Source organism: Conger conger, chromosome 1, assembly GCF_963514075.1.
Source record: "Conger conger chromosome 1, fConCon1.1, whole genome shotgun sequence".
Lineage (NCBI taxonomy): Eukaryota > Metazoa > Chordata > Actinopteri > Anguilliformes > Congridae > Conger > Conger conger.
In genome coordinates this window covers 32627938-32772116 of record NC_083760.1, presented here as the reverse complement: position 1 = coordinate 32772116, position 144179 = coordinate 32627938, and the positions used below count along the sequence as shown (strand labels likewise).

The 144179-nt window shown below is 41.3% G+C and overlaps 3 protein-coding genes across 8 annotated transcripts; 1 reads left to right on the top strand and 2 right to left on the bottom strand.

Moving 5' to 3' along the window:
• Positions 1-35850: 35850 nt before the first annotated feature.
• LOC133107840 (snake venom 5'-nucleotidase-like) lies at positions 35851-81306 on the top strand. Of its 2 annotated transcripts, none has more exons than XM_061217083.1 (9): positions 35851-36210; positions 43976-44198; positions 44681-44869; positions 46608-46805; positions 48413-48561; positions 51369-51477; positions 51827-51976; positions 52199-52399; positions 80720-81306. In XM_061217083.1, the coding sequence occupies exons 1-9, from the start codon at positions 35878-35880 to the stop codon at positions 80887-80889; spliced, it is 1722 nt and encodes a 573-aa protein (XP_061073067.1). In that variant the 5' UTR covers positions 35851-35877; the 3' UTR covers positions 80890-81306. The 2 variants fall into 2 exon arrangements, with proteins under 2 accessions (XP_061073067.1, XP_061073057.1); XM_061217073.1 differs by having other exon boundaries at positions 48407-48561.
• A 714-nt stretch (positions 81307-82020) lies between these two features.
• LOC133131292 (sorting nexin-14-like) lies at positions 82021-113199 on the bottom strand. Of its 2 annotated transcripts, XM_061246588.1 has the most exons (31): positions 112875-113199; positions 112313-112463; positions 110892-111012; positions 110526-110599; positions 108938-109016; positions 108787-108830; positions 106651-106738; positions 104937-105021; positions 101193-101349; positions 100933-101008; positions 98424-98468; positions 98186-98266; positions 97977-98091; positions 96924-97079; positions 96442-96566; positions 96019-96077; positions 95881-95907; positions 94737-94937; positions 92878-93010; positions 91654-91840; positions 90905-90988; positions 90058-90158; positions 89222-89333; positions 89092-89132; positions 88181-88300; positions 86425-86548; positions 85923-86087; positions 84995-85090; positions 83704-83795; positions 82873-82929; positions 82021-82580 (listed from the first exon to the last, which is right to left on the bottom strand). In XM_061246588.1, exons 2-31 carry the CDS (start codon positions 112456-112458, stop codon positions 82542-82544), a joined length of 3030 nt encoding a protein of 1009 aa, XP_061102572.1. In that variant the 5' UTR covers positions 112459-112463; positions 112875-113199; the 3' UTR covers positions 82021-82541. The 2 variants fall into 2 exon arrangements, with proteins under 2 accessions (XP_061102572.1, XP_061102580.1); XM_061246596.1 differs by lacking the exon at positions 94737-94937 and having other exon boundaries at positions 112875-113197.
• Positions 113200-116377: 3178 nt separating this feature from the next.
• On the bottom strand, positions 116378-128449 carry LOC133130116 (heterogeneous nuclear ribonucleoprotein Q-like). 4 transcript variants are annotated; one of them, XM_061244400.1, is made up of 12 exons: positions 128312-128430; positions 126471-126630; positions 125147-125265; positions 124733-124840; positions 124196-124309; positions 123780-123956; positions 123298-123433; positions 122399-122607; positions 121389-121538; positions 120586-120707; positions 119591-119960; positions 116378-117813 (listed from the first exon to the last, which is right to left on the bottom strand). In XM_061244400.1, exons 2-12 carry the CDS (start codon positions 126616-126618, stop codon positions 117772-117774), a joined length of 1695 nt encoding a protein of 564 aa, XP_061100384.1. In that variant the 5' UTR covers positions 126619-126630; positions 128312-128430; the 3' UTR covers positions 116378-117771. The 4 variants fall into 4 exon arrangements, with proteins under 4 accessions (XP_061100384.1, XP_061100389.1, XP_061100374.1 ...); XM_061244405.1 differs by having other exon boundaries at positions 116378-117810; XM_061244390.1 differs by lacking the exon at positions 116378-117813 and having other exon boundaries at positions 117929-119960.
• Between the last annotated feature and the right edge of the window lie 15730 nt (positions 128450-144179).

Genomic DNA, 144179 nt, shown 5'->3' with positions numbered 1-144179 from the left:
TTTACAATTGATTCCTCTCATTCACCCATTCACACTCACACACCAATGGCGATAGGCTGCCATGCAAGCTCATCGGGAGCCATTGGTGATTAGGTGTCTTGCTCAGGAATACTCGGATACACCCAGGGCAGGTGATCAAAACTGCCAGACGACTGCTCTTCCCTCCTGAGGCCCCACATATTCGAAGATGAACCACTCAATTCAGAACACATTAGTATGCAGAGACCAGATACTTCAATTGGCTAAAATAACTCTCACATTCCATCAGCAAAGGGCAGTAGTGTTGACACATCAAATGAAAAAGCTCTGCATGTCTGCTCTTGGTATTTTACTTTGAATGATCCTTTACAGCTCTTATAAATGTTGCAACATCTGTGTAAACATTGCCTGTTAGATATGGTTTGTGTCACACAGCTATTTGTTCGTGGCCCGAAGAAATATGCAGATCAGTCAACCACCACTGATTTTAAAGAGCGCATTTATAGTTTACACTCCCTGTTAATGGTATACTCAATAATAATAATAATAATAATAATAATAATAATAATAATAATATAAATAATAAGCCTATCCCAGCATACATTGCCTTTCGCCCAATGTATGCTGCTCCAGCCCCCCTGCAACCCTGTTCAGGATAAGCGGGTAAAGATAATGGATGGATGGATGGATGGATAATATTGGGGTCCAAGCAAATGGCACTCAACTAACAGTACTGTGCAAAAGTCTTAGGCACCTGTATAACATTCTGTACAGATAAGATTATTTCCAAAATAATTCAATGAAAGGCGAATTACGTACTATACATTTTACACTACACTAAGAAAATTTGGCAGAATAGTTCAAAACTGAATCCAATCAATATTTTTGTGACCACCCTCTCTTTTTTTGTGACCAAACTGCATCACTTCTCTGAGATAGCCAACGCTGTCCTGCAGTTCAATAAGACAATCAGCAGGGAGATTGTTCCAAGCATGTTGGAGAACTTGCCACAGTTCTTCTGCAGACTTTGGTTGGCTCCTTGCTTCTGATCTCAGACAGCCTTGATCAAGTTTTTATGTAGTCAATTTCTTACAGTAATATGTTACTTTTTAAAATTAAATACACACATATCTCTGTAAAATGTAATCTTTTGGAGAATCTTTTAATCTTTTATACAAACACACACACACACACACACACACACAAAAATAAACATATATATAAAAAGTCTAGGGTGACTAAGACTTCTGCACAGTACTGTATGTATCAGTTGTCAGGATGTAATGAATTCCACAAAACAGCTGGGCAAGTAGCTGAGCAGATTAGAGTCAGAAATATTAAAAGTACATGATTCATCTGATGATGGCACTGTAGAGCACATCTGTACTCAATATGCTCTGTGGGGTTTAGACACACATGAGAATGTACGATTCATCCAGGTCAATGGCAGCAGACATGAGAAAAAAAGCAACCAAAACTTAAAAAAATTGTTTATTAGTTATTAGTCACAGATAAATAATTAGTACAAGTACACAACGAGCCAGGAAAACGAAAACATTACCGTTTTTTGCTTGCTCACTGAGCTGCTGATAGCTGTCATGCATGTGTTGTGCATTGCTAAGAAACCAACTCAAATGCCAGTATCTGAATTCTCCTCTTTTCACCACTAAATGCCTATCCAGTGTTCTGTGTAGATTTCCCTATGTAGTGTATAGGGAGGGAGTGAATGAATGATAGGGAGTGAATGAATGAGTCATTCTAAACACAGCCTATGTGCATTTGTCCAATTACCTTTGTTCCCCTAAACTGTGGGGACTACGTATTAAAAGAACTGTAATTCCTACATTGGATCACCCAATAGATGTCTATAGCCTCAAATTAAAGCTGTGTATAGTATGCCATAATGAAAAGCCTATATCAAATATTTATTTTATTAATACATTTTTGTCTGAAAAAGACATGTCGAGGACATGGCAAGGCAAAAAAGGAGGCAATGACTTAAGCTGAGAAGCAATACTGTGATGTACTGTTCAGAGGACCCAGACGAAGACCAGGGAGTATGCAAAAACATTGTCTTTATTCAGTCCAATTTCGAGCCAGGTAATCAGAGTTCAGACAATGCCGGAATCGAGAAGCAAAAGAATAGTCAAAAAACAAAGCAGGGGTCAATAAACTGTAAAATCACAGGCTGAAGTACAAAAAGGGCTAGGCAAAAACAAAGTCAACGAAGGCAGAAGGAAAAAGTCAAAATAACCAAATAATCAGAAAGGCAAACAAAACAGAAGGGTAAGGCAAACTCGAAATCAATGGCAAAGGGTGTTGTTCAAGAATCTCAAATAATCAGGCTTAGTGGTAACCAGCTACTGAAAATTGATCTACGTTCTGACACTGAACAAGGCAGAGACTGAAGTTTAAATACATGAGGGAAAGTGACAAACTAGGCGGAGCATGGGAGTGAGGTGGGCTAAACAAATGGACAACAGGTGGAAAACATAATAGGGTAATGATACAATAACAAGGGGAAACGAAAACGCGGACTAGATGCACATAAAGCAACACTTAATACAGACGGCTCCGGATTAGGTAGTGGACATTTGCATAGAGTTAGGAGACGTAGTGATAGTGAGACACAGGTGTGAACACAAGTAATCAGTGATAGCATAGGAAGGCAGAGCTACAGAACAGAATAGAAGCTGGAGATAATGTTAGTAAGTTAGTTACGTGCTTAAATCTAAAATACCCAAAATAAGTGACTTTTAGTTAATTGGTTAGACAGTGTGTGTTACTATAATTAGTACTGTACAATATCTATATTAGTAGTTATTCGTAAGTATAGTGCTATACAACATTAACTAGCGAGAAAGCAGAAAGTAAGGAATGCAAGACTGGGAAGGATTTGTTGAAACCTGGAAATCTCAGAAACCACCCAAATAGTGCAGCACAGGGGAGTGACTAGGGATCAGAAAACATCCTGACACAGACATAACAGAGATGAAGGAATGCAATGAACAGTAATGGGTAATAAATAGAAAACCAGATATGATGATGAAAAATAATAAATAACAAGAAATAAACTAATAAACTAAGAACATAACACAATACATACATTTTTTGATCAGATTGTGACCAATGTGAAGAGACAAATGGCGAATTCTCCTCTGTTCCGAGACTGCCCAGAGATGAGAGAGGGAAAAAAAACTATCGATGACCACAACCCATACCAGTCTGGCTGTGTTTATCACAATCTCTCAGTGTCACTGTCCAAGGATCATCCTTAACCATTCAAATTTTTTGTTCCCGTAAAAAGCAAATATCTGTAAGTCTAAAAAGTCTGAAAATGCTATTCTGTCTTACAACAAGTTGCAGAGAGTGGTAATTCTGATCAATGAACACTAGCACCCCTTGAGAGTGTCCATGATAAGAGAGAAAGAAATATGGCTGGTCCAATTATTTATCCAAGCCTTTGAATTCACAACCAGTCTCAAATGAAAACTGAGTAGGGTAAAACTTTAGTGTCTAAAAACTGATTATGCACAGTTTAAAATGTAAAAGTATGATTTAATAAACAGTAAAAAATACTATTCTGTAATAGTCTTGCCAATATTTTATTTCTCCAATAAACACCCATATGTGGCTTTGCTAGTAGATTGAACAGTCCTTTAGCCCAAAGGACTCTTCCCCCAATTTACCAGCCAAAATGAAAAATTCACAATTCTTAAAACTTTGTACATAGCTGGAATATTTTTTGATGAAAGTTTGAATCACATAACAAGACTCTCTCCACAATTGATTGCTTTCAGAGATGCAACTTTTTTTTATCAAACTGTTATACTGTAATAACAACAATGCATATTTGTATATTTGTGAGACAGAGCTAAAACTTTCTCTCTTCCTTGCTGGTAGTATACAGTGAAGGAAATTATTATTTGATCCCTTGCCGATTTTGTAAGTTTTCCCACTGACAAATACATTTTAATGGTAAATGTATTTTAACAACGAGAGAAAGAATATCAAAAAATAAATAAAAATCCAGAAAATCACATTATATAAAACTTAAAAATTGATTTGCATTTGATTGAGTGAAATAAGTATTTGATCCTCTACCAAACAGCAAGAATTCTGGCTCCCACAGACTGGATTCCTCTTGCTTTAAGAAATCTCAACTTGTTACCTGTATAAAAGATACCTGTCTCAACTCCTTGCCTGTATAAAAGACACCTGTCCACAGAATCAATCAATCAGATTCCAACCTCTCCACCATGGGCAAGACCAAAGAGCTGCCAAAGACGTCAGGGACAAGATTACAGACCTGCACAATGCTGGAATGGGCTACAAGACCATCGGCAAGCAGCTTGGTGAGAAGGAGACAACTGTTGGTGCAATTATTCGAAAAATGGAAGAAACACAAAATGACCAGCAATCGTCCTCAGTCTGGGGCTCCATACAAGATCTCGACTCGTGGTGTATCGATGATCATGAGAAAGGTGAGGGATCAGCCCAGAACTACACGGGAGGAACTTGTGAATGATCTCAAGGCAGCTGGGACCACAGTCACCAAGAAAACCATTGGTAACACACTACGCCGTAATGGATTAAAATCCTGCAGTGCCCGCAAGGTCCCCCTGCTCAAGGCACATGTACAGGCCCGTCTGAAGTGGCCTAGCCAGTCTCCAGACCATAATCCCATAGAAAATTTGTTAAGGAAGCCAAAGTTTCAAGTTGCCAAGCGACAGCCTTGAAACCGCAAGGATTTGGAGAGGATCTGCAAATAGGAATGGACCAGAATCCCTCCTGAGATGTGCGCAAGTACAAGAAACGTCTGACCTCTGCTTGCCACCAAGGGTTTCTCCACCAAGTACCAAGTCATGTTTTGCTAGGGGATCAAATGCTTATTTCACACAATCAAATGCAAATCAATTTATATATTTTATATAATGTGATTTTCTGGATTTTTTTAATATTCTCTCACTGTTAAAATAAACCTACCATTCAAATTATAGACTGTTCATTCCTTTGTCAGTGAACAAACTTACAAATTCGGCAAGGGATCAAATAATTATTTCCTTCACTGTAATTCCCTTGTATTAATTTGATCATCCCAGAGTGATTATGGACAGCAGTGGACAATGGAGAAACGTAATGGCTTCCATGGGAGGGAATCTGTACATGATTAATACAATAAATTGACAGTGCACTGTTTTTGTACAATGTCATGCAAAGCTGTCTACTGTTCCCGTTTATAAAAAGCATCAGTACTTGATATCAGCCTATTCTGTTCTACTATGGAATTGGCCCAAGGAAAAATGGTGGGCAATTCCAGCATTATGATTGTGACATTTGGACACAAAATGACAAACACAATCCTTCAAAAAAAGTAGTTATTACATGATAAAAATGTTAATGCATATTCTCATAGCACCCACATGGCTGAGGGGAAAGGCAAAAAATAAATCATACAAATATTGTTACGCCAGAAAAAATGTGACAAAAGTGCATTATGGATGTGATGCAAAAAGACAGGTATTTTGGGGAGACTATACACCTTCTAAAAACTCTGTGAATTTGAAAGTCTAATGGTGAAAGTTTGATATCCATTTAATGTTGGAGGTTTTGCTGAACATAAAAATAACAATTTCCATGAGGAGATACGCGTTATGGATGTGACGGCATTGTGTTATGGATGTAATGAGTCTGTAATGCCCATTGTTTGACGATCTACTTCCAAATCAAATTTTATCATAACACAATGGTTGACATCTGAAATGGTAATGAGTCAGTTTTGTCAGTTTTGACATTGAGAAAACAAAATTAAATGGTTTTGAATGTTTTCAAAATGGCCGTTATATTATAACATATTTATAACATATATTTTGTTAATGGTCATTCAAGTGGGCGGGGCTTAGGAACGGTAAATTAGCATATACGTCATTTTTGTCACCACTTAATTTGCAAAGCTACAGCTGATGCACCAGCAAAGAACAATGTGGAGGACCAACAGGGAATGCGACCGGACTCGGGTAGATTTTATATTTATTTTCATTTTTTTCATATTTTCTTATTGTGACGTGTAATGGAGGCCGAATTATAGACGAGTATTTGAAGATTCCAAATCTGCACTTATCAAATTTTTTAACAAAATCAATGCAGTTTTTTAAGTATTCCGTAAAACAGAACTGTGCCATGTTACCTCCTTTACTACATGGATGTGAAGTCATTACTAAAACAAGTGGATTATCAACGATCAAAATGTTCTCTCCTCGCAGTTAAAGTACCGCTATTTGGCATCATAGCTAGTTGGCTAGATCACCACTGAAATATCATATCCATAAATAAAACCTCTAGTTGATTACCGAGCTGCAAAATGGCATGGTGTTTCATGCCATTTTGCAATTTGCAATGGCAAATATTGATTTGATTCAGTTTTTAACTATTCTGGCAAATTACTAAAATGTAATGTAAAATGCACAGCACTGTATAATTTGGCAAAATATATATATACGGTTGGATGATTTAGTTTGTATGTTTTTAATTATATTAATAAGTTCCCACCAGTCAAGATAAATGCAATATTTTAAAGTATTCCTGCAGTGTATTATTCATAAAGAACACTACTTTCTCTCATAACACAGTCAAGCAGTTGCTGCATGGAGTGAATAATTTATCTTAGAGCGAGTCGATGGGTCTAGAAACATTGCACGTTGAAGTGATAGTTTGGGGAACACGACTAGAAAAGTAAACAACTTTAGTAAGGTATACCTTTCGAGTCTTCGTAAAATGCTGAGACACCGTTATCAGGAAATGCGGACCATCCATCCATCCATCCACCCATTATCTGAACTCGCTTATCCTGAACAGGGTCGCAGGGGGCTGGAGCCTATCCCAGCATACATTGGGCGAAAGGCAGGAATACACCCGGGACAGGTCGCCAGTCCATCGCAGGGCACACACACCATTCACTCACACACTCATACCTACGGGCAATTTAGACTCTCCAATCAGCCTAACCTGCATGTCCTTGGACTGTGGGAGGAAACCAGAGTACCCAGAGGAAACCCACACAGACACGGGGAGAACATGCAAACTCTGCACAGAGAGGCCCCGGCCGACGGGGATTCGAACCCAGGACCTCCTTGCTAAGAGGCAGCAGTGCTACCCACTGCACCATCCGTGCAGCCTCAAAATGCAGACCAGAACTTTGAAATTTAAGTTGTAACCCAGTTCTACTAATATCACACAGAGGGTTGATGACTGAATGAATAGAAATGTTGACATCTTTATATTAATTAGAAAATCAGATAACTTTTGTGGTGATAACTTAGTTATACTTACCTAACGTTAATAACAAAATTAAAAAGAAATGGTGATACAGTATGGAACACATTTTTTGGCTAAATGGCTTTACGTCATCAAGGGTCCGAGGTATAAAATGAGCCTCAAACCACCGTGCTGCTGCCAGATATGCAGTAGATAAAAAAAATGTTCTTTCTCCTGACAAATGTTCCTGTTGAACTCAATGGAAACAATTCAGGAGGAACAATAATTTTCTCTATGGCTAATATATTTCAGGCAGAAACAATGAGGAGACTGCATAGCTGCATTCCATCAAGGGAATTGAATGTTTTAGAGCTATGTTGTCTAAACTTCTGTACTGAGAAGCCAGACCTGGTGACAGAAGCAATAGCAAGAGGAGTGTGGATGCAGGGCGACAGTAAACCAGTACAAAGAAGTCGTTTTGCTTTCTATATTTTTTTCTTTATGAATGAAAAAGAAATTGCTCTTGCTATTTGTGTAAGTGAATGGATCCATTAATGTCACAATATTTAAAATGGTCCAACTCAAATGATACAAATATTGTTTTATTGAGGATTATTGTCATGGCTGGAATGCAAATATGAATAAAGGACTGGATCTACCCATTTTATAAATGTTATTTTGTTTTTTAATTGTTACAAGTATTTTGATTGCACAGGGTCTAAAGTTCAAAGTCGTGGCAACCTTCAAAGTCTGTAAACAGGCCCGGTGAAGGCAATAAACATCACACATCCGTCAATCTCAGCTGTGCATGGTTGTAGTTTCTGCCTCATCTGCTGATATCTGTTCAAACACAGCTATTTATACCTGTATGTTTAACCCCAGTTGCTTGTACCTCTATTTTCTCAGTTGTATATACTTGTAGTTTCAGCCTCAATAATGCATATTTGTAGGCTGCCACTGGACATGACCCTGATGACATCCCAGGCTCTGGGAGACAGCAGTACGCTCTGACAGTATTTGAAGAAGAGCAACACCCCGTACTGCTCCTCCCTATCTGTCCCCTCCAGATATCACAGTGGACAAGGAGGCGTAGCTTAGACAATGCAATATCAGACAATGTGTAAGTGACTGCAGAGAACCTTTAATGAGATAAGTTGAAATAGAGATTTCAACTACGTATTTCTCAAGAGAATACCTGAAAAACAACACAGTTTCATTATGGCTCTGGGCAATCTGATAGTATCTTACTTTAGTCAGAGATAAATACAAAACAAAACAGAGATCTCAAAAGCATCTTTGCTATCCCCTGTGTAGGCATGCAACAGCTAATCAGAGGATTTCAACAGATAATCAGCAGATTCAACTCCCAGCTGGACCTCTGCCATTATAACCTTGAGCAAGGTTGCTGAATTGCTTCAATACATATATCCAGCTCTGGAAGTTAATATCCTGCAAAAATGTTTGTCAGCAGGAAACAGATCAAATGTGTGTGAAACAGATCAAATGTGTGTGAAACAGATCAAATGTGTGTGTCTGTGTATGTGTGTGCATGAGCCTATGAGTTTTCGTTTTTAATTGTTTATTTGATTCTGCTTATGTTCTGCCTAAGATTTATTCACTGTGAAATTGGACAACTGGTGTCCAGGGCCTAGGTGGTACAGTACTGTATGTATAAGCAAACTCTTTAATGTGCAAGTGTGCCAAATTGTGAAAGTCCAGTAGCTTGTGTTTAAGCAGTGAAATTAATTAATATTGCCTTGAGGTAGAGAGAAAGTTTATTGACATCAACTCAATTATTCCCTGTTTGTAAAAAAAAGTAAACAAGTAATTTATTAGACATAAAAACAACTGTTATGTATAGCATAATTATAGAACAGTGAGTGGATGCATAAATGAAAAGTGGGGTGTGAACCGGTAAAAAGGTGAACAATCAACAGGACGTCCAGCCGCCCAGCCAGGTGCGAGGGGAAAACAAAAAAGAAGGAGAGCGCCCTAATATAGCTTTCCAGCCAGGTGCTTACAATTTCAAAAGGCGGTACCACACTCCTGCAAAAGCAAAGGTAAACAAAATCAACAGAAAAGGGATCAAGGTCGACACCCCCCCAAACTAGAAGGGCGACCTAAAAAAAGATGCAACATTAGCAGCACGGATGGTGCAGTGGGTAGCACTGCCCCCTCACAGCAAGGAGGTCCTGGGTTTGAATCCCCGTCGGCCGGGGCCTCTCTGTGCGGAGTTTGCATGTTCTCCCTGTGTCTGCGTGGGTTTCCTCTGGGTACTCCGGTTTCCTCCCACAGTCCAAAGACATGCAGGTTAGGCTGATTGGAGAGTTTAAATTGCCCATAGGTGTGAGTGAATGGTGTGTGTGCCCTGCGATGGACTGGTGACCTGTCCTGGGTGTATTCCTGCCTTTTGCCCAATGTATGCTGGGATAGGCTCCAGCCCCCCTGCGACCCTGTTCAGGATAAGCGGGTTAAGATAATGGATGGATGGATGGATGGACTTACACCGGCAAACAGGCAAACCAATAGAGGCGCGATTATGTAGGTGCTCGAGAGAGGGTGTTCACAAGAACATTATCTCGCCCCCTCATGCGCTGGATCTGCAGGGAGTAGCCTTGCAAAAAAAGACACCAGCGCATTAGCCTTTGATTAGTGTTTTGCATTGTGTGCAGAAACAACCACAAATGGTTGTGGTCAGTGTAGACTGTAACGGGACTAGAGGAAGAAGAAAGATACTCCTCAAAATGATGGAGCGCCCATATAATGGCAAGAGTTTCTTGCTCAATCACCAAATCATTTAATTGGTGTTCATTTAATTTTCACGAGAAGAAGCTCACAGGATGAAGAATACCATGCTTGTCGGGCTGCATAAGGACAGCTACCGCGCCCACCTGACAAGCATCAACGTACAGCACGAACAGCTTGTCATACGGTGGAGCAGACAGAATGGTGCATTACACAGAAGTGCTGTTTCAAACACCTCTTGACGATTGTGTGTCCAGACAAAGGTGACACCACTGTGGAGAAATTTCAAGGCATTGAGTAACGTACTGGTCTTGTTGTTTGTTTAGCCCTATTGGATGAGATACCAGTGTTTGGAAAGCTGGTCTGCATTTAAAAAAAAGAGGTGGAATTTATTTCTTGGTGTCAGACATGGAGAGTGTGTTTGCAGAGCATCTTCATAACTTTCAAGTTGTTGAGTAGGAGCACAGTTTTTCATGTACTAAACCATTACCGTAAGGCATTTGCAATCACAACTTTTTTTAATGTTGTCCAGGACAGTTATATTGCGTCATTTTCTTGAAAGTTCTCCAGTGACTTTTGAAGTGTTCCACCCATTCATACACACACTCACACACCAATGGCGATTGGCTGGCATGCAAGGCACCAACCAGCATATCAGGAGCATTTGGTGTCTTGCTCGGGGACACTTCGACGCACCCAGGGTAGAATCGAACCGGCAAACATCCGGCTGCCAGACAACTGCTCTTAACACCTGAGCCAATGTCACCCCCCGAAGGGTTTTGAAACAATTCTTTCCACTAACAGTGATGTTTATATGCTATATCAGTACGGTAAACCTGTGTGTTACCATGGACAGCTATGCTGTGATATTCTGCCACACATCAGATTTCTTTTTTCAGGCCACAACAACAGTGTTCTGTCTTGAAATAAATTATTAAAATACAGCAAATTGGGTAATTTGTTGTTGATTGGAGATCTTTTTGGACACTGGGAATGCTTTCTATAAACATACTCTCTTATATGTAATTAAAACACACATGAAGGTAAATTTTCTTTACATTTTGTATCGCAAAATCTGTTTTAATAGAAAAATAAGGTTTTCTGATTATTCTTGTGTCTGGACAAAAAGATATGCAGATGTTTTGTATTTTGAACGATTTGGGGACACCACAACTGGGTTGGTCCTTGACTTAGAAATTGAGAATAAGTCTAATAGAGAAAATAAATTAGGCTAATAAATACCTAATAAAGTGCTCACTGAGTGTAGGTCTAAATGACCTATACTGGAGCCAACCAGGGTGGCGCTAGTGAGTACCGTCTCTCAGCATGACCAGGATTGAGCTTCAAAAAAGAAACCCACTTACATTGAACAAATAAAAAATGAATCAGCTTATTCTTCTGGTCTGTAGGCTGCCATATATTTGCAGCAGTACATAGCTTGTTATAAATGAATGTGTGGTTATTGCATTGGAGAGAAGAAAAAAACTTTACTGAACCATAGCAAGTGGTTTAATAACAATGAGCTAATTATTACTTGTGTTTATGGATTGTGTCATGGCTTGTTCTGATGAGATCCGCGCTATTGCCTCCTATTGAGATGAGTTGTTAAATCAACAAGATACAGGCCTATTACAGCACACCACAACTTCTTCTGTTTGCAGTAGAAACACTATTTCTTTATAAAAGCACCCTTTGTAAAATCAATCAGCTTTTTTTTGTACATCAAAGTCTTCAGAAAATGGCAGTTGATAAGTATTCCTCTTTAAGATAACAAACAAAAAATTGCAACTCTTTGAAAACTTTGACATTTGTAGAATAGAAAGGACAGCAAATTAAAGTTGGCAACAAACTCTCATATTATTTTAACATTATCTAGCCATTTTAAAGGCACCACAATTGGCATGAGTTTCAGGGATGATAAGAAAAGACAAAAGTAAATAATTAAATCGGACAGAACGCAGGGCAATACCATTAGGGTCCTCTAATGTGTTGCAAAATGTTTTATCAAAGCTGTGAATCTGGTGAACGAGAGAACAAAAAGGCTTTTTTTGTCCTTCGATGCGTATGAGATTGTCGGAGCAGAGCTCATTTTTGGCTGTTGGAAAGAGAGTGGATTTTGTGACCCTGGAAGCAGTTGAGGCACTTTATTGGCTTTGACATTTAGAGAGAAGATTAAAGCAGCTTTGTTTTACCATGGGAAGGGAATGGGGTATCCATGAACTCCCTCTGCGAACAGGGGGATGCCACTGGAGTCATCAGTCAGCATAGAGATGCACTCCAGATGCCAAGGAGTGGTCACAGGTGACACAGATTCATTGAAATTCCATTGATTTGCTGCCTGCATGCAAGCTATTAAAATCCAGGCAGACAGTAAACATGTCCAGAGACAGACTGTTCGAAGCAATGTGAGAACCACCACAGAAAAGTCAGCACTTGAAATGAATAAGAACAACATGAAAGTAAGGTGGCCTCAGCTCCTTCTCAATAATGTGTATATGAAGGTTCAATGGGCCTAATTTATCAAACATGAGCTGTACGAATTTGATTGTAAATCATTACATTACACTCATATTTCTGAGATGGTAAAAGGGTAACTTTGTCACATTTATGATGTGAGCCTCCAGATTTAATTGAGTCAATTATGATACCAAGCCTCTTGACTAAAGTTAAAGACAGTTACTCTGTCTGGGTCTTTGTCTCCCAATGTCCAAAATCAGAATTTGTCTTGGTTGAACTGCAGGACGTTTTCAGACATCCTCGCTTCTATAACAGAAATGAACACTTAATTAAGGTGTTGATGGGGCTAAAATCATCTGGGAATACAGAATTGTAGAGCTGGATGTCATCAGCATAGGTGTGAAAATGAGGGTGTGCGAGTAGTGCATTACTCGTATCCATTTCTTTAACGAGTAAACCAATTAAATTATCCGTTACTCATACCCAGAAGTGGACGTAACGTAACCTACTCAAACTACTCAAGTACTACTGTTTTGCACTGTAATACAGGTAAATCTCTTGGTAATAAATTAAAAACCAAGACCATCTAAATAAAACAATGTGTACAACGAACACTTTTGGCTATCCGCATTGCCATCAGACTCGCCCTTTAAACACACACCCACATTGTCCTAAAGCACAATACTCTTATACAACATATCCGTCACAGTTTGTTGCATAAATAAAATGATGCAGATAAAAAAAACCGCCAGGCTACCAACCAGCACCTAAGATTAATGTTACTATAAACTGGCTTATTTCAATTCAGCTACTTCACCATTTTAAGAGCTAAAAATGTATTCATTAACACGATCATTAAAACACTGTTCTTAAGTACGATTGATTTATTTAACAACCCCGACCAGAGAATGCAGTAAGCCTGACCCAGGTAGAAAGCTCACTCCATACAAAGTGTCACCATTCATGCTTTGAAATGTTTGGGGCGTTATGGGTTTATTCAGCGCAGTAATCCTGCTTTGTCAAATACCACCAGTCCAGATTGCTAGCTAGCTAGCTACAGCAGATAGTGTAGTTAAGACGCTATACATGCATGTAGCAAGTAGCAACAATAGCAGTAAGCCAACAGGGTCCACCAAGATAAGCGTTTAACACAACACAAGCGTTTAGTACACAAACTGTTAGGTTAAGTAACACCAGAAATGGAGGCACTGAGTAGTTAAACGTAGGTGAAGAATGGCTAGACATCAAGGATTTTCAGCTGTCCTCACACACACCTCCAGACCACGTCAGATGACAGGTAATTTGACCAGAAAAATCAGTGGGACATAACAAGCTCACTAGGTAGCTAGATACATTAACATTACAGCAATCTAAAAAATCCACCACAACATCACCACAAACAACTTCAACAAACCAATCAAGCTGATGGCAACCGCCCACACATGTCACAAAACAATCCCAGTACCTAGCTAGCTCACTAGTAAACACATTTAAAAGTGAATAACTAAATTACAAGAATCAACACCAAAAAAAACAAATGACAAAATGTACTACCTTACCTTACCTAAATTAATGTCTATGTCCACAAATTGGTGACTGCATCCTCCATCCTTACAATTCATGTCTAAAGTCAGCTCTGTACCATAGCTTCTTTGAAGCACATGGCTGTGTGTTTTCAACAGGTCACGTCTTCCCTGTCAGCAGTCAGTCAATTGATATGCCTAAGAACAGAACAGCAGGCAGTCATTTTATTGAGGGGGAGGAGCCAGGGAGGAACTGGCCTATCACGAAACACTGATCACTGATGTACAGCTACTGCAGCCAATGTAAGAAACAAATAAGTTAAGCAGGCCAATTCTCCAATTACGGATAATGAATCTAAATTACTCATTCAATATTCGTATTCTGAAAAAAGTCAATACGTGGCTCACCCCTACTGAAAAATAATGTTTTGTTTTCTGATGACACTTCCCAGTGGTAGTGTAACGAGTTTGAAGTCTGAGGTGGGATTTGAACCCCAACCTCTCACTCCTCCAAATATTTGTTGGACGAATGTGTGACCAGTCAGCTAAAGATGAAATTACATCTAGCCAAGGGCAACGACGTGCTTTTGAATTTGAGGGTTACGTCATCGGGGATCTTTTTCTCTGTAACCTGCTCTGAGCCTTCACCGCACTTCACCGTGCCCCCAGGCGAACAACTTGAGCTAACCCTGCTACAGTAGCATATACAGTTGTGTTCAAATAAATAGCAGTGCTTTAAAAAGTGAATAAAGTGCAAATATTTTTTAATAGCTTTTAATTCAATATTTCAAATGTAGTGGAAACATTACACATTCAATTCCAAATCGAAGCATTTGCAAATTTGATCAAGTCTGCATTATTCTTTTACAGGAGACAAAGAAAAGGAGAATTAATATGTTTAAAAAAATGAATTTAACCTTCACTTTAAATTACTGAACTAATATTTAGTTGCATTACCATTGTTGGCAGTGTGTTTTGGGTCATTGCCTTGCTGCATGATGAAGTTCCTCTCAATTAGTTTGGATGCATTTCTCCAACAGAATGGTTTTGTAGACTTCTTAATTCATCCTGCTGGTACCATCATGAGTTATGCAATGGTGCTGTTCAATTTTCTCACTTTCAAAATGACTTGTTTTTCTCCCAGCTCTCTGGTCTTTATGTTGGTTTATTTAGTCTAACACAAATATAGACTTCACAGGAAAACTAAAACCAAGAGTAGACATTCAGAACTATCCATCCATCCATTATCTTAACCCGCTTATCCTGAACTGGGTCACTGGCGCCTATCCCAGCATACATTGGGCAGGAATACAGGTTGCCAGTCCATTGCAGGGCACACACACCATTCACTCACACACTCATACCCATGGGCAATTTAGAATCTCCAATCAGCCTAACCTGCATGTCTTTGGACTGTGGGAGGAAACCGGAGTACCTGGTGGAAACCCATGTGAACACGGGGAGAACATCAACTCCACAAACTCCACACAGAGAGAACAGCAAACTCCACACAGATGGCCCCGGGCCGACCGGGATTCGAACCCAGGACTTCCTTGCTGTGAGGCGGCAGTGCTACCCACTGCACCATCCGTGCCACCCACATTCAAAACTTTTTATTGTTTAAAAAATGGGTGGTCCCATAAAAAAGGTGATATGTTCCAAGTTGTTTAAGAAATCTAAAACCATTAAATAAAAGCTGAAATTCAGATCTGTCATCTCATGTCTTCAGTGTATAGCAAAAACAAAGGAATTGACCTTGCTGATCCAATACTTTTTGAAGGGACTGTACATGGTAGAGTTACCAGACAAAGCAACCTCAACACCAAATTAAGCATCTGAAGTATGGAAAAGAAAACATTGAGAAGCCTGAAGCCTTTTGGAACAATGTGCTTTGGATACACAGACAAATTCAAAGAACGTTTGGGTATTCTAGCAAGACAATGATCAAAAGCATACCTCAGAATCAGCCATGAAGTACCTTGAGGAAAGACGAATGAAGGTTTTGGAATGGCCACCACAGTCCCCAGACTTTACTATTATTGAAAATGATTATTTATATACACTGCTCAAAAAAATTAAGGGAATATTTAAGGGACACATCAGATCTTGATGAACGGTTTATTGAAGTTGAAAAATCTTTACTGATGTACATTGTATAATTTATTGAGAACAAAATGACTTAACAGTCAAAGGAAACCAAAATCATCAACCCATTGAGGGCTGGATTCAAAATCATAACGAAAATGAAAGTAAAAAATTGAATTCACAGGCTGATCCAACTTGTGTGAATTTTATCACGGTAACTCATAATGTGACTCAGTAGTGTGTACGCACTCCCAACAACATCTGGGCATGCTCCTGATGATGGTGTCCTGGGGGATCTCCTCCCAGACCTGGATCAGGGCATCAGTGAGCTCCTGGACAGTCTGTGGTGGTACTTGGTGCTGTCGGATGCACCGATACATAACGTCCTGTCGAGGACCCGGCCCTAGGCCCCCCTGATGAGAGATTGACGGGGGATGGGTTAGAAAGGAATGCATTGTTAACCCCTCGCACACGCCATCGAGGTGGTAGTAAGAACGCCCGTAAGAAGAAAAATATGTGGTTCAGAGAATGAGCAGCCATGCTTGTCAGTAGAGGAGTCTGAAGTCGGGGGACTTAGATTTAGGGTTTTAAGGAGCAAGGTTAAAGTTCTGACTGAGAATACCCCAACCCTACAGGGGAGGGGCACAATGCCTGGCTAAAGAAAAACAAAAATAAGGAAAACGGAAGGGATGTCAATACCGAAAGAAAATTAATAATTAATGGCGGATGATTTACACTCAGCTATTGGCTGGATGTCCTTTGTAAATCCCTTAAGGCGCCGCGGAGAGGGGCACCTGAAGAGGGTGTTGGGATGGTGGCAGGCTTTAACGTCTGGCTTACATGAAATCAAAGTTTGGAGGAAGTCAAGGAGAGATTATGAAACTGACACAGACACCAGTGATGAATAGGTTCATTAAAAACAACATAAGGGCTAGTGTTTTTCCACTCATATATTAAGATGGGGGAAATTCCCAAACCAGAGGGGCCCATGAAATAAAATATTGGGGACGGTTCTTTGGAGGTATGAGAAAATGACAATTGGAAAAACAGAAATAATTAATATGGTCATTGAAAAACAAGTTATATAAAAGATAAATGTCTTCCCGCTTGACATAATGGGGACACTTTTGTATACAAAAAAGATATATAAGGGATAAGTTTTTAGACCTTAGAGCAGGATCCCAGAATTTGGCTTCAGAAGATATCTACGAGCTGGTGAAGAAAGATCCACGCAGAACAATTATAACCAAGTTGGAGTGGTAATTATAATCTATATTACTTGTAGAAGTAGGAAAAGTAACATATTATAAGTTTACTTTTATATATCTTTTATTTCTTATTAGGATACTATATAAAGTAGAAAAATGTAGAGAAATTATAATATTTAGATAAATATAATATTATAGGAATAGTTTCTTTTTAAACGTCAAGAAGGGGGAGCTATAGGATAAGGCTAAGGCCAAAGAGGATGGATATAGGAAGGGTGTACCTTGATTTTTAAACATCGTGGTGGAAAGGTAATTTAGAAAGAGCTAAGAGGGGTATATGTAACTTGCATGTGATTAGCAAACTGCAAAAGATGATATGTACACTGTAATCTGTACAACTCTATTCTTTTGATTGATTATAATAAAGTATATCTTACTATAATCATATGTGACAAAGAGTCTTTAGAGTAAATACATTGAATACAGGACATCGATTACCAGATTTGCATCACACCCTTCACTTCGAGACTGGGCTGGAAGTTCAGTAGAACTTACCAGGGCTCCAGGACGTTCGGAGTACTTGATTTCGTCCCCGAGACACCTCATGGTGAGGTACTGCTCGTGGGAACGTGAGGTCTGAGCTCGGCAAGGGGTCCGTGGCTCACGACAATTTTGGCGCCCAACGTGGGGCCCGAGCAGCAGAGAATTGCTCACGGCCTATTGAGGCATTGTCCGAGTGGATTCCTACTCGAGGGTCTCGAGTTGATTACTGGCACTGAAGAGAAAGGTGCTGGACACCTAAGTAGTGAAACCGTAAATACTCGAACTCAAAAGGAATCGAAGTAATTTAGAATAAGTTACAATATTAGAAAACTGTATAGGACAGTAAATTCTAATAAAGTAATAGTATACATATCAATCTATAAATAGGTGGGAAAATGGCTGTCAGTGAGATGCCAGACCCACATATAGAAGTATATTTCCTAATAAAGAATAGCCCATAGTAGGGACTACTAGGGACTACAAGTCGCGCCTCCGACAGAGGGAGAGGTATTGGTTCGGAAAATACATAAAGAGAATGGATATTTCTCTTTTAATGTAATTAAGAACTTGAATAGGTTACATATACCCAAGCTGAAAGAGGTAGTGAAGGGAGTAGTTAAGAACTGCTCACAATGCCAGATGATTAATACACCACACGGCCTGTGGAGTGCTGGATTAACTATAAGGTCGGGAGTACCCTGGGGAAGTATTTGCATGGACGTGGCCGGTCCTGTAGTATGATCCACAGGGGGGCACCGATACTTGCTGATAATAGTTGATTCGTGCACTGGGTACACCCTGGTCCATCCTCTGCGGCAAGGTACGGGGAGACAGGTTCTAGCCAAGCTAGAAAGCACAGTAATGGCAATAGGAAAACCTAAAGAAATTAGATCAGACAATGGAGCACATTTCAAGGATACCATTATCAATAAATGGTGTATCAAAAACAATATAGAAAGAATATTTTCCCCACCCTATCATCCTCAAGGAAATGAGATAGTAGAGAAAGTGTTAGATAAAAATATGGTAGAATTGAAAAAGGGAGGAATAACCTCAGTGGCACAATGCTGGAAGAAATTAAAGGACCAGGCTGTTGCATCATGTGTTCATGTAATGAATTAAGGCCAGGATATCAGGGACCTGGTGGGGCAAGAGTACCCCCAAAAATAGAGGGGTTACCAGGGGACGCCCTATGGGGAATGACAACCCAGACAGGGCATTCTCCAGTAGTGATGATGCACAGATTAGTGGTCTGTGGACAGTGCAGGATTAGCATTGCGACAAATACCACTTTTCTCATGGCCAGAGAAATAGAGGGGCCTGAGAAGGGGGGGCAGCCTAGGAAAAAATGTTACTGCCTTGAAACAGCAGAAGGGGAACTTGTGACATGTAATGAGTGCAGGGAACTCACTTTCGAGGGATCAGCTGTAGCAGCGGGCCTCACTCATGCATTAATCCCCTATGATAAAAACGAGACCTCCAAAGGTCAGGAAAAGTCAACATATGCCCAGCCCATTATGGGTAAACAAAGAGACGACTAAGAAATGTTATTGAACAGACATACAACTATGGGCCCACCTGGCTGCTGATGGTTAACCGAAGGGGAGAGACAGATACCAGACCTATGAGGTTTAGGCGAAAAGCCATAAATAGAGAAGGAAGAGTAGTATGGAGATTAACAGATTATAAAGAGGAAGTTAAAAATTGTCTGTACCCACCAGAAGATGCTGAAATACTAGACATACCTTTTGGGGATCATAAAACCAGAGCATGGTACAGCAGTGATACAGATTTATTAATGAGAAAGTTCAAAGCTAGAGCACAAAAAGTAGGGCAAGTGGCATACTTCAGGTTACACGCTTTCCCTGTAGAAGGGATATTAAAAGGGGTGAGAAGACAATTAATTGTGTGCGCAGAAGGCCTAATTGATGATAAAGGGCAAGTGAGAGAAACAATTGTGGTTGAGGAATCTCGGAGGGGAGCCACAGGGCGGATAAACCCTCGCCGCAACCATTCTGATGATAAAGACGAGGCCACAGGGCCTCTTTACACACTAACCATAACAGTCACCACCAGAGTTGGGGTTGGCGAAGGTGTATACTCTGTTTCAGCTAGGCACTCAGTGGAACCCCTGTCTACAGACGCTGACGGAAAAGCAGCTGAACCTGTAGTTCCAGACCCCGAGCCAGAGTACAAGGACGTCCACGATTTTGCTACTACAATACCACTGAGAAATAACCCGAACAATGGAGGACCTAGAGATGCTTCTCAGCAACGATGCACAAGGAGGCCGAGAATGTCGTGCTTCAGCGGGTGTTTCCGATCAGGAAATGCTGACAGAGTACATGAAAATCCGAAATCAAAAGAAAAATCAACAAATCCTGCGCAGTGAGTCTTTGAAGAAGGGACAAAATCGGGAAAAGAAAGGGTTAGCAATACTAGGGTTAATAATTTTTGTAGTAGGAATAGGATTAGGAAATTATGTAATGAAATATAGAGTCCCTTACCAATACACATGCGTTACTAAGGAAATAAATGTGATCTGGTGTGAATACAACATGACATCACCAGGAAGTGAAAATAGTACTGAAAATTGCGGTCAGGAAATGAAAAACGAAACATGCTGTCACTATTTGACTCAAGGAGGTCAGAAATCCAGTATGATAGAATGCGATGTCAGCTGTATCAACACAGACGGGAAACAGAAATGTTCAAGAGGCAGGCAAACTCGATATTATCCAAGATCATTGGGGCATAAAGTAAAGCGGGAGGTCCCGGCAAAAAATACTCAAAAGGCAAGGAGATGTGAGCTTAGATACCCCTTGCTTATAAGCAAAGGGTTACCGAGTTACACTGGACTTCGATGGTCACAATTAGAACAACGAGGAATAATATGGGGACCCACAACACCACTACTCACTAGTCTATATATAGGGGACCCGCAACAATATCCCAAAATAGATAAATCAATAAAGATACAAAAGGAACTAGGGTGGACAAATACATATGTATATCAGAATAGAACTTTACTGTGTACATTAGCCTATTGGAGTCAAGATAAATTTCGAAAGGGCATTTGGGCAGCTGATACAATCCAAGCAATGCCATCGTTATTGATTAAGACAGTAATACCTTCTCGAGAAATAGTAGAGAAGATACTTCAGAAAGAAAGGGAGATGATAGAAGAAATGAGACAGTATGCAATATCAGTATATATAGAAGACGAAAAAGATATAAGGGAAAAATCAATCTCTAAAAACGACATTAAAAAGGGTGTAATGACAATGGCATGCACCTGGGAAGATGATGAATACGTAACCTTCAGATATAGGCCCGTAGAAGAACAACTTAGGAATTGGATAAGTTGGTACTGGAACAAAGTTATGAAAGGAAAAGATCCTAAAACAGATTACAAGGAAGAATGGATTCATTATACGTTAATGAGTGGTTGGTGGGAGGCCTATGCTGGAGATATAGGGAATAATGCACAAAACCAGGACTATTTTAAAAATTATGTCCCTGACCACTTCGTGCCACCGCTCAGAACTAATTACACAGGGAAGGAAGAACATGGAGCTAAGCCTCAACTAATATATTTTAATGACAAATTTGGGAAAAGGTTGTATATAGTAAATCAGACTTCTGGGGCCCTACTTAAAAATATGGGGGTCATAACCCCAGATAACACCTGTAAGAGAGGAAAAGAGTTAATATGGCAACAGCCAGCTTGTGACCTTCGAGACGACTTGCGTCTGGTATGGAAAGCTTGGAAGGAGATGATTAATGCAGGACATGTATACGAAGGATATAAGTGGATGAGAAACTTAACTCTTTATAGCAATACAAGTAAACGTATTTTTATAGGGAGAGGAGGGGTCTCTAATGTGATCAGAGCAATCTGGACAGGAGTTAAACAAGGAGTGAATAATGGAGTAAATACGTTTAAAGAAACCACCACTAATATCATGTCCTGGGGATGGGACACTATTAAATCCCTGTTTGGGCCCTGGGTATGGGTTATAGGAGTTGGAATATTAATCATAGGAATAATATATGTCATTTTTGTATGCTTAAGGTGCAGGCGTCATAGACAACAGTATGCATATCACAAGCTCGAGTCTCAAAAACAAGAGCATGAGCATCAGCGTACTTTTGCTGAAATCTTGACCCGACGACCCCGGCAAGAAATCACTAACTGTTAAGGGAGGCCTAAGATAGACATAAGGAAAAGATAGAGGGGTGAAGGATACTGACCTCAAAAACCAAAATGGCTACCCAAAACACAAACAGATAAGGTATAAAGCCTGGAACAGTCAGAGACACAGGTCACAGCAGAAAAACAACTGAGGCAAGCATATTGGAATAATGGCAACTTGGAACAGTTCCTATGAAACCATGAGCCTAATCGGGAATGTATCAGGGGAAGGAAATCTGGGAGTGCGGGATAACGGTGAAGCAATACCGTTAGCTCTATCCATGGTGAGTTCCCTCCTCCGAGCTCTTGATTTGAATCTTGGTAACATAGTAACAGTAATTAAACTCATTAGGAGTACAAATTGTTAATTGAATTCTAAAATCAAAATATGGTTTTATTTGGAATGCGGATTTCAGGACAAGATTTCAGACAAAGATAACAAATGTAATTTGAATGCTGAATGAGATTTGATTTTTTGTCAATAACAGGCACCTTATGAATACAAATATGGAATTACAAATGTACTAAGTGGCTAGTATTAATACAACATGCATTGGCTATGGGATATCTAAATTCTAATTTTTTTAATAGGCAGGTATTAAGAAATAATATAAATGCTATACCTGATCATGCTTGTGTTCGATGGGTCACAAATAATAACAGTCCTCAGTTGCATGTCCATGGAAATGCAAATACTTGTGAATCCAAAATGTAGGGGTAGGAACCCAAAGAATGATTTATATATCTTGTGTACTTAAAAATCAAAATTGACACCTGAGGCATAGGGCCTCCAAACAAAGAAGGGGATTCACAGGAATCCTCACACTAAAGTTACAAATTCAAAATTGAACTCCAAAGAGAGATGTCCCGTGTAAGAATAGTTGCATGGCCTCCTGCACCAAACCAGCAAACCGTATACATAAATCTACGCATCCAACAGAGATGTAACTTGATCCGTTGGACGTTTAAGATTGATTGGGGAAAATCCTGCTGGTTAATAAATAACCATTCTCACAAGGAAAAGAGAAATCTTGTAGTGTATATCCATAAAAAAAGTAATAATAATAATAAACCCCTAAATTATTCACCGGGCCTAATCGAAACCGTGTAAATATATAAAAGAATTAAGTTCCTAGGGAATATAGATAATCAAAAGCGCATGGAAAAACGTATATATTTTAGTAGAGGTAGGATGGAAAAATAATATAAAATAAAGAAAAATTGTATTTGATCTCTTACAGAATAAAACCGGGAAATGGATTGTGGAAAAAGAACAAGTGGAAGCCAGTGAATCACAATTCCCAGTGACAGCCCTAAAAGAGGGGTTCGCAAATGAAACAGATACACCCAGAAATCCCATAGAATTAGGAGGGTATCGTAATCATATAGTGAATACTTTGTTTGCTTTTGGAGATAAGAAAAGGTTATTTAACACCTGCAACCTCAAATACCCCCCACTAGATTCCTGTCTGAACTGTGAGAAAACCGTGAGGTTTAGGAGGGGGGCCAGGGGCCTATACGGTAGTCTCTGCACCCCATGCTTTATCTTGAACAAGAATGAATGCATCAATATTATCAACCTAGACAATCACAGAGAAAAATTTGAAATTTTAGAGAATACAATGACTGTATATACAGACATTGCAAATTACCCATTGTCAGAGGGATTATTCGCACCCATAACATGTATCAGCATTATTAAATTCTATCCTTATAATGAAGAAAAACAAGATATTGTGACAATACGCAGGAATATATTTCCGTATATCTACGAAGACCTTGAAGGGAAACAACAAACTAAATATATAATCAAGAGAAAAAAAGTACCCTCTCGACAGCTGTAAAAACACTCGAACGGGGAGAACTATGTGGGGAAGGGGTTTGTATTATCTGTATATTATTTTATTTTTAAAGACAGTTTGGGGTATACCCCTGAAGGAGAAGTACCGAACAAGGACAGGAGGTGATGTGTACAGAAAGGCTTTCCTGGAACAACAAGCCTTCCTCGATGGAAGGAACAGTTTCCAGATTACACGCTGTATCCCTGAACCTGAAGGAGGAAAGATCCCAAGGAGTCGGTGCATCATCTGCTTTGAGGATGTGAGAGACATTGCCCATTTCACGCTGCGAGGAGGCATGCGGGGATGCCTGGAATGCGTCTGCTTCAACATGAAGACAACGCTCAGGAATGGACAGGACTTTGGATACGAGGCTCCTGTAAAGGAGTGGCTTTTGGGACTATTGGTTGCATCATTGTTTTATTCTTTTATTTTTTGTTTTTATATTAGCACACTGCGGATGTGCAACTGTCTAAAATGAGGTGGCTAACGATGGAGTGAGGCACGAAACAGGCACATTAATGTTGGATAAGCTTGCTATGTGTGTGGCTTAGAAGCCGCAAAAGAGGAAAATTATATAGAATATTTTCCATAGTTATTCCTAGTTATCTTATGAATCAGTATAATTATCTTATGTTATTCTATGTATCAAGATGAGAAAAGTAGACAAATTATTTTATCTTTGAACATGTTATCATTTATATGATAGAAGGATTATGGAAGAAAAGTATAATATAACCTAGGATTTATATATACAGATATGTATTCTCATGCATATAGTCAGAGGACTTCTTAAAAGAATAAATTGTTCTTGTGACAGATAACCAGAAAAAATGTAAGGGAGGGGTGAGTGCTCTCCTCAGCTTACGTCATATAGGCATATGTGCAGGAGAACACTCTCCCATTGGTAGGTGTGCTCATGGGCTTGATTGATGATAAAAAACAATGAGGAGGATGACAGATGGGAGCCCAGTTAGTACTTGGTACTCCCTACCGTTTGATACCTGGATATTAAAGCTGTGTGAGTTAATTGAGAGGCACTTACAGGCTAAGATTGGCTTAGTGCGAGGGGTTGAAGGGGGTGTCGAGGACCCGGCCCTAGGCCCCCCTGATGAGAGATTGACGGGGGATGGGTTAGAAAGGAATGCATTGTTAACCCCTCGCACACGCCATCGAGGTGGTAGTAAGAACGCCCGTAAGAAGAAAAATATGTGGTTCAGAGAATGAGCAGCCATGCTTGTCAGTAGAGGAGTCTGAAGTCGGGGGACTTAGATTTAGGGTTTTAAGGAGCAAGGTTAAAGTTCTGACTGAGAATACCCCAACCCTACAGGGGAGGGGCACAATGCCTGGCTAAAGAAAAACAAAAATAAGGAAAACGGAAGGGATGTCAATACCGAAAGAAAATTAATAATTAATGGCGGATGATTTACACTCAGCTATTGGCTGGATGTCCTTTGTAAATCCCTTAAGGCGCCGCGGAGAGGGGCACCTGAAGAGGGTGTTGGGATGGTGGCAGGCTTTAACGTCTGGCTTACATGAAATCAAAGTTTGGAGGAAGTCAAGGAGAGATTATGAAACTGACACAGACACCAGTGATGAATAGGTTCATTAAAAACAACATAAGGGCTAGTGTTTTTCCACTCATATATTAAGATGGGGGAAATTCCCAAACCAGAGGGGCCCATGAAATAAAATATTGGGGACGGTTCTTTGGAGGTATGAGAAAATGACAATTGGAAAAACAGAAATAATTAATATGGTCATTGAAAAACAAGTTATATAAAAGATAAATGTCTTCCCGCTTGACATAATGGGGACACTTTTGTATACAAAAAAGATATATAAGGGATAAGTTTTTAGACCTTAGAGCAGGATCCCAGAATTTGGCTTCAGAAGATATCTACGAGCTGGTGAAGAAAGATCCACGCAGAACAATTATAACCAAGTTGGAGTGGTAATTATAATCTATATTACTTGTAGAAGTAGGAAAAGTAACATATTATAAGTTTACTTTTATATATCTTTTATTTCTTATTAGGATACTATATAAAGTAGAAAAATGTAGAGAAATTATAATATTTAGATAAATATAATATTATAGGAATAGTTTCTTTTTAAACGTCAAGAAGGGGGAGCTATAGGATAAGGCTAAGGCCAAAGAGGATGGATATAGGAAGGGTGTACCTTGATTTTTAAACATCGTGGTGGAAAGGTAATTTAGAAAGAGCTAAGAGGGGTATATGTAACTTGCATGTGATTAGCAAACTGCAAAAGATGATATGTACACTGTAATCTGTACAACTCTATTCTTTTGATTGATTATAATAAAGTATATCTTACTATAATCATATGTGACAAAGAGTCTTTAGAGTAAATACATTGAATACAGGACATCGATTACCAGATTTGCATCACACCCTTCACTTCGAGACTGGGCTGGAAGTTCAGTAGAACTTACCAGGGCTCCAGGACGTTCGGAGTACTTGATTTCGTCCCCGAGACACCTCATGGTGAGGTACTGCTCGTGGGAACGTGAGGTCTGAGCTCGGCAAGGGGTCCGTGGCTCACGACAGTCCCATAGGTGCTCAATTGGATTTAGGTCAGGGGAATGTGAGGGCCAGTCAATGGCATCAATGCCTTCCTCATCCAGGAACTGCCTACACACTCTGGCCACATGAGGCCGGGCATTGTCCTGCACCAGGAGGAACCCAGGGCCCACTGCACCATCGTAAGGTCTTCATCCCGGTACCTAACAGCAGTCAGGGTACCATTGTCTATGACATGGAGGTCTGTGCGACCCTCCAAGGATATGCCTCCCCAGACCATCACTGACCCACTGCCAAACTGGTCATGCTGGATGATGTTACTAGCAGCATAACGTTCACCATGGCGTCTCCAGACTCTTTCACGCCTGTCACATTTGCTCAGTGTGAACCTGCTCTCATCTGTGAAGAGAACAGGGCGGACCTGCCAATTCTGGTGGTCTCTCAGGAATGCCAATCAAGCTGCATGGTGCTGGGCTGTGAGCACAGGTCCCACTAGAGGATGTCGGGCCCTCATGCCACCCTCATGGAGTCTGTTTTTGACAGTTTGGTCAGAAACATGCACACCAGAAGCCTGCTGGAGGTCATTTTGTAGGGCTGGCAGTGCTCCTCCGGTTCCTTATTACACAAAGGAGCAGATACCGGTCCTGCTGCTGGGTTGATGCCCTTCTACGGCCCGGTCCAGCTTTCCTTGTGTCACGGACTATTTGTGCAACCTGATTGGGTACCACCTCGTGCTACCAGTAGTGTCAAGGACACTAGCAGAATACAAAACTAGAGAAGAATCAGTCAGGAAGGATAAGGAGAGAGCAATTGTCTGTGGCCACCACATGCAAAACCATTACCTTTTTGGGCGTTGTCTTGCTTTCGCATCTCCATTGCACCTGTTGTCACTTTCATTTGCACCAAAGCAGGTGAAATTGATTCACTATCGCTTGTGCTACCTCAGTGGACAGATACCTAAATGAATTGATATCCCTGACTTGGTGTTACACTGTGATGATTAAGTGTTCCCTTATTTATTTTGAGCAGTGTATTATTGAAAATCTGCAGAGAGATCTGAAACAGTCCATACATGCAAAGAGGTCGGAGAATATTTATGAGCTAGAGGTGTTCTGTCAGGAAGAATGGGGACAAATTCCAAAATCCGAGAATTGAAAGACTCTACAGAGCTACAAAGTAGACAGGGTTCCTAAACTTTTTCCATTTTTATTATTTTTAAACTATAAAAAAATGTAAAAAGTAAACCTGCTTTAAAATGAAGAATAATTGTCTATCCACACTCAAAACATATTTTGTGAGGAATGCCTTGCATATCATATGGTAGGCAAACATCAATTTTCCAACATTTAACAGCACAAGTGTTAAACCTCAGTTCAGAGTGATGAAAGCAGTCTCACTAAAAAAGGGGGGAGGGAAATTGACAGGGGAAAAAACACAACGATTGTCACAATGTGAGCTGCAGAGAGACTGGCATTTATGGGAGTTTTATATTATTTCCCAATGGGAGGTTTTGTCGAGGACCCGGCCCTAGGCCCCCCTGATGAGAGATTGACGGAGGATGGGTTAGAAAGGAATGCATTGTTAACCCCTCGCACACGCCATCGAGGTGGTAGTAAGAACGCCCGTAAGAAGAAAAATATGTGGTTCAGAGAATGAGCAGCCATACTTGTCAGTAGAGGAGTCTGAAGTCGGGGGACTTAGATTTAGGGTTTTAAGGAGCAAGGTTAAAGTTCTGACTGAGAATACCCCAACCCTACAGGGGAGGGGCACAATGCCTGGCTAAAGAAAAACAAAAATAAGGAAAACGGAAGGGATGTCAATACCGAAAGAAAATTAATGATTAATGGCGGATGAATTACACTCAGCTATTAGCTGGATGTCCTTTGTAGATCCCTTAAGGCGCCGCGGAGAGGGGCACCTGAAGAGTGTGTTGGGATGGTGGCAGGCTTTAACGTCTGGCTTACATGAAATCAAAGTTTGGAGGAAGTCAAGGAGAGATTATGAAACTGACACAGACACCAGTGATGAATAGGTTCATTAAAAACAACATAAGGGCTAGTGTTTTTCCACTCATATATTAAGATGGGGGAAATTCCCAAACCAGAGGGGCCCATGAAATAAAATATTGGGGACGGTTCTTTGGAGGTATGAGAAAATGACAATTGGAAAAACAGAAATAATTAATATGGTCATTGAAAAACAGGTTATATAAAAGATAAATGTCTTCCCGCTTGACATAATGGGGGCATTTCTTATCAAAAAAGGTACACTTTTGTATGCAAAAAAGATATATAAGGGATAAGTTTTTAGACCTTAGAGCAGGATCCCAGAATTTGGCTTCAGAAGATATCTACGAGCTGGTGAAGAAAGATCCACGCAGAACAATTATAACCAAGCTGGAGTGGTAATTATAATCTATATTACTTGTAGAAGTAGGAAAAGTAACATATTATAAGTTTACTTTTATATATCTTTTATTTTTTATTAGGATACTATATAAAGTAGAAAAATGTAGAGAAATTATCATATTTAGATAAATATAATATTATAGGAATAGTTTCTTTTTAAACGTCAAGAAGGGGGAGCTATAGGATAAGGCTAAGGCCAAAGAGGATGGATATAGGAAGGGTGTACCTTGATTTTTAAACATCGTGGTGGAAAGGTAATTTAGAAAGAGCTAAGAGGGGTATATGTAACTTGCATGTGATTAGCAAACTGCAAAAGATGATATGTACACTGTAATCTGTATAACTCTATTCTTTTGATTGATTATAATAAAATATATCTTACTATAATCATATGTGACAAAGAGTCTTTAGAGGAAATACATTGAATACAGGACATCGATTACCAGATTTGCATCACACCCTTCACTTCGAGACTGGGCTGGAAGTTCAGTAGAACTTACCAGGGCTCCAGGACGTTCGGAGTACTTGAGTTCGTCCCCGAGACACCTCATTGTGAGGTACTGCTCGTGGGAACGTGAGGTCTGAGCTCGGCAAGGGGTCCGTGGCTCACGACAGTTTGTGTGTATGATCCGACAGGTGACGCAGGCTATGACCACCTTTAGTGCTCCAGTTGAAAAGGATTTTCCTCACAGCCATTCTGCTAGTATACTGTATACTAAAATGAGATTTTTTTCATATTTAGTTTTCTTCATAAAGCAGAGGGGGTAACAGATAGAGAAGGGATCACAGCTGAGAAAGTGCCATCACAGGGATAAAACTGCCCTATGGAATGCGCCACGCGTCTCACCAGGAAGTTAATATTTGCTCTCTTCCTTTCTTCTGTAGCTTGTATTGATCCTTCGAAACCATCTGGTTAGTGCTTTTATCACTGGAAAAAACTTGCTCCTTCAACAGAGGTCATCTTTGGGTGGGAATTTGGATTATTTGCGTGGGCAACAATAAAAATGTTGTTCCTAAATAAGGTATGTAAACAAGGGTGTAGTTTAATTTTAAGAATGGGGGGGACAAAAGGAATACAATTACACCATCCAATTTTTGTAGGGGGGGCCGGGGCCATTACCCTGCCATCAACTATGCTTTTAACATAGTTCCTATTCTTTTCTTTTCTATCTTGACCCAGTACCAGTTGCTGACCCAGTAGCTGCACTATACTTTCACCTGTCTCTGAGCAACACTGGTATTCCTGCCATGCAGACATTGTTCTACCATGAGGAGGCATGTTTAAGGAAACCACTGTCTCATTCAAGCGCTCTATTTCCAATTAGTGTATCCACGTTTTGTGTTCTCTCGTTCGGAATTGGAAACACCAAATTTGACAGGCAAAGCAAAAGCAGGCATCATTCGAGACAGAATATTCTAGCCATGGTCGAGACTGGTACCAGCCTGCACTAAAACAGGAGCAGTTTACTTAGCCATGTATTTACTGTATGTGTGAAGAAGTGTCGTGGTTTGGCGATAATGTAAAGGAGGAGCACTGATTAAGCACACCCACACCTTCAAAATGGCCAATAGGAAATGGTGATTTTATTGAGTGAGTTTTCATTGGATGGGCAGATGATTCCTCTACGCATGATCAAACCTCAGAATTGCTATGGATCACATTGCTAAAAATGCTTTCTGTATGTTTTTTATTAATTAAATCAAATTACTCAATAACTAAGCAGCATTTAGCATGAGATCATTAATGTAAGGGGAAAATCCTTTTGACTGAGTCACATTACATTTTATTTGTGACATAGAGGGGCTGTGTGGCACAGTCTAATGCACATTCCATACTGTAATGAACCACAGCCCCTGTGGCACACACACACACACACACACACACACACACACACACACACACACACACACACACACACACACACACACTTACTTACAGCCAAAGGGGAAATCATGTTAGAGTGGTACATGGTGAATAATGTACGCATGCTGAGCAGATGCATCTATCAGACTGCTGTCACAGGACACTGTTGACAAAGTACCCCGGACTGGAGTAGGGCTTTTGAAATCCGCTTTCCTTTTCCTCCTTGACTGCTAGCCAATTCGCGCGGAACTCGCACATGAATAAACACGCTGTAAAACACCATCCTAGGTAGCACAGTCTTGGGGAATCGACAAGAGTTCATGTGAGGACGACATCTATTTGTGACCTGTGAAGTCCTCACAATTCGATTGGGAAACACAGCTATATGATTTGTGAATATCAGCTCAATGATACAGACACGCAGCTAAAGCACCTGTTTTTGTAGAGGGAATGTGCTTTTGTGATATGAGATATGGGAGTTTTGTTGTGTGAGGCATAATTGACTACAGCTTCTCCCCAGTATGGAGGCTTTCCGTCACGAGATTATTCCAGTTCTCTCTACCTGATGCCATTTCATGCTGGTGTTTGGGTGTGCCATACTAGCATTCCATACTGGTGTTTGGGCGTGTCATACTCCCATTGCATACTGGTGTTTGCGTGTGCCATACTACCATTCCATACTGGGGGTACAAAGTGCACAGTCAAAAAAACATCAGGTCAAAATGTAAATCATAAGGAATACTATACTGTAGTATGAATTAGTTACTTTCAACCATCTGAAGGGCTTTTCAGTCTCCTTCAAAGAAATGGAAGGTGGAATGGATATTTGTAGTTATTATAGTGTACCAATGTCAGTCTCATTTTTGCCTGGGATATAGCAGGTACACCTCTTGTGACTGGATGAAGGCCCATGTGAGAGGAACTGATAAAACTACCCAGACAGTATAATCCTTAAATTCCTTACCTCATTAGCAAATTAGATCATTAACAGTCCTGCTGGATTATAAAGATTAATCCCCTGTCCGTGGATCAGAGAAACTAGATGAGGGATTAGAAATGGTTTATCGACAGTCATCCCTGCCAAAAAGATATAAAGGGTATCCAGCTGGTATGCTTTCTATTGGTTGAAAATTGTGATTGGATACGTGTATGTGTGTGTGTGTGAGTGTGTACATGAGAGGTATTATACATGTAATGACACTGCAATGTTGTGTTTTCACAAAGTCTAAGAATCTCAGAGTGGAAAAAATTGTATTTCGACCAGTAACATTACACATTGTAACACATTCTTTTTGGAAAATGATTGTGTAAATCCACAAACAAAAGAAGTGGCACTTCAACCTTAACAAATGCTAATTTAAGTGTTTCTTTCAACTAGATCCTGTCCTAAAACCACATAAAAGAGAAATAGGTCACTCAACACATCTTGTAAAGGCCTGCAAGTCAAATGACTCACATAGAGTCTTACTATCCAAAATGAGGTGAATTTATATTTCCCTTATAAATTGAATTTATGTCATAGAATTTGTTTAGTTTCTTATGACTTCCGCACACAGGTAAGGGAGGGTCGATTCCATCACAAAAGATGAATAGTGCATACCTGTCCAGTATTGTTCTTAGTCAGAATTAACAAAATGCTCAGAACTGGAAGGAAAATGATCACATTGTGCTCATAGGGCAATGATTTGGAAACGCAGCACTAGAGATCTGTTAAATTGCAATTTCTCAAGGGGACCGTGGAGGGGTGGCGTGGTTAGGATGCCATCTGCAGTCAGAGAGGGAGAGGGTTAGCCGACATGCAACTGCAGTTGCAGGCAATTTGATCATTATTGCTAGCTCTTTATCTGTTCTGCCTGCAGTGAGATCGGGGCCTGACACCACAGGAGCACAGCACAGTGAGGTGAATGTGTATCATGGATTGCAACCCTCCCTGTTCCCTCTATGTCTGGTGTTTGCTTTTATTTTGGTAATAAAACAATCTTTGTGCCTCATACAATACAGACTGACTGGTTTGTAGGAGAAAATGTTTAATGTTACCGGGATAATTTATGTGACCCTCTACTGGTGTTTTAAAGGCAAGGGTGGTGATTAGACAAAGTGTAGCTGATCCTTTTAAGCAGGGAAGAGGAAAGATTAAACATATGCTGTATAATAGTTGCATTTGACTTCTATTGAACCATACTTTTGTTTTGTTGAGAGGCCAGCCAATAAAGCAAATGGCCCATTGCCACCATTGTCCTGAATATATTTTTGATAGTTTTGTTGTTGACCATACTGTTTTAACCCCTTAAGTATAACCCCTTTTCTTGACACAAGAACCACAATTAGAACACTGGACAAATCCCCTTCTTTCAAATTTGATGATAATGTCTCCAAAAATGAGTAAAATACTGTATTTTGTTAACTAAAGTATACAACACTTTTTATCACTAAACCCCATCTGTCCCCCTCCCCCTCCCTCTCCTAGTGCTTTCCTCAGACAGTAACAGGTCAAGAAGATTGTAAAAAATAAGTATAATGATCACAATAATAACATCTTGTATACTAATATATTTATTGAGGTCCATTGATTGAAGTTTTTGTCAAATACGCATCCCCCATCAACAAGTCAAACACATTCCACAATATCACATGCTATTTATTATTCAAAAGCAGGCTTGTTCCTTATTTATAAGCATACTCAATAATACAAAAATATTTTGAGAATATATTTAGAAGCTCACAGATATAAAATGGGGTCACATCAATGAAAATGCCCTATATATTTATTGGAGCCAAAGGAGTTTTCACGGTCTTCGTCAGAAATATTCACTCAAGAACACCTGAGAGGCTAGAGAGATCAGAGAATCCTTGGAAGTCGTACAAAGGCAGTCCTCTATTTAGACATAGGCATTGCAAAAACATTTTTTGTTATAAAACGTCAACCTTTTTGGGCCATAAAATCTCAATAACTTTTTTTGTTTTAATGTATGAGAGCCTAACAAACTATACATCGTCAGAAACGTAATGTCATTAGCTAAAATGTTGCTCAGTCATTACCTCAGTATCATACCTCTATGTTCTAGGTTGAGCTGAAGTTCATACAATATTTTTGGCTCACGGATGGGGATCATGCCTTTACTGTGCAACTGGATTACCAATACTGGTCACATACATTTGTACGTGGGCTCATCCTGTTCCAGAGAGCCCATACAAAATGTAGATAATCACATTCCTATGTACAAGTATTTTTGTAGAAGTATGCAACAATGGACTACAATGATAATTCCTCCAGAGACAGTCAAAGTAAGCAATGGACATTCTATCAATGTTTCTCCAAGTTAGCACGCTTTTAGAATTGCATTATTTTGCAGTTGGTCGCTCCTGGTCCTCCACCCCAACTCCCTTACACAATGTTTATACTGTAGACTGGAATATTTAGGAAAGGTATATCAAAAGAAGATTCCACATATTTGGTGATGCGAATGGGTTGTAGACTTGTATGCAGTTGAAATTGTACTTCCCTCTAGGGTCTTTCAGCGAACTTATCCCTGGTTATGCGTATGCACCTTGTTGGACGTCGCTCTGGATAAGAGCGTCTGCCAAATGCCAATAATGTAATGTAATGTAATGCAGTTATTGAATCTAAGGGATTTGCAACCAAATATTTGGTTTATTGCTTCCATTTAAATTAATCCATGAACTTACTTTTGCTCAGCTGAAAATGGGTGGACTCAACACAAAGCTCCTTTTGTAAAATGGTCAGATATGCTTGTAAATACCATCATATGAAAGCTGATTGTCTGCACTTTTGTCTCCTATTCATCTTTTGATCTGAAATAAAAATGCTTTAACCTAATAGTTTTAACATTCTGTATACTCCCCTTGTCCTTCATTAAACCCCTAAAATAAAGCATCTTACTTTAATTGTAAACCCCTAATCTACTTTGCATGAAGAAACAACCTGTCACTCATCACAAACTTTGTTATCAAATTTCAAGTTAAAAAAATATAATTTATGGGGTTTTCTCTGCTGCTAAACATAGTGGCGGGTCATTTTTTACCCTTAAGACAACACAATGGTTAAATAACAAAAATAATGCCTTTCACATTAACATTCCCATATCTTTGGAGGGCACGGCACACACACACACACACACACACACACACACACACACACGTCCACAGAAGGCCTGATTGTGAGGGACTGAGCTTCAAGAACCATACATCCGGAATATTGCTCACACAGACTCAATCTTGTGCATTTGAAATAGATAGGTTCCCTTCAAAATCTAAATGTATCTTCAAATACTAAATCTACGATTAATCACCCAGTCCACAATATAAATACAATAATCTCATTCATATAATTTATCTATTCCTTAGGACACTTTTCTCTCCGCAGAAAACTAGATTTCTGTGTCGTCTAAACAGGACTTGAAACTCTTTCAGCAGACATCCTCTGCCATCTGGCGACATTGTAGTGATCCTGCAGTTTAAAGTCGATGCACACTGCTTTAATTATTTAGTTTTCGCTCTTACAAAACATTTCAAATTGTTTAAATGAAGGGCAAAAACAAAATCACTTGGGTACATGATTTGATAAATTCTAAGCAGAGTAGGGACATTTTTATTCGGTACAGTTCAGTTGGGTCTCAGGCGATACAACTTTGTTGTAAGCGGTTTATTTCGTATAAATCATTAAATAATTCATAAAGGCATAGCTAGTGTTCTTTCTGGATAAATTATCGCGTCAAGTTACAGACCACAAACTAGCCTACGCTTGATTATAGTTTCGAAAGAGAAATCAAAGCCTGGGAGACCTTACATTAAGTGAAACACACGCATTTTAAAACGTTTTTTATTACGCACTCAAATAACTGGCACCTGTGAACTTTAACAGCATATCATCACCGTAAAAGTAGTATAACGATTTTATAGTAACGTCACAGATAGCATTCCTGACAAGAGTATCCTGAACGATCATCTGCAATTAAAATTAATTATTAATCTGAATTATCTTTTAACGATTTAATGCATTCAATGGACACTGGACAATATACTACTCAGAACCATAAACTGGAAGGATTTATTCAGAAGGAAGCAGTCGGTAGAATTCCGGAAAATACAAGAACTGCCGTGTTATGTAGCCACTATACAGTATGTTACGAAATGTCTGCAGCCGCTTGTTCATCGTGCTTTTGAAGTTTACGACCTTCTGAACTGCCTGCCGAGTAGGTCAAGTAAAGCAATATGGAGAAGTGTATCAAACTGGTACAGTTTTGGCTTTTGCTTTTCCTTCTTAGTAATGATTTGTGTGTGTCGGGATTAGACCTTACATTACTCCACACCAACGATGCTCACGCACGGATAGAGGAGACTAGCATAGATTCTGGGAAATGTACTACAGAAGTGTGCTTCGCTGGAGTTGCGAGGAGGTATAGGAAAATAAGAGAAATTCGGAGCATCGAGAAGAACGTGTTGCTGCTCGATGCAGGAGACCAATTTCAGGGAACCGTCTGGTTCAACCACTACGAGGGTGCCGAAGCTGCCTATTTTATGAACAAACTCCGGTATGATGCGATGGTAAGTGTTTGGAAGAAATCTTACAAATACATTCCAATGTATCGCTTGTATTGAAAAAATGTATAAGGGGGCGTATCACTTCCTTTCTGAATCATGATTATTTGCAAAAACTTATTGGACATGATTTACTTGGCTGTCACCAAAATGAACTTTAAAGGATTGTGAAAAGTTTATAGGAGTTTATAGTCCTCCTAAGTCTTTTTTTAATAATACAAATTTCAAGACTGCAGTGTGGATGATGTAGTTTAAATACATTGTTAATTGTTCATTTGAAACGGAAAATAAATTAATAAAAAAATATATCCACATATCAGAGCAAATATTTTTCATCCAGAAAAAAGATACATATCGTTTCTATGACTATAGATCATCGGTACAGTTCTAGGACATTCCTGGCAATTACAGTTCTGTAAAAAGTAGCAGGAGTGAAACTGTTCCAACTTGCCCCAGCCATGGGGTAAGTTTAAATAGTGGCCGAAATGTCGGAAAATGGACTTGAAAATGCTTAGTTTTAATACAAGTCAAGGGTTGGTGAATAGAGCATGTCTTACCGTTTACATTTCCAGAAGATCCCTTCTTTCTCCACACTTTGACCTTTCCATCACTGTGGTATAGGTTAATCTTGGTCTCCTCAGTCTATAAAACTTTGTTCCACAACTTTTGTGGCTCATCTCATCTCGCCTAGTTGTTATACAAGCTATCCCCAATGCTTGTGCAATGGCTCTGATCGATTTCCCCTCTTTTCTAAGTTTCAAAATGGCTTGCTTTTCTCCCACAGCTCTCTGAACTTCATCTTAGCTAATCTTTTGTAACACAAATGCAGTTTTCACAGGCAAAACCCAAGGCTAAAACGATGAGTAGACATTCACAGCTATTTATTGTTTAACCAATTGATCTAACAGGACATATCGGGTGCGTGGTGTTGGACGCAAAATGCATGACTCAACAGAGGTGTAATAAAGACCGTCAGGGCTTTATTCAGGGAATGTCCAGTGAGTATAGTCGAAAAACAAGCAAAGTTCATACACGTGAAATCCAGCCAAAACCAAAGTACAGTACCAAGGGAGAAGGCAGTCTCGTAATCGGTACACCATGCAAAAAGTCCAGTAACCAGGAAAGTTGTCAGCGGGGCAGAAGTACAGACGGACAGTAGGAAGGCTCGGGGTTGATGACGGCGCAAGAGTCAAGACCAAAGTCCGCTCCGCGGGACAAAAGCACAAAGACAGCAGGCAAAGTCGTGGTACAGGCAGCAATGGTCAACAAAACAGAAATCAATAATCATTGGTCAATAAACAGGCTTGGATCGTAATGACTTGACAATGACTTGACAATGCCGCTCAAAAGTGCACTGACAAACAGGGGGCAACAATTTCACAAAGACATGACATGGAACTGAACTTATATGCTGGTGTAGGCGGGTGCAGACAATTAGCTTGAGAGCAGCATGTCAATGGAAATCAGGTGTGGAGGATTGACAAGTTAACAAGATAATTAGTAATCGTTAGTAATAAACCTATCCTGCCGTAGCGTTAGTGGATTAGTAAGAAGACAAGGGAAATTGAAACAATAGGGAAGCGTGAGTGACAGAAAGGAGAGAGAGAAAGCATGAATGCAAGGTTTGCAGAAAGACACGAAAAAGTGTATGCTAATCAACATAATATGACATAAAACGTAAAAACGTGGCGAGACTAGACTAACATAATACATGACGTGACAATAACATAACTAAGACAATGACTGAACATGAAACATGACGTGACAAACATGAAACGTGACAATATCTGGCCAACAAGAAACATCTGTCAGTCACATGTTCCAATACTTTTGCTTACCTAAAAATTGGGTGGTCTGATACAAAAGATGTTTCTATGTGAAACAAATCTTCATAAAAATACCAGGAAATAAAAGCTGAAATTCGGATCTGTCATTGCATGTTCACATTTTGACCTCAAACTCAATTGTCTTCAGTGTATAGCAACAGCATATCAATTGACCTTGCTGTTCCAATACTTTTGGAGGATGTGGTGGCTTTCATTGTTACTCAGCAGTTGTATTGATCAATTACACAGTTAACTCACCTCATGCAGTTCTTTGGCATGAATTGGTTACTGATTTTATGGTGAAAACAAAAGCCAGCATGGTTGGCCACCCTGGGTGACCTGGCTCAGGCAGTAAGAGCAGTTGTCTGGCAGTCGGAGGGTTGCCGGTTCGATCCCCCGCCCGGGCTGTGTCGAAGTGTCCCTGAGCAAGACACCTAACCCCTAAATGCTCCTGATGAGCTGGTTGGTGCCTTGCATCGCAGGCAATCGCCATTGGTGTGTGAATGGGTGAATGAGAAGTATCAATTGTACAGCACTTTGGATAAAGGCGCTATATAAATGCCAACCATTTACCCTTGCTATAAGTAATACGAACATAGAAGGTGGAAACAGTGACACATTTTAATGTGCAAAATACAAAATTATAGTATGCAATATAATGTTAAATACTGTATATTAAGCACACACACAGCAATACATGAGTGCAACCAGACAAATACAATAAAAATGCATTGAGAACAAAACTGATCAGCACATAATTGAAAGAAACTTTTTTAGGTTAAAACATTTTTTTTTACCAATGAATGTAGTCAAACGTGCTCCTGCAGACTTTAATTCCGGCAACTGAGTAAGAAGTCCACTTTATTAGGTAGACCTGTACATCACCTTGTTAACGCAAATATTTAATCAGCCAACCATGTGGCAGCAACTAAATGCATACAAGCATGCAGACATGGTCAAGAGGTTCAGCCTTTGCTCAGATCAAATGTCAGAATGGGGGAGACATGTGATCTCAGTCACTTTGACCGTGGAATCATTCTTGGTGCCAGACAGGGTTGTTTGACTATCTCAGAAACTGCTGATCTCCTGGAATTTGACTGGAACAGTCTCCAGTCAGTTTGCAGAGAATGGTGTGAAAAACAAAAAACATCAAGTGAACAGCAGTTCTGCGGGCAAAAACACGTTGTTAATGAGAGTGGTCAGAGGAGAAGAGCAAGACTGGTCAAAGCTAACAGGAAGGTGACAGAAATGCAAATAACCATGCATTACAAAAGTGGTATGCAGAAGAGCCTCTCTGAACACACAATGTGTCAAACCTCGAAGTGGATAGGCTACAGCAGCAGGAGACCAATACATCTAAAAACCAAGTCTAATAAATACCTAATAAAGTGCTCACTGAGTGTACATCAAAAAACAAACAATATACATCCCTTTGTTGCTGGACTGTGCACCTTCTTAATAGCATATCTCCAGATTGCTTTACAGTGTCTACAGAGTTATGAGGATCTCTAGGAACTCTTGGATTGGCTTTACGCCGTTGTGAATAAAACACATGCAAAGGTTAATTTTCTTTATTTATTTATTTCCTATTTGTTTATTAGGTTTTTCTACCATTTGTTTCCTCATTTATTTAAGCACCATGTACCGGCTATAAATTGCTCAAAGGTACAGCCGCAATAGCCTGAAGCATAGGAGCCTATTGTTATTGTCAGTTTGTTTTGTCTTGTCAATTTACTCTTTTGAATAAATTTGACACACTCGTCTGAGTTGGTCTGACGACGACTGATTTTATGACAGATTGACCTAATGTGAAAGAAAAAACATGCATTTACATATAGTACGATGCAAAAGTTTGAGGCAGGTGTGGAAAAATGCTGTAAAATAAGAATGCTTTCAAAAATAGAAATGTTAATAGTTTATTTTCATCAATTAACAAAATACATGAACAGAAGAAGTGAATGAACAGAAGAAAAATCTAAAGCAAATCAGTATTTGGTGTGACCACCCTTTGCCTTCAAAACAGCATCAATTCTTCTAGGTATACTTGCACAAAGTTTTTTGAAAGATGATGTTGAGATCACCGCTCTGTGGGGGCCATACCATCACTTCCAGGCCTCCTTGTTCTTCTTTATGCTGAAGATACTTCCTAATTACATTGGCTGTATGTTTCAGGCCTTTGTCCTGCTGCAGAATAAATTTGGGGCCAATCAGATGCCTCCCCGATGGTATTGCATGATGGATAAGTATCTGCCTGTACTTCTCAGCATTGAGACCATTAATTCTGACCAAACCTTTCTGTTTCAGTTAATGATTGTGTTTCAACCTACATATTAAATCGATGATCACAAGCTCCTGTTTGGTATAATTGGTTAATCACACACCTGAGTATATGTCTACAAAATCGCTGACTTTGGGCAAGTGTACCTAGAAGAATTGATGCTGGTTTGAAGGCAAAGTGTGGTCACACAAAATATTGATTTGATTTAGATTTTTCGTCTGTTCACTCACTTTGCATTTCGTTCATTGATAAAAAATAAACTATTAACATTTCTATTTTTGAAAACTTTCTTACTTTACAGCCTTTTTTCACACCTGCCCATTTCTTTGTCCCAGTAATATTGCCTAGTTTGTAAGGTAGCTATGTCCACACATGGTCCCACACACGTCATGTTATGTGAATTGATGTAAAGTGTACTTTAAACCTAGTCTTGTGGAATTTCCTTAGTTGTTTTTGTGTATCCATAAATTTTTTTCAGTTATCAGTTATTGGTCAAAAATGAGCAAAACAATTCAGTAATAAGTTATTTACAATGGCAAAAACCTGATATAGCCTGGGATATATCACAGTGCTGTTGGGGGAAGAGGTTCACCTTATCCACACCTCCAGTATTTTGCTTCTATTCATTGTGAAAATGCATATTTTTTAGATTTCAAATAATTAACAAATTAACCATTTAAGTATCACCCCTTTGCTTGAAACAAACTTGAAAATTACATGCCCAAAATAAAATGCTATTGTTACTATTGTTATAAAATGTTACTATTCTTGAACCCTTTTGACTACAGGTATAATCCTGGGGTACGTTTCCCAATAACAGAGTCTCTTAGCGCTTTACGAAGACTCTCTAAGGCATACCTTACTAAAGTTGTTTACTTATCTACGTGTGTTCCCTGAACTATCACTTAGGCTGTTGCTTAAGGGATAGCTTCTATGTGCAATGTTACTAGACCCATGAGAGAAAGTGTTATTTATGAATAAAACACTGCAGGAATACTTTAAAATATTGCATTTATCACGACTGGTGGGGACGTATTAATAGAATTAAAAACTTACAAACTAAATTATCCAACTGTATATATAATTTTCACCAAATTATATATACAGTTAGTGATACAGTTTGTGACTACGCCATCTAGCAATACGCCTTCTTTGGCATGTCATGTTTTATTTACATTATTTTAATATCTTCGTCAGAGTGCCTTAAATGAATCAGGACTGATTTGGCAGAAGCACCATCACATTACTGGTGTAATTCACTATTTTCTCTGATTAGCTGACATTTTCAATAAAAGCACACCAACAAGCAAAATGCACCAACATTAATTTATTTAAATTTTTTACATAAACCACGGAAAAAAAGAAGACTTAAGCGGTCCCACAGCTTCACAGCAAATGAAATGGAGATATTGTTAGACGTGACGCTGAATAAAGAAATATTATTTTCCAGTTTTAGGACGACGGTGTCCAACAAAACCAAGAAAGAACTATGGTTAAACATCGCTCCAGCACACAGAGAGAGTAGGAAATCATCAGTTTATTAATATCATTTAACAGGCAATTAGGCAACATGTTCAATAAAGTGCAACATACATCCTTCGTAATTTAAAATTGTATTATTTGCATGATACAGTGCCATTAATGTGGTATTTTAGTAATATTATTAGCCAACTACAACTGTAGAATTATTAGTGTACATATTGCTTAACAGATTGAGATGTAACTAAGAGCAACAGCTGATTTCAGAGGCTTGCGGTTGTAACAGTGGTGGCCACTAGCGGAGTGAGCTGACAACATGACTATAGCTAAGAGTGGTCCAGACCAACCTTATGAAAGTATGACGTACAGAAGGTATACTTAGCTAAGAACCTTTCGGGAAACACGCTGAAACGTTAAGGTAGAGCTTAAGGTACAACTTACGAACAACGTAAAGGCTTCGGGAAACACACCCCTGGTCTCCTCTGAAAGGCAACCCTTTGGGGTTTGTTTTCCAACAGTCAGAATTACTCCAATTTACTAAAAAAAAGTTACAGAAGCTCAAATACAGATTACCACAATTACCAATACAGCTCCCTGATGATATAACCCTAAAATTTGAAATAACATAATTGACAACGAGCGAAATTGCCTTTAGCTGATCTGGGACTGGTTCGTCTGCTAAAATCCCACCTCGAACTCAGGCAAATCTGTAACTCGTTACACTTCCAGCTATCTTCAGTCAGCAACAGGTGGATAATAAATACATTACAATAATCATGATAATACCATAATTTTTGCCAAGTACCCAACCCCCATCAACAAGTCAAACACATTCCATAATTTCACATGCTATTTTTTATTAAGAGCAGGCTGGCTCCTTACTTACACTCACCAAGCACTTCATTAGGAACATTTTTACTTTATTACACCTACTTATTCATGTGATTATCTAATCAGCCAATTGTGGCAGCAGTGCAATGTATACAATCATGTAGCTATGGGTCAGGAGCTTCAGTTAATATACACCGTGATAAATGTAATGTCATTATTTCAATAACATGCCTGTAGTCGGTTCATTGATGCATTGAACTTATACTGCATTGTCTTACACACAGATGGGAGTAATGCATTTTTTATGCAACTACATTACCAATACTGGTCAGAGGTGCACGTACTTGGGCTCATCCTGTTCCAGAGACCCTATACTAAATGTAGATAATAGCATTTCTATGTACAAGTACGTTTGTAGAAGTATACAATGGTGAAACAGACGGCAATGATAATTCCTACAGTGAAATTCAAATTAAATAATGGATATTTTATCGACATTTCTTTGAGTTAGCTCATTTTTAGAAAGAGAAACTGTATTTGGTCCGCTGGACCCTTGTTGTGAGAAGGATACTTACATTGCCATATTTCTTGTCCCATGTGGATTTCAAAAATGTGGAGATCTGTTGTTGCTAAAGCAATGGCATCTAAAAATATGTTATACAGATAGAACCGTGAGTTTTAACTGGTATATCCTATTACCATAACGATTGAATGCAGGGGCTAAGCAAATAAACTTTTACTTGAACTCTCACTTTCAGCCTGCTCTCTACCTGCAGTGAGTACTGATATATTGCCCCAAACTACTTTACATGCTCCGGATACCTGCTTTACTCAAGACTACAGTGGCCGCATGGGCTTCTACATGCTTCAAAGAGCTGTTTTGTATGGTGTGTTGTCCAACCACGTCAGACAGTGTGGTTATTTTCCAAAGTAGCTAAAGTAGCTAGAAGCTGTCTATCCTCAAAGCTGTCTGTAAATTGAAATGACCTGGCCCGTTGCAGTACTTCAAAAATGAGGAAGGGTAGAGAAGTATGTCTTAATGAAGTATGCATGATACATACTGAGACAGAGAAAACATAAATCACTTGTGCCTTTTCCTGTTAAATGAGCTAAATGGTGTTTTGCAGTGAAATTTGTGGTTTGATGATAATTTGTGGTTTGATGAGATGGTGAAAGATGAGACATCACAGAATTGAGTGTGGTTGTTAGCATTTCATAAAGCCCAGTGAAGACCTATTTAAGTTCATTTTGCCAAATGTTCGCTTGTTGACTCTATGGTCCCACTGTGCCATAATTTGGCAGCATTTGCTGTTTTTTCTTCTTTTTTTTTATTTAAAAATTGTATTCTTGATTTTAGGCATTAGGAAACCATGAATTTGACAATGGTGTGGAGGGATTGCTGGAGCCTTTTCTGAAGCAGGTCAACTTCACAGTTCTCAGCGCTAACATCAAGCCAAATCAAGCTGTGGTGCCGGAACTGAGTCATTACTTCTTTCCCTACAAGATATTTAATGTTGGCTCTGACAGAGTGGCTGTGGTGGGCTACACATCAAAAGAAACACCAGATTTATCACTGCCAGGTAAAAACCCTTTTTGTGGTTGGTAGATTGCTTTGTTGACTGTTGCCCTACTAATTTACTATTCAGCTTTAGGTATGCACAGGGGACACCCCACCTCCTCCTAAGAATCAGCATCACATTTTCATTTTTTTATAGATTCCTTACTTAACCATGTCATCTCATTGGGATAAATAATCTCCTTTTTTCAAGAGAGACTTGGCGAAGATGGCAGCAAAAAAATATGATTTAGAAACTTTTAAACAATTCATTTCTTCTTGCTTTGTACAATAGTTTTAAAACACTTCAGTTCCTGAAGAGGCACAGGGGCTGCATGTTTTCGTTGCTACATGTATGGAACACTTAATTGATCAGTTTGTTTGTACAGTTAACTGCACTCATTGTTAACTGGTTTCTTTGGTTTGAAATGGCAGCAAAAAACAAGCAGACACAAGGATCTCTCTCTTTCTTTCTCTTTCTTGCTCTGTCTTTCTGTCTCTGTATAGGTCCACACTTGGTATTTGAGGATGAGATCAGTGCTCTGCAGGTCCAAGTGAATAAGCTGACCAGACTTGGTATCAATAAAATCATTGGACTCGGCCACTCCGGCTTTGAGGTCGATAAAGAAATTGCCAGGAAGGTCCAAGGGATTGATGTGGTCATCGGTGGACACACAAACACATTCTTGTATACAGGTAAATTACTTCATACTACAATGCATGTGGCCCTTTTATGACTAGTTGTGGCTTTTACCTAACGTCTTGCTTATAAAAAACTTTGAAATGGTATTTGCAAAGATTCTGTTGGCGACATTGTTTTGTGTTTCATTGGGGTTTTTGTCTGTGCGGCAAGAATGTTCCCGGGAAAAGATACTTGCGAGGTTCCGACAGTAGGGGGCATCCATGTTGCATTTCGGCCTGTAACAGGTGGAGCACCACCACTAGGTGGCAAATGTGAGCACTCTCCACAGCTGTCATGAGCCCACCCTTGACGGCATGATGCCCTGGGTCTCTTTCTAACTGGCTTTCTAAGCCCTGGGTCTCTTTCTAATGCCAAATTATTATGCAACGAATTATCAGTATTGAGAATGTGAAATATAATGTTAAAAACTTCTCAGGAATGTGAGACTGTTGGTGTCAAATGTAACTACGTTGCCCCGCCCCCCATAGGTGGAGGGTGAACCAAGGCTATGAAATCAATGAGGGTAGAGGTGTGTCCCCCTCCACATGATAGAAAGTTTTCTTTTTAAAACATGTTTAAAATTTCATACAAAAGGTATTCACGTTACAAAGTTCACACCCCATACAAAACAACACTCAAGACAATTTGTTTAGATACGACCACAGGATCCAGGTAAAAACAATAGACTAAAATAAGAAAGGCAAAAGAAATCAAACCCAAACTGTTGCTTCACTCTGTTGCTTTTCAGTTCTGTAGCTTTTCAGCTCTGTTCCTCTGGCCAAATGCCATTACTGTACTGGAATGGAATGCTCTTACTGTATCTGGAAAGCAAGCTGTGTTGATATCAGTTCTTAACTGAAACACATATATAGCTGAAATGCAGGATTATTTTAATGATGATGACTTGACTTATCTTGAATAAGGGATCATGTAAATCATGGAAATGAATATACTATCATTTGCTTGTGCTCATTTCCAGTGATACTGCTTTTTTGTACTTATCATTTATTGTATAGTGGTTGATATAAATTGACATATGTGAAAAGCACTAGCAGGTCATCGCATCATGCAGAAATTATGTCATTTTGTGCTTTCTTGTGCTACAACCAGGTGTTTCAAACCTGGGAGAAAAGAGGTTGCAAGTCCAAGCGTCAGAAAGTAAATGTCCTGCCATTTGTTTCTTGTACCCAGGAGCCAGCTGATTTCACTAATTTCTTCTACTTCCTGGCTGATAAGATTTCCATCAGCCAGGAAGTAGAAGAAATTCACATCAAGCAGAAATTATGTCATTTTGTGCTTTCTTGTGCTACAACCAGGCGTTTCAAACCTGGGAGAAAAGGGAAAAACACTAACTTGTACCTTGCACTAATTTCCAGTGCTTGTACCTAGCCATGAAAACAAAATGTAAAATGTAAAAGACAAGGTTATTGTTGAACATTCATTCATGAGTAATTGACAACTGTGCAGGATTGACTGTTTCTGAAGGTGTCAAAGAATAATTCAGTTCACAATAATTCAGGCCTACACAGATATCAATCTGGGTCCAACTTTATTTCATGATCATGGAGAGAAGTACAGTACAAGCATTTGTAGTTCTCTGAAACTGTTATGTCCTCACCCATCTTTAGGCAGACACAGAGCTTAGTGGGTGGCACTCTTCCAAGCAGAAAGGGATCCATGAGAGCAATAAACCATTATTGTTTAGGAGATAGGAGCCTCCCAGTTCACATCAATTTACAAATTCCGGTACAGGGGACAGGCCATCTACAGAGGTCCCAGCAGGCCCATACCCATTTGTGGTTTCTTCCGAGGACGGGCGGAAAGTCCCTGTTGTCCAGGCCTATGCCTTTGGGAAATACCTGGGCCAATTAAAGGTGACCTTTGATGATGCTGGCAATGTGGTGAAGTCACTGGGGAACCCCATCCTGCTGGACAGCAGCGTACCACAAGGTAATCCTTTTGTGTGAAATGCACCCTTTGCCATGCAATTCCATGCAGTTCAGCACAATCTCACATTCGCTGCCTTAAACTTTTTAAGCCGAAGAGCAATGACAATGCCAATTTGCATAAAAAATAACTCCCTTCAATCTCGATATTCAACTATAATAATATTTTGGAATGTATGATTATTATTATAGTTTGTTATGCAGGGGAGACTTGCGACTCTAAAATATTTCAAATTGACTGGCAGTAAAAGCGGGGTTGTGTTTGAAATTCATGGCTACTTTTCGTTAAATTCTGGCTGTTAGGCTAAGAATGATTTCCATGCAACTGAGGACAATGTGCACTTGAGAAGGAACTGAAAATGAGACTAACAAGAATAGCGCTAATATAATAGGTTACGTGTTGTTTTTAATGTTTGTGCAATAAAATACAAATGTTAATATCTATGTATTCTATTACTGTATTTACCGTTATAACAATTGGAATGTAACAATTTTTTTCAAGGCAAAACAGCCTCACCTGCTTCAGTAGCTAGTTCAGTTTGTGAGTTATTATATTCATACATTTATAAATCCCTATTTATTCTTGTTTGAAGCACAGCTACTACAGTATTTCAGTCTGTTATGCAGGTAAATCTGTATTATCTTTATCTGGTTAATCTTAACATTAATTAAAAACCGAAACCTTCTGTATAAAACGATGTGTGTACTCACGCAATAATTTTACGATGAACACCTTTGGCTGAGCCGCCTGCCCGTTCGTATCAGAACCACTATCCATGTTGCCATCACATTCGCCCTTTAAACACACACCCACATTGTCCTAAAGCACGATACTCTTAAGCAACACATCCGTTACAGTTTGTAATGTTGGAACACAACTGCCCCATATCTTGCTATCGGGTGATCCATCTATCCATCACCCACACTACAGTACAGTCAGCCTAAAGTAGCCAGCTAGGCTAGCAACCACTAAGATTACAATAAACAGGCTTATTTCAATTCAGCTTCTTCACCCTAAAAATGTATTTATTGACATGATCATTAAAACACTGTACTTACAAGTACAATTCATTTTTTTAACAACCCATTACATTACATTACATTATTGGCATTTGGCAGACGCTCTTATCCAGAGCGACGTACAACAAAGTGTATACCCATAACCAGGGGTAAGTGCGCTGAAAGACCCTAGAGGGAAGTACAATTTCAATTGCTACCCGTACAACTAAGATAAGGACCAGGGCCTATTTATTTATTTATTTTTTTTTTTTTTTTAATCAACAAATAAACAAACAAACAACAAACCCCAACTGGAGAATGCAGCATGTTATGGGTTTATTAAAAGCAGTAGTCCTGATTTGTGAAATACCACCAGTTCAGATTGCTTGCTACAGGAAGATACTGTAGTTAAAATGCTATACATGCAATGCTATACATTCTGGAGTGACACAAATATGAATAAAAAGCAAGAAAACAGCAATGATGCAATGACTGATAGGAAAATGGGATAAAAAGAGAGAGGAAAAACATAACTTTGTCCCTGCAGTAATGATGTATGACTACACTATGGCCTGTTCAGTTGGTTGTTGTCATTTCCTTTGTCAGATGCAGGTGTGCTTCAGGATGTGGAGGAATGGAAGAAGAGCCTGGCAAATTACTCCTCTCAGTATGTAGGGAAGACCATGGTCTACCTCAATGGAACGTTTGAAGAGTGCCGATTCCGGGAGTGCAACCTGGGGAACTTGATCTGTGATGCAATGGTAAGCTTGTATAATAGGATTAGGTTGGTCCAATAGAAACCTGACGTGTGATTCTGTTCTATTATTCTAATAGTGTATCAATTAATGTGTCAAACAGTTATCCCAATAGCACCAGCTCAATCATTTATGTTGATTTCTTACTAATTAAGCACAGATTGTGATTTACCCAGATGTTTACAATACAGGTTGGCGACATCATCCTACATGATGGACATTTGAAAAATATACAGGACTCTGTGAACATTTTGTATGTCTTTGAATTGACAGTTCTGATGTTTTTAAATAGCCACAGACATCAAGTATTGCCACAGATGTGTCAATGTATGGACACATTACCCACCTCTGGTCTGATTATTTAGGGGCTGTACAGGTTCTGTGTTTTCTATTTCCTGATTTCCGTAGTGTTTTTGCCTCGTTTCCCTCTGTGACCACCATAGTCTGTTTCCAGTTTAATTCCCTCATTCATTTGTTCCACCTGTGTGTCCACATCCTCACTCCTTATATGTACTTCCTTCCTGTCTCTTGTCATTCAGCTTACCTGTCTCATTGTCTGTCTATCAGTTAGTCTTTTTAAACCTGTCCTTTTCAGTTTCTTGTTGCTAGTTCATCTTTCTGTGTTTCTGTTCCCGACCCCAGTTCTAGCTTCCCCTTACCTGTGCCCTGTCTCTGTTTTACTCCACTCCGCTCCGCTCCGCTCCGCTCCATTCCGTTCTGTTCTGTTCTGCTTTGGATTTTTTGTTCATGGCCCCTGCCTGCTCTTTGGACCGTTGATTTCTGTACCTCTGTTTCTTTCCTTCCATTCTCCCTGTAAAAGGTCAACTTATTGTTCTTCCAGACATCACAAAAAAGCAATAAGTTGTATAATTATTAACTTGACCATGCATCTAGGGATAAGCTTTGCCCTGCGATGGACTGCCGACCTGTCCAGCGTGTATTCCTGCCTTTCGCCCAATGTACAGTGCATCCGGAAAGTATTCACAGCGCTTCACTTTTCCCACATTTTGTTATGTTACAGCCTTACTCCAAAATGGAATAAATTCTTTTTTTTCCTCAAAATTCTACACACAACACCCCATAATGACAACATGAAAGAAGTTTTTTGGAAATCTTTGCAAATTTATTAAAAATAAAAAACTAAGAAATCACATGTACATAAGTATTCACAGCCTTTGCCCAATACTTTGTTAATGCACCTTTGGCAGCAATTACACCCTCAAGTCTTTTTGAATATGATGCCACAAGCTTGACACACCTATCTTTGGGCAGTTTCGCCCATTCCTCTTTGCAGCACCTCTCAAGCTCCATCAGGTTGGATGGGGAGCGTTGGTGCACAGCCATTTTCGGATCTCTCCAGAGATGTTCAATCGATTTCAAGTCTGGGCTCTGGCTGGGCCACTCAAGGACATTCACAAAGTTGTCCTGAAGCCACTCCTTTGATATCTTGGCTGTGTGCTTAGGGTCGTTGTCCTGCCGAAAGATGAACCGTCGCCCCAGTTTGAGGTCAAGAGCAGTCTGGAGCAGGTTTTCATCCAGGATGTCTCTGTACATTGCTGCATTCATCTTTCCCTCAATCCTGACTAGTCTCCCAGTTCCTGCCGCTGAAAAACATCCACACAGCATGATGCTGCCACCACCATGCTTCACTGTAGGGATGGTATTGGCCAGGTGATGAGCGGTGCCTGGTTTCCTCCAAACATGACGCCTGGCATTCACGCCAAAGAGTTCAAGAATTTTGTTTCTCATGATCTGAGAGTCCTTCAGGTGCCTTTTGGCAAACTCCAGGCGGGCTGCCATGTGCCTTTTACTAAGGAGTGGCTTCCGTCTGGCCACTCTACCATACAGGCCTGATTGGTGGATTGCTGCAGAGATGGTTGTCCTTCTGGAAGGTTCTCCTCTCTCCACAGAGGAACGCTGGAGCTCTGACAGAGTGACCATCGGGTTCTTGGTCACGTCCCTGACTAAGGCCCTTCTCCCCCGATTGCTCAGTTTAGACGGGCGGCCAGCTCTGGGAAGAGTCTTGGTGGTTCCGAACTTCTTCCATTTACGGATAATGGAGGCCACTGTGCTCATTGGGACCTTCAAAGCAGCAGAAGCTTTTCTGTACCCTTCCCCAGATTTGTGCCTCGGGACAATCCTGTCTCGGAGGTCTACAGACAATTCCTTTGACCAGTGACCAAAAGGTTGATCAGTGGAAACAGGATGCACCTGAGCTCAATTTTGAGCTTCATGGCAAAGGCTGTGAATACTTATGTACATGTGATTTCTTAGTTTTTTATTTTTAATAAATTTGCAAAAATCTCAAAACTTTTTTCACGTTGTCATTATGGGGTATTGTGTGTAGAATTTGGAGGACAAAAATGAATTTAATCAATTTTGGAATAAGGCTGTAACATAACAAAATGTGGAAAAAGTGAAGCGCTGTGAATACTTTCCGGATGCACTGTATGCTGGGATAGGCTCCGGCCCCCCTGCAACCCTGTTCAGGATAAGCGGGTTAGGATAATTAATTAATTAATTAATGCATCTAGGGACACCTGGAGGATAACAATCAAAAACCAAGTTTCCCTTGTATCACTAGACCGAGACAAACTGTTGGCTCCACCCATCGTACATGAGCTTGCCAGTGTGTTTCTGTGTTCTCTATAGCGGCATTCCCTGTACAGTTATAGCCAATGTATTATTCCTGGGTTGACTTATGTGACCGATGTTCACACACTCCCTTAATTTCAGAATTCCACAACTTACACTACATAGGCTTTACTGTGTGCCAGTGAAAAGCCTCTCTGGGAACATTTCCTTTCTCACAGGTCCACCATAACCTTAAATACTCAGACGAAGTGCAATGGAACCATGTCAGCTCCTGCATTGTCAACAGCGGGTCCATACGCTCGTCTATAGACGAGCGAAGCAAGAACGGTGGGTGCCAAGATTAATCCCCTGAGGTTTGCTGGAATCACCTGTCCTTTGTGCCACTGAAATATTGCCTTTGGTCTGACTTTCACTGCTAGAGTCTGTTTCAGTAACAGTTATGCCCCTGTCAACATCAATATTCTCTATGAAAATTAGTTCATGAATATTTTCATTGGTAGTAATTGCCCAAGTGAGTGCGGTGCCACACGTCTGTCTGTGGTAAGTCCTGCACAATATTATTTTTACAACAGAAACCCAGGAAAGACTATATTTATGCAAGGGCAGTAACATTTTGTGATATGAGAAATATGAAGGAGGTTACAAGCTAATCAGATGTGAAATAATGTCACTTTAGGCTCAATCACCATGGAGGAACTCCTGACTGTATTGCCTTTTGGTGGGACCTATGACTTGGTGCAGCTGAAGGGATCAACGCTCAGAGATGCATTTGAGCATTCCGTCCGAAGATACGGACAGAACACAGGAGAATTCCTGCAGGTGGCAGGTATTTGTACAAGATTCTTCAGGAAAGGGAACTTCCTGAAAGCGTTATTGAATCTACCATCATAATAGCATAATTTACAGTTGTTCTTATCCAGGTGAATTCATCCAGATATCCAGCAATAAATGTAGCCTATTAATAGCTGTTCAGAAAAAAAAAAAAGTTATTTTCAGTTCCTTCAAAAATAGCATGCAAATAACCCCCTTGCCCATTTATCTGTTCCAGGGATTCAGGTGGAGCTTGACTTGTCAAAGCCCTCTGGTGAGCGTGTGACGTCCCTGCACCTTCTCTGCACAAAGTGTCGGGTGCCAAAATACGAGCCGTTGGTCCTGGACCAGGTCTACAAGCTGGTTCTCCCATCTTATCTGATCAATGGAGGAGATGGTTTCTCCATGATCAAAGAGGAGATGCTGAAGCACGACAGCGGTAGGTTCCTGCCAGCACTAGGGTGACTTGAATGGATTGGTAAACAGAAGGTCCATGGCTTGAGTCCTGGATTAGCATCACTGTTATACCCTTAAGAATTGCACCTCACCAGACTATATCTTTTGAAATTCTTGCATCATGCATGTGAATCCCATTGACAAGCATTGTATATTAGCGTTTTAGGTGAAAGCAGAAAGCTTTGCTAAATACAATCAAGAAATCCTTTATTGGGTTAGCAACATATGTTCCTGTTCAATCTGCATACCTTCTTCGAGTAACATCACATTTGGGGCTCTTATCATGCATTTCAAAGCGCAGGAACTTGAGTAGATTTCGATTGTGGATTGGATTATCACCTGAAATCAGAACATCACTGTTCAGGGTGATTTGGGTTTACTCTAATTGATAAAAGACAAGGTAAGTAGCGAGCATTCTAGCTATCCATCCATCCGTTATCTTAACCCGCTTATCCTGAACAGGGTCGCAGGGGGGCTGGAGCCTATCCCAGCATACATTGGGCGAAAGGCAGGAATACACCCTGGACAGGTCGCCAGTCCATCACAGGGCACACACACCATTCACTCACACACTCATACACTCATACCTATGGGCAATTTAGACTCTCCAATCAGCCTAACCTGCATGTCTTTGGACTGTGGGAGGAAACCGGAGTACCCGGAGGAAACCCACACAGACACTGGGAGAACATGCAAACTGCGTACAGAGAGGCCCCGGCCGACGGGGGTCTAACACTGAAATGGTAGGCTACCAACTACCAGTGTGATGAGTACACCGGTTCATGTTCTTTTTAAGGTATTGCTCTGACCCTGGTTGCATGTATTGGCTTCAGTCTGTAACTGGTTACAATTTTGGTCATCTATTCCAGTAGTTCCAAACCTGGGGGTGAGAGAGAGAAGCAAAATAAGAAAAATAAGAGGGTCAACACCAGAAATTGTTCAGAATTGAGAAGCTGCATTTGACAGCAGGTTGTGTTGCCCATGACTTTGCCATTTACCATAGATTTGCGTAGGTTGCAGTATCTTTTCCTTTTGTGTAGAGTGTCCCCAATTTATGGCATATTTTGTGAAGAGAAACTCAGTGGACATGGGTCTGAAAAATGTGAACTATTCCTTTGACATTAGGTACAGACTGACTGAAAGTATGTGGATGAGCTATGATGCTTTGTTGCCTTTTTTATGGATCCCAGTAGTCACCAAGTAAAACTTTCCAAATGCAGATGGCTCACAGAGACGAATGCTGTCCAGATAGTCATTATTAATATGTAACATTGATTAGTAGGTTAGTTGATTTTATAAAAATGGTGCTGGAGCTCAACACGATTTAACTTACTGACTTAACAATTAAGCCCAGGATGTGATATAGACTTGCCGCTTCAAGGATGTGAAGTTGCCGTACCCAGTATTAGTATAGTGTTCTTCATAAAAGTGCTCAGTGAGGGTATATATATACAGTGTAGTATACACTCACCGAGCACTTTATTAGGTATTTATTAGACTTATTTTTTAGACTTCTACTGCTATAGCCTATCCACTTAGAGTTCTAATGCATCATGTTGTCGAGGACCCGGCCCTAGGCCCCCCTGATGAGAGATTGACGGGGGATGGGTTAGGAAGGAATGCATTGTTAACCCCTCGCACACGCCATCGAGGTGGGAGTAAGAACGCCCGTAAGAAGAAAAATATGTGGTTCAGAGATAATGAGCAGCCATACTTGTCAGTAGAGGAGTCTGAAGTCGGGGGACTTAGATTTAGGGTTTTAAGGAGCAAGGTTAAAGTTCTGACTGAGAATACCCCAACCCTACAGGGGAGGGGCACAATGCCTGGCTAAAGAAAAAAAATAAGGAAAACGGAAGGGATGTCAATACCGAAAGAAGATTAAGAGGCTTCAAGGGCCTTCCTGATTATAGCACAAATAATTTATCGGATAGATTCAAAGGACTGACTATAGAAGAAGTTGGGGGATGATTTACACTCAGCTATTGGCTGGATGTCCTTTGTAGATCCCTTAAGGCGCCGCGGAGAGGGGCACCTGAAGAGTGTGTTGAGATGGTGGAGGGCACTAACTTCTGGCTTGTATGAAGTCAAAGTTTGGAGAGTCCAAGGAGAGATTATGACAGGGAGACAAATACCAGTGATGAATAGGTTCATTCAAAAATGACATAAGAGCTAGTGTTTTTCCACTCGTATATTAAGATGGTGGAAATTCCCAAACCGGAGGGGCACATGAGATAAAATATTGGGGAAATTTCTTTTGAGGTATGAGAAAATGACAGTGGGAAAAACAGAAATAATGAATATGTTCATTAAAAAACAAGTTACATAAGAGATAAATGTCTTCCCGCTTGAAATATTGGGGACATTTCTTATCAAAAAGGTACACTTTTGTATGCAAAAAAGATATATAAGGAATAAGCTTTTAGACCTTAGGATGGCATCTTAGAATTTTGCTTCAGAAGATATCTATGGGCTGTTGAAGAGAGAGCAACGCAAGACAGCTGTAGTCAAGCTGGAGTGGCGCGCTCCCTCTGCGCGCCACTCCAGGATATGGATATGGAGAGAGGAGTGACGTATGCGGTGCGGACTCAGCCCAAGAGTTGTGGCGAAGAGGTGTTCATGCGCATCCCTCATCATACAGAAAAGCTGGTGAAAGAGTTAAAGGGCTTTTATGACATGCTTGGAGCCGTGAACTGCACCTGGAGGCCAACAGACGGGACGCGGGGTTCCTCCACGCTACAGAACACCTTCCTGCTGGACCCACGGAAGAACCTGAAGCCTCCCCCCCTAACCTCAGTGTCAGTGAGGAGAGGCATATGCTGCGGCTGCACTGCAAAACCCCCGACGTGTTCAAAGACATAGCAGTGCACATCCCATACAACTGGCAGGAGAAGTACGAAGTGCAAAGTCACGTCTTTCGAAAGTCTGGGTCCTGATCCTGCCCCAGATTCCCAAACCAATGCAGCTGTTCAAAGAGCTCATCAACAGCAAGGAGGAAGGATCAAATCCCGCAGAAAACGAGATGACTATATTTAGGGTGTGGGTGGTAATTATAATCTATATTACTTGTAAAAATAGGAAAAGTAGTACATAGAAGTAATACATTTTAAGTTTCCTTTCATTTTTATGTCTTTTATTTTTTAGTAAGATACTATATACGATATAAATAAGTAGTAGACTTTAGGGGTGTTCGTACCCATTGTATTAATGGAAGTTCAGTAGCTTTTATCTCCGTGAAGGGGGAGCCATAAGATAAGGTAAAGGCCAAAGAAGAGGATGGGTATTTGAGGGGTGTACCTTGACTTTTAAACATCATGGTGGAAAGGTAAATTAGAAAGAGCTAAAGGGGTATATGTAACTTGCATGTGATCAGCAAACTGAAAGATGATATTTACACTGTAATCTGTATAACTCTATTCTTTTGATTGATTATAATAAAGTATATCTTACTATAATCATATGTGATAAGGGAGGAATAGAGGAATACATTGAATACAGGACATCGAATACCAGATTTGCATCACACCCTTCACTTTGAGACTGGGCTGGAAGTTCAGTAGAACTTACCAGGGCTCCAGAACGTTCGGAGTACTTGAGTTCGTCCCCGAGACACCTCCTCGTGGGGTACTGCTCGTGGGAACGTGAGGTCTGAGCTCGGCAAGGGGTCCGTGGCTCACGACAATGTGTTCGGAGATGCTCTTCTGCATCCCACTGTTGTAATGTGTGGTTATTTGCTTTACTGTCACCTTCCTGTCAGCTTTAATCAGTCTGGCCATTCTCCTTTGATGTCTCTCATTAACAAGGCATTTCTGTCTGCAGAACTACTGCTCACAGGATTTTTTTTTGTTTTTTTGCACCATTCTTTGCAACTCTGAGACTAGTGTGCGTGAAAACCCCAGGAGGTCAGCAGTTTCTGAGATACTCAAACCACCCTGTCTGCCACCAACAATCATTCCATGGTCAAAGTCAGTTAGATTTTTTTCCACATTCTGATGGTTGATGTGAACATTAACTGAAGCTCCTGATCTGTATCTACCTGATTGTATGCATTGCACCGCTGCCACATAATTGGCTGATTAGATAATGAGATTCTCATAGAAGTCAATGTAATGCATTTTTTTTCATGCCAATATGTGATTGGCCAGATCACTGAAAATGGGTGGGCAACGGGGGCCTGGCCTCACCATGCATTGTGTCCAGGGCAAAGATTGACATTTTGTTCGTCCAATCACATGCTACTGGTTCATTTGGAATCAACTATCCTTTCCTTTCTATTCAACACAGAAGCCATTTTGAGAATTCGCTAGTCACTTCAGTCAAACAAACACTCGCCATAGTGGCTACGAGTGTCCTATCAACTCCTATAAATTTCAGGAAATTTAGAGAACACCCCTGGCTATCATCCCTGGAGTTTATAGCTCATTTGGCCAAACACTTTTGCTTAAAACTACCTCGGAAGTCGGCGAGATTCTAGCGCAATTTGAGATCTTGGGCTGGAGATATGCAGATTCCAGATACTAGGGAGTGAGAATGACATTCAATAGGTCATGTTAGACACCATTTGGGATTTATTGAACAGTTTTATTTTTAATGTAGTCCATTTCGTTTTATTACAAGTCAATTTAATAATCTTCCATATCAAATTACCGAATTGTTGCTCTGTGAGGAAATTCACTCTAAATACGAATAGAGTGCTGCCCTCTAGTGGATAACGTTAACGTTAGATAAAGCCAACTGGAACCATATTTTTACATATTTTATATTAAATATATTGAATAAAACTACATATGATAAAGAAAGTGTTATCTTATCTTTTTTATATGCTAAACTTGATTAAATTGGTGATTACATGTTGAAGCTGTAGAAGAATGAAAAATGTAAGCTAAACAAAATTGTTTTTAACTACATAATTAAAATTCCTGCCTTTTACACATGTTCACTTGGCATTTATATTACATCCAAATGTCATTTCTCAGCTTAATTATCAGGCAGGCTCATAGACTTACAGCAATGTCATTTCTTCAGGAAGGCACAAGGCTAAGCTCTGCACAATAAATTTCATCAGCCAGAACTTTCTGACTGTAGCTTACACTCCAAATAGTATGCCTTTGGCCAGCACAAAGACAGATAAGAGAACAGGGAACATTCCATCGCGAGTGAAGTGAGCAAGCGGAAAAAAATGGCCTCCTCAATTCTGGAAGTCACCAGCCTCCACTGATATATACATATACATACATACATATATCCGTTTTGTCTAGTAGCACCTTTCTAGTTGTCAGTACAAGGTGCATCCCAAAATACATGAAGCGTTGAAATAAACCAAAATGATTACTGTATAGCCAGCATAATCCTATCAGACAATATAAACAGGCAATTGGTGCATTTGGGTGATAGAGCACACAAATATGATCTGCCGCCAACCCTTGCCATGCATTTAGACATAAATAACATGCTACAAATACAAAATAAAGTAGGTGAAAATGTAATGTTTTTAGTGAGTTATTCTCCTTTGCTTTGCAATGACTTACTGAGAATCGCAAATGTAAAAACAGGGCCGGCCTGTAGCATAGCCTTAACCCTGCATTACTCCTGGGGAGGATTGTCTCCTGCTTAGTCTAATCAACTGTACATCGCTCTAGATAAGAGTGTCTGCCAAATGCCATTAATGTAAAAAAATAGGTAAACCTATACATCTTTTGAATCATAAACCTTTCCATAAACCTGAATCATTTGCGTTTGTGTTGCATAGTAAACCTAATTCTAAACCTTTTTACATTTTTACAACTGTTCCAATAAACTTATGCTAGCTATACCATACGTTCAGTTAGCCAGCTACAGCCCAGTCATATACAGTAGTTGTACAAAGCCATACAAAGACAAAACTGAAAATGGAATCAGATCAGCCCTCTCTAGCCTCAGCTGTGGTCAGTGTTCATGACTCCACAAAAAGAAGCAGGCAAAAATGGGATTCATGGTAGAGTACCACTACTAACCAAAATAAATATCAATGCTCATCTCACATTTGGACAAAAGCAAGAGAATGGTTCCCAACCCTTTTGGGATAATGTTCTATGGATAGATGAGTCAAAAGTAGAGCTTATAGATAGACATGGATCCCATTATATCCAGTGTAAAGCAAATACAGCATTTCCCATGAAGAACATCATCACAACAGTCAAACATGGTGGTGGTCATGTGATGGTATGGGAATGCTTTTGTGCCTTAGGCTTGGTGCGACTTGCCATTTTTGAAGGAACTATTAATTCTGCTCTCTGTACCAGAAAATTGTTAAGGAGAAATTCCTTCTGGATACCGGCAGATGCATGCACTCCATGACCAATTGATGATCCTTATAAGCAAAACCTTGCAGAGAAACAAAATCATAAGTTGTAGATAAAAAGAAGATCCAATAAACATTGTAATCATGGAGGAATCAATTAGGTGATTATGCAACTAACAATGTATTGATTATGGGTCTGACTGTGAAGAACCCGGCCAGGGGGAACCATTCGCAGAAGTGAACAGACAACGAAAAACAGGTGAGAGGCAAACTTGAAAGACAGGAAGGAAATCCCAAAGAGTGGGAGGTGGAGACACTAAATGAAGAACAGGTGGGATGAATGAGTGGGAATGCATGGGAAGACAGACAGACTATGGTGGTCACAGTGGGAAAGAGGAAAAAATGCATCTGGTCTCTGTCGTATACATAAGTGTCTGTATGAGAGTGTTTTACGGAAGGTCAGGGAGTTGTTTGAGGAGAAATGCATTCTCATACTCAGGGTAAGGAATGCGGAGATGTATATACTGGCTGACCACCAAGCCACAACAAAACGGCATCAAGATTAAAGCGAGAGGCAAAAAGATTCTGAGCAACAATTTCTTCCAACTGAACAGAAGATTTTTAAAAAATATCTTGTGTCAACTTCCCTTTTTGTCAGTTCATCATGTATCCTGGTCATATTCCTAAGCACCTGTTGTATCACTTGTCCATCCCCATCAAAATATGGTATATATGTATAACATATTTATCCAATCATTACACAAACCCCCCTTGCTCTGCATTAAGCTGATCCAACACCATACAATTTGTCCATAATGCAGTCAATTCGCTTCGATGTACACCCAGGCGAGAAGAGGGTGCGAAACCAGAACAAAGTGCAGTCTTTTTTTTTTATCCCACAGTAACGAGATTGCATATGACATATGACTCTACACGCATCAACAACCTTGGTAATGTTGCGGCTACAAGTGCTACACAGACATTCTTCCAGTTGGGGGGCAACTACAAATAACTGTTTCACAGTGATCAATGTACAGCTGTCCTATCTTATTTGTGCCATTACCTATAACAGAGACTCCAAACTTCAGATTATGTTTAAACACTATTGGAATGCCCTCTCCAGTAAAGAACAATTGCTATTGAGTATTGAGGAGTTTGACAAATTCAAATGGAACAGAGAAATCAGTCAATCAGTTTGACAAAATCAATGGAACAGGAGGCATTTGAGAGCAAATATAACAGGAATGGTTAGAGTGTTGTTTTGCAGTCCACTTAGCATAGCGCCTCCAGGACTTAATAGCATGGTGATGTGACACAGTTCCTGGTGTCTGCCAAGCTTCACCCCCTGCAGTCGCATACCTTTTGGGCCGTTTCATCAGTTCAGCTATACGGCCTACCAGGTGTTGTTGCAGAATTTCTTGTGGACCAAGATGATTGGCAGAACAATGATGAGGGAGATGAGATCTAATATGGCTCGGCCTACTGCGGCACTGCAGCCTGCTCTTCTGAAGGGATTGAATCCCTTGACTTTCCTGTCTGGGCATGGCTGTTGGGAGCTGAGATTACTATCATGTGCTCCTTGATGTGTTGGTTCTCTCGAGTTTTTAAACTCTGTGAGAACTAGCTGGTCCTGCACATTGGTTGAGGTGGGTCTTTTACCCTTATCCCTCCTTTGGCACTGGTGGAGCCCTTTTGCAGTGGCTGGTGTGGACCCAGCCTTCCACTCGCACAGCTGTCGGCGTGGTGAGTAGAACCTGGTAAGGGCCTCTCCACCAAGGCTGGTGCCACCATCTTCCTCCTGAAGACTTTTATCACCACCCAGTCTCCTGGCTGCAGATCATGTAGCGGGCCATTGGCTGGCACTGGGAGAGCTGCTCAAACCTGTTGATGCACAGATCTCAGAACATTAGTTAGCTGAACACAGTAACTTACCATTCGAGTGACTGCCAGGTCCTTGTCCAGCATCAACCCAGGGGGGTAACATCCAGTTCTCATGGGCCACCAACCCTGTCGTGGATTGGACCCTCCCCCAGATACCTGTGAGGGCTATTGGCAGGGTCTGCATTTGGGACCTTCTGGCCCCGCCCTGCATTATTTACAGCACAAATAACACAGTTATTTGATACCATTCCCCCTTTTGACACATGATTCTGTCCATTTGTCAATTTAGCATAGTAGGGAAACAAATAGCATGGTAAATATGGTTTAACCATGGGGCCTAGCCAGACCCCATCGGTGCAGGTGCCGTCCCATTTACAAACATTCTACATGCTGTGCACTGTGCCAATGATTATGCCCCACGTCACTGACAATCAAATCGGGACAATCCTTTCCCTTCTGGCTGTGAAGCTGTTCTAAGTGTCTACTCCGTTGTCGTGAGCCACGGACCCCTTGCCGAGCTCAGACCTCACGTTCCCACGAGCAGTACCCCACGAGGAGGTGTCTCGGGGACGAACTCAAGTACTCCGAACGTCCTGGAGCCCTGGTAAGTTCTACTGAACTTCCAGCCCAGTCTCGAAGTGAAGGGTGTGATGCAAATCTGGTAATCGATGTCCTGTATTCAATGTATTTCCTCTAAAGACTCTTTATCACATATGATTATAGTAAGATATACTTTATTATAATCAATCAAAAGAATAGAGTTATACAGATTACAGTGTACATATCATCTTTTGCAGTTTGCTAATCACATGCAAGTTACATATACCCCTCTTAGCTCTTTCTAAATTACCTTTCCACCACGATGCTTAAAAATCAAGGTACACCCTTCCTATATCCATCCTCTTTGGCCTTAGCCTTATCCTATAGCTCCCCCTTCTTGACGTTTAAAAAGAAACTATTCCTATAATATTATATTTATCTAAATATGATAACTTCTCTACATTTTTCTACTTTATATAGTACCCTAATAAGAAATAAAAGATATATAAAAGTAAACTTATAATATGTTACTTTTCCTACTTCTACAAATAATATAGATTATAATTACCACTCCAGCTTGGTTATAATTGTTCTGCGTGGCTCTTTCTTCACCAGCTCGTAGATATCTTCTGAAGCCAAATTCTGGGATCCTGCTCTAAGGTCTAAAAGCTTATTCCTTATATATCTTTTTTGCATACAAAAGTGTACCTTTTTTGATAAGAAATGCCCCCATTATGTCAAGCGGGAAGACATTTATCTCTTATATAACCTGTTTTTTAATGACCATATTAATTATTTCTGTTTTTCCAATTGTCATTTTCTCATACCTCAAAAGAACTGTCCAATATTTTATTTCATGGGCCCCTCTGGTTTGGGAATTTCCACCATCTTAATATACGAGTGGAAAAACACTAGCCCTTATGTTGTTTTTAATGAACCTATTCATCACTGGTGTCTGTGTCAGTTTCATACTCTCTCCTTGACTTCCTCCAAACTTTGATCTCATACAAGCCAGACGTTAAAGCCTGCCACCATCTCAACACCCTCTTCAGGTGCCCCTTTTTGTGGCGCCTTAAGGGATCTACAAAGGACATCCAGCCAATAGCTGAGTGTAAATCATCCGCCATTAATCATTAATTTTCTTTCGGTATTGACATCCCTTCCGTTTTCCTTATTTTTGTTTTTCTTTAGCCAGGCATTGTGCCCCTCCCCTGTAGGGTTGGGGTATTCTCAGTCAGAACTTTAACCTTGCTCCTTAAAACCCTAAATCTAAGTCTCCTGACTTCAGACTCCTCTACTGACAAGTATGGCTGCTCATTCTCTGAACCACATATTTTTAACCCATCCCCCGTCAATCTCTCATCAGGGGGGCCTAGGGCCGGGTCCTCGACACCGTTATTCCTGCGCTGATTACCTCGAGGCGAAACACTCACTTCTCAGCACGTTCTGTTTTTAAATCAAGCCTAATATCTATTCCCCAGGGACAGCCTGAAAAGCAGGCGTCACAAAATCCTGACACTAAAATTATAAAAGCTGCACTGCTCAATGTGAGATCACTGTCAAATAAATCTCTCCTAATCAGTGACCTGATTACTAGCCATAAATTGGATATCATGTTCCTCACTGAAACCTGGCTTGATCTGAATAACAGAGTGACTGTTCTGACTGAGTCAGCTCCGCCAAATTTTAGCTTCATTGATGCCCCCACAGTTGATAAGAAAGGGGGGGGGGGGGGGGGGGAGTAGCTGTTATCTTTTCAGATGTGGTTCAATGTAAGCATGTATCATTTGGAGACTTCTCCTCGTTCGAATATCTTGCTGCTGTTCTGAAATGTTTTCCTAGTGTTTTACTCCTGATTATATACAGACCACCAAAGTATTCTAATAGCTTCTTTGATGAATTTGCTGAACTACTGTCCATAATCTCCATGGAACATGACTGTATATCTATTGCAGGAGATATCAACATTCACATAGACAACCCCAATGATAACAATGCCAAGGAACTGAATAACTTACTTGACACTTTTGGTCTGTCACAGTACGTCTCAGGGCCCACCCACAACCGGGGCCATACACTGGATTTATTTATCACAAGGGGTTTTAGGTCATCGTTTGTATCGGCTATTGATGTCGCTCTGTCTGACCATCTCTGCATCTTTCTTGAAATGAAGATCACCCCTGACACTCTTATTAGATCGTAAACCGTTAAAAAGCGACACATTAATGAGAGTACCAGTGCGCTGTTTATGGAGACTATTTCCCTGGCACCGTGGAGGAATGCTGCTTCCGTAAAGACCAAGAAAAAAGAGTGTAGAAAAGCTGAGTGTAAATGGCGAAAAACTAAACTTCACATTTTCTATGACATCTACAAAGAAAGTCTTCACTCTTATAATCTAGAATTGAAAAGTTCCAGACTGTTATGTATGCGTCACACCAGTGTGACTGTTCCTTTAAGAGGCACGGGGAAGTTGAGTGACGTACCAGGAAGACATGTGCTGTTGCTGTCTGTAGAGTCGGTGCGTACGCAATAAAAACAGTGTCAGAGCAACGTCGTAGTCTGAAGGTTATTTATATACAACACAGACCACATTGACCATTGCCATTGACCACAAAACTCTTGAGGAAACTGTACAAGGCCTTAAGTCATCATTGTGTTGCCTTGACACCCTGCCAACAAGCTTTCTTAAAAGTGTTTACAGCTGCCTGGCGACCGACTTACTGCAAATAGTTAATAGCTCCCTCCTAACCGGCATTTTTCCAAAGTCCTTGAAAACTGCAGTTATTAAACCCCGACTAAAAAAGCGTAGCCTTGACACTTCTGTAATTAGCAACTACAGACCAATATCAAATCTTCCCTTTATAAGCAAAGTAATTGAAAAAGCTGTCTACCAACAACTTAACAACTTCTTAACCTCAAACGATCTCCTAGATAAACTCCAGTCAGGTTTTCGACCCCATCACAGCACCGAAACGGCGCTCACTAAGGTTATAAACGATATTAGTATGAACACTGACTCAATTCAGTTCAATTCTAGTGTTACTGGATCTTAGCACTGCCTTTGATACTGTTGACCACTCAATACTACTGGGCAGACTGGAAAACTGGGTTGGGCTATCAGGCACGGTCTTAGAGTGGTTCAGGTCCTATCTGGAAGACAGGACCTACTTTGTTTCCATTGGCAACTACACATCTGACCAAACTAGTATGACATGTGGGGTACCCCAAGGATCTATTTTAGGACCTGTTTTATTCAACCTTTATATGCTCCCACTAGGCCTAATTATGCAAAAAAACAAAATAGCTTACCATAATTATGCAGATGACACCCAACTATACATAACTCTCTCATCAGGTGACTATAGACTCACTGTGTCAGTGCATTGACCAAATAAATGACTGGATGTGCCAGAATTTCCTCCAACTAAACAAAGATAAAACAGAGATAATTGTCTTCGGTGCCAAAGAAAAAAGGCTTAAAGTTACTGTACACCTTGAGTCTTTCTCTTAAGCCAAAAAATCAAGTCAAAAATCTTGGCGTTATTATTGACTCTGATCTCAATTTTAACTCCCACATCAAGTCTATAAGAAAATCTGCATTTTATCATCTTAAAAATATTGCAAGAATTAGAGGCTATATGTCCAAACAAGACCTAGAGAAACTAATTCATGCCTTCATTTCTAGTAGGTTAGACTACTATAATTATCTTTTCTCAGGCCTTCCCAAAAAAGCACTGAGACAACTACAGCTCATTCAGAACGCTGCTGCTAGAGTTCTAACAAGGACTAAGAAAGCTGAACACATTACACCAGTTCTCAGGTCCCTGCATTGGCTACCAGTGTGTCATAGAATAGACTTTAAAATACTGTTACTGGTCTATAAATCATTTAACGGTTTAGGCCCAAAATACATCTCTGAATTGTTTCTACACTATGAACCCTCTAGAGCCCTTAGGTCATCAGGGACCGGTCTACTAGCTGTTCCTAGGATCAAAACAAAACATGGGAAAGCTGCATTCTGCCACTATGCCACACATAACTGGAATAAACTCTCGGGAAGATCTTAGATCTGCCCCAACTCTACTTATTTTTAAAAATAGACTAAAGACCTTTATGTTTACCTCTGCCTTTAACTGCTGCTAAACTACTGCACTCTGATGCTAAAATGCACTACTTTTACACTTTTTTATATTTTTTATTGTCTTTTTTTATGCTCATCTTATGTCTATTTTATATGTCTATTTTATAATTCTGTTCTCTATGCTCTTTTTCTCCCCCTATGCTGTTTTCCTCTGTCATAATTTGTGTTTATGTAAAGCACTTTGAATTGCCTTGTGTATGAAATGTGCTATACACATAAACTTGACTTGACTTGACTTGACTTGACTTACAATTGGCCTGTGTGTGCTCACTGAGAGTTGTGTTGGGAGGGGCTGAGGCAGTAGCCTTCGCAGCAGAATTTCCTTGAGAGATAGTATCTGGCTGGCATGTGTGAGCGGGACATTTACATATTGCAACAGATGTAGGCAAAAGAATGGCCTCTTGGAGGCTCTGCACCAAATGTCCACATTGAATAGCTTTTCCTGAGGAAGTAAGAAAACCTCTGTGTTCCCAAAGTGTTCCAAAATCGCACTACCCCCAAAAGCATATCTGCTGTCAGTGAAAATATTTACAGTTTTACCTTGGGACAAATAACAGGTGTATTTGAGAGCAAAGAAATTCAGCAGCCTGGGTAAACAAGTCAGGCTGATGAAAAATTAGCAGTTTTCTGCTTTAGCAGAATTTCAGCAGCTGCATGAGGAACCAAAGCAGTGAGTGGGCGATAAGCAACGATCGATGCAGAAGCCATAACAGCTGAAGCAGCTGCTGAAATTGATCGCAGACAAGGGGGGAGACCACTAGCGACAGCATCAAGTCTCTGAGAATAATATGCAACAGGCCTGTTTTTATCATGTTTTTGCAGTCATATAACCAGCCTTCTCGTTGACAGTCAAAATAAATTGTTTGTTAATGTCAGGAAAGCCCAAAGTCGGGGCTGATGTCAGTTTTCGTTTTAATTTCTGAAAATACATATCAGCAGTCTCTGTCCATGTAACCTTATTGCTAGCAGAGAGATTTAGGCCATGGGCCAAGTAGTCAGGGATCGACTGTCTACAATAACCTGTCATGCCTAGAAAAGATAATTTTGTTTTTTTACTTTGGAGTTTCCCCTGGATTCTGTCAGAATACCCTTGTGGTAGTCTAGACCAGATGTATTGTTTTGTCTTAAATGTAAAAGCAAACCAGTACAGGGAATCAATATTAACCTGAAATACTGGTATACTGAAAAAAAAAAAAAAAAACATTAGTAAGATCGATCACAGTGAAATGTTTTGCATTTCCCGGGACTTGGGCCAAACTAGTCGTTTAGGTTGGATACAACTGGAGCCCGGTGTTTGCAGTTCCTAAATCTTGCACAAAATGCCAAGATCCATCATGCTTTTTTTTTTTACAGGCAGAATTGTATTGCACGAACAGTTAAGGCAGGGAACCACAACACCAACTTTGAACAAAGCGTTAAAAACAGGGCCAATTCCTTCCTCAGCCTCTAGGTGGAGGGTATATTGGTATTTACATGGCCTGTGTGACTTAGAGGGAACTTGAAGTGGAGTAGTCCCAGTCATGAGCCCCACATCATATTTGGGCGTGGCCCACAATTGAGAGGGAATTGACACATGCACGAGTGTCACAAGGCAATGCATGAATGCTGTCAGAGAATCTGGAAACTGGTGTGCAGTAACACGCAGAGAGGGAGAATATTTTGTTAGTTGTCCTGTCTCTTTCCAGTTCTCTTTCCAGTCTGTAGTCCAAACATAATTTAACCCAGGGTCCTGTGTCTTCCCATTTTTTGTTTGAGGCTTTACACAGAGACATGGGGTGCGCTTCCCAAAATGGTACAAAATGGCTGTTGTGCTGAGCTCAATTGTACAGGCAATGTGCATAAATCTTGTCCAAACAAAGACAATGTAGGACACAATTTAGTTTCACTGTACCATTTCTCCTCATATTCACAATCTCTACTCCGACTACATGCAGTTTTCATCTGTGGCATATTTACCTGGCCGTAAACTGTGCCTGGGCATCTGTCCTATCAGGGTGGGGTTGGAGCGGAGGACCAAGTGCGACTAAATAATACCCCTCCTAGATCCCAGGGGCAGTGTACAGGGATAAGTGGGACAAAAAATGAGAATAACTCCCGTAACAGGGGGGAGAACAAAAACAAACCCGAAGGCGATTCTTAATAGGGAAAACAGAAAAGGAGCCCAAAATGGCTGAAGAAAATAAAACGACCCTTTGAGAACAGGGCGAGTGTACCGACCAGTAACTGTGCCGAATAACGAGCACAGAGAGTGCCCAATCAGGGGCAATGAAATAAAAATACAACCTAGCCAAAAACAGCGTAGGCTAAACAAAAACCATGAGGCGCAGCTCAGGAATAAACAAACCAAAATACATTTACCGGGGACAACGTCCCTCTACCGCCGGCTCACACGAGCCCAAAATAAAAGAAGAAAATAAACCCTTAGGGAAGGCGTCGGTAGAACCACACCAAACGCCTTCCTACCTTTTAGAATAATTTGTTAGGAAGTTTAAATCAGTGAACACACACCTGCACAGTACCTGACTCAAACCTCGAGTCTACCGTGTGCATTTACCGGCTTGGTGTTAGAGCGAACAGTAACACAAAAGCACTGAGGCTCATACAAACTGGCCTTAAATACACAGCTGGGAGGCCATTCCCCTAATGCAAACGAGGAACAGGTGATAACAATGATCCCAGGCCCTCTAGCGGTCACCACGGGAATAACCTCCCACCATGACAGGACCCCCCCACTAAGGAGCGGCCCCAGACGCTCCCTCAGCCCCCTGCCTGTGGAACTCCCGAATCAGTTCCGGGTCCAAAATGTCCCTAGAGGAGACCCAACAGCGCTCCTCCGGCCCGAAACCCTCCCAGTCAATGAGGTACTGCCCGCCTCTGCCTCTGCGGCGCTCTGCCAAAATGCGGCGCACGGTGTAGACTGGGCCCCCATCGATCAGCCGTGGAGGTGGTGGAGGAACCTCCGCCGGGGCCAGCACACTAGTACACACCGGTTTGAGGCGAGAGACATGGAAGGTGGGGTGGATCTTCATGGACCTGGGTAACTGGAGGCGCACCGTGACCGGGTTGATTTTCCGAATGATCTTAAAAGGCCCCACGTAGCGAGGAGCGAGCTTACGTGATTCGACCCGCAATGGCAAATCACGTGTGGACAACCATACCCGCTGCCCTACCCTGTAGGATGGTGCCGCCCGACGACGCCTATCAGCCAGCCTTTTCTGGGTGGCGGTGGCCCGTAAGAGCGCGGCTCGCACCTTACTCCAGGTGGCCCGACACCGTCGTACAAAAGCCTCCGCAGAAGGCACTTCAGCCCCCCGCTCCAGTTCCGGGAACAGCGGTGGAGCGTACCCAAATTGTGCCTCAAAAGGCGAGAGACCCGTGGAGGCATTGCATAGAGTGTTATACGCGTATTCGGCCCACGTGAGCTGTCGACTCCAGGATGTGGGGTTGGTCGTGGCCAGGCACCGGAGCGTGTTCTCCAGAGTCTGGTTGGTACGTTCTGTCTGCCCGTTGGTCTCCGGGTGAAAACCTGACGAGAGACTCGCAGAGGCGCCTACCAGGGAGCAGAACGCACGCCAGAAACGGGAAGCAAACTGCGGTCCGCGGTCAGACACCACATCCTGGGGAAGGCCGTGTATCCTAAACACGTGGTCGACTACAAGCCGCGCAGTTTCCGCTGCCGACGGTAACTTGGGCAGCGCCACAAAATGCGCTGCCTTAGAGAAGCGATCAACCACCACCAGAATGACCGTCTTGCCTTCGGAGGGTGGTAATCCGAGTGATGAAATCCAAAGCGATATGGCTCCATGGTCTTCCCGGGATGGGCAGCGGCCGTAATAGCCCTGAGGGAGCCTGGTGGGAGTTCTTATTGCGAGCGCAAACCGGACAGGCAGCCACAAACTCCCGGACGTCCTTCTCCATACCGGGCCACCAGAACCGTCGGGACAAAAAGTATTTTGTGCGGTGCGCCCCTGGGTGACCCGCCAGCTGTGAGGCATGTCCCCACTGTAGCACCTGAGACCGAACCCTAGCGGGCACAAAGAGACAGTGAGACGGCCCCCCCCCTGGGTCTAGCTCATGGCGCAGCTCTTTCTGCACCGCCGACTCAATATCCCAACTGACAGGCGCCACGATCTGTGCTTTGGCAATAATGGGCTCCGGAGTGTGCTCCCTGTCCGATTTATCAAAGGCTCGTGAAAGGGCGTCAGGTTTTACATTCTTGGAACCTGGCCGGTAAGTCACAATGAACGAAAAACGGGCAAAGAACAACGCCCAGCGCGCCTGGCGCGAATTGCGTGTCTTTGCAGTCTGGATGTATTCCAGGTTTTTGTGATCTGTCCACACAGTAAAAGGATGTTCCGCCCCTTCCAGCCAATAACGCCACTCCTCTAAGGCTAATTTTACAGCCAATAATTCCTTGTCCCCAACGTCATAATTCCTCTCGGCCTGGGACAGCGACCGGGAGAAATACGCGCAGGGATGAACCTTTTGGTCGCTTGGTGACCGCTGTGAGAGAATGGCCCCCACCCCCAGCTCAGAAGCGTCTACTTCAACAATGAAGGGCAGTGACGGGTTAGGTGTTATAAGTATAGGTTCCGAGCAGAACCTCCTTTTCAATTCCACAAACGCTGCCTCTGCCCGCGGAGTCCAAACAAATCGCGCCGTCGCACTCTTCTTAGTGAGCCCGGTAATGGGGGCGACCACAGTACTAAAATTACGAATGAAACGCCGGTAAAAATTCGCGAACCCCAGGAACCTCTGCACCTGCTTAACAGACTCTGGCGTTGGCCAGTTTACGGCGTCGATTTTCTGCGGGTCCATCTCCGTTTTACCGGCCGACACAATGAACCCCAGGAAAGAAACGGAATTTGCGTGAAAAACTCACTTCTCCGCCTTCACAAACAGTCGAGCCTCTAACAAGCGTGTCAAGACCAGTTTTACATGACGAATGTGCTCAGAGAGAGTGGCAGAGAAGATCAGAATATCGTCTAGATAGACGAACACAAACTTCTCTAGCATCTCCCTGAGCACATCGTTGACAAATGCCTGGAATACCGCGGGGGCGTTGGTGAGGCCAAACGGCATCACTAAGTATTCGTAGTGTCCCGAATGAGTATTAAACGCAGTTTTCCACTCATCACCCTCCTTTATACGCACTAAGTTGTACGCATTCCTGAGGTCCAGCTTAGTGAATATCGACGCCGTTTGTAAGCGCTCAAATGCTGAGTTCATAAGTGGCAGGGGATATCTATTTTTTATTGTGATAGCATTAAGCCCTCGATAGTCAATGCAGGGCCTTAAGCTCCCGTCTTTCTTTTTAACAAAAAAAAACCCTGCTCCCGCTGGTGACGAGGATGGTCTTATAAACCCGCTGGCTAAAGCCTCATGAATGTACTCCTTCATGGCTCTGCTTTCTGGCACCGACAGAGAATAAAGTGAACCACGAGGTGGTACTGTCCCCGGATACAGGTCGATCGCACAGTCGTACGACCGGTGTGGAGGTAGTGTGGTCGCCCTCTGTTTGCTGAATACCTCAGATAACCTGTTATATTCCCTTGGGACGTTATTGGGCAATGGGAACTCAATAGCCCCTACCATTCGACTCTCACCCTCACTGCCTGTAGTCTGGAAAAGGCTCTGTGTGTCCCAGTCCATTCCCTCACTGCCCTCCCATTCATCAATAGGACGCTCCCAATCATAGACTGAGTCCCATTCTAGACTAGCCTCCTGCTCCTCCGGGCCACTGGAATTAGGGCCCAGGGGCTCCCCAGCCTCCTCCTCGTCCAAATCGGACCCTACGTCAGTCTCTCTGGGAGGAGTCGAGGACGAATGCCTCTGATCAGAATGAGTAGTGCAGTGCGGACCCCACCGAGAGACCGGATTGCTCCGATTACCCTAGTTGATGGATGGCTGATGTTTAACGAGCCATACGTGCCCTAAGACTACCGGATAAGCTGGAGATTCAACCAGATAAAAATAAATCCGCTCCTGGTGGCCCCGAAACGGGATCCGCATAGTAACCCTCTCGGTCTTGTGGCGGACTACCCCGCTCCCCAAGGGGCGACCGTCGAGAGCCGTGATAGACTGGGGCTGTGGCATAGACCGAACCGGCAATTTTTTATGTTCAGCCCACTGACGGTCCTAGTGCTAGTCCCTGTGTAGAGCGGAACTCGCTTGCTAAATGCCGAAAACTATCAGCGAGCTCCAGCAGCACGTCCTACTGCCTGCCTAACCTGGCCAGGATCTCATCCTGACGTTGGAACACCCGTGTTTGCTGCTCGGTGGTAGCAGCCTGCTGTGCATGCAGCACCTGCAGCGCCTGTTCCTGCCTACCTAAAGCAGCCTGCTGAGCGGCGACCACCGCTTCCAGCGGGGAATCTCCCACATTCATTCCTGTATAAGTCGCTGGTCTCTCCAGGGTGGCTTTTGTGTTCTATCAGGGTGGGGTTGGAGCGGAGGACCAAGTGCGACTAAATAATACCCCTCCTAGATCCCAGGGGCAGTGTACAGGGATAAGTGGGACAAAAAATGAGAATAACTCCCGTAACAGGGGGGAGAACAAAAACAAACCCGAAGGCGATTCTTAATAGGGAAAACAGAAAAGGAGCCCAAAATGGCTGAAGAAAATAAAACGACCCTTTGAGAACAGGGCGAGTGTACCGACCAGTAACTGTGCCGAATAACGAGCACAGAGAGTGCCCAATCAGGGGCAATGAAATAAATACAACCTAGCCAAAAACAGCGTAGGCTAAACAAAAACCATGAGGCGCAGCTCAGGAATAAACACAAACCAAAATACATTTACCGGGGACAACGTCCCTCTACCGCCGGCTCACACGAGCCCAAAATAAAAGAAGAAAATAAACCCTTAGGGAAGGCGTCGGTAGAACCACACCAAACGCCTTCCTACCTTTTAGAATAATTTGTTAGGAAGTTTAAATCAGTGAACACACACCTGCACAGTACCTGACTCAAACCTCGAGTCTACCGTGTGCATTTACCGGCTTGGTGTTAGAGCGAACAGTAACACAAAAGCACTGAGGCTCATACAAACTGGCCTTAAATACACAGCTGGGAGGCCATTCCCCAAATGCAAACGAGGAACAGGTGATAACAATGATCCCAGGCCCTCTAGCGGTCACCACGGGAATAACCTCCCACCATGACATGTCCAGATCTCATGGGCAGAACTACATTTCAAACTTTTCTGTACGTTAATTCTGTCAATTGTTAAACCGTCATTTGTACATTCTACAATCAATCCTAATGTGCACATTAATGCTCTACCAAGCAGGTTTACCAGACATACAGGAGAGAATATAAATGCATGTTTTTAAAATGATAGTAGAACCCGCATTGTTATCCTGAACCAGTAAAGGAATTGTACACTTTTCTGTCGTATTACCTCCTCTGGCATCTTGACTGACCATAGTTTTTCCACAAGGTGGAGGCTTTGATCCTCACAATTTTGCTGTTATTACAGAATGACCAGCCCCCATATTCACAATAAAGTCTAATGCTCGCCTGTTTACTTTTAAAGACCAGATTGGTAATGAATTTGCGGGTGTTCGATATAGAAAACCCGCGACTCACCACCCCGTGCATGTGTCTTGTCCTCTCCTGCATACCTTCATTGTTCTTGTAATCCAGTTTGGCTGCCAGGATTCGGGAAAACACAAGCGCTCTGTGGCATCCAGCCATTCCATCCGGGGCAGACACCAGGGTTTTGGAACGTGAGATTACCCTGGGGAGCCGTTTACCAATGTCCAGTATGCTTTTGCTGAAGCCAGCTCTTTCTGCAAACCGTCCATGAAGCAGTTAATCAACTGGGTGAGACCGGCATATTATCTCCAGGTTTCTCCATAGCGCTATGTGCGTTGTATTCTCTCAAGAACATCATTAACAGTTTCACCAAACTTTCCTGTACCCAAACACACCTGAATCAGATCTGACAGGTCCTCACACACGGCCTGCAACTCTGACAGCTTCTAGAGACGATACACCAGGAGCGTTCCGACCCTGGTCTTCCTGACCCACTCTGGGGTTCAGATATTCTGTACAGTTTGTCCATGGTGGAAATGACCTTGCCCGTGGAATCTGGCTTGCTGAGGCTTTTGTCTGACTCAGCTATCGGCAGCCCCACTGCTGGAAAGTGGGGGTCTCGCAGAGCTGGAATCTGCTCCTCGGTGGGTGGGTGCAGGGGCAGCTGTGCCAGGTGTTGCTGATAGTGGTCTGGCTGACACGCAGGGTAATCTAGGTCCATGTCAATTTTATATATGCCGGCGAGTTATGCAAAATTTGGATCAAAAGAGCAGCTGAAATGCACAACAGGAGGTAACACTGAATAAAACATGAAAAAAAATTGTAATACATTTTTTTTTTAAAGATTTTTTTTTTTTTTTACTGCAGATTTATCTCCTTCTTCCCTCTTAGCCTGCTTTTCCTGTCTTAACATTGTTTCTTTTTTCCACAATTCGACTTCAAACATATTTCCATTTATGTTTATAAAATGTATAAAATGATAATACACTGGTGTCTGGTTGCTGACCCATACTGTCATGCATTATTTTCATAGGACCCATAAATTCTGGGTCTTGCCTCTTTGAACTCTTCGAGTTCATGATTATTACATCACCCTACTACTAGTCTGTACCTTATTATTAATCATTTGAAAGGGAATTACTTATGTGCAAATTTTTTTTTTAAGGTGCACCTAACCTAATCAGAGTCGGATTCAAAATCCATGGACAATTTGTCTCCACTGTCGACACTTTCGCACGCACGCACACACACACACGGACCCGCTACACAACGCCTCTATCTCCCTGGCCTGTGTTCAGCTTGCACTCTCACATACAACAAAACATACCATATTACACAACAAGGTAATTTACTTTAGAGCTCAGTTCTTTTTTATACGTATTTACTCAAGGCCAATCAATTATAATAGTTAACTCTTAACTATTACTTCTATCAGTGCTTGGGACCCAGTCCCAGAGTTTTAGTATTACTATTAATCACTCTCTAACACTCTCAGTACTTGGGACTTAGAGCATATCGGCTCTCGTGTTTGAATGACTCCCTGAGTCAGCCCCAAGTCAAACAAGGTACCTTTTAGCGATTTACTACGGCTTCACCTGAGTGTTCTTTTTTTTTTTTAGGATCGCGTATTGGTTACCCCACACATGAACGTCTCAGAACTGGACCGGATACCATCATCTTTCCCCATAGGCAATTGCTTACAATCCCTTCGTGGGGTGGGTTTTTCGATTCAAGGGACTCTAACCCCTGGCAGTGTACACTGTCTGTCCGCGTCAGAGACTCTTGAGACTGTTCTGTATTGGGAAGAACCATGTTAGCGATCCCATCCTCATTGCCAAACTGTTAGGGAAAAATGCCCTTTTTAACATTTGACAGGTGAGCATCGTCCGATGAAACAGATCCCAGTGAAAACAACGATAGCTATACTTGAGTTTAACTTTCGTATTTATTTGCAAAGAAATAACAGAAAGTGAGAAAGCTTGAATCAGGCATAGTAAGACTCTTATAAACACTTTTCCAGAAGGGGGGAAGACATGAAAGCTGGCCACAAACATTTATCAGTATTTTGTCTTCTGAATACCCCTTGTTGACCTAGACCAGAATGTGCTAGCTGAGAAACAGACATTTAGGTCAAAGGCTGTCTGCTGTTTGAACTTTGCTCAAGATGTGCGGCAGCAACATTCTTCTTCCCTTTCAAATGGTAGATCATTGAATGGTTATAAAATGATAAATATATCCCTACTTGTACTATTCTTCCATCAGTGTTTGCTACTGAGCTAAATGAGGTGTGTTCAGGCACTGATGTGTATTATTAACTGGAAATCACCTCCCCATTCTTTACAGTGAGTACTGGTTGAGCACAGGTAGTCTTTATATTTGCAAATCCTGGCAGAAATGTAGATAGTCTGCCTTGAATGGCTGAGGACAGCAAAAATGTTGCCCTGGTGAGATGTGTGGGGCAGTCCTCAGGGTGGCTAATATACAGTAGGCCCCATTGAAAACAAATATGAAACATAGTTTTGAATGAACAAATTATTTAATGTAAATCACATTAAAATTTTTTACATGTTGATACAATACAGGTGGCATGGATGGTGCAGTGGGTAGCACTGCCGCCTCACAGCAAGGAGGTCCTGGGTTTAAATCCTGGTTGGCCGGGGCCTCTCTGTGTGGAGTTTGCATGTTCTCCCCGTGTCCGCGTGGGTTTCCTTCGGGTACTCTGGTTTCCTCCCACAGTACAAAGATATGCAGGTTAGGCTGATTGGAGAGTCTAAATTGCCCGTAGGTATGAGTGTGTGAGTGAATGGTGTGTGTGCCCTGCGATGGACTGCCGACCTGTCCAGGGTGTATTCCTGCCTTTCCCCCAATGTATGCTGGGATAGGCTCCAGCCCCCCTGCGACCCTGTTCAGGCTAAGTGGGTTAAGATAATGAATGAATGAATGAATGAATTCCTTTAGAGGGGAAAAATGCAGAGGCGGTTATTTGGTTATTTGCATGAACCACATATTTGAACTAAATTTTTAGGCTACGTAATGGGGGCATTATGGAGGCAACGTTAGATGCTATGGGGGTGACATTAGTTCAGACGGTAAGAGCAGGCGTCTGGTAGTCAGAGGGTTGCCAGTTTGATCCCACCCTGGGTGTGTTGAAGTGTCCTTGGGCAAGATACCTAACCCCCAAATGCTCCTGACGAGCTGGTTTGTGCATTGCATGGCAGCCAATCACTGTTGGTGTGTGAATGGGTGAATGAGAAGCATCAATTTGGATAAAGACGCTGTATAAATGCCAACCATTTACCATTTATTGCTTTAATTTACTTTTAAGTTCATCTGTTAAGTTTGTACAGCTGAAAATTGGGGGATTCAACAAAGAAACACCTGTTTTTGTAAAATGGTACATACATACACATACAAAGACCATAAAATAGAAGCAGATTGTCTACTTTTGTCCCATCTTAATCTTTTGAATTTAAATGCAAAGGTCTTTGGTATATATAGGAATTTCACTTACCCATTCTGTTCCAACTCCAACTTAGTAGAGTCTTGCACTTTATCATGATAGGGCTTTAGGGTTTATTGAGGGCATTAACATGGTTTAATCCCCCCAATAAACCCTCAAACACATCATCATGCATTCTGTTCTTATAATAGGTAGCATTAACAAATTGTATTATGGTCATGGTTAAGTTAATAAATAAGTTATAATCATTTAATAGCTCTGGAGACATGGTGCTATGTCCTGCACGACCATGAAGGGGAGCTTTTGGGAACAGTGAGAGAGTGCGGTCCAAGGACCGGGTGCGACCATAAACGGGATCTTAAAGTTATCCAGGGCCGGGAGGTAACCACTAGTTTATAAAGTGCAACTAAATAACTAAATCACTGTGAGCCACAAAGCGTAGTGCTGTGTGGCTGACAGTCTTACACACAGCCCTGTGTTAAGTATAATTTAGTAATTTCTTTATTTTAATCTTTCGCACAAATGTACAATTCAGGATAGTTATAAAGAACAAATAATTAACCAATGCGCAGGAAAGGTTTGGAAACCCCAGGGGGCTCATGCTAGAACCTCACCTAAATATATATATATATATTATTTTAATATTAAAAGGAATTACATGGAAATAAATGCACTATGGTTTAAGATTCCTTAGTATTTATTAGATTGACTTATGTTAGTTCTAATTCTTGTATACAGTCCCCTCCAAAAGTATTGGGACAGCAAGGCCAGTGTTGTGATACAAAGATGAACAAGTGACAAGAGTTCAGAATTTCAGCTTTTATTTCCTGGTATTACACCTAGATGTGTTAAACTACTTGGAACATAGCACCGTTAGGATTCGATCACCCAATTTTTAGGTGAGAAAAAGTATTGGAACAGCAAGTATTTAAGTAAATAAAAGTAAATAACACTTGGTTGACCTGCTCGATGTCTGTTGTTCAGTACACCAGCTTTCTTTTTCAGGACATTCCAAGTTGTTGTACAAGCTATCCCCAATGATTTCCCCTCTTTTCTAAGCTTCAAAATGGCTTGGTCTTCATGTTGGTTTCTCTTTTCTAACACAAATGAGTCCAAAAGAGTTTCAGTAGCCTTATAGAGTAGATTAGGCTCTAACAAGTCTCAATTAACCCCATCCACACCACCCCCCTTGTGGTTGAGTCATTGAGGTCCCAAATTATTATTGCGTTCATATTTCAAAGATAATAAAAACTGCAACGGAATAAAACCGCAAGATGGCGATGCCCGATTGTTAAAAAGACTCTCTGCTAGCGATAACAGCACTTTAGCTGCTCACCCTCTTATTTGGATTGCAACCCTGTCCTCATCACAGACTCAGACAATAAAAGGCATGTTCTTACAATCCTTGAAACCATTACTCTACGTCAAAAAATGATGTTCCAATATAAGAGGGTTTCCTACTCTTTCGGACAATGTATGTGTCATATTCAGGTTTACGAATATAGCTACGTTTGCATAGCAGAATGAATATTCAGACATGCGTAAAACATCCAGTGAGCATTTGCGGTGGACTTGATATTGATAAACCTGCAATTGTACTGGCTCAGGGGGGTAACAGGCCACTGGTTAAGCTAATTTCTAAATACATTTCCATTTTAAATGTGAGGCAATTAGGCAATTAGGACACCTTGTACATGCTTTATAAAAACATACTCATATACTGTATGTGAATAAAACACATGTGAAGGTTTTCTTTACATTTTGTATCAACAAATCTGTTTTAATAGAAAAATGTTTTTCTGATCATACATGTGTCTGGACAAAACGATATGCAGATGTTTTATATTGGGAGAGATCTGGGTACACATGAGGACATCTGGGTGCAGTTTTGGGTGGAATTTGAATGCCTGCAGATATCTTGACCAAATTGTGCACACACTGAGATGAAGTTGGTGCACAAATATAAAGTAAACTACAGTTCTAAACTATAAAAACATAAGGTATTTTGTATTTCTATGTAACTTTTGTGTACACTGTATGTACATGCTCTGACATAAATCTGTTCTCAAATTCCTGAATGATGTGCAGTAAATAGTTTTTAAGATATTGACACTGTTATAGGACTAGTACAAAAAAGGCAGAATTGCCTTCTCGGGGACCAAATTGGGAAGGGTTAAAACCAACAAGACACGACTAACCAAACAATACAACTACAAAGGTTGTGCTATACAGTTCAGACTAATAACCAGTATCAGAGGTTTTAAATTCAAACAAATGCACTCCATTGAAATGTTTGAAATACAAGAAAGTTGCAAATATATGATTACCCTAGTACCCGCTGATGTCATAATACACAAAACAACTTTTAAAACAGTATATTTTAATTTTGCATGGCTGTGCAGACTTTGGGGTCAGTGAAAGGCATGTTCAGGATAACTCCATATATCTGAGCTCCCAGTCCATAAATATAAAGATCTGTAAATCTCTGTAAACTGGACATTTGCATCCCATCATTTATACGGATAAAATATAAATTTGTTTTGCTACATGTGACAGGTTGTATTACAGTTTCATTCCCTCCCAAACATACTGACCACAGACACTGTTCAGGTGCTTTATGATTTTGGAGGTACAGTGGGTTCTGTGCTTGCTTTTGTGATTGGGTCTGAGGAGTATTGCATATGAGCTTATTGTAATTTTGGAAAGAAGACTTAATTATTCCACAGAGAACCATCTTTACTGTAGATGCTGAATAATACTGTAGTTTTATTTGTGCTTGTGTGCTCAAGTACTTGACACTTGGTGGTTGTATGAATCCAGTTAAGCTTTTAATAGGTAAATAGTTGACTAACTTGAAGTAGTTAATCAACTTTAAGTCACTTTGGATAACAGTGTCAGCTAAATAACAATTTATTATTTAATAACTCCTTACAATGTAGCCTGAATCAATTTACGGTTTTACCTATACAGTCACTTCAGTTCACTTCACAGTTAACGTTACCTCACTACATTACCTTCATTTAGCAGACAGGCCTATCCAGAGTGACAATGTAAGTACAATATACAATTTAAGACACTCTTTTACACCATTTTTATGTGACCAAAATACTTAACATGAATCTGGTTAAAGCTGAAAAACTGCCTGAATGACTAATGTTTTTTTAAAATATAAAACCAATTTTTTTTTTCATCAACATTACTTGGAAACATGCAAGTGTTTACAAGTCCCACTTCCAGAAATGGAAGTCAATGGAAGGCATGCCCAGATGAAACACAATGTGTTTCACGTGGGAAACAAGATATCTCCACTAAGATCACTTGTGCTGAGTGAGGCAAATGGGAGGCATCACCACATAAAGCCCTAATCTCAGATTAATGGGGTTTCTGGGAATGGTTAACCTCCTTTTTCTATTCTGGTGCCAGAAAATAAAAACATAATGTTTCCCTTGTTCTCAACATGTTCTTATCTTTACAGCTGGCACACCTTTCACTTTTCTTTTTCCTCAGTAATTAAAAAATGGACTCTTGTGAAGTTCTGTATGCTGTACAGCAGAGCAGCCTGTAGCCTAGTGGATACGGTGCATAAATGGGACCCATTGGTGGCTCAAACCTCGATGTGGCCAGCATAAGATCCACATAGCTGTTGGGCCCTTAACCCCACATTGCTGCAGGGGGATTGTCCCCTGCTTAGTCTAATCAATTGTAAATCGCATTGGATAAAGAGTATCAGCTAAATAACATATATTATTTGTTGAACACTTTGTATTTGCATTTATCCTCATATTTTCTTTTTCCAATTTCAGCACCTCCCTTGTATTTCTACACATTTCTCTTTAATCAAGCTGAAATGCCTATTCATGATATCATTTTTCCATGGAGAGTATCATGCCTAAAATAATTGCCTGGGACTGCTGCTCTTCTGGCGGCACGGATGGTGCAGTGGGTAGCACTGCCGCCTCACAGGAAGGAGGTCCTGGGTCGGACAGGGCCTCTCTTCTTGAAAATGGGATTTTGTATCAGGGCCATCAGTTAAAAATTAAGAAAATTAATATGGAGAAAGTATGAAAAATATCTACTTAAATTAGTGACTCAGGGCAAATAAATAAAATAACTCATTCTCAGGTCTGGGAAAAAATATGTTATGCTTATTTAAGCAATAACTCATGACAGGCAGTGGTATGTTGTGACTTTATCACAGGGGTTCAATTGCTGTATTCACACCTGCCCAAAAGAACCGCATCGGGGGGAAATGTACCAATTCAATTCAAACGGACTAACCTAGGCAGGTGTGAAAGTGCCCTTAGTTATAGAATAGCATGTTTAAACTATTGAGCTATAGGTTTAATGGGGAATCAAACGTTGTTTTATTGAAATTGTATTTATGAGATTCCTTAGAGCTCAATTTTTTAAAAACGTCAGTGTTTCCTTCACTTCCCTGTCTGAAAATGTATTTCCCAACCCCCAGGTGACATGGACATCTCGGTCATACAGAGCTACATCCAGGAGAGGAAGAAAGTTCACCCAGCTGTGGAGGGGCGGATCAGGATCGTCAAATCGGGGTCGGCAGCGGCAGTCGCCTGCCCTCTCACTGTGCTGCTACTCGGGCTGTTCTGGGCTCTGGCTGTGGGCCTCTGAGGCTCTGGTCAACCAACCATCCAGTGGAGCTCAGAGCTGAACGCTGCATCAGCAATGCCACGCTGTGACGTACAGATGACATACTCCTGCTTTAACTGTCGGGCTTGGACATTTGAACACTTACTTCGTAACTGATTATTGATTGAATTTTTTATTTTTATATTTCTAAAGTAAAGCAACCCATGACCCATGATTTCTTCAAATATGAAGTCATACTTTCTTGCTTAGCTTTCTGTCGTGTTGACAATTTCTGCATCGTAATATATACCGATCAGCCAAAACATTAATACCATCTGCTTATTTTTCATGAATAGAAATGCTTTAAACTGTTTAAACTTGTCTATAAAAAACGTAATATTTCATTATATGATATGTGTACTTATATAAGCAGATAAAGTGACTTGCATCCAAAAGTTACATTTTTAAATGAAATGTATTTATTAATATTGTAGCAACTGTCCAAATACATGCTGCATATTGATGTGCAGAACCCACCCTCTGCATCCAGGGGCTATAAAAATATAATGAGAAAAGAATGAAAGAAAAAATAAAAAGTAGACAGGAATGAAGAAAAAGGGAAAATGTGAGCAAGGAAAGCTACTTGGAGTTCATGGCTTCAGAAAATGCAGCGATTCTCTTTTCGCAAAATATGTAATGTCAAGCCCTTTCTGCTTTTAACTCCAAGGTCCAGCAGTTATGCACGCCAGGGTCAGGGTCAATGCTGATTTAGAGGCAGATTTTGCACACCAGCAGTCGCTGGTGTGCAAAGATGTCCCACTGATTGAGATCCAGACCTAGGTCAAATACATAATTGTTTTGGATTCAAATACATTTCTGCTCTCAATTAATCTTGCCTAGTGCAATTGAGCCAACCAAGGAGACAAGAAGGCAGGGTTTACACTTCTTGAGAGTATTTGACAGGTTCCAATACACCAGACAAGCTCAGTAAAGCATATAAAAAGTACTTGAATCCAAACAATGGTGTACTTGATCAAGAGCTGTTGAGTTCTCCCCCCCTCCCTTCCCTGGGTGCGGCCGCGTCTCACTCTAGAGGTCAGCCAGTCAAAATGACAGGTTACAGGGCTCCCAACATAGTACAGTGCCTTAACAGTAAATGCAGGATTCCAGCCATTTTCAGCAATAAATATTTTAATAGCAGTAACACACATTCCACACGAAACATGATTGAAAATTCACACCAGCTAGAATTTTCAGGCTATAATGGAGTGTCGATGATGGTGTTTCATCACAGGACAAGCCTGAGTGCACTGGACCACAGTACTGGTATGTTCATGGAAATTAGCACACCCTTCCTGAATTTCAGTCGAGCCGTGTTTTTTGGTTTCCTGTTTTTCCCTCAAATCCATGCCAAGTCATTGCTCAAGCACTTTCTTCTCCTTTTTTAACTCGTAATTTACACATCATATCTGAAGAACGTGCATGTGCCCCGAACACACAAAACGTAAAGTACAGCAGATCAGTTTGGAAAATGTAATCAGGACAAATGTGTCAGGATAATTATCTCTGAAGTAAGGAAGACTCAGGAACTGACTTTGGCAAAAAAGCAGCACATACACCAGCCCTCAGGGCACTTCGGGAATCCAAAAGGCCTGATTTCCGACAAGGAGAAGCCAGCAAAGTCTGTCTGCCTTCTACATCCAAGGAGCCATGAGTGGAACCTCCTTTTGCACCTGCGGAAGACGGGGCTTTGCTTAGTACAAACAATGGTACGGGGCAGCCTGTAGCGTAGTGGTTAAGGTAAATGACTGAGATATGCAAGGTAGGTGGTTCTAATCCCGGTGTAGCCACAATAAGATCCGCACATTGATCCCACGGCCCATTAACATGCAAATATATTTTCTGTGACTCAGATCTTAAATGGAAATTAAGGGCAAATATTTGCAGGGGCCCTCAATGTTGCACGGTGGCTCTGAAAACCTTTCTTTGAGGAAAAAAGATATATTTTAAACAATCCATATTTACCTTGTTTAGTTCAGGGAAAAGCTCCTGAATAGCAATATCCAGCAGGACATAGGTCAACTGTGGAGTAAAATAGAACTCATATTACTGTCTATTTTTCCAAGTCCCTAAAATGCAACTTCATGTTCACATATGATTTACTTTTATGTCAAAGGCAATTTACACAAGTCACATTCAGGTCCTTGCACAATCCCATACTAGCTAAACGTTTATTTAAATATAACTGTTTGGTTATTACTGAATTTGAGTTTGAGGTGCATACAAGCAAAGGTAACATGCTATCAATTATTACATTCAGGGATAAGATCTATAATCCCTACAAATCTGTTTGACAACGTAGTCCATATATTAAACTGGTATTCTATTAACCAGCAATCAGCTCATCTCCAATTTTGACCTGCACCCCTCTCCTTTGCATTGTCCTATATATTTAATGCATCACCCATTTTTAATAATATTTTTTAATAATAGCCTCTTTGATGCCATGCATTTTCAAATGTGGGTACCTGCACAGTACAAAAAAGCAATCCACTATTTCAGACTCATAATACTGACATAATACTGGTTTGTATGGAACAGTAAGCTCCACTGTTGAACAGCAAGGCCGATCATTCAAAACATTTGCTCCCAGCTCAGACCTTGGCCTTGAGCACTGGCAGAAGCATATCACCCCACATAAGATTTACTCTAACTCATAAGAACAGAAGCACAACGCTAACATTGTGATGGGATACCATAACATCAGTGAATTCCAAACAGTGAGCAGAAAAGATAAGGCATTAAAAGAAAGAAAAATGAAAACAAATGGATTTGCTGCTAGTTACTGCTGTATACCTGCTTGTTGAGGACTGGCTGCTGTAGCCCATCAAAGAGCAGCCGCACCCCCTCATACTTGGCCTCTTCCCCAATGCATTTCCCCAGGAAATCTGCCAGGGGAAGACAAAAGCAGCTGAACATATGGGTGTGCAAATGGCACCCACTGCAGGGAAGCAATGGGACTTCACTCTTCAGGGATAAAAACTGATGCAGAAGCAGGGGACCAGGGATTCCATAACGTAGAATAACCATTTTGAGCAGTATTATCAAAATCTGAATTCAAATTTTGGGTGCCACCCCTATTTAAGAGCCAATATCTCTAGAACTAAATTCAATGAGAAGCAAAAATCTCTGGTTGATTTTTCACAGAATGTCCTATATACAGTGCAGTCCATATGTATTTGGACAGATGGCACAATTTCTGTTCTTTCGGCTCTGTAGTGCAGCACATTGCAGAATTGTAGAGCAGCTTTCCAGGGCTCTTTCTTCTTAATGATGTTCAACAGTTTAATTTGGGAAGCCTATTGTTTGGCCTATGTCTTTTACTGTTTCTTATTTCTCCACCTCATAATTGCTTCCAAGACTGTCACTGGCACAAAACTGGGCCTCATGTTCACAATTGCCAATAACAGACTCAAAAGGCAAACAAAAAGCCAAGAATCAAGACTAGATAATGAAAGCTTTCTTATACCTGCACTAAGGAGGCGATTAAATAAACCAGAATTTTCAGAAGCAGGTGAGAAGCAAACCATCCAATTACTTTTGGCCCCCTAAAATAGGATTGTGATAAAAAGGATGTGATTCCTACACGCATCACCCAAAACACGCACCATACTCAAATTAAAGGGGACAGTAAGCACTTAAAACTCACGTACATGGTTTCATTTCAAATCCAATGTGCTGGATTACAGAGCCAAAAGAACAGATATTGTAGCAACTGTCCAAATACATGCTGCATATTGATGTGCAGAACCCACCCTCTGCATCCAGGGGCTATGCATGTGCTTATGGGTTTTAGGAATCCTCAGCTTTCATCTAAAACACTATTATGTGGTGAGGTTACCGGCGCATAAAATTGTGATTTCAAGGAAATAAAATGTCAACTTAGCCCTTGAAAAAGAAGGTCATGTCTGGACTGGAAATGAGGACCTGGAATGAGGACCCAGATTATTCCTCCAACAGGTGGGCTTTTCTGCCTATTTTTCAACAATATTATACTGAATCAAGCCCCAAATCTACATGAGGTGGCTTTGTTTGAGGCTGAATCTAATCCTTATGTGCATCTCTCTGTGATAACTTGAGTACCAACCTGGAATGTAGCGCATCATTTCTTCAAATGTTGCTTTGGCTCTCTTTTGCTTGTCCTCGAATGAGCGAGGTTCACTGTTTTCACAGAAAACTGCATCTGAAATGTTACATCTGCTATCAGAAAGACACTGCCTTAGGTCTCTAAATGTCCCCTATCCTGATTTCCCACTTAAAGGGCTAAATAATGTATCAAGTCATGCAAATCTATACTGGACAGAGATTCATGTTTTCCATGTCTAAGCAACGAATAGTCAGAAACTGAAGAAACTTTCATCGCCTATTACTTTTCATTTATGAATACACACTTGTAGTGACTTGAATTCTTCTGCATGAATTTGTTGCAAAATTAATGGCTTTCAGTGTATTGCCACGCCCCTTACAATCACACCTTTAATGCATGTGATTCAGGCCTACACAATAAATGTAGTTATCCAGGTCAAATAGTAAAAAGTGAGACCATGCGATGCCCTTGGAGAAAGAGTACTGGGATGAGAGAGACCATGTGGTGCATATGGTGCTCTAGCAGAAACCATACTACTGAGCAATGTGAGGAGAGGCCAAGTGGTGCTTGGGAAACTGTGGATCTGAGCAGTGCAAGAGGACACCACTCAGTCCGCATAGAGAAACTATACCTCTGAGCAGTGTGAGGAAAGACCACACAGTTCTCATGGAGAAACTATACCTCTGAGCAGTGTGAGGAAAGACCACACAGTTCTCATGGAGAAACTATACCTCTGAGGAGTGTGAGGAAAGACCACACAGTTCTCATGGAGAAACCGTACCTCTGAGGAGTGTGAGGGGACACCACGTGGTGCTTGTGGAAAAACTACATTTGAGCAGTGTGATGAGAATGATCAAGTGGTATTTGTGGAGAAACTGTACAGAGCAGTGTGAGGGGAGACCTTGTGGTGCTTGTAGAGAAACCGTACCTCTGAGCAGTGTGATGAGAGAGACCACACGGTGCTCCTGGAGGAGCTGGTCCAGCTTGAACTGCAGGCAGTGATCGGTGTACGCCTCCAGGGTGTTCTTCAGCAGTATCCGCCCAGCCATCAACAGGTGGTGTAGCCAATCAGGAATGTGAAACACCACACGTCCTGTGAAAGACCAGCAGTCAGGGCAGTTCCTCACTGAGCCTACTAGCAAGACAAGACCTCCAGCCCAGTTCCACAACTAGGGGCCAAGAACCCATCCTTTATGGTTTTTTCTTTTGCAGAAAAGTCAGTCTTAAGTTACCCCATTGGCAGTTTGTCTTTGTCTAAATGTCCCTGTTATGTTTTGTTTCCAAATATTTTTTGTGCCAGCTATTTATTTAAAGCAATATTATTAAAAGCAATGTAGGCTCTGGTAAAGGTAAAACCCTGACTCAAACCAACAACGGTCTCTGACATTTGAATCCAGTGTCGGATCCACAGTGCTGCCCTGCCCGCGTACCTACATACATTAGGTAGTCGTAGACCCCCTCCACCGTGATCATCTCCATGAAATAGTTCTGGTTGTACTTCTTCTCGGCTGCCTCAGACCGATTGGCGTTGTTCTTAAACAGCTCATTGTAAAGCTGGTCAGAGGAAGAGGATAGGTCAGCAGAGACAGAGCCGGCTCGGGCACATTGATGAAAAGAACACAGCAGGATATACAGCGCCCTCCATATTGTTTGGGACAAAGACCCATTGTGTCTTGATTTGTCTCTGATTTGCCACAATTTTAGATTTGGAATCACACAATTAACAGGTGGTTAAAGTGCACATTCTCAGATTTCATAAAAGGGTATTTTTATACATTTTGGTATCACCATGTAGAAATTGCAGTGATGTTTATACAGTCCATTTCAGGGCACCATAATATTTGGGACAAGGCTTCACATGTGTTTGTAATTGCTCAGGTGTGTTTAATTGCCTCCTTAATGCAGGTATAAGAGAGCTCTCAGCACCTAGTCTTTCCTCTAGTCTTTCGATCACCTTTGGAAACTACTATTGCTGTTTATCAATATGAGGACCAAAGTTGAGTCAATGAAAGTCAAATAAGATATTCTGAGACTGAGAAGCAAGAATAAAACGGTTAGAGACATTGGCCAAACCTTAGTTTGAACATAATTAAGAAGAAAGAGAGCACTGGTCCGCAAAAGCAAAAGGCAAAAGGACTGGCATGCCAAGGAAGACCTCCACAGCTGATGACAGAAGAATTCTCTCCATAATAAAGAAAAATGTATAAAAATGTAATTTATTAAATGACAAATCTCAAATTGTGGAGAAAAGAGGCAAATAAATAAATGATGGGTCTTCATCCAAACATTATGGAGGAGGGCATTGTATCTTATAAGTACCCTCAGAATTCCAGATAACAGTGCCACCGGCAAAAAGTACTGTACATTATGTTTACTTACAGTGCAGTCCATATGTATTTGGACAGTCGGTACAATTATTGTTCTTTCGGCTCTGTAGTCCAGCGCATTAGAATTGAAATGAAACAATAAATGTGAGGTTAAAGAGCAGACTGCCCACTATAATTTGGGGATACTTTGGGTGATATTGGGTGATGCATGTAGGAATCACATCCCTTTTACACATATCCCCCCCCGTTCTAGGGGACCAAAAGTAATTGGACGGTTGGCTTCTTAGCTGCTTCTGAATACTCAAGTGTATTCAATCACTTCCTCAGTAAAGGTGTAAGAACATTTTCAGTATCTAGTCTCCAGGCTTTTGAGTCTTTGTAGTCTGTTATTGGTGTTTGACAACATGAGGCCCAATGCCAATAACAGTCAAGGAAGCCACGGGATGTGATACTTACACGCTTCACCCGATATGGATATAAATAACCCCAAATTAAAGGGGAAAAGTCTGCACTTTAACCTCACATTTATTGTAGCATTTATTTCAAATCCAATGTGCTGGACTAGAGAGCCAAAATAATTGAAATTGTAACAAATGTCCAAATACATATATACTGCACTGTATTTAATTAGAAGATGGCCAGACCCAGGGCCACACCCATAGCTAACTAACAACTGAACAGACTAACTGCTGAAGACAGTGAGCTGATAATAAAATATCTCCATGCATTCTGGGGTTTGGGGACTGCAATTCTCACATGGCTAATTATTGGTTCCAGGCTCCAAGCCTGAGGAATATTGATGCAGTAATATCAGTGATAAGGATCTGATCGTCAGTGGAGGACAGATAGCGCACCCCACCTTCTTGTCATTCTCAGAGGTGGGGCTGAGAATGGTGAGTTCCGGGCGGCTGGGTTTGGGCTTGGGCGACTCGCAGGAGTTGAAAAAGGACTGGATAAACGGCTCCAGGTGCTGCCCTTTCTGGAGGAACCGCAAAATAAACACACAGGACATTCTGAGAGACTTGAGAGATTTAGATTTATATTGCATCTCAAAATTAGTCCCACACGCATAGTTTTAGTGTTTTTGAGCTTTTCATATCATGCAGCTTTCTATTTGTGTTCCATACAGATCCAAGTAAAACAATTGCAATTTTGGTAGAAGTACGCATATATTCTAACTGCTCATTTTCTGAGCTGTTTGTAAAACGATTTCCCACGTGACATAACATTATGTTTTTGCATAATTGTTGCATGCTTTTCATATCATGCAGCTTTCTATTTGTGTTCCATACAGATCCAAGTAAAACAATTGCAATTTTTTGCTTTTCATCCAATCTGACGGAGCTTTAGAGAATCTGCCAGGAAGAACGGGATAAACTGCCCAAATCCAAGAAGACTCAAAACTGTAGGCAAATTGCTGTAAAAGCTGTAAGGGGCTTCTACAAAATACTGAATTAAGGGTTAACTTTTGTCAGTATGTAATAGAGTGTAGATTGACAGGCAAAAATTGCAATTTTATCCATCTAAAATGAAATCTACAATACAATAAAGTATGCAAAAAGTGAAGGGGGCTAAATACTTTCTGAAGCCACATAATAATGTCAGTAGAACCTATTGTTATGAAAAGGCTGTACAGGTTACACACAACCTGCAAGTGACGTTCATGTGTTTAGCACCTGGGACAGGTTTAGCTCTGTACATAGGATTAGTTTGCTCCAGTGCATCCCTCTATGAAGTTTCTCCACCTGACGGAAAACCGGCATAACCCACCTCCTTGATCAATTTCCCAGGAACAGATTTGATGATTTTCCCTGGTAAACAAAAAAAAAACATAATTAAATTGCACTTGGCAAAAGACAGTGACTCGGTGCCAATATTATCAGTGCGGACAGGTTCTGACCTAGACTGACATCAGGCAGCATTTTGTCCAGGAACTGGGACTCCATGCTGTGGGGGGATAGAAAATCTGCCAGCAGCTGGCTGTTGCTGAGTTCTGGGTGCTGCAACAGTTTCTGTGGACACACACACACACAAAATAATCATTAATTAGTTATGTTGTTCAAATCACCTGGATTTGCTAATTAGCACAATTTGTCAGCTCGGAGGTAGAACAAATTAGTCAAATCAGCTGGCTGGGTTCATGGGTGGAATGTGGAAGAAACACATGGTAGGAGTTTCACTTTCTGACCCTTGGCATTAAGATACTGTTACAGAGTGTAACTGGGCCCCATGGACTGGTATCAAATCCAGATGGTCAGTGGGAGCACCACCAAAGGCCCAAAGGTTTGGTAAGGCCAGCTCAATTCTTCAGGATTGATGCCACCACTTGCACAAAATAACCAGCTTCTTCCTTCAGCAGTTTAGGGCCCCAGGTGCAAAACAAATTGATATAGGAAAGCTTTTGTACCAGAAGCTATTGCACTGCTAAACAAAGAGGTATGGGAAACTACGGATAAGAATGCACTTTCAAGGCAATCTTAAGATGTTTCAAACATCTTAAGACCTTCCTTGGAACTGCCTTTTAATACATTTTAGAAGTCACATAATTTACATACTGTTTGCATCTAAAGACAATGAGTTATGAAACACTTTGTAAAATGACTGACATGCCATTTTAACACTAACACTCCAAATTCAGACAAGGGTAGAATAATAGTTTGTATCATTCTAGGAATGATGCTGCACAGTTAAAAACTAAAATGTATTTAAAAAATTGATTTGCTGCTAAATTAATACCTGCAAGTATTCTTGGAACTCCTCGCGCTTGGACATTAGAAACTCATAGTTCTTTGGTCCAATTATTCTTTTGGAAGGAAGTTGTGCATCTGGGAAGGAACCTTTGAATGCAGAAACACAATATGCTGTGAGAAATATAGTGTTAATTTTGTCAACAAATGTGGAATTAGTTCAATTCAGATTGGAATTATCAGATTTTTATTAGTTTTAGTCTAGTTTTAGTCAACAAAAATAAAAGTAGATTTAGTCTACCAACTGAATATCTTTATATAATTCTACCTTTATTTCACTGTGTCCACACTTAATATTAAATTCCTCTATAGACAGGGGCGACATTGGCTCAGGCGGTAAGATCAGTTGGCTGGCACTCGGAGGGTCGCCGGTTCGATCCCCCCGTCAAAGTGTCCCTACACTTCTTTAAAGTCATCTGGTTGTCAATGAACTGGTTACGCTAGCCATGGTTCACCTTACAATGACGGGTAGCCAAACAGAGTATCTTGTTTGGTTCAGTACTCCTCTGGGCTGGGTCAGGGGACTGTGTCTAAATGCAAACATTTTCATTGCCTACCATTCAATGCTCCAATTCAGAATTACACTGGCTCTTGAGAGCGGGTGTGGCGATGATGTCAAACGTGTGCCTCTATTTTTCCAGGTTGCAAAATGGACAATAGACCAATTTTTTAGGGTGAAGTCATTCTATGCCTGAAGAAAATAGTGGCTCTCCATAATCCACAGTACACACATAATTATTTAGTCATCAACCACCTTAACGTCAATGTGAGAAGAACAGTGTATGAAACAGAGAGGATAAAAGGACAACGCACACAAAATAACCAAATGTACCAACCGTGGAACTCGGTGAGCTTGGACTCTAAGACGTAGAACTCAAGGTATCTCCTGTAAACAGACCAGTGTTCGGTCGCATGGCCCACTAAGAATAAAGAAAACCCAAATCAACTCCACAAATCACCATGGATATATGGTACCCTTTTAAAAAAACAAAATCCATGTTATAAACACAAAAACTTTGCAAGTCACCCTGGTCAGAGATCTCAAGGTAGGCTCACAAATGGCTCACATTACATTATACTACATTCATTTAGCAGATGCTCCAATCCAGAGCAACTTACCAGAGAATTTAAAAGCATTCTTTTGAGCAACATTTATGAGAAACATTTCCTGACCAACTGCATGTGCAACATTATTAAAAGCCCACACACATCAGGGTTCTCTTCCTGGTTTTAGTATCTAAACGTCTAGTAAGGTAGGTCACTAACCCCTGTGGTTAGTTCTCTGTGTTCAGCTCTCTGTGTTAACATTTAGCAACATCCCATATGCAACATATGCATACTTCTACCAAAATTGCAATTTTTTATTTTAATTAGTATGGAACACAAATTGAAAGCTCCAGGATGACATGGAAATAACAAAAAAACTAAAATGTGGGCCTTCATAATACTAAATGTCAGTTAACTTAAGCATAATACAAATAGTGCATAACAACTACATAATACAGTAAAATAACACACACGCTTGGCAGAGAGTGCGTATGCTGCGAGGGTGAGGCAGTCACCGCACCACCCCTCTGCATCTCACCTGCCTTCCTGTCGTTGCGCTCAACATCGATGCAGAACACCGGGATCCGCTCCTTCTTCACCTCGTCGTCGAAAAAGTCCACGTAGGGGATGGAGATGCTCCACGCCGACAGGTTACGGGGGGTGCTGGGGGTACTGACCACCTCCATGGGGGAGTCATCCTCCAGAACCATGATCGCCTCCTCCACCTGAGTGCTCCCACGGAGGGCAGAGGGAGGTTAGCCGAGGGGTGCCGATCTTTGTTTTTGATTCACTCGCAAGCGTCACAATCACAATAGAGCACAACACAGCATGGTACAAACACAATCCAACAAAATCCAGCATAATCCAACACAATACATCTAATACAATCCAAAACCCAGTGTCAATGTACATTTTTTCCAAATGCCAAATACTAACGGTGCAGGCACCATATTACCATATCCTGGTCCTGGGAAGCTCCTGGTTCTTTGGAAACTCAAACAGAACTCAAACAAAACTTTTGACTTGCTTTGCGGGGGATTAAAATGATCTGTATTCTGTCAAATGTATTGTGCTTTGTAAAATGTGCTGCATGAAAAAGAATATTGATTGATTCTACTGATCGAGACCTTAACCTAAGCAATTCAATCACAATTTCACCTGGTTAATTTAGAACACTTGTCTCCCGTCTGATAATAAAATAGTAGCAATTTACAGAATCATGGAAAAAACTGTTCAAGCTGTCCCTGAAAATCTGTCCTGGGACAGTCACAGATATCAGATTTTTTTCCCAGAGCAGTTGGTTTATTGCTAGCTGTCAGAATGTGAAGAGAATTTCACCAAATATTACCAAAGAGAAATCTACCCCAGTTTTAAGCTCGTCAAAGACTCAACATGCTCCAAACACCAAGTTAGCTCACAATGTTCCGAACAGTGCAACTTCCATGACGAATAAATAAGACATTATTTATGGTGAAGCTGTTGCTAACAAGAGACTAAGAGCTGTACCCTGTACCATCTTGAGTTAACACGGCCTTCCGAACACAGGGAAGTTGTGTAGCTATTTATCATTTTCGCTATAGCCTAATTATTGTTCCAATTCACATAAATCAAAGTGTCTTAGTATCTGAGACAGTCAACAAACAACCATAATCATAAACCACATTTCTCAGGAGAAAAACCATTGAATCGATGTTAATTTCTGGTGCGAGAGGTTGATTAACAGTTCCCGCACACGCCCCTGTGTATTGGTGCTGAGACTCACCATATCATCCTCTCCTTCAGCCATGGCGTGCGATGGCAGCATGGCTCCCTCCATGGTGGTGCTCTTGAAGACGCCCTTAATCTTGCTGCCGATCCGGCCGATGCCGAAGGACTCCCCGCGTTTGGAGGAGCTCCTGTGCGTCACACACAGCAGAGGGCGCCGTTAGGGGAAAAGAGGGAAGGCGGCCACGGGTCTGAAGTGAAACAGCCTGCTCACCATCTGCATTGCTTACACAGCACCCAGGGGTTAAGACGTGTCAGTCCTGGGCCGTCCCCAGCCCAGCATCTCATCTCAGACACTCTCAAACCAGCAGAGGCTTGTTGAGGAGTCAAAGAGAGCAGAGCTCCTGTATCTCCGCTGGGAGACCCGAGGCAGACCACTTTAACTGAAACTTCACTCAGAAAAGGAAAACACTTTCTGGTCTGACGTGAAAACCAACATACTTGAGGTGTAAGGGCTCACAAGGGCTGTAATTCTTATACAGAAAAAGTATATAAGTATTTGTACGGTGGAGTACAGAGCCAAAACAACAAAAGGTGTGTCGCTGTCCAAATACTTATGGACTGCACTGTACATACCCTCAAATCCTGCACTCTATTAGGGTATTTACACCCATATGGAATAAATCCTGTAGGAATTACAGTCCTTTAAACTGTCACTGTCGTAATACTTACGGACGTCACTGTAGACAGGTCACCGTTTCACAAAAACTGAACGCATACGACATACATATACATACGGGAAAAAAAACACAAACAGGACACAAAAAATCGAACAAATCTCACCTCAAACCGCAGGCAAAAATCCACAAATAAATCATCTGTTCAGTGCCATTGAACAAGCATGCCATCAGCATAGTCACTGGAGGGCAAGGCGCTCATGTTGCCATGGCTTGGAAGCACAAAAGCATGTGCAACGCAGTCTTGCCTTCAACACAAACAAGCACACACACATGCACACAAAAAAAACAGTCAAACATTAGCACTTCCATTATTATGTGTGTGAGAGGGGTCATGCTAGGGTGCGAACAGTCACAGACAGACACACACATACCAGACGTGGGTCAAAAACGTAATTGGTTTGGATTCAAAAACTCTTCTGTGCTCAATTGATCTTGCCTGGTGCAACTGAGCCAACCAAGAGGAGCAGAAGGCAAGGTTTGCACTTTCTGAGAGTATTTCATATGTTCCAGTGACAGCTGGGCTCAGTTTGCGGGAAGGAAGTAGGGCTATCTGAGGACCACGCCTACTGGTAAGTAGGCACACACCTGGACTGCATGACGCTTCTTTCCACAGTAGATGGCTGATGGGAAATCACAGCCGTAGATCTTAGCGACCGATGAGAGTGAGCTGAAAAGCGGTTTGTTTTCTTGATTTGTCTTTTATTTAGTTCGTTATTCTCCACTCTTATCCCATGAGGGTGACGGAAGAAGCCTTTTTGTGCGATTATTTATTTGCTCCCTCCCTGTAAAAGCCTGCAGGAACACCAACACTGAGTTACATTGAGTTGTATGGGAAGACTGTCCTCCACGGGTCAAGGTCACATGGTTTGTGACGTGTATTAAGAACGATCCATAACCTCATATTGCTGCTCGCTAAGCCTTCTTCGAACGGTTGATTGAGATAGCTTGCAGCTCTGCCCTGTGGAGATAATATAGAGAAAATAGCTAACTATGCATGGCATGAAGAATAAAAATCCTATGTATTTGACCCAGGTGTGATTCACGCACACACACGCACGCACGCACACACACACACACACACACACACACACACATAGGAGAGACGATTCGATGTGGGGTCTGAAGGACCCACACGAGGTGACAGTGAGATGCATGGTGGTAATGGATTCAGACTTACTTCAGTGCAGTGGGGAGGGAGGTGAGGATGCCAGATGGGAGGGTGGTTAGAATGGACTGGACATGGGGGAAAACTGAGGTGGGCGGAGACCCGGGGGAGATGGGCGGGGCCCTGGGGACACGCACACGGTCCCTCTCCTGCCCCGAGAAGCTTGCGCCCATTTTTACGCGAGAGGCGGAGGGTGGTTGCGGGACTGACGGACTGGCGTCGTCAGGGGAGGGCGGGGCAGGGGTGTGGAGAGCGGAGGCAGTAAGGGGATGGGGTGAGGGGTGAGAGAGAGACAGACATGGGAGGGGTTAGCAGAGAGGGACCAGTGTTCGCATCTGCGTGTGGCGTGTGCCAAAGGGCCATTCTCTTCCTCCTCTTCTTCTTGCTCATCTTAACCAGCTGTAGAATCCATGCAGCCATTCCTGCTGCCTTTATAACAAACATCCCCTACGGATCATCAAATCACGGTCCTCAAGGTCCAAGAACTGCTGGTTTTCCACCCTTCATTTACCTGGGAGTCAGGTGTGAAGACAGTCTGGCCAATCAGTAGCACTAATTGTTCAGCTAATTACCTGGGGGAAAATAAACCAGGGCCAGATTTGGATTCGAGGTCCAGATTTGATGATGGCTGCCCTACATCAAGACAAGCTACCTTCTGTACTATATAGTGTGTTTTCCCAGCTTGTCTACCTAAAATGTCATATAAAACATCATGTAGTTTTAAAAAGTAACTATTTTGTCAAAAATTGTGTGTTAAAAAGTTTCCACTTGAGATGCATCCTTTGAAGCAATTTCACAGCCTGGATTCCAGCAACATTGGTTATCCTTGAAGTTAAACCATATGCAAGTGCTCTTTTTGTGTACACAGTTTGACATATTCAGTTTGGTTACTGTTTAAACTCTGAAGAAAAAAAACTGAGCACTTAGTTGTGAGGCAAAGTTAAGTATAAATGTTGATAGAATCCAGGTCAGTTAAGGAGAACTGTTGACTGAATTTTGAAAATCCCATTTGTTACAAAGGCAGCTCCAATTTCCTCAGACTGAGTGTAAAGCAGGTACAGTTCCATATATTGCGTGCAGATTTTAGTAGGCAATACAGTGACAGTGGCTCACAGCATGCTTTGGAGGCTATGGGTGAGGGGAGCCTAATACTTACCGGATATCATCCAAACTCAGGCTATTCCTGAAATAACAGGTACAAGGTGTTACAACATCGGAGCAGAGACAAAATGTTGCACCACAGGTATGGACATCATAACAAAAAGCACAAGGTATGGGTAGGGCTAGCACCCACCTGCTCAGTTTTGAGTTCCTGGTGGGCGATTCGGCCCCCCTCAGCAGCTGTCTGAAATACTGTAGAGAAAGGGTGGGCAGGAGGGGGTAAGGAATCAACAGGCAGGCCCAGTGCCCTTCTGGCTAATCATACTGTAGTTCACCACCCATGCCATTACATATAACTACTGTAACTTTGTTACAGCATAATTGAAAAAAAAAACATACGTTTTTCATACTTTTCCCATCCACCCATCCATTGCCTAGCCAGGTTATTCCTGATCAGGGTGACTGGTGGCTGGAGACTATCACAGCTCTCACTCCTGTGCCACACTCCTGCTATCATGCATTAACAGCAACAAGAGGTCTGTATTGTTCAGAAGCAGCTTCCATTGGAGTATCAGTTTGGCACTGAGTGACAGGGGTGGGAGTGGGCAAGGTTTACCTCATCACTGTGGCAGAACATGGGCGTGAAGACGTTCTCTAACAGAGACAAGACGTGCTCGTAGGCCTCAAAAAGGCAGCGCATGGTCTGGAGCCTCACCACGCCTGTGTACGGCCCCTCAGCGACTGGAGTGGACGAAAGAGACCAGAGAGAAGGGGGACGTCATGTGACCTGAGCCAAGCTTCTACCTTAACACAAAACTGATCGAGAATTGCTCTTATGAGCAAACATCCACTGCAGGAAGTGAGCAGATTTATTTTCAACCTAAGGAGGAAAACTGTTAAATGTTCTGTTTGAAAATTTGGTCAAAATATTTGATTAAAAACACCTCACAAATTTAGAGAGGTTATTTCAGCAATGAGATTGTGTGCTCAATTAAAAGCAAATAGATAATACGAATAATGTAAAGCAGATAAGGGAGTGTAAATAAAAAACAACACAGAGAGGCCAACTGAGCAGCCAGTTAAAAATGCAGCACGCACTGTTTTGTATCTCCTCAACGATGAAAGGGTCGAAGCGGATCTTGTCGACACTCTCATCCAGGCAGTAGGTCTCGTATATTTTCTTCACCTCCTCGTGAAGCATCAACATCTCAGAGTCGCTCAGCTCTGGGCACAGAATCTTATCGTTGAACTCCTCTGGAGGCAAAGAAAAGAACATAAAAAGGTCACCCAGGATTCCCTGTAGGGAGTCACTGCCCGCATTTCCCAATCACAATTGCTGTGAATGTTTCCTGAACATCAAAATATCTTCATTGTCAGCAGTGCAATCTGTACGCGCAAGGATCCTGCAACCTTCTGGACAAAGATAAGACATAAACTTTCTATAGTAATAAACAATTACTATACCACTGACACTTCTCACTATTATCCTGGGTATACTCAGTGACAACTTTATTGGGTAGACCTTTACACCAGCTTGCTAATGCAAATATTTAAATCAGCCAATCATGTGGCAGTAACTAAATGCATAAAAGCATGCAGACGTGATCAAGAGGTTCAGCTGTTTTTCAGATGACATGTCGAAATGGGGAAGAAAAGTGACTCAAAAGTATCTCAGAAATTACTGATCTCCTGTGATTTTCTCACACAACGGTCTCTAGATTTGCAGAGAATGGTGTGAAAAACACCCAGTGAGCAACAGTTCTGTGGACAAAAACACATTGTCAATGAAAGAAAGGTCAGAGGAAAAGGATCAGACTGGGAAAAACTGACAGGCAGGTGACAGTAACGCAAATAACCACACATTACAACAGTGGCATGCAGAAGAGCATCTCTGCGTCAAACCTTTAAGCAGATAGGCTACAGCAGCAGAACACCAATTAGTCTAGAATAGAAATAAATACCTAATTTCTCACTGAGTGTATACTCCAATTCTGTACACAATTCACAATGGGAGAATTGCTGGGTCTAAGGAAATAGTTTTTGCAACCTTGAGGGTCTTAGTTTTTGCAACCCTGCTGCTTCAAACAGGTCCTGACTAGAGATTGGAACCTCTGCCCTTGTCGTGAGCAGAGGGCCTTGCCCCCTCCTTACCCACTGTGAGGCAGAACTGCAGAACGTGGACCGCGCCCTCCTGCTTTAGGAAGTTCATGAAGCGGAACAGCAGGTCCTGCTGCTCACGGATCGCCTTCAGCTCCAGCTTCAGCATCTGGGGGAGGAGCAGCCCGAAAGGAGGGGTCAGAGGTAGGGTTGGGGGAGGGACACCAAAAGTGGCGCAGCTGGAGAGTGTGCTGGGCCCTTACCGATGACTTTGTGTTACGAATGTCGGAATACTTCTGCAGGAATGGAACCAGGGCAGAGGAAGGCTCGGTCGCAGGCTCAGGCTGATCAACACACACACACGCACACACACACACAAATTGGCATGTACAATCACATTATTTGCAAAGCAATGAAAAGGCATATTTCTGTTTTTCATTGTTGTTGCAATGCAAACAATAAAACCATTTCCCTCTGTAAATCAACATCTTATGCACTTACTGGTGTGTTATCAATAAATATAAGCAGCAAGTGGTTCACAGTATCCTGTAACAAACAAAAAAACATATGAGTGTTTTGTATTTCTGTAGACCATAAACATCATACCAAATTAAACTAAATAAGGCTTACGGCAGAAGAATATACATTATTTATAGTATTTACAGGCTCCAAGAATCTCAACTGCCCCTACGGCAGTGCATGCGAACGTGGGTACAGCCAAGAGCCTTAGAAATGGCTCAAGCAAGGTTTTGAAACAGCTGGTTCACATTTGACCTGCTCAAGCTATGTCTTAAAAAAAGGTGGTAGCTGGTCATAGCTGGATTTTACAGCAGGGTTTGGAGTGACCTAGCCAAAGTTGTGTAGACAAGCCGAACAATTAAAGCAGTGATGTGAAAGACTGATATCAAATCACAGGGAGCGTTTGCTTGCAATTATTACAACTAAAGGTGGTTCGATTCAAGATTTGATTCAACTGCGTCCTCTGCATTTAACCCATCCTAGGAGCAGCCAGTTCTGAGTCCAGGGACCAACACAAGTGCCTTGGTCAAGGGCAAGGGCAGAAGTACACCAAGGGGCAAGTTAATCTCTCAAATTAACCAAACCTGCATGTCTTTGGATTGTGGGAGGAAACCGGTGTATCCGGAGGAAACCCACGCAGACTCGGGGAGAACATGCAAACTCCACGCAGAACGGCCCAGCTGGGGCTCAACCCAGGACCTTGCTGTGAGACAACGGTGCTATCCACTGCACCACCCTAGGTATTACGTTTAAGGGGGCAACTACTTCTTCACATGGGTGATATGGTCAATCCATAGCCAAGTTCCTTCTGAGATTTCTCCCCACTTGGGAGTTTGGGGGATCAGACTTGGGGCCAGATTTACAAAGGAAACAGTTGCAACGCAAAAACATTTTCTACTACTGGGGCAAATATGGCAGTAGCTTGCAAAAGTTAGGTTGTTAACAACTAATGTTTGCTGATGAGCTTATAGGCTTAGAGTGTCGTTCTAGGCAATCAAATAAACTATAGTTGTTAAGAGGCAGACATGAAATGAGTAGATTAAATTAGGCTTTACCTAAATAGCTAGTTATTTTTGGACAGACTTGGAAATGGTGTTAAAGTTCAGTTGGTGATGAGGTCCCACATATCATGCTAGCTGAATCCACTCCTGATATTTCAAAACATTGGAGAAGGAAAAAACACAATGACTTTCACAAGATCAAGGCATCTTATGTCACTATTGCAAGTCCCCCAGGCACGTCGTTTTATCATTTCTGAACACTTTTCTGAATAATTACAAGTCATGTGATGGGCGCCAAACCAAGGTTGACTGAGGTTATGGAGGTTCACAAAGATTGCTAAGTTGTGATTGGACCTTCAAGGGCGGGGCTTATGATTGGTCAATTACGAGGTTGAATAAATGATAAACAGTAGGCTAGACGATTTAAATTAAAGCCAGCAAGATGCTAGGCAACGTACAAAAAATAAACTTTACGAGGGGAAAATACGCAGGTGGTGGTCCAACAAAGGAAACAATTTTAATACCAATACAACAGGTGGAAAACTCCCTACACAATGAGAAAGTTGTGGGGGTGCAGAAGGAATAGACCCGTATGAACTTGTAATGGGAGAAGGTAACACTGTATTAACAATTCATTAATACCCAAATGAACACATATAAGAAGTGCGTTTGAGACCAACTGCTAGCTGATTTCAATAGAAGTCTTGCGTCCTTCCAAAGATAATTTCATATTATATCTGAAAATACCTTAGAAGAGAGCAACAGGTGTGAAACAAAATGTAATCCTTTGTCCTTTTGTTTTACGGATGCATTCGTTCATCCACACTCCATGCTGCCATGGATGAGCACCCTTCACCCAGCATTATCCATGTGGCACATAAAACAGACCACCTATTTTCAGGAGTTATAAAGGCAAAGAAGGGAGTCGCAATTAATGTGTGCTTTATTCAATCAGACGGGATACTGAATTTGCCTTTCTTTAAATAATATCCACCCTGTTTTAGCGCCTTCACTTCAGGCTTACATATGTATGAACGTATTTACCTATGCATCAACAGGAAAGCCACAGAGTGGCCAAATCCCCACAAATTACATCCTAATAGTGACTTTCACCCATTGTGACCGTTTAGTAAATCCCATGTAGATATTGTAACCTTATTGCGACTGTTGCAGTCCTTTAGTAAATCTGCCCCTTGGTGTCTGTCTTTTTTTGTCCCTTCTGTTTCTCAGTAAAGCTTCTTTGTGACAGTCTTCTGCAAAAAGCATGATACAAATAAAATGTCATTGTTGAATTGAAATCTAAAATGTATAATAGAGAGTACAGAGCCAATCGAGAAAAATGTCTGTCCCATGACTTATGGAGCTCACTACACATCTTATTGCAGTAACTACATCATCCACTAGAGGGCACACAAAATACCTGTTGAGATTGCTCAAACCAGATTGTGAAGGAATACCAATATAGCAGCACACAGCATAGCAAAACTCACAGGGTCAGCCAAAAAATCCATGGAGGGGAGGAAGACAGACCCTGCTAACACTTCCCGAATCAGGAGAGTGAGGGATCTGGGAACCCGAGAGACATGCACATAGTTTAACAACCAAACCTCTTAGAAATGGCAGTAAATACAAATACAAAAACCACCCTGCTGTATTGGGCAGCTGCCATTTTATGTTAAAACACAGACCACATATCACCTCAGGTGGTGAGTGAGGGATTGCTAGACCAATCAAACCAAAGTACACTCACCTGCAGTCAGCGGCCTTGGGAGGCAGGATGTAAGGAAAGAGCATCTCCGTCAGCTTGCGGAGGTAAAGGAGCTCGTCCCTCCGGCTCCGCAGGGCCACGTGGAGGTCAGGTCCATACTCTTCCAGTGCTGCCTGCTGCAGGTACTCAGAGTTCTTCACTGTGGGACAGCAGGACAGACCCTCAGACACACGCATACCCAGTATTATAGTATTCCTAATTAAGTGCTCAGTGAGAGTAATTTAACAATGTTAAAAATGGAAATGATGTCAGTAATACACACTGCTCAAAAAAATTAAGGGAACACTTAAGGGACACATCAGATCTTGATGAACGATTTATTCAAGTACATTGTATAATTTGTTGAGAACAAAATGACGTAACAATGTCAAAGGAAACCAAAATCATCAACCCATTGAGGGCTGGATTCAAAATCACACTGAAAATCAAAGTAAAAAATTGAAATCACAGGCTGATCCAACTAGTGTGAATTTTATCACGGTAACTCATAATGTGACTCAGTAGTGTATGGCCCCCGCGTGCCTGCAAGCACTCCCGACAACATCTGGGCATGCTCCTGATGAGTCGGCGGATGATGTCCTGGGGGATCTCCTCCCAGACCTGGATCAGGGCATCAGTAAGCTCCTGGACAGTCTGTGGCGGTACTTGGTGCTGTCGGATGCACCGATACATAACGTCCCATAGGTGCTCAATTGGATTTAGGTCAGGGGAATGTGAGGGCCAGTCAATGGCATCAATGCCTTCCTCATCCAGGAACTGCCTACACACTCCGGCCACATTAGGCTGGGCATTGTCCTGCACCAGGAGGAACCCAGGGCCCACTGCACCAGCGTAAAGTCTTACAATCGGTTTGAGGATTTCATCCCAGTACCCTGCTGGCTATGACATGGAGGTCTGTGCGACCCTCCAAGGATATGCCTCCCCAGACCATCACTGACCCACTGCCAAACCGGTCATGCTGGATGATGTTACAGGCAGCATAATGTTCACCACAGCGTCTCCAGACTCTTTCACACCTGTCATCAGTGCTCAGTCATCTGTGAAGAGAACAGGGAGCCAATGGCGGACCTGCCAATTCTGGTGGTCTCTCACGAATGCCAATCGAGCTGCAGGGTGCTGGGCTGTGAGCACAGCACGTTGGGCCCTCATGCCACCCTCATGGTCAGAAGTTTGGTCAGAAACATGTACACTAGTAGCCTGCTGGAGGTCATTTTGTAGGGCTTTGGCAGTGCTCCTGTTCCTTCTCGCATAAAGGAGCAGATACTGGTCCTGTTGCTGGGTTGATGCCCTTCTACAGCCCTGTCCAGCTCTCCTTGTGTAATGGCCGGTCTCCTAGTATCTCCTCCATGCTCTTGAGACTGTGCTGAGAGACACAGCAAACCCCCTTTGTGACCGTAAATATGTGCCGTCCTGGAGGAGCTGGACAACCTGTACAACCTGATTGGGCTGCAGGTAGGGCCTCACGCTACCAGTAGTGAAAAGGACACTAGCAGAACACAAAACTAGTGAAGAATCAGTCAGGAAGGATAAGGAGAGAGCAATTGTCTGTGGCCACCACATGCAAAACCATTACCTTTATGGGGGTTGTCTTGCTTTTGCATCTCCATTGCACCAGTTGTCACTTCTATTTGCACCAAAGCAGGTGAAATTGATTCACAATCACTTGTACTTCCTGAATTGATGGATTGATATCCCTATATTAACTGACTGGGTGTTACACTGTGATGATTAAGTGTTCCCATAATTTTTTGAGCAGTGTATTTAACATCAAATCTATTTTGTTACGCACACATACAGTACAGTCCATAAGTACTTGGACAGACATTGTTTTTGCCCTGTACTCCAGCAAACAAACAGTTGAAATAAAACAATCACTATGTAGTTAAACTACAGACTTTAGCTTTCATTTCATTTTTACATCCATATTGGGCAAACAGTGTAGGAATTGCAGCCCTTCCTATACATAGTCCCTTCAATATAAGAGGACCAGAAGTAAGTGGACAATTGGCTGCTCAAATGTTTCTTGTTAAGTTTTATCCTGCATAAAAGACCTAGCAAAGGGTTTAGCGTGCCATCTGCATTTGGAGTCTGTTGCTGTTGCCTCTCAACATGAGGACCAAAGAAGTATCAATGCCAGTAAAGCAGGCCATCATTGAACAACCAGCTGAAAAAACAGAATAAATCAATCAGAGATAATTAAAAAAATTACAGTCAATTCCTTTGTTTTTGCAATACGCTGAATATATTTGGAGTTGAAATAAAAAGATGAACACGGGACAAAAATTCAGAGTTTAATCTTTGATTTCCTGATATTTACACCAACATGTGTTAAACTACTTACAACATAGCACCATTGGTATCAGACCACCCAATTTCTAGGTGAGCAAAAGTATTTAAGTAAATTAAAGTAAATAACACTTAATATTTGGTAGCATATTTTTGCAGCCCCTTTCAGTTGTTGTTTGTTTCGGGGGGGGGGGGGGGGGGTTCAGGACATACTCAATTGGGTTACTTGGTGGTTGACTTGGCCAGTCTAAAACCTTCCAACTTGTCCCTAAAGTCCATTGTTATGTTGGCAGTGTGTTTTGGATCATTGAGCTTGGACACATTTCTCGGTAAGTTGACAGACAGAATGTTTTTGTAGACCTGTGCAAGGATGAGCTCAGCAATGGTTGACCACAGACGACCAGTGTAGTGGATGACAGAAGAGTCCTTCAAATGGTACTGGCACAACGTGTTTTGGACAGAGGATAAGGTTGGAGAAGTCTTCCCAAGAACCAAAGCACCCCTCCTCATCTGAGAAAATATGGTGGTTGGGGTGTTACAGTTTGGGCATGTATGGCTGGCACAGATGCTGGATCACTTGAGTGCATTGTTGATGTCACTGCTGCAGCAGGATGAATGTTGAAGTATATAGAAACATCTCAGATCCAAGGAAATGCATCAAACCTGATTGGACGAAGCTTCATCATGCAGCAGGACAATGATCCAAAACATACAGCCACAGCACCCAAGGAGTTCTATCGGGCGAAAAAGTGGAATGTTCTTGACTGGCCAAGTCAATCACCTGACTCCAATCCAATTGAGCATGTATTTCACTTGCTGAGCATCACCAAGGAAGATACCCAGCATCTGGTCATGTTTATGTTCATTGGCTTCAGCCAATGATTAGTAAAAATTTAGAATAGAATTTAGAATATTACTTTATTTCAGTTTGAATACATTTTCCCAATTACTCTCGGTCCCCAAATTTGGGGGGACTATGTATAAAAACACCCAATATGGATGTAAAAACTGAAATTAAAATTGAAAGTCTGCACTTTAACAACATAGTGATTGTCTCATTTTACATTACATCACATTACTGGCATTTGGCAGATGCTCTTATCCAGAGCGACGTACAGTTGATTAGACTAAGCAGGAGACAATCCTCCCCTGGAGCAATTCAGGGTTAAGGGCCTTGCTCAAGGCTGTACAGATGTTATTGTGGCTACACCGGAGATCAAACCATCAACCTTGCGGGTCCCAGTCATGTACACTACGCTACAGGCTGCCTCTCATTTCAACTGTTGGTTTGCTGGAGTATAGAGTGAAAACAACAGAAACTTACAGACTGCAATGTTGTAATCCTTATTCAACACTCCTTTCCATTTATTTTGCATTTGTTGCCAGTGTATGTTAACCACCCACCCTCCCAAAAAGAATAACCCTAGTGAACCAGCCTACCTTTCAGGCGAGCCTTCACAATAATTTCAATGTGTTTCATGGCAACTTTCAGGAGTTTTAGTGTTATAAGTGATGGAACATCAACCTACAAGAAAAGACATTTACAAGGATTCAGCTTGCCAAGGCTTACCTATACAACAAGAGGCAATCAGATGAGGCCCCACCACTGATAGCCCTAGAGCAGGGATCAGCAATTCACGGTCCTCGAAGGCCGAGAACTGCTGGTTTTCCACCATCCCTTTACCTGGAAGGCAGGTGGAAAGACAGTCTGGACAATCGTAGCACTTATTACCTTATTATCTATTTGTGGGAGAAAATAAAACCAGGGCCGGATTTGGATAAGAGGTCCAGAGTTAATGATCCCTGCTCTATAGGACTGTAAAACTCATCCACATGAAAGAGCTGCCAGACATGCAGATAGCCAGACATTATTTCCCAGAGGCAGCAAATCCAGACTTACACTCACTGAGCACTTTACTAGAAACGCCTGTACACCTACTTATTCAAGAAATTAGTTAATCAGCCAATTGTGTGGCAGCAGTGTAATGTAATGCATGAAATCATGCAGATACAGGTCAGGAGCTTCAGCTAATGTTCACATCATCCATCAGAATGGAGAAAAATGCAAAGTGACTTTGACTGTTGAATGATTGCTGGTGGTTTGAGTATCTCAGAAATTGCTGATCTCCTGGGATTTTCATGGCCAACAGTCTCTAGAGTTTGCAGAGAAAGGTATGAAAAACTAAAAAACATCCAGCGAGCGCCTTGTTAATGCAAGAGGTCCAAGGAGAAGAGCCAGACTGATCAAAGCTGACAGGAAGGTGACAGTAACGCAAATAACCATGCATTACAACAGTGGTATGCAGAAGAGAAACTCTGAACACACAACGCATCTAAGTGGATAGGCTACAGCAGCAGAAGACTTAATAAGTTTAATAAATACCTAATAAAGTGCTCACTGAGTGTATTTCCTTAACTTAACCACCAACTCCATCTCTATTTGTGTAAGTTCCCAACTAATAGGCTACAGCCTCAATGTCAGATTGGTTGGGTAAAAACTATCTATTCCCAGTAACTTTTGCTCAAAATATCACTTCAAGACCCTTCTTGAAGGGCCATACCTTAAGAATCTTCATAAATTCACAGCCATGACCCCAAAAACAATGTGAGGATTTAGTGAGCAATTTACAACCTCATATTACATAACATTTACCAATAAAAGGACATCAATGGACATCATCTGTTTTGCCATCTTGTGACAGCAGTATTGTAATGTCAGCCTTATAGCGCGGGGTTCCAGTAAAGTGTTACAGTGCCAAAAATTGCCTATAAATCACCTGGATCTGGTGGTCCCTGACATCCCCTCTCATGCACCTAAAATCAGTGTGAGACTGAAAAGCAAGGTTTCAAAAGCACTTACGCACTTCTAACATGCAAGTTACTCATACAAATCATGGCCCTAAACCGGTGGTCCTCACTCCTGGTCCTGGAGAGCCGCAGGGTGTGCTGTCTTTTGTTGTTAGTCAACACTTCATTGCTCAAATAAAGCAGTTAATTACACAGTTAACTCACCTCACCAAGGCGAACCCTGTGGCTCTCCAGGATCAGGAGTGAGGACCACTGCCGTAAACAATAGTGAGAGTGGTAAGCACTGATGCCTCACTGCGGGAAGCTAGGAAGCCTGAAGCGGGATTCCCCAGACCCATGTTCTTACTTTCTGGGCCCGCCGGACCAGCACGGCAGCAAAGAAACGCAGGGTCACCCTCAGCTCATCCACAAATGCTTCGTCATCTGTAATGTCTCTGCAAATGAGAAATCATTCCAAATGTCATTCCACTGGAAGTTAAATTCATAGTAACAAAACTTCAGAACAGAACTCATCATAACTTCTTAATAGGTTCTAAATAAATGTAAAAAATAAAGTCTCTCCAGCAAGGTCAATTCCTTTTTTGCTACACACTGAAGACAATTGAGCTTTGAGTCAAAAGATGTACATGAGATGACGGATTCGAATTTCAGCTTTTATTTCCTGGTAATTATTTTCTAGATTTGTTAAACAGCTCAGAACACATCACCTTTTGTATCAGACCACCAAATATTTAGGTGAGCAAAAGTATTGGAACATAGATGTGTCCTGTTAAATTGACTGGGTAAACAATAGATAGTTCTGAATCTCTACTCTTTGGTTTAGCCTTGCATTTTGCCTGTGAAGACTGCATATGTGTTAGAAAAGAGGAACCAACATGAAGACCAGAGAGCTGTCTTTGGGAGAAAAGCAAGCTATTTTGAAGCTTAGAAAAGAGGAGAAATCGATCAGAGCTATTGCACAAGCATTGTAGAAATTGGAATGTCCTGAAAAACAAAGAAACCGCTGGCCTACTGAGCAACAGACATCAAACAGGTTGACCAAGGAAAACAACAGCAGTTGATGACAGAAACATTGTGAAAAACACAAAACATCAGTCAGTGACTTCACAAACGATCTCCGCAGGGCAGAGGTGAAGGTATCTCAATCAACCATTCGAAAAAGACTGAGAGAGCAGCAATATAGAGGCTATACCAGAAAATGTGAACCGCTCATCAGTAGTTAGAATCAGAAGGCAAGATTACAATTGGCAAAGAAGTGCAGAGATGAGCCAGAAAAACTCTGGAACAATGTTTTATGGACTGATGAGACCAAGATTAACCTCCACCAAAGTGATGGAAAGGCCAAGGTGTGGAGAAGGAAGGGATCTGCTCATGAGCCAAAACATACAAGCTCATCTGTGAAGTACGGTGGAGGAAGTGACATGGCTTGGGCTTGTATGGCTGGAGTGGGCTCACTAATCTTTATTGATGACAGCAGCAGGATGAATTCAAAAGTCTACAAAAACATTCTTTCTGCCAAGTTAGAGAAATGCATCCAAACTAATTGGAACTTGATCATGCAGCAAGACAATGACCCAAAACACACTGCCAACATAACAAAGCACTTCATTAGGGAGAAAAAGTGGAAGGTTATCCCAATTGAGCACGCAGTTCACCTTCTGAAGAGGAGATTCGAAGGGAGCCCCCCAAAAAAAAAACAACTTAAAGAAGCTGCCGTGAAAGCCTGGAAAAGAATCACAAAAGAAGACTGTAACAGTTTTGTGATGTCAATGGGTTCCAGGCTTGATGCAGTGATTGCAAGCAAGGGTTATTACATTACATTACATGGCATTTAGCAGACGCTCTTATCCAGAGCGACATACAATGAAGTGCAAATCAAACACAAGTATGAGTGCTAAGAGGACCTGAGAGGACAGTACAGTTCCGAGTCCTAGTGCTACCAAATATTAAGTGTTATTTACTTTCATTTACTCTCTGTTCCAATACTTTTGCTCACCTAAAAATTGGCTCGTCTGACACCAAAGGTGCTATGTTCTAAGTAGTTTAACACATTTATGTCTAAATACCAGGAAATAAAAGCCGAAATGCTGAACAATACTTTTGAAGGGGACTGTATATTTAGCAAAGTAAACTTATTGAAGTTGCCAATTCTTCCTTTTATGTCGCCACTGTACCACGAAATGCTGGAAAAGTTGCCTGGCATTGTTAACTGCCAGCCTTTGGGTTCCTGGTACATTGATGCAACATGCTAATGTGGATGTAAACAGTGACCCTGGCTGGCTTAAATGCACCTAAACCCTGGTGGGATGTAGCTAATTGAGCCCTGCAACTGTGGATTCCAAGTCATAGTCATTGAATGATATACCCTAGGATCAAACTCTCAACTACAAGTGTGCCTGTGGAAAGCGCCTTCACCAACTGAACCTCCCAGGAGCCCCATGTTAATTGTACATTCATTTTGTTTTAAATTGTTACAACATACCTGTACCAAGGGTACACAAAATTCTCCAGGACCAATTCCAGGATCTGGGAACCAATCACAACATTGCATTTCAACAGCCAAAATAAATGGAGTTGCTGAAGATGTGCAAAAATGCTAAAGAAGTCGTTGAAGAAGAGTTATTCAAATTTACCTCTGAAAGAGAAGCATCCACTTTAGAGTGCACTTTCAAATCCAGCCATGGCTGATAGTTCTCCAGCAGTAGTGTTGGTCTGTTATAGAACATTAAAATGCAGTAGTAGTTACAATTTAAATTGCATTTGGAACATTGGTTTCTTCCAAAACAGTCCAAAACTGTCCAGTCCAACACAGCTGGTATAACTGTAAGAAGTAATTATATACCCACGTAGACAGATAACTTTATCAGAATCTTGCGGCACACTACTAAAAAACCATCTGCTGAGTTGTAATAAGCCTTCCATTTAGGGGTACTACATTGCATTATAGTTATTTAGCGGATGCTTTTATCCAAAGCAACGTACAGTTGATTTGACGAAGCAGGGACCAATCCCCCCTGAAGCAATACAGGGTTAAAAGCCTTGACTTAATCAAGGTAACCACAGCAGAATGGATCTTATTGTGGCCACACTGGGGAAAGTTTTGTAACTACCAAGAATTGCTAATAGTTTTACAGACAGCATGACCCCTAAGACAACTCTTTTTAGCTCCCAATTCCAAAAACATGAGAGAAAGAAGGAAAGTTGGTCATTATTCAGAGGTATTTGGGCACTTCATGATTGTGACCCACTTCCATTCCAGATAAAAAATTCAAGCTGTTCTCTTGAAGTTGATGAGACGCTTTCAGTCAACTGAGTTTGCCGTCTGTGTAATGTGACACAGCCTCAAGCCAGTCCAGACCACTCTTCCACTTTGCCCCCTAGAGGCCAATTTCCACTTATTTTGTACTAGTCCTATAAAAATTTCAATATCGCATAACGTATTTACTGCACATACAGGGTTGAATACTTAAATGAAAGAAGAGGCTTGTACCATTCTGATATTTCAGACAAATTTAGGTCAAACATGTACATAAGAAACTGTCCTCTAATATTGACGTATCCTACAGACATGTATGCATAAATACCCCCAGGATAAGCTAAAAACACAGTTTTACAGCGATTATAGCCCATCCCTGTGGTGAAAGTTTAGTGTGTTGTGCAGATTTATGTCGAACAAACATTTGCCTGCAACGCAAACGCTCACTGGAATTGGCAAGCAGAGTACCCCCAATAAATTTTTTTATTTTTTATTTAACCTTTATTTAATCAGAATCGGCTCACTGGGATTAAGAATCTCTTTTTCAAGAGCGACCTGGCCAAGACAGGCAGCAACAAGTCAAATGTACAAAGTTACAGAAATAGAACAAATGACAATACATAAGTTAAAATCAGATCATAAATATAATACAGCACCGCATGTCTAAACATTGACAAGTCAATGAGAGTGCCTCTAGCTATCATCGATTTAAAATCACCTAGTGAAACTAGCTTCTGCCTATTTTCGCTGTTTCTAATGAAACAATTCATATGTGGTCAAAGCACATACGCAGAGCTTTTATTAAAGGGTATGTGCTTTGACCATGTATGACAGCCAGCCACAGTTACAAAAAGGCCCTTAGAGGCTTCAATATTCAGAGCAAGGAGTTCCAGTTGCTTGCAAATAGTTTCAGATAGAATCACATTAACATGAAACATAAAACATTTATTGGTAAAAAGTCATACCTGTGTCGCTTACATCTGATCTTGCCACAAACAGCACAACTGTGACCCAAGGGAAATAGCTCCTGCTGGTCCTGCTGCCAAGATATAAACAAACCTATGCAAACAAATACCTCACAAAAACAGATAAAATGCCTGACGATCCTCAGCACTAAGTGGAGAAACATTAGCAGGGGCTTAATTTTGCGTTTAGACAAGAACGCTACAGAACTAAAAACATCTCAGTGTATGAACATGATATATACCCATATTTTAGATGCATTTAAGAAAACTAGAAGTTTGAAATACAAGAAATGTGTCTCCACCCTGGCCAATCCTTTAGTGAGCAAGGGACAATATGATTCTCATAGCTATGTCCTCCAGTTTTACCTTGGATTTTGGCTTTATTGTGAACAGGATGTTGGGCAGCAGTGTCTCAGGGCCCAGCGAGCAATAGAAAGTGACGACACCAGCCAGGAACGACCAGAAAAGCATAAGAATATGAAGGTATCTGAGAAGAGAGAATCAAGAAATATTCCAATAAACATGATCAATAGACACATTTAAAATATCCATCCATCCATCCATTATCTGAACCCGCTTATCCTGATCAGGGTCGCAGGGGGGCTGGAGCCTATCCCAGCACACATTGGGCGAAAGGCAGGAATACACCCTGGACAGGTCGCCAGTCCATCGCAGGGCACACACAGCATTCACTCACACACTCATACCTACGGGCAATTTAGACTCTCCAATCAGCCTAACGTGCATGTCTTTGGACTGTGGGAGGAAACCGGAGTACCCGGAGGAAACCCACGCAGACACGGGGAGAACATGCAAACTCCGCACAGAGAGGCCCCGGCCGACGGGGATTCAAACCCAGGACCTCCTTGCTGTGAGGCGGCAGTGCTACCCACTGCACCATCCGTGCCGCCTCATTAAAATATATAATTTACAATATATTTACAACAAAATTATATATTAAATAAATAAAATAAATTAATACATACTGTAAGTTAATAATGAAAAATAAAACCGTTGTGTGATAATGTGTGTGATAGTGTGAGTGTGCGAGATCCACAAGCAATATTCAAAAAGAACTGAAATAGGTACAGAATCCACCATTACAATCCACCCTGTGGATAGCATTTTGTGGTAATCATGGACCGTCACAATGCTGATATGTAGCTACAGCTTAAAGGGTCACTACACCAGAATGAGTATGTTGTTCCATACAATCTATAATGTATTTTTAACAAAAGTTTATACAGTCTCCCCGTGAAAAAGAAATCAAAAAGGGAGAAAGAAAAATGGAATCGACATCCATGTGTGACCTATACCTTCACTAATGCAAGGTTTGGAATAACCATGCATGGTAAATTATTTTGGCTACTGTCTATTAAACCACGATGAAAGTAGTACAGTGTAATGTAATGTAATTTAGTTAATAATAAATTAATAATAATAATAATAATAATAATAATAATAATAATAATAATAATAATAATAAAACATATTCTTTTGCATACAGTTCAAAATGACAAGGTGCAAATTAAGGTTAAAAACAGCATTAGGTGCTTTAAAAATATTGTAAATAGATATTGGATAAATATTTTGAATAAAATTGGTTAAGTGATTTATTGGATCCACCAATCATTATAGCACTATTAGCTATATTGATGTATAGCCTAGGCACAAACACTTTCCCATAGCATTCAGAAATTCGATCACCATCTGCATTCTAAATGATAGTAATCCACAGATCGTGTGAACAACACATATTGTGCACGTAAAATGTTACTTCAGCCTACCTATTTAAGAGAACGGTAGACAAAAGCAAAAAGAGAAGAAGAAAACAGAAGACCGGATACTGGCGACCCAGTTCTCTGAACAGGTCCAACTTCAGCCTCTGCTTCAAGTTCTCCAAACGTGCTTTGATAGATGCCATTGGCATCATGGATTCTATTTGGATAAACAAAGTAAGCAATTAACCCTATATTAAATTAGCATGTTTGCTTAATACAACTTGCATACAAAAGGGCGTAGCAATAATACGTAAGTTACCGATACGTTAGCTGTTGTTAACTACCTACTAAATAGTAACGCTAGCTAGCTAACTAGTTACCTGTAACAACGATAACGTCGTTTGCATGCCAGCTGCGCAACTGTAACAAATGTCAGCGCTATTTTGGGAAGTCAAATGTCACATACCTGCACTAGATAGCTCATTAGTTGGATAGATGCCGCTATGTAACGTTATTTAACTTTAATAGCCGAGCTATGAATAACGTCGGCGAGATAGTTTCCTGCTATCCTGCTGGCGTTGTCTGAACGCATGACAGTGTAACTGTTAGTGGTCTCATGTTCACTTACCTCAAGCTGCAACTGTAGCTACAGGGACTTGCTAGCTGATAACACCAGTAACTGAATATTTGAAGTGACCGAGAGCTACGATTACTGGAAGCGTGTGCTCGTTAACCAGATTGCAGTTCCGTGCCTCCAGCCTGCAATGCAGTGCGGGAATCGATCTAACGAAAAATAACATTCACGAGCCGTGAACATTACGTGGTAGCAAACGTTACCGCATTTGAAGAAAATAAAAATGATTCGCCCAGCTACAGGCTATACGTACTATTGCAGAAATTATGTTTAACTAGAGCTGTAGGCCTAATAAACGCAGTCGTAAAACAGGTTTATATTATTGTGGTTCTCTCTCCCCTGCACAGTGAGTTGCTGGCACGAATATAACAAAGACTTGCTATTGCAAAATGATACCACTCTTTGTAAGTGACACTTTACGTTGAAAAATTCTTACCATTCCCCCTATCATTCCACTAGCCTACCGGTTCTGCACAGTAACCTGAATACCAGCGAGACATACTGTATGGAAGACGATTACAGCATTTATGGTATTAGGTCCCACAGCCACATTCATTTTTATTTTTATTTGAAAAAAAGTTTTATATATATGTTGTGCAGTGCGTGGTCATGACTTCAGGTGCTTGCATACCTTTATGTCTTAATGTAATTTCCTGTTAATCACAAAGATATGTATTAGAAAATAGTTCAAATTATTTCTTGAATATGTTATAATCACCTTCTTAATGTATTTTTTATTGAACTATTACATTTCACTTCTTGTTCTCAGTATTTTTTTAAATTCTAATGATATACGTGGGCTTCAGAAATGTTAGCACCCTTCATAGATATGCTGTAAACAAAAAAACAAAAAAATACAGGTATTGACATAAGCATTATTTTCCAACATGTGTAAAGCAGTGTGCGTTATTCATTATTCAACTGAATCAACTAACGTCTTACATTAAAAAAATAAAAAAATAAAAAATAATAATAATACTAATAATAATTTCCCCAATTATTGCCCCTGGACCACTGGCAGCAAAACATCTCCAAAACACCAATGGCCCACAGTCATACTTGACAGTAGGTATGAGGTGCTTTTCCTTGTTTGTATGCATTCAGTTTTGCCAGCAAACATGTTGACGGTTGGTATGGCCAAATTTTTCAGTTTTGGTCTCATCTGACCATAGCACCATCTTCCAGTCATAATTCCAATGAGGTTTGGCAGACTCAATATGCTTGGTTTTAACTACTGTGCTCAGTAAGGGCTGTCTTCCTGCCACCGGTCCAAAGGGTTTATTGGTATGGAGGTGCTATTTTATTCTTTTTTTTTTTTTACTTTGTGACAACAAACTTCAAATGCCCTTGATTATGGTGATGTAATTTATAGACATTGCAGCTTGTACTAGTCTGGAACCAGGACTGTTGACCACAGCTGGAGAGGGCCCACAAAAATTTCAGGGGTCCAGAATTGCACTGCAACCACTAGCTTTTTATCATTGCACACTTAGATTTATTACTGGGGAAAATTATAGTACTCATCATGGTGTCCTGAATTTAAAAAAAGATCCTGTGCGCACCTATGGCAAGCCCTCTAGAGGCCATCTGACAAAGTGCAGGCTCTGTGCAAACTGTCCTGATTTTGCCACTTTCTGCCCACAATCACATGGTGCCCATGGGAAGAAGTTCTGTAAGAAGAGATCGCCATTTGTATCTCTTTATCTATAAAGCCCTCCTTCAGAAATGACCTGTTTACCACACTAGACTTTTAGTTTTTAAAGATCTACCTTATTGCACACGTTCACATTTTCATGTTTTGAAAATGTTTTCTGAACTGAGTAAAAATGCTTGGCACTTCCTTGGAATTAGGTTAGTAACTGAAACCCGTCTGTCCTTACTGAAAAATGATGCAGACCAGCATAAATTCAAAGCTGGTTAAGGCTGGTCTATTGCTGGTCCAAGCAATAGTGATGATCGACCAGCTTAATCAAGCTGGTAATATGATGGTGATGCTGACCGACTTCGACAACCTAGACCAGCTGGTTCCAGTATGCTGATCACGAGTAAAATCAACTTCAGTGACATATGCCAATTTTCAGTAAGGGTGTCGGCTGTGGAATATACAAATTAGCTACATTATTAAAACAGTGGGAAAGACAGTATTCCATGTTCATGTAGAAAAGTGGAGCTGGTGTTTTGCATCAAGTAAAATACATGTATGGTAACATCTCAACCCATACACCAGCAGCTGGAAAACAAAATATTTATTCACAGGAGTTGGCCTTCACTTGCCAGTGTCATTTGCAGTCATCTTGGAAATTATTAACCCCTTTTGCTGAACAGTGTGTGTGTATATGTATGCATGTACACAGCGGGCTCCATAATGTTTGGCCAAATACATACTTTTTTTATTTGGTTCTACTCCACAATTGAATTGTAATCAAGCAATTCTAATGTAGTTGACGTACACATTCTTAGCTTTTAGGGTATTTATATGCTTATCGCCATGCATCACCAATATGCTAATCACTCTATGCACCTGTCAGACCTCTCCGTTACACTACTTCTGGATGCCTGGCACCTCCCCCTCGTCACACCTGCACTTCTCGGTCACGACTGCTGTCTGTTCTGGCCCCACGGTGGTGGAATGACCTTCCTGTAGATGTCAGAACAGCAATCTTTGACCACTTTCCAGCGCAGACTGCTCACCTCTTCAGGCTGCACCTTTCCCTCCCTACTTCACTGCTATAATTAGGCATGTAAGCTATGTGTATGCTATAGGTTATAAGTGCACTTGTGTATAATTATTTTAGTATTCGGGGTATTATAGCTGCCAACCGTGGTATGCTACTTGGAAAGTTGATTTATTCCTTCTAAGGGTTCAAGTTTCATCTTAGGCAGTTTCTTTTGGCCTCCACAATTTGCTCATGCCATCACTCTGATACAAGTGAATCTTGGTCTCATCTGTCTGCAAGACCTTTTTTGAGAACTCTGCATTGTGGACATCCTATTTTTGCAGCCAACCCTTAGGGTTTGCATATTGCCGTGTAGCCTCTGTAGTTTTTTGTGAAGGTTTGGCTTATGTCTCTGACAGTTTTTTCTTATTTCTCAGCCTCATGCCGCTCTGGGTCACTACTTTGGTCCTCATGTTGACAAACGCACAATAACAGACTCCAAAGGCAATCAAAGTATAGAATCTCTCTCACGACTGCACACTTCTGTTTTGTTTACAAAAAAAGCCACAGCCTTATGAAAACCTAATCAAGCAATTCGGACCAGGAACCTAATGTGAATGTACTGTTCTCTGCATTTTCCATGTTATTTTCCAGAACAGTTCGGAGTAGAAACAGCAGGTTCATGATATACTGGTGTAAAAACATTAATTTATCCATTCAAAGATGTAAGCCTTATATCAGTTGGAACTGGAGGAGCATTCACTCACACATGCACACATGAACAGCAGAACAGAATATAGCTATGAAAATTCATCATAGCAAGTAGCCTTAGGACACGGATAGAAATCAAAAACTTTATTACAAAAATAAGTTACACTCACCGCATATTACAGTATAAAACAATTTATTTGCAGGAATGCAAAAAAAGGTTGTTGGCCACCAACAATAGTTTTAAACTTGATAACATCTTTTTTCAAAGGTTTGTCATAATGGTAGGCTTACTGATAGAGATTTAACTGTACAAACATGGGGTGAGCAATTGTCTTTTCACAATACATGGAATATGAATCAAAGCCGCGGCATCCCTTTCCAAACTGGACTGAGCACCGGTCCCTGCTAAGTGCAGCCTCTCACTCTTTCAAGGCATGACCTTTTTAGAGCATTACCTTTTAAGTGCATTCAAGTTACCTGATGAAAAAAGGCCACAAGTTTGCAATGTTTTCTTAGGGTTGTGCATGATTGACTGAACCCGTACAGACGAGTGGAACTTCAAAGGTACATAATTGCCAAGATGGAACCTCTGAATTAGTAGGCCTACTATTAAAAAAACCATTCCGGAGTCTTCCTTTCGGGGGGGAAAAAGGGAAACTGCTGGGTTGGATGTTCAAGCTTTCACAAAAGTAACTTTTTCTTTCTTCAAACTATCATACAACCAGTAACTACATAATCTGAAGATGCAAAGATGCTACCTCAGTTTAAATGGGGATGAAAGCATCATCACAAGAATTTTTACACACCCAGTTTGACCATCTGCAGTACTGAAACAGCAGCAAAACTACTATATTAAATTTAGTAGATATGTCCTGCTGTTGCCTGTGTGCATATTCCGTGAAGGAACAGGTCCTGCTTTCATCAATAGTCTCCCCTATTTACAGTACAGGCAGGGTAGTTTAATCCTCTGTACTGAGGTAGTTAACCAACCCTTTAAAGACAAGTTCTGAAAAGAACCACTTTTTACTGGAATGCCTGACAACTCACGCCAGGTGGTTACACCTAAAAAAATCTGCAAACTTTCTCTTCAAAGTGATCCAAAATCTAAAATAATTAAGATTAAAACATGGACATCCCAACATAAAGCTGCAAATTAACACAAAAACATACAATAGAATCAAGCTCCTTCTGAGCCACTTCAAACCAAGACAAACTTAAAAAGTGCAAGAGACATTTCAGGTTGACTATCTTTTCAGAAAATCTGAATATCTTCAATAACTTTACAATGGCATTTTTGGGGGGAGGGGAAGGGGGTTGCAATTGTTGAATTCAATAAAAAAGTAAAAAATAAAATAAAAAAATCCAAGCAAGTAACATCTTCAAATTGCTGTGGATCTTTTTCAGGTGGCAGTCTGGGAGATGGGCTTCTTCTTTAAGGCTGGAATATCATTGGACCATCGTGTTCACCTTACCCTCACGTCCAGTGGCAGCTTCCGGCGTAACCCCACGTAGCATGTCAGACTTCAAAGAAACAGGTCAGGACCGGCCTCGACCGCTTTTCCCTGCTAGCCAGGTAACAAAAGGACACAGTTAGGAGAGACTCACAAACCAAACCACAACACACTCAAAAAACCTGCACATAAATAAGAATACACCATTGAAATAGGATAAACCCCCCCCCGCCCAAAGAATATGGCCATCATAAAAAGTTCAACTACCGTTCCTCCAAGCGCCACTACACCCCCACATGTCACATGCACAAACAAATCTAAATGCTTTTTGGACATGGTTTCACTGCACCGGACATCACAGAGGGAAGCAGGGTGTTTGGCCAACAAAAGCAACATGCCCCTTTGCTCTTAAAAAAACCCCCAAAAAAAGCAGAAATTGTGGAATTGCATGCATAAAGAATCAAGTCTTGCTGAAGGAATAGCTCAATTTGTCATTTTAAAACAGCAGGCATGGCAGGCAGCATGCACAACAGCAGTTAACCCAAACCTGGGTTTCAAAGCCATAAAAAAGCCCATTGTGAAAATCAAATTGTGCTTTCTCGTGACAACTACCAATTGTTAAATGTTTTAAAAGTGGCTTTAATCATTAAAATCTCTTAAAATGTAAACTGTGCACATTTAGTGGGATTGAATGTAAGCCAAATTATACAAAATAATTTAGTGTATAATAATTTAGTAAATAATAAGTGTTTAGTCTACTATGGGATTGCGCGATTACGGTTAATTTAGAGTTTGCACCTCCCCAGAACACAATGGTGATCTGTACTTAAACAAAAGTAAAATATGGACAGCAAACAATGAGGTGCGTAGCTATATACATTTAATCAGAACAGTTAAAAAGGAAATGCCAACTCACTTCCACTACATGAATTGAAGAGGTCTACATAATTTTTTGATAGCATGCTAAGTGACATTGCAGCATGTAACTAGAATAAGCAAACCTTTTTTGTCCAATTCTTCCACATGGAACCTTAAATTTGAACGCAATTTGAGGAGAAAATTTGCCAAAACATTTGAAACACAATTTGAAATTTGTTACATGGTTGTGTGTACTTTTATTAAAGCAGACAAACAACAAAGAATACAAGCCAAAATATGAAGCCAAAACTAGGACCAATGGCAATAATTTAAAAACCAAATGTTATTTTATAGCGGTGCAATGTTTTTCAACATACAAATACAAATAAGGAAACAAGTGTTAACTTACTTCCAAGACATGGAGAGCAAAATTATATACATATATACATAACACTATAGTTAAATAGATGTGACTTAAGCACATAATTGCAAATCTCCAAATTTCAAAACTTGATGAAAGCTTGGCTTGTCTTCCAAAAAACAAACTGCGTAAACTTTCTTTTTAGTTCTCAAAGAAAACAAGTTTGCCAGAAGCAGGTGGGAGTGTAACTAGTGTTCAAGTCCAAGCGGATTGTTAAAAATATATATACACGAGTGAAATCTTGCCAGATGACACCATTTTATAAAAATAAAAACAGAGGGGAAAAAAGGCAACCATTCAAGATCTGGAAGCCATTGTTTGCGGCCATCAATCACCCGAGTCTCTATAAAAAACATTCTCTGCAATCAAAGCCTTACTGCACTCATTCTACTTCCACTGCTGCCCAAAGTGATCCTGATAAAAATCCTGGTTGTCAGATTTGTAACCATGGTTATCAGAATGATCACCACCTTGCAGGGGTTGCTGGGCTATGGGTTGAGAGCCCCAGTTCTGATTACTGGTCTGGTGCCGCTTGGAATCTGGCTGGTTGTACCCGTCAAATTTGCGCTTGCCTCCTACATTTCCGCCGCGGTCGCTGCGCGCACCACGTACCCCGCGGCCCCTTGTCGGAGCGCCTCCTCTGGCCCCTCGCGGTCCTCTGCTCGATCCGGGGCCCCCTCGCTGCGAGAAGCCGGCCCTACCCCTCTGGGACACCGTTGCCCCCCTGCCGCGGGCGAGGGCCGGTGCCCGCCCTCCCCGGCCGCCGCCTCGGCCTCTGGCAGGGGCCTGATAGTCGTCGTAGCCGTAGTAGGGGTCTTCGTAGCCGCCGCGGTAATTGTGGTAGTCGTAGTCGTAGTAGTAGTCGTAGTCCCCGTAGCCGTAGTAATCGGGGGCGTAGGAGTAGCTACCCCTGCCTCCCCGCCCTCTGCCTCTTGAGGAGGGAGGCATGTGCGGGGGGGCGTAGTAATAATAATCATCATACCTGCATAACACAAAAAGAAGGAAGAGAAAAATAACAGCTTAGGCAAGGTCAAAGCTCCCTAGTCTGGCATCACCCTTAGAATTCCTTGCCTACCTTCAACCAGAGCATTAAACAGGTCTGAATAGCAGGCAAAGAACCGTGTTAATATCCTAACTTGCTTTGCACACAAATCATCAGGAAAGTGGACTGCTTTGAAAATTAATCAGTTTCCCTATACAAGCCCAGGCTAGGCTTGAGCTGATGCTTACTCCATGCATCGGATGATGTGCACCTTCAAAAATTGTTGATGGGTGATAGTCATTGTTAATCGAATGTATCGCCCATTGGACCAACCGTACCCTAGACAACGTACCCCATTAAACACCACCTAGGATGAGTTTACAGTGCGGTAAAGATACTGTATAGAACACAGTTCTCATCATACCAGTCAGTCATATAGAGGCCCACAATCCACTGGTAGCATAGTCCTTGCTGTTTTCACACAAAAACCAATACGGTGGTTTGGGACGTTTAAAGGGTTTTGCATGCCCACACAAGAGGAGAAGAAATGTGCTGAACATAGGCCACATTGCTGGCAGAACCCAAGAGGCGCTTTTTGAGAAGGGACGGGCTCGGCAACACTCACATTTGCGTTTTGGCGGCCTGCCTTTGGGCCTTGCGCTCCTTCCTCTTCTGGTCTGGGGGCTTCGCAAACACTATTTCTATGTGTTCGCCTTCCAGGTCTTTGCCGTTCATTTCAGCCAATGCCTGCACGGGTCGACAGAAGGGCACATTCGTTCATCTCGCGTAGTATGGTCCTCACCATCATTGAACAACAAAATGGAATACCTTTCAAGGACAGTACAATGTATGGTGGATTAAATTAGAAATCAATCGCTTTCTGATACCACCCTTTTACATTTGAACAAAATGTTAACATTTTTCATTAACCACAATAATCAACCATTCAGGAGGGGTTGACCCATATTCAACCACCCACCCCCCCTGCCTACACACGTCTTCTTCAGTATGGTTCTCAAGTTTACAAACCAGGTTATCCACAATTTTAATACTTTTGGCCGAAAACATATATGCAAATTCAGTTATTTCTTTTGTCCTTAAATCTCATTTTGCAAAAACATTCAATTTTTATTATGTTATAGGGTGTACATTTCTCTCCAGACATTGTGCCCACTATCAGTTGAGGAAACATCACATAATTTAGATATTTATTTGACAAAAGGTATTAAAATTGTGGATAAACGTGATTGTATGTTTTCTGATAATAAGAGGACCATACTGTTATGAAGACTAGGTCCATCATATAATGCAACAGATTTCTACATTCCCGCCATTGTACCCCAACTACCACTGAGCAATGGCAGAAGTGAGAATATTAAAGAGCACCTCACATTTCCACAATATTATTGGTAAACATTTACTCCTTACCTTCACTGCTCCGTCCCTGTCGTTGAAGTGAATGAAGGCGTAATCCTTCAGCTTCTTCACCCGCTCCAACTTTCCAAACTGTGTAAAGGTCTTTTCAAGTATTTCTTCCGTTACAGTACTTGCTAGGTTTCGGACAAATAAAACTTTGACCTGCATTTAACAAAGCAGACAACATTAAGCCGTTAAGAGGGATGGTACTACCAAGATCAAGAACACCAGGTGATTGAGTTTACAAACTCGCTGCTAATACTCCAGCCGTGAAGGTCATTTCTCAGACTCGAGACACGGGTGGTTTCTTGGATGCATTTGGGCAATTCCTGTGTCAACCTCCTACATTGCATTGATATCAAATGCTCTTCATTAGACTTTTAAGTTCAGAATTTTTAAAAGTGTATAGTCTCCCCAAAATACATTTTTGCGTAGCATCCATAATGCAAGTTATTAGTCTTATTTGTTCATGACTTAATATTTTTTAAAAATGTTTTTGGCCCTTTTACTTTGCCAAGTGGGTGCTCTGAAAATATGCATTAACATTTTCTCTCAGGTAAGAAGAGACATTTTGTTTCTCATTTTCTGCCAAAATATCACATCCATAATGCTGGAATTGCACATTTACAAAAATATTAATGAATTTGACTGCAGCTAGCAACTAGCTTCCACACTCTCCGGGTTTTGAGGAATGAGACACCCAAGACGGTTTAACATTGTTGGAGCAGGAGCAACCCCCCCTCAAAGAAGGTTTTAAACAGTAAAGCACAGATATATATGTCTATTTTCACCCTCAGGACATTTCATGGAGTTGGAAGACTATACAATTCAAAGCAATCGAATGCAAGAGCATCCAATCAAATGACTGCCATGCTTCAACCAGGTACCGGTAGGTGCTACACCCTGATGGTGAGGTCACTTTCCCCCACGATGACGCAAGGAAAATCTTTAAGTCAACTCATCATTAATGCAAAGTTCTGCAGTAACTCCACACAATCCCGTCGCTCCTCACCACGCCTCACCTTGGCCATGACCTCCGGATCAGGGTCCTCGATGGGGTCGGCCCACTCCACTGTCACGGTCACGTTCCCCCACACCTTCACCTTGCCGCTCATCAGCCGGCGCCGCGCCATGGCGGCGGATTTGTGGTCTTCGTATTCCAGGAAGCAGAAACCTCTGTTCTTTTTTTTGTCGTCCGGCTGATGGTACAGTATGACATCGTTAAGACCCTCTGTGCAAGACAAAAGGCGAGACACGGGGAGAGGACACATCAGCCAGTCAGCTCGGGGGAATAGGGGGAACCCTTGGCGTGTTCAAGATGAAGCTTGATATAGCTAACTAGGAAGTTAGCCTAATGGTAAACTAAATGACCTGTTATCAAGCATGTTTATTTTCAAACATTTGTGCAAGTAAAGCATGTCCAAGTTAATCCAATGCAATTTATTTAACCAAACAGTAAAGTGCTTTACCAGCACCTTAAAGTTTCTATTTTTCTACCAAAATACAATATGAAAAAAATACGTATTAAATCAAATTGACAGTAAAGCAAAATGCAGTTAAAATGAGCACAATGCCCACCTATGCAACTGTCAGATTAAAAATATATTATAATAATATGTGCAGACATTAACCCATATACAAAATTAATTATGCTTATGAACCATAAGGGACAGTAGACATTTTCATTTCAATCTCAACAATGAATGAACCATGAAAACATAAAGGCTTATGAGGGGCAAGACAAGTCCATAGCTGAACTAATATTCCATTTCACCGGGGAAATTCAGCTGACGAATCGCACTTTTCCAGATCTCGGTAGTGGTATTCATGGGGCTGACAGAAGCAAAGATTTCCCTATTCAGATTAGCTCACTTGTCTCGCACGTTACAAGAGCGGTATGAGGCCATGTCAGTTCACTTACCTGTGACTTTGGCAAACTCCTCAACAATCTGTTCTTTTGTTTTGCTCTTGGGGATGGAGCCCACAAAAAGTCTGTTATTGGCCACAGAAATGCACACGCCGATGTGCTTCCCAGGCCGAATTTCACTGTTATTACACTGAGGAAAGAGAAGAGTAGGATAATGACACCAATAACAAGGAAAACCATACAAAATTAAAGGCAAAAGGTGCAGCGGACATGTAAAAAAAGGCCTGGCAGGCGTGTAGGGCATGTGGGAGGTAAGTACACCACATACGGGAATGCATCTAAGGGATGAGTAGAGAGAAGCAGCTTTGAAACTATGTAGGAGCAGAAGGGGGCATTTAGTAGAGGTGTCAGACAGTAGGGGGCATGTGGAGGATTACTGCAGGTGAAACGTAGGGCACGTGTCACAGTAGCGGCGTGTATGGGGGATGACCATAAGGGTAGGGGACGCGCGGGTTACATAAGCGGGGCATGCATACCAGCTTCACCGCCTCCTGAGCTGCGTCTTTAGTGCAGAACGTGACGAACGCGTATCCCCTGTTCAGACCGCTGAGAGGGTCCATCATAAGGCGCAGGTCCCAGATTGGCCCCGCCTTGTCAAACAGCGGCACCAGCTCATCCTCAAACAAATCCCGTGGGATCTTCCCCACGAAAATCTGAGGGGGGTCAAAAATGTGTTTTGAGGTCAAGGCAGCATACCCTAGTAACCAAACCCCTGCACAAAAAGAAACTCAAGTGACTGCCATGTGGAAACAAAAAAGGCACCCGGTCAGATCTTAGCGGTGAACTATCAGCGTAACTGATGTTACTCCAGAATAGTGTCAATGTCTCATCATCTGAGCACCAAAGCCAGCATAAGCTATGAGAGGCGCCGCCACCACCCACACCCCCTTACCTCAGTGCCAATGGTGGGCTGGGCTCCCGAATAGACCGACTGCGGAGGGGGCCCTCCGTACTTCCGCTGACCTGTCGTTACATCGAGTGTGTAGCTGGTCCTCTCCAGGAGTGCCTGTCGGAACAACCAAACTGCCTGTTGCTAGCATTCAAAAAGTACATCGGACATCGGCACCCGGACCACGTGTGCCCGAACCGCTGTGAAAGAGGAGGGAATAACATTCGCAATGAATACTAGTTTCAGCCATTCTGGGTCTTTGTAGAGGCAGGGGAGTGCAATGAGATAAAGCCGCCTGTTGGGAGACAACGCCTAGTACACTCAATTGTTTCCAGGAAGACCCAGAACGGCTAAAAACGCAAGGCACTGAGCATTATTTCCATGTCTATCGTGAGACCTTTTGCTGACTGTGTGAAGTTACAAGGCTTTTCGAGGTCAGAGGTCTGAACAGGTGACAACACACATTATCAACATTACCCAACCACTGAGCCCGACTCCTAAATACCCGCACGTCTTTGAAATATTCCTTCAGCAACATACCTTTACTTTCGCTTCATCTGGTCCTTTATTGGAATCTGACACTTTGGTCCCCTGTTTCTCCCTCTGTCTGTAGGTCTTCATCACTCCGCAGAGAAAGGCACTTTTGTTCTGCGGAAAGAGGGGAAGAGTAAGCGACGTGGTCTACCCGTGTAAGTGTGCGCAAACGGCCAGTGACCGAGCGTAGGTCTTCTTCACTCTGCGAAGAAAGGCACTTTTGTTCTGTGGCAAGAGGGGAAGAGTGAGCGTGCCTGCACCCGCACAGTGCATCTATATTCCTGTTGTACGTTTGCGTGCGAATGACCGAGCACGCGGACTGACCTTAGTTCCCCAAGACTCTTGGAGACACTGCATGTCTGTGTATGCAAGCAGCGTGTATGTGCGTTCCTGAAAGCGCCCCGCCTAGAGTGCGCTCACCTGAACATGCGAGAGGTCGCTGTCCTTGAACTGCTGCAGAACTTGCAGGGCGCCGTCTTCATTAAACTCTTTCAATGCCTCGATCGCCCTCTCATCTAGGTCTTTGTGCGCTAACAAACCTGTGGAGGCACACACAGGGGTTAGCACTTTATGGGAAGCGGACGCGTTGCCCAATCGGACACGAGCGCCAAACCGCCGCTCCGACATTCATTTCATCACGGACACAGAAGGTACCGACAATCTAGATTAGGCATGATGAGCACCGCAGTCCCGACCCTACAGAAAGCACAAAGGCTATTTTCTCTACATGTAACGTTTCATGGGGCGGCTGTTAAGACTCCACCGTGATTTTAAAGACGGTCAGTCACTTGACAAAAACTGCAATGGGAGAAGGAAAGACCGCCTTTTGTTTGGAAGCCTTCGACAAAAATCTGACAGATCATGCAAAAAGGAGGAGGAGGAGAGGAATAAAGAAAAGTAGACATGCTCCCTGGAACAAAGACGCGAGGGGAAACTAAATGCCCTGCGTAGACGCTGGCGCGGTCACCGACGGGGCATTATTCCACCTCGCCGGCGCTAAACTGAGCAGATGTGACGGGGAGGGGAGGAGGCAGCCGTAATCAGAGACCGCCGTCTTCAGCGCTCCCTTGCTATAATTAGCTTGTCCACGGTCTTTTTTTGGAGGGGCACGTCAACCTGTCCCCAGCCCCAGGCAGCTGCTGCCATTGTTTCCGTGTGTACCCGTCTAGCTGCTCCGCTCCCCCCCACCCCACCCCACCCCACCCCACCCCACCCCACCCCACCCCAGAGAGGCTCCTCTGGCCGCTGCATCCGAACACCGCGTGAGGCCTCCGGGCCCTCACGACTCCAGAAACATGCTACTCTCCTTTCACTCGCTCAAGAGGACTTACGCTGTTATTCCACTTACAGATAGATACTTAGGAAAGGGATCTGGAATAATTAACCCCTGGGACAATATCAAGGTGCTGACTGGGATTTGAACCCATGACCTTCTGGAATCAAGCCCAGTTCCCTGACCACGGCTAATAATAATAAAATGTTTCGACTGCCTTGACTCATAAAACAAATGATATGCTAAATATTACAATTGCTTATGCTTATGAGTGGGAAGTGCATTTTTTTTTCTTTTTCTGCAGTACCCATTTTGTTAGGAAACCACAAAAAGTTGCTTTCATGTCCCAATTCCCACATTTAATTACAGGGGAATACTTAAATGCAGCAAAACATGCAATTGTGGGTAAAAAAGAAAATTTGCATTAATTAAATGCTTTTTTTGGTGGGGGTGGTGTTTGGTGAGTCTTACCTGCTATGTAAATTTCGTCTAGCTTTTCAGCAACTTTCTGTGGTAAACCAGCTTCTAATAAAGTCTGGAAGTGTTCAGAATGGGTAACTGCAGCAGAGGGATCCGTGGGTTCTTCTGTACCATTTCCATTAATATGTTCAGAGGCCATGTCTCCAGAAATCTGTGCAAATGCAATGAGCCAAATTAATCCAAAAGTTGGAGGGAAAGTTCAAAGAATGTTATATTACGCGGTCATTCTGTTCATGTATTGACAATGCACAAGCACACACCGGCGGTTACCACTGATAGCCACTACAACTGAAATGCAGAAAACAGCGATCGCTTTGTGATAAATCAAGTCATTGCATATTGTTGTTCATGACGGTTTACTTCGATAACAAATCTAACTAACTAGCTAGTTATATTACTGCAAAAATATTTACAGAACTAGCATAGCAACAATATAGACATATGTGACAGTGTCTAGGGGTGCTCTAACATTTTGCAAGCTTCAACTTTCGCGTGATCGATTCTTTTGTTGGGAGATTATGTCAACAGTTTGACAGATTCCCCGCCTTGAACTACGCTTGCAAATAAAGTTGAGACAAGGACTGCCCCCAAACAAAGGCCCTTCCACACCCAACAGGAGCCTGAGCGCTGTTCAGTTTACAACAGTAAGTTACACGTGTTCCTTCCAGCACCACCACACAAGTTTCCGGTAACTTGCCACACACCACAAGCAAGATAGCGATCTAGCTAAATGCTAAAATCAGGACGAGTTGGATCACAGCTAGCTAGATGGACATATTAAATTAAACGATCTACCAAGTAAACTGAGCTTGCATCTAAGCACTAAACACCTTATTACTTGAACTGCGAAACAATGTACTGTAGCCCAACAAATAGATTGTCAATAAAATGGTACGCTAACAAATCTATCAGGCGGTTACAAAATGCTAACCGAGGCAGAGACCGCAACTTGCCACTTACTAATGACAATACCAAGTTAGACAGCTAGCCAACTATCGTAACGTTAGCTAGATAACTAACGTTACCTTAACAAGGCTGCAGACAGCAAGCTGTTAGCTAACTAACTTAGTCTAGCTAATCCATGACAACCAAAACAGCCGAGCACACCTTTGACTGCAAATCGTTCCCTTCCAAGTGTAAGTTAGCTAATGTAAGGTTTCAAGACAATGGCAGCTAACCAAATGTTTAGCTAACTTAAAGCAATTACGAAAGTTAAGTAGCTAATAACAGTTAGGCGACTAACACAACTAATAAAGGTAGGTAAGTTACTTATTGTATTATGATTGAGAACTTTTGCAGAGTTGTTCACATGTATTAGCAATACACATAATTTACTATTTTATGAATGAAAGTGCATGATGGGGCTCCACATGTAGCTGGCTGACAAAACGTTAGCCAGCTAGCTACATTTATTTAGTCAGATAGCAACAGCAAACAGCTAGGCGACAATCATAATTTGGCAAATTAGCGGTCTAGCTACCGATAAACGTTATTATTTAGCATGGGAAATGAAGTAAGCAGCGATCTAATTCCAATAATCTCATACAATACTAAAAAGTAACGTTGCAGACTAATCGCATCAGATCTTTACAAGATCTGGAGATTTGAGACAAGTTTTCCCAAAAACAAATCGTTCTTGCTATAGTGGTTTATGCAAAGGCCCAGTTGGCCAGCGTGCCGCCACATAGCTGGCTGAATGGAGTCCATTTTCAAAAAGCCGGTCCCAGGAACCATCCCAAACCACTTTCTACTTAGTTTAAGCACACAGAACGTTTATATCTGTTGCACATTCCAGCTTTCCTACTTGACAGTTTGGTAAACATTGACCTTACCTGCTAATGGGAATTTAAACTGTATGGCCTGGGTTATTTTGGAAGGGAAAAGTTTTCCAAAAAAGGTGAAAGGTGCACAACTCCCGGCTTGAGTCCGGCTCCAGTCTGTCACTCTGAAGGATGTAAAATGGCGGATTTGCTCACGCCGTGAGTTTGCTCGCACCAATGGGGTTTCTCAGACAACAACGCAGGGGCTGCGTCCCATTATCTTTCACTCCACCCTCCTTTTCTCCACGACCACTCCTCCACTCCAGCGGAAGTATGTGGAGCACAGGAGTGGAGTTAACGAGTGGAGCAAAGGAGTGAATGAGGGGGGAGTGAAGAAAATCGGGACAAAGTCGACGGCCTGTGAAAAACCGAAAACAGGCGAGAGTAGCCGATTGCAGTCGGGGGAGGAGTCAAAAAGTCTGACAATTCTTGGTTGACTAGTGTGCTCACCTCTTCTAGCAGTCAAATTGAAAATAATGCAATAGGCTATGGTTGCTGGGAAATTGCTTGATTCTTGAGAATATAATTTACTATACTATATTTGTACGTACTGGTGTTCATAATCACTTAACAGGTGCTCCAGGACCTGTAGAATTTTTCATATTGAAAAGATAGTTAAGATAGACATGTTTGCTAACTAAGTTCGTTTTACAACAGGAAAGGTTGGATTTAACATTTCATGTCCGTAAAGTTATCATCCCAGTGTTTCTCTATATGGCTACCGAAGAGGGTCTGGTGTTTATTAGCTAGCCTAACTGTTCAAATTTAAGTTCCCTGCCATCTCCACTTTCTGGTTCTGGACAGTGCCAGATTTTGTGGGTTGGGTTTTCATAGTATGTTGATGTCAGCACCGCAATGTGAAAAGACTGCGCAGTTGAAGCCGTTTTCTTTGTCTACTTCGAAAATGGGACAGTGAGGGCAGGGAGTCCACAAAGATCGGTTTGTAGGTCATGCAGGCAGAGTCATGAGGGAGTGTAGTTCCAAATATCATTCATTACTGGGAAGCCCAAAATCAAAGGTATGTCCCCTTAGCCGGAAAGTGCATACTCCTTTACTCCACTACCACCCTCCTCCACTCCGGGTCCCAGAAACCGATCTTTGTGGATTCCCTTGCACCACTGTCCAATTGAAAGTAGACAAAAAAAACAGCTTAATCATACACAGACCATTCTTACGGAAAGTCGAGTGTTCAATCTCTGAGATTTTCGTAGTTGTACGTACACAATGCATTTTTATTATCTGGCTAGCACTCAATCTATTCTGTGACACAGCTACCTATATAGCCAATGCAAGTACAGATGCATCTCAAAAAATGTGAATATCACGGAAAAGTTCAAATATTTTGAGACGCACCTGTAAATAGGCCTACGACGTGAAGAGTGAAATATTCAAATGCATTCATAGCCACCTTTGACCAGTTCAGCTATCAATCTTATTGGCTACTTTTAGCTAATAAGCTAATATGTTAAGAATGCAGTCTAAACAGCTACACAGCTAAAGCTAAGCTGAAATTGTAAAATGCTGTAAATTATATCAAAAGGCAAGTCTCAGCGATTTTACCTATTCAGGTGAGATTGATTACTTATATATATGTCGTCAATACGTGAGTATAAATTATTTAAGCATAGCGTTAAACTTGGCCAAGCTAGCAAACTAGCACAACTGGTATTTAGCTTGTCAGCAGAACCGCAGCAGTGAGATAGCCAAGAGATTGGAGACAGTGCTCCATAGGCTTTCTATTGTAATATTTATCGCTGAAAACAATTGTCAATTTGGTTTTCTTTGGTTGTTAAATCAGCTTAGGTTTTTACACTCAGTGAGAACTTTATTAATTATAGCCTACTCATGGTTACTACTATAAATTAGGGGTGACCGTTCCTGTATACAAGTAAACAAATATAAATAATCCGTTACTTGTTAATCGTACTCGGCAGTGGGCGTGACATAACCCGGAAGTGGTGTTGTTTAAACCCTGTACTCCATTATGATTTGCAAGACATTGAAACCAAGACTTTCACCTGAAGCGTATTCGTATTCCAAAAAAAAAGTCAATACTCGTGAGGAGTATTCGTCTGAAACGAATGCTTGGCTCACCCCTACTACAAATGGTTACTATTCTTGAACCCTTTGACAGGCATAATCCTGGTCTCTTCTGAAATGTAAAATGTGGTTTGAATTACTCCAAATATTGTTGCAACAAAGTTACAGAAGCTCAAAAACAGTGAAAGTGGAAGTTTTTTTCTCACTGAAAAGATTTTTGTTTTTGAGTGGTGCACTCCAAATGGAGAACACGTGGAACAGCGGTGAATCTTCCCAAGAGTGTATGGTCTGCCAAAATTTATCCATGGTTGGAGTGACGACTCAACCTAAAAGTCACAGAAGAACATCCAGTGAACTGCCACTCTATCCTCAGCTAAGGTCAGTGTTCATGACTCCACAATAAGAAAGAGACTGGGCAAAAATGGGATTCATGGGAAAGAAACATGAATGCCTCATATTTGCAAAAGAGCACCTAGATGGTCTCCAAGTATCCCAGATCCCAGCAGCGCATCAGGCTCAGTTTTCTGGTTCCATTCCAGATCCAGTCTCCAGCGCCTCCCCAGACCGGGTTCCCAGTGTTATTCCTGTGCCAGTGTAACAGGTGAGAAATTGCCTGAGTCCGAGGTGGGATTTGAACCCCAGCCTCTCACTTGTCCAAATATTTGTTGAACGAACGCGTTACCAGTCAGCGAAAGACAAACTCGCCTCTAGCCAAGGGCAACAACATTCTTTTGAATTTGAGGGTTACGTCATCGGGGAATGTTGTCGCGATAACCTGCTATCAGCCTTCGCTTTCACTGCACCATCCGTGCTTACTAGCGAACTAGCTGAGCTAACCATGCTACACTCACCCCCCTTTGACTCCCCTCCATGTGAAACTCCGCAGCAACCATTTTATTTTATTTTTTTTATTTTTCACTCCCACCCAGATCCGAGTCACGGCACCAATGTAACAGGTGATGAATTGCCTGAGTCCGAGGTGGGATTTGAACCCCGGCCTCTCACTTGTCCAAATATTTGGTGAACGAACGTGTTACCAGTCAGCTAAAGATGAACTTGCCTCTAGCCAAGGGCAACAACGTTCTTTTGAATTTGAGGGTTACGTCATCGGGGAGTGTTGTCGCAATAACCTGCTCCCAGCCTTCGCTTTCACTGCACCATCCGTGCTTACTAGCGAACTAGCTGAGCTAACCATGCTACACTCACCCCCCTTTGACTTCCCCTCCATGTGAAACTCCGAAATTGCCTGAGTCCGAGGTGGGATTTGAACCCCAGCCTCTCACGTGTCCAAATATTTGGTGAACAAACGCGTTACCAGTCAGCTAAAGACAAACTCGCCTTTAGCCAAGGGCAACAACGTTCTTTTGAATTTGAGGGTTACGTCATCGGGGAGTGTTGTCGCGATAACCTGCTCCCAGCTTTCGCTTTCACTGCACCATCCGTGCTTACTAGCGAACTAGCTGAGCAAACCATGCTATACCAGCAGCCAGTGTGACTTCTGGTCTGTTCCACCGCGCCGCTATCAGCCCTGTTTCCAGGATTGTCCCGGGTTTCCTGCACTGCACCAGTCCCAGTCTGGGCTTCCCCAGATTCTGTCCCTAGTGCCACCCCTGACCCAGTCAACCATTTTGCCCCAGTTCCAGTTTCCAGTACCACTACAGACCCAAGTTCCAGCCCTGTCACAGGCGTTTTCCCCAGCACCTCTTTGAACTCTGTTCTCCAGGCTGCCCCAGACCTCGGGTCCTGCTTCCTCGGAGCCGTCCCAGGCTATGTCTCCCAGGACCAAACCCCGACGCTGTCCCCAGCCCCTTTCAGGGCCCCATCTCCAGCTCCGTTTTTGGATTTTCTCGATTTTTATCTCCTGGTTTTTTATACTCCCTGTGTTGTTTGGACTTTCTATTTGTACCTTTGCTGGTTTGGTCTGTCTTCTTGGTTGTTCAACTCTGCCTGTCTTTATGATTACGCTCTGCTTGCCCCACTTTCTGCCTGGATAATGACCATTGCCTGTTTTTTTTGATGACGTGGTGGATCTTCCCTCTGTAAATAAAGCCTGCCAAGCCTGTCTTCTTCACATCATCACATCTGCTCTTGGTTCTTCTGTTCCGGTTCCTGACACTACAATCCCTCCACAGTGATGTGAAAGACTGATATCAAATTAAAGGATGTGTGGTTCCACTTATTTCTGCTAAAGTTTGTGCAACCAGTTATTAAGTTTAAGGGAGCAATTACTTTTTCACATCATCACATCTGCTCTTGGTTCTTCTGTTCCGGTTCCTGACACTACAATCCCTCCACAGTGATGTGAAAGACTGATATCAAATTAAAGGATGTATGGTTCCACTTATTCCTGCTAAAGTTTGTGCAACCAGTTATTAAGTTTAAGGGAGCAATGACTTTTTCACATATATTCTTCATTAAATAAGTTAAATAGTAAGGTTCTTTTTGTTTAAAGCCACATTTTGTCAAAAGTCCTGAAACAATTAATTGTGACAAACATGAAATTGTAGAGGAAATCTGAATGGGCCAAATACTTCTTAATGGCATTGTATGAGATTAAAGTGCCGACTCGGTTTATAATTTGAAGATATTTACACCGAGGTGTAAATCAGGTGATCCGTGTAGGAATTATAGCCCTTTTATTCATAGTATCCCCATTTAATGGAAGTTGACAGTTGCGATTTCATAAATGGTAAATGGTAAATGGTTGGCATTTATATAGCGCCTTTATCCAAAGCGCTGTACAATTGATGCTTCTCATTCACCCATTCATACACACACACCGAAGGCGATTGGCTGCCATGCAAGGCACCAACCAGCTCATAAGAGGTGAAGACAATGCTGGTTCTAGCTACTTTTTCTTTATTTTAAATGATGGAAAAACATTGTCCATGCATGCTACTTCTGAAATATTATAGGCCTTGAATACAGCCTATTCTCATGTATTTCCTCATTTTGCTACTGATACGAAAACAATACATTCTACATTATTCATCGTCTTTGTATGAATGAGCTGGACTGCTTTCATTTAGTCATTGTTGGTCTTATCACATGTATTTCTTGATCTTCAATGCCATTATAAGAAAACTCACTGTTTACCTGTGCTCTCCTGGAATGATGCAAATATCAGCTTTTGTTCCAGCAATGAAGAATTCTGTCTCCATGCTGTGACAACTTTTCATTATTATTCACCTTGAGGCTTGAAAAATAACCCAGATAGCAACTGAGCGATGGCTCAATACTGGCTCACACTTGCCACTTCAATTGTTCCACTGCCATTGGAATGCTAAACATTTTTCATCAAAAGACTGCTTCACTGTCTTGATTAATATATTGCCGTCAAAGATATATCGAAGAGACCAAACATCAGTACAACATAACCTACAAAAAATAGAAGAATTAACTAACAAGAAAGTCAAATTTGGCAACCCTACTTTTATGAATAAACCCCCCAAATTAATGGGCCATCTGTACTTCCACACAGGCACATGCACAGATAGGGCCCAAGGGGGGCTTGAGCCACTGCTCTTTTGCCCTCAGAGTCAAAAAGTGCCATTTTTTTGACTGGTGTTAATTGTATTTAATTTTCTCTTGATTTGTCATTGAAATTCTATCAAATATAAAGAGGTAAATGTATAGTAGTATCCACAAATAAATACACCATGTTAATTTAAAAAAGAGTGTGTTTAAGTAGTGTGTGTGTGTGTGTGTGTGTGTGTGTGTGTGTTTTTGAATATAATATAATTCTGTGGTTTCTTTTCCTCTAAGTGTGATGCTAAAAAAAAAATATATCTAAAATCAAACTGTAGTTCAGTCGTTGTACCAGCACTTTGGATAAAGGCGCTATATAAATGCCTGCCATTTACCATTTACCATTTACCATATGTCTCATTTAAAAAATATATGCAGTGTAACAAAATGATACCGTACATGAAAACAGTGTGTGATTATGGATGGTGACGGTGTGGCAAAATCAGTGTGGGAATAGTGTGTGTCTGTGGGGTGTGTGTCTGTGGAGTGCCCTTTCCTTTTGCTTGAGCCCCTGCCCCCCAACATGCACGGCCCTGCTTCCACACACCTTTTAATACATTACATTGCATTCATTCACCTGTGAAAGTTACTATGCTATCCAAAAACCAAAGTACAAATTCTAAATGAATGCACTACATCAGAACAAACCAAAACAAGAGAAATATAAAACTGTAGACATATAGCCTAAAACCATAAACATATTATACCCTGATTACACACGTTGGGGGTGCTTTAAAATATGCAACATATATTAACTGTAACGTAGCACAGAAGTCATCAACTGCAGTTACTATAAAACCTGCAGTTCTAGTTGAGAGTGAAGAACATACAGTATCTACATATAAATTCTTCCACCACAAGGTGTCACTCACTCCTCACTACTGCTTCAGAGAACGTGTACTTGTGAAAGAGACATGCATGTGCAGGAATATCAGAAGTCCATGATAACCGGGTGGGTGTTTACAGTAAAAAGAAGCATTTCTTTATACCAAGTTTACACAACAGCACTCTATATGACCCAAACTGTGAATAATATTTTCCTTGCTTTGACAAAAAATGCAGTCGATAGACAATTTTAGATTTGGAATCACACAATTAACATGTGGTACACATTAAATACACATTATCAGATTGTATTCAAGGGTATTTGTATACATTAGACTGAGAAACAAGAATTAGAGACATCGGCCAAACCTTAGGCTTACCAAAATCAACTTGTGAGATTCGGTCTGTTGGGGAAGCAGATTCTCTGCCCAGCCTACTGCTGGAGAGGGTTCACCCACCTGGGTTGCACTAACTCATCAGCCCAGGTGTTTAAAGTGTGCTTGTTTCCACAGTATGGGGCCGAAACCAGGAGATCATCAGATTTGACAAAACGGTAATTTGAAGTTGATGCAGATTGTGCTTCTGACTGTGAATTGGTTATTGAATATAACAAAATCTCACCTGATTAAATTTGAGACCTACCCAGGTGTTGAGGGAATTTCAGTTTCATCTTTGGACTGATTTACTTCAAGATGGACCCAGGAAGAAATACAAAAGTGGGTGAAAGAGGAACACAAATCGCTGGACATTTGAGGGGGAGAGGGAGTGGAGTATGAGTTGCCTTCAGAGTCAAAAAGTGCCATTTTTTTGACTGGTGTTAATTGTATTTAATTTTCTCTTGATTTGTCATTGAAATTCTATCAAATATAAAGAGGTAAATGTATAGTAGTATCCACAAATAAATACACCATGTTAATTTAAAAAAGAGTGTGTTTAAGTAGTGTGTGTGTGTGTGTGTGTGTGTGTGTTTTTGAATATAATATAATTCTGTGGTTTCTTTTCCTCTAAGTGTGATGCTAAAAAAACATCTAAAATCAAACTGTAGTTCAGTCGTTGTACCAGCACTTTGGATAAAGGCGCTATATAAATGCCTGCCATTTACCATTTACCATTTACCATATGTCTCATTTAAAAAATATATGCAGTGTAACAAAATGATACAGTACATGAAAACAGTGTGTGATTATGGATGGTGACGGTGTGGCAAAATCAGTGTGGGAATAGTGTGTGTCTGTGGGGTGTGTGTCTGTGGAGTGCCCTTTCCTTTTGCTTGAGCCCCTGCCCCCCAACATGCACGGCCCTGCTTCCACACACCTTTTAATACATTACATTGCATTCATTCACCTGTGAAAGTTACTATGCTATCCAAAAACCAAAGTACAAATTCTAAATGAATGCACTACATCAGAACAAACCAAAACAAGAGAAATATAAAACTGTAGACATATAGCCTAAAACCATAAACATATTATACCCTGATTACACACGTTGGGGGTGCTTTAAAATATGCAACATATATTAACTGTAACGTAGCACAGAAGTCATCAACTGCAGTTACTATAAAACCTGCAGTTCTAGTTGAGAGTGAAGAACATACAGTATCTACATATAAATTCTTCCACCACAAGGTGTCACTCACTCCTCACTACTGCTTCAGAGAACGTGTACTTGTGAAAGAGACATGCATGTGCAGGAATATCAGAAGTCCATGATAACCGGGTGGGTGTTTACAGTAAAAAGAAGCATTTCTTTATACCAAGTTTACACAACAGCACTCTATATGACCCAAACTGTGAATAATATTTTCCTTGCTTTGACAAAAAATGCAGTCGATAGACAATTTTAGATTTGGAATCACACAATTAACATGTGGTACACATTAAATACACATTATCAGATTGTATTCAAGGGTATTTGTATACATTAGACTGAGAAACAAGAATTAGAGACATCGGCCAAACCTTAGGCTTACCAAAATCAACTTGTGAGATTCGGTCTGTTGGGGAAGCAGATTCTCTGCCCAGCCTACTGCTGGAGAGGGTTCACCCACCTGGGTTGCACTAACTCATCAGCCCAGGTGTTTAAAGTGTGCTTGTTTCCACAGTATGGGGCCGAAACCAGGAGATCATCAGATTTGACAAAACGGTAATTTGAAGTTGATGCAGATTGTGCTTCTGACTGTGAATTGGTTATTGAATATAACAAAATCTCACCTGATTAAATTTGAGACCTACCCAGGTGTTGAGGGAATTTCAGTTTCATCTTTGGACTGATTTACTTCAAGATGGACCCAGGAAGAAATACAAAAGTGGGTGAAAGAGGAACACAAATCGCTGGACATTTGAGGGGGAGAGGGAGTGGAGTATGAGTTGCCATGGTGCCATTCAACATAGAAGATGGATGTGAGTTGCCTGGGGATGTCAGCTGATGATTGCCAGGGATGGATCCAGCATGCTATAGCATGAGAGGGCGTATGGTGTGATGTTCACGAGATTATGTGGCCAAATGAAATAGACCGCATAGAAAACTTAGGTGTGTACCTGTGACTTCCAATATTTTTTTTCACAATAAACTACATCCATGTTTGCCAATAAAGCCTTTACTGCAGCATTTCTATGACATGTCCCTGTTGCATTTACTGTGGTACATACTGTAAGTATTCTATTGCAGATGCCATTCTGCATTGTAATGGAAAGTTTGGAGAGAAAAAAACGAACAAAAAAACCATTCCTACACTATGAATCAAAGAACAAAGTAATTATTACGAAAAGAAAAACTGGAGAACACAAAATTATATACTACTTCATTGATTAACAAAAAATAGTGTATCTACTGTAATGCCACCAGTTGTTAGTGTTTTTTAGCTCATTGTACTATGATTGACAATGTGTTCGTGTTGTATGAAAACAAGTGCCAGTGTTTTGGTGAGTTAGTTTATTTTGAGTCGTGTTTGCAGAGGTGTATTAAGAGTTTTGAAAAAGTCAACTCTGTATTGAAAAAAAGCTTGTTGGGAATTGTAAAAACTCTAAATGGGTTTTAAAGTTTCAAGTTTCAAATGTATTATATAATGCCAGTATATGTATTTTTGCAAAAGGAGAGTGTAATTTATGCTGGCATTGCTTCACCTGCTTTCCTGCACACATAGGGTTCTATACATTGAAATGAAACTGCTTCAATTAATGTCTTTAAATATAAATGGCCAATATGTAAAGCATAAAATAAATGTATTATATTTGTATATTATGACACAATATAGAAATATAATACATGTATTAACTTATTCATTGACATAAGCATATATCACTGGTACAGGGCTTCCAACCTTTTTCATCTGATGGCTAACTGAAATGGCCACCCTCTAGGTAAGATTAGATCAAATGTGATCTAAGTGACTTTGAACGTGGAATGATAGTTGGGGGCAGACAAAGTGGTTTTTTCATGCACATTTCGCGCACATTAGTCTCTAGAGTTAGCAAAGAATAGAGCCAAAAAAACAAAAAGAAAAAAATCCGGTGAGCAGCAGTTCTGCTGACAGGAACGCCTTGTTAATGAGAGACATCAGGGGAGATTGGCCAGACTGGTCAAAGAACGAACGAATATTCTAAATATGTGCTGTTTTTTAAATTAAAACCAACAGAAGTCATCAGAATTTTGCCAGTGTTTATTAGCCTTTGTAAAACCCCACGCTAACCCAATGACGGAATTTAGCTGGGGCCGAAGGGGGTTTTGCGTGCTTGTCCTTCTGGCGTTGCTGGGAGAACATTAGTAGGGTTAATTATTATCCTCCGTACAAGAACAGAGCACAATTATGTTTAAGAATATACTGGGTCCGTTGCATTGGGTCGGATATGGATTGACCTGCCCCATATCCCGCTTACAGCTGGCCAGAAACGGATCAGTACAATTCTTAATATTCTCCGTTCTCAAACAGGGCTGTATTGTACGCTTAGTGGTTACTATAGTTTTACTCGTTTATCTGACTCCATTTAAAATATAATTTAGAAATTTGGGTTTGCAACTTACGCGGACCTCGGGAGTGATTACATTCGACTTGTACCTGCGCCACCATTACTCAATATATGCTCCCGGGATTAGCATTACTGCTGAAATCTCAGTTCGGTGGAGAACTCAGAGGCTGAGGGTCCAGTCAACAAAATACATGCAAACCTGCCATGATAGTTGCGAGCCCAGGTCGGCGTAGCATTGTCTGGGCTCCTTAGAGCTAATTTGGCAGGAACCAGCGCCGTAACGCCCATGGGTTCCCTTCGCACCAGATTACAAGAGCCGTGCGTCCCCCGACCCTTTAACAGAAACTTGCTGGCCTCACAGCTTAGAACTATCACAGGTGTGCCTCACCGCCGATCGGTCGGTCTTTGGCCACCATTTTCCCCCTGAGTATTCAGTTGTAATTTAGGCTGAAAAGGTACAAGATTAATTAGAGTCATGGAGATCACGCAAGTTACAAACAAAATAGTTTATTCGCAGACAGGTAGGTTATTAGCTTTAGAATATCACAATCAATTACAAAATACACAAATTAAGAATAGAGAGTAAATAATCATACCTAGCCTGCTTGGACTACACACAAACACAGTCGAATACGATCTTCCGCTGCTACACCTACATATATACCTACCTACATACCCAAGACATGTTGTGTGGGAAGTCGAATACGATCTTCCCGATACTTACATATACATACAATGTGCTGTGTGGGAAGTCGAATACGATCTTCCCAGATCGGTCTGTCTCCCTTGCTTTTATGCCAAATCATACATTTGGAACCAGGCCGCAGTGCCATAAATCAACCTGGAGGGGTGGTCAAATCTGGAATTTAAGTAGGGAAAATGAGATGATTACCAAGAGAGGACAGGCAGGTTTTCCCTTGAGTTACTGAAACTATAGTTAATTAAATTCCATTTGGTATGAAATGTAGCTCCTCCGATTCCTTGATTTTATCAGATCACATCCATACCAAACAGATTACCCTTATGTTTTATTATGTTGCAGTTATCATGAAACTTCCCTCCTGATTATCCATTTTACATGCAATTCCTGTTACCATTACATAAGACTTAATGCAATAATACAAGGATCACATGGGCAATGTTTTCAAGGTGTTACCGGGTCTATTTACTATCTTAATAGCAGTTTTGAATATTTAATCTAGGAGAACAGTCACCAGTGTAATGACAGCAGTGCCCAAATGTGGGCACTGTGGCATTGTCCGGAGTCTTCCCCGTGGAAGTAACGAGGTATGGGGTCACAGGGAGGTCACCAATGTTCGGGAGGATTCTTTTCCCATGACCCAACTGGCCTTGGACCACTCATACATCTTAACTCCCCAATAGGTAGTCTAAACAACATTGAAACCCCAGCTCTCAGGCCCCTCACAAATGGCAGCCCTTCCTGACCTTAACCACTATGCTACAGGCCCGCCCCATCATATCTATGAATGCTGTAGTCGGGAGTTTTCATGATAACTGCATTATGCTGTAAATATGTATTTGTGCCTCTCATGGTAATATACCTTTTGGATAAACCTGATTTGGGTGAATGAAAGGAAAGGAGACACAACCCCAGATTGCTTGGTTTCTTCTCCTTATCTCCGAAATCCGGGCCTTAGTTCTTGACCCTAAAAGTGAGTCACCCATCTATAATTTACAGCCAGGCCCACCAGGCAGGGGGCTAAAACACATGGCTTCTACAGAGACAGCTTTTGCCCAGTTTCCCCTCGGCTCCTGAATGGTTATGATATCAACGGTAGACTGTTACAAAAACTAGACCGTCACACCAGTCGCACTGAACCAATCAGAATAACACCAAACATTACTATATTCTGACCTGGGATTATCATGAAACATCTTTATGCCATCTCCAGTACTCCTGAAGAAGGCGCCTCTAAGAATCCTTCTCTAGCTCTCCCCCACAGGCATGTGTGCCAACGGTGGGGGCTAACAATGTATGCTCCAGGAGGGGGAAGTCAGCAAGCTGACCAGCGCATGAGACCAAATGTTACTTATGACTGGTTTACACCTTTGGCTTATATTTAATCCTAAAACATTATACATTGTCTTTTAGCTCAGTTAAATTTACAAATTTAAATATATTTTCAAAACTTTTCATTCCATTTTTATTGTCTCAATTTGGATCGCACACTTTTATTTGTAGACACATCCAATCACCCGCTTAATCATATCATTTGGAGAGTGTAGGTAAGAACACACCTTCCCCAAATCAGAGTGTAGCCACTAGCCAGCCTTATGCTTAAGTGACCAAAATCTGAGCCATATAGGTGCTGTGTGAGAGGACTGCACATCTTTGAGAGCTTACATGTGATGAATGCAAGTATTCATTTGACCAAAATAACTGCTACTTCATGTTGAAGCAGGGAATATTCTCCTGACAGGAACCCTCCCCAGGTTTTGATTCTGAACCGTGAGGATCATCAATGCACCAGGGATTATTGCTTGACATGGATATGCAAGAGACCTTGAGTTAAGATTTTAAGCACTTTGTACTACATTTTTATTCCTCATAAAAATATATATTTCAACTGCTGATACCCAAGAGTCCCTTTAAGCCATTACTTTAAGCAATTATGCATCACTCATTTTATGTGGCTTTCCTTTAGGTTGCTACTGAGCTCATGAAGTCACATAAGGGCATTTTTCTCTAAACCATTTTTCTAAATGCTTTTATTATATCACAGACACATTAATCACCTTACATATGTGACATTAACTTCATTTTGCGCTTGGCCCTTCCAACAAAACATTTTGCCTGGTCTACATTTTGAATTTGTACAGAATTATCTATAGGTTTTTTTGAAAGCAACTTAATTTATCACTGGATCCATTTAGATGTCCTCAGATTCCCTTTAAATACTTATTCTCTTTGGTTTCTGATCCATGGCCCAAGAGTGATTGATTAATTTAATAATCAGGACCCACACACATTAATGTTGTGGAAGGGATAATGGCCAAGCAATCTGCTGATCCTCCTTGAATGTTATTTTTTAATTTGATTGGTCTGTGGAGTGTGGCCTGGTGTTTCAGGAAGGCACATTTACTGTACATTCTTGCTCTTCTATATCTATGTCTCCTCGTTATAATCATAATTTGCTGTCTCAGAAGTCGATGTACAGTGCAGCAAATAAAAAAACTTGAATACTACTAAAAATGAAGAGTCTTTTATAAAATGGTTTAAAAAGCCACACTAGTGCAAAATAAAAACAATAAAAGTGCCCATGTGTGTGAGGTGCATATACAAAACAGTTTGTATGCAAATGTTTTGGTCCGAAACCTTCATCAGTGCTGGCAAAAAACAAAAACATGCAAATCAAATATGTAAATCAATTACATGAGTACTCTCCTTTACTTTGTCATTTGGTTGTCGCTGGTATTATCTTGATTCTATATATGATCTTTGAGAACAACTTTTGTAACCTATACAGTCATAGGTCCTCCCATTACTCTCCAAGTCCCAGATCTTCTGCCACAATTCCATTACTCCACATTTCATTATTTTGCCTCACCTCTCTGAAATGCTAACCTCAATATTTCATTTTTTATTATTCCCAGTGCCCTTTTAGCAATTTATATCTGACGAAAATGTTCAATTTGGTCTCATCTGACCACAGAATCTTTGTTCAATCACATTTTAAATTACCAAATCTACTTTGGTCTGATACAGCATCACCATTTTGGTCTGATACAGCTTTGCAGCAGAGTAAACAGTTCTCAATATGCTGTATACCACAATGTGTCTTCATGACATATAGTACATAGCTATTTCTGGTTAATAATCCCTGACGAGATGTTAAAATGCAACTGTGAGTGGAACAAAAACAAGCATTCAATGGAGTCCCCTCGGACCAAGTTTGAAAACCATATAATGTGAATATGTAACACATTACAATGATTATAATATTGCAAGGATGTGCAAATAAAATTTACATGTCTGATCCTAAAATCTAAAATAAATAATTCATGGAATACAGAGATACAAACCAAATACTGTATGATTTCAAAACTTAAATATATTCCCATGGTCAGTTCTTAGTTCACCCATAAACTCAAAAGTATAAGAATTAGCATGTAATGTGAGCCTTAATACCCCATGCACAGCAGCATAAAACCCGTTTTCAATCTATGATGACGTAAATCTCTTGCAAATAAGGGAAATAGGTCTCCATGCAAACAAAGCGAGGTTAGGGCATTTACGTCTCTGTGCAGAAATGTTTACAAATAAACTCACTCACACACAATGCATTCTTTTTAAGCCCCCATCAATATGCTTTAACTATGTAAAGAATCACAGTGGCATTTCATGAAAACACACACTGCATTTTAACTAAACATCTATTCAAAGAAAGCTGCAGTCTATCTGAATGCCTTTTTTTACAGTAGGGTGAAAGAAATGTGGGCACCCCTGGTTTAAAATCTATTACAATTAATCTGTATGTGATCAAAAGCAAAACTGAATTCTAAATGGAATAGTTAAATATGAGACCTTTCTGCACATTTTAAAGCAAGATTGCTTTTTATTTTCAGTTTTTACTGTTTATAACTGAACTATTTATTCCAAAGTACCTCCATGCCTTCTAAAGTATCCAACTGCAGTGGCTGTTCTGTCTGGTGTTAACGACCATGGGCTCCTCTAAACAGATTTAAGAATTAAGATTTCCACCAGGAAGAAGAAGGCTACAAAAACTCTCTCAATGTTTCAAACAACCTATTTCCACTGTCAAGAACATTATTAGAAAATGGAAGATAAATGCAACAGTTGTACTGAAGGCAAAATTTAAGATAGAATGGCCAGAGACCTTGTGAGAAATGCTCAGAAGAATGCACAAATCATTATAAATGAGCTGCACAAAAGAGTAGCAAATACAGGTCTAGCTGTTCATAGGATAACAATACAACGTACTTTAAAGAACAAAGACCTACATAGCAGAGTTGCCAGAAAGAACGACCTCAACACAAAATTAAGCGTATGAAGTATTCAAAAGAAAACCTAAAGCATTTTGGAACAATGTGCTTTGGACTGACAAAACCAAAATGGAACTTTTTTGCCACCACAAAAGAAGGCACAAAGTACTGGAACAGCAAGGCCAATTCCTTGTTTTTGCAATACACTGAATACATTTAGGGTTGAGATAAAAAGATGAACATGAGACAAGAGTTCAGAATTTCAGCTTTTATTTCCTGGTATTCACACCTAGATGTGTTAAACTACTTTATCTTTGTTGTACAGGTAGCAGTTGAAATTGTACTTCCCTCTATGGTCTTTCAGCGAACTTATCCCTGGTTATGGGTATGCACTTCGTTGTACGTCGCTCTGGATAAGAGCGTCTGCCAAATGCCAATAATGTAATGTAATGTACTTGGAACATAGCACTGTTGTTATCAGACCACCTAATTTTTAGGTAAGCGAAAGTATTGGAACAGATTGTATTTAAGTAAATGAAAGTAAATAACACTTA

Excerpts from the sequence above, each read along its gene's own strand:
- LOC133107840 (XM_061217073.1), top strand. The coding sequence starts at position 35,878 with ATGGAGAAGTGTATCAAACTGGTACAGTTTTGGCTTTTGCTTTTCCTT. Across the intron at positions 51,478-51,826 it reads AGACGAGCGAAGCAAGAACG|GCTCAATCACCATGGAGGAA; the intron begins GTGGGTGCCAAG and ends ATGTCACTTTAG. Across the intron at positions 52,400-80,719 it reads GATGCTGAAGCACGACAGCG|GTGACATGGACATCTCGGTC; the intron begins GTAGGTTCCTGC and ends CCCAACCCCCAG.
- LOC133131292 (XM_061246588.1), bottom strand. The coding sequence starts at position 112,458 with ATGATGCCAATGGCATCTATCAAAGCACGTTTGGAGAACTTGAAGCAG. Across the intron at positions 93,011-94,736 it reads TCCCTCCCCACTGCACTGAA|GAGCTCCTCCAAACGCGGGG; the intron begins GTAAGTCTGAAT and ends TGTGACGCACAG. Across the intron at positions 85,091-85,922 it reads TCTCATCACACTGCTCAGAG|ATGCAGTTTTCTGTGAAAAC; the intron begins GTACGGTTTCTC and ends GTAACATTTCAG.
- LOC133130116 (XM_061244390.1), bottom strand. The coding sequence starts at position 126,618 with ATGGCCTCTGAACATATTAATGGAAATGGTACAGAAGAACCCACGGAT. Across the intron at positions 124,310-124,732 it reads CAGATGAAGCGAAAGTAAAG|GCACTCCTGGAGAGGACCAG; the intron begins GTATGTTGCTGA and ends TTGTTCCGACAG. Across the intron at positions 123,957-124,195 it reads AGCCCACCATTGGCACTGAG|ATTTTCGTGGGGAAGATCCC; the intron begins GTAAGGGGGTGT and ends GACCCCCCTCAG.